The sequence below is a fragment of the Monodelphis domestica genome, chromosome 7 (genome assembly GCF_027887165.1).
Source record: "Monodelphis domestica isolate mMonDom1 chromosome 7, mMonDom1.pri, whole genome shotgun sequence".
Taxonomy (NCBI): domain Eukaryota; kingdom Metazoa; phylum Chordata; class Mammalia; order Didelphimorphia; family Didelphidae; genus Monodelphis; species Monodelphis domestica.
Genome location: NC_077233.1, coordinates 35159267 through 35303445, shown reverse-complemented (window position 1 = coordinate 35303445; position 144179 = coordinate 35159267). Strand labels below are relative to the sequence as shown.

The 144179-nt window shown below is 36.8% G+C and overlaps 1 protein-coding gene across 2 annotated transcripts; it reads left to right on the top strand.

Moving 5' to 3' along the window:
* The first annotated feature begins 57691 nt into the window (after window positions 1-57691).
* Window positions 57692-107448, top strand: EIF4E3 (eukaryotic translation initiation factor 4E family member 3). 2 transcript variants are annotated; one of them, XM_007500093.3, is made up of 7 exons: window positions 57692-58061; window positions 81968-82040; window positions 90747-90841; window positions 92612-92672; window positions 97566-97632; window positions 101662-101817; window positions 105803-107448. In XM_007500093.3, the coding sequence occupies exons 1-7, from the start codon at window positions 57877-57879 to the stop codon at window positions 105847-105849; spliced, it is 684 nt and encodes a 227-aa protein (XP_007500155.1). In that variant the 5' UTR covers window positions 57692-57876; the 3' UTR covers window positions 105850-107448. The 2 variants fall into 2 exon arrangements, with proteins under 2 accessions (XP_007500155.1, XP_056660400.1); XM_056804422.1 differs by lacking the exon at window positions 105803-107448 and having other exon boundaries at window positions 57708-58061; window positions 101662-104382.
* The last annotated feature ends 36731 nt before the right edge of the window (window positions 107449-144179 follow it).

Sequence of the window (144179 nt, the reverse complement as noted above, 5' to 3'; positions counted from 1 at the left end):
GATTATGCTCAGTTTCACTGGATAAGGGTAAGTGATTTTTGGTTGAAGTTCTAGCTCCTTTGTATTCTGGAAAATCATATTCCAAGCCCTCCAATACTTTAATGTAGAAGGTATTAATGTTGTTATTCTGACTATGGTTCCCTGATATTTGAATTATTTTTTTGGCTACTTGCAATATTTTCTCCTTGAAATAAGAGTCCTGAAATTTGGCTCTAATATTCCTGGGAATTATCATTTGGATCTCATTCAGGAAGTGATTGGGGACTCTTAAAATTTCTATGTTTTCTCTGATTGTAGAATATCAGGCAGTTTTCCTTGACGATTTCTTGAAAAATGAAGTCTACATTCTTTTTTTATATGATGGTCTTCAGGTAATCCAATAATTCTTAGATTATCTCCTCAATTTATTTTCCAGGTCAATTGTTTTTCAACAATATAGTTCACATTTTCTCCTATTTTTCATTCTTTTGACTTTGGCTGTTTCTTGACATTTCATGGAATCATTAGCTTCCACTTGTCCAATTTTTATTTCAAGTTATGGTTTTCTTGAATGAGCCTTTTTAAAAGCTCTTTTCTTTAGTGAATTTTTGTTCCTCTTTTATCAATTGGCCTATTCTGTTTTTTTTTTAAGGAATTATTTTCTTCAGCATTTTTGTGCCTCCTTTACCAAGCTGTTGACTCTTTTTCATGATTGTCCTCTATTACTCTCATTTCTTTTCCTAATTTTTCTTCTACCTCACTTATTTGATTATTTTTTAAATCCTTTTTGAACTTCTCCATTAATTCTTTTTGGGCTCAAGAGCAATTCATATATTTTTTTAAGGCTTTGGATGTAACAGTATTGACTTTATTGTCTTCTTCTGACTGTATTTTGGTCTTCCCTGTCACCAATATAACTTTCTTTGTTGAGTTTCTTTTTGTTGTTGTTGTATGTTCAGTTTCCAGCCTTTTTCTTTTCTTTTAAATGAAAAATTGTTAAAGTTAGGCTCTGTTTCTCTGGTGAAGGGAGCACTATTCTAAGATTCAGATTCTATGAGCAGCTTCCTTCAAAATTATCTCTAGGGATCTAAGAGTTTTCAGTTCCTCCAAGGTGATATGATCTAAGGAGAGGTGTATTTAATACTCTACTAGCCTGTGCTGTAGTCTATAAGCAACCACAAGCAGTTTTCTAATCCCCTTTAATATCTGTGACTGAGAGCTGCAGAAACCTTTGCTGCCAATTCAGCTGCCCCCCAGGCCTGTTGCTGCAGTGGGGCCTGCTTTGGAGTATCACTTTGCATTCCACTTCTACCCTGGTGCAAAAGATCTTTCATTCTGGACTTCTAAACTGTTTGGGGGCTGAAAAAGTATTCCATTCCATCTTTTAGTGGGCTATTCTGCTCCAGAATTAATTTGGGGTGCTATAGTTGTTTGGAGGATAAATTGATAGAGATCAGATGGGTTTATATACCTTCTCTTCCATTTTGGCTCCACCCTGTTTCAATAGATATTTTACTTTCAATTTTAGCAATCTCTCCTCTGATTTTCAATATTTCCTTTTTGATGTTTAACTGTAGATTTTTTATTTGTTCTTTTTCTACTTTTTTAGTTGTCCAATTTATTGAGCTACTCTTTCTATTACTCATTGATAGATACATTCAGAGACGTTAGTTTTCCTCTAAGTACTGCTTTGGCTGCATTCCACAAATTTTGGAATGTTGTTTCATTGTTGTCATTCTCTTTAATGAAATTATTGTTTTTTCTATAACTTATTCTTTAACTCACTCATTATTTAGGATTAAATTATTTCATTTCTATGTTATTTATTGTATAAAATTTTATTGCATTATGGTCTGAAAAGAGTGCATTTTATATTTATGCTTTTCTACATTTGCTTGTGAGATTTACATGCACTAAAAGATGGTCAGTTTTTGTGAAGGTGCTATGTATAGCTGAGAAAAAGGAACACTTTTGTATTCCTATTCTGTTTTCTTTAGAAGTCCATCATATCTAACTTTTCTAAGATTCTATTCATCTCATTGACTTTTTAAAAAAATATGTTTTATGATTATATTTAGCTAATTCTGAAAACTCAGGTTCCCAACTAGCATAGTTTTACTGCCTATTTTCTCTTATAATTCAGTTAACTTTTCCTTTAAGAATTTAAATGCTGTGCCATTTGGGTCATATATGTTTAACATTGATTACTTCATTATCTATGTTGCCTTTTAGGAAGAGATAGTTGCCCTACCTATCCCTTTTATTTAGATTTCTTGTTGCTGAGATTATGATTGTTATTCCTGCCCTTTTTTTAACATCAGCTGAAGTATAATAGATTCTGCTCTGGCCTCTTATTTTAACTCTGTTTCTTGCTCTGTTTCAAGTGTGTTCTTGTAAATTACATTATTGGTTCTAGGTTTTAAGGGCAGTTTTTTTCCTGATCATAGATTTTTTGTTACATTTTAAATTCTCCCTTCATACTCCACTATAGAAGGCACCACTAAACAAGGATTATTGATCTCCAAAATGATTGGGTCAGTTCACTTCCACAAACAGTGTATTAATGTCCCCATTTTCCCATATCATCTCCAACATTTGTCATCTTCCCCCTTCTACAATTTTAGTCATTCTGATAGGTATGAGATATCTCAGAATTGTTTTAATTTGCATTTCACTAATCAATAGTGACTTAGAGCTTTTTTATATGACTATATCTAGTTTTGATTTCTCCTTTCAAAAACTGTTCATAGTCTTTGACCATTCATCAATTGCAGAATGACTCATATTCTTATAAATTTGGCAAAGTTCACTATATATTTGAGACATGAGACCCTTTCCAGACAGTCTATAAAGTTCCTCCCTATACAACTTTCTGCTTTTCTTCTATTCTTGACTACATTGGTTTTATTTGCACAAAGTCTTTTTAATTTAATGTAATTAACATTAACCATTTTACATCTCGTTATGCTCTCTAACCCTTGTTTATTCACAATTCCTTTTCCTATCCATAAATCTGAGGTAATATGTCCAATGTTCTTCTAATTTGCTGATGATATCTCCTTTTATGTCTAGTTCATGTATCCATTTTGATCATATCTCAGTAAATGGTAGAAGATATTGGCCCATACCTAATTTCTGTCAGACTGCTTTCTAATTTTCCCAACAATGTTTACCAAATAGTGAATTCTTATTTCAAAAGCTCTGTTTCAATAATCTACCTTTCTTTTTCTTAGCCACTACCAGACAGTTTTGATAATTACTGTCTTATAATGCAATTTAAGATCTGGTACTGCTAACTCTCCTTCTTTTCCATTTTTTCATTAATTCCTTTGATATTCCTGACTTTTTGTTCTTCCAAACGAATTTTATTATTTTTATCTAGTTCAATAAAATTATTTTTTGTAATTTAATTGGGATAGCATTGAATAAGTAGATTAGTTTATGTAGGACTGTCATTTTAATTATATTGGCTCTGCCTATCCATGAACAATGACTAATTCTGCATTTATTTAAATCTAACTTTATTTGTACAAAAAGTGTTTTATAATTATGTTCATGTAGTTTCCAAGTTTGCCTTGGCAGGTATACTCCCAGGTATTTTGTCTATATCTATATTGTTATTTTAAATGGGGGTATCTCTTACTATCTCTTGCTGGATTTTGTGGGCAATATAAAGAAAAACTAATGATTTGAATGGATTTATTTTATATCCTGCAAATTTGCTAAAGTTGTTCATTATTTTAATTATATTTTTAGCTAATTCTCTATGTATACCATCATATCATTTTCAAAAGAGTAATAGTTTAATTTCATCTTTTCCCATTCTGAGTCCTTCCATGTCATTTTCTCCTCTTATAGCTATTGCTAGCATTTCTCATACAATATTGAATAATGGTGATAATGGGCATCTTTGTTTCATTCCTGCTGTTATTGGGAAGGCTTCTACCTTATCCCCATTATAAATAATGCTTGATTTTTATAATTTCAAGGAAAAATACATTTATACCTATGCTTTCAAGCATTTTTAAATGTTGTATTTTGTCAAAAGTTTTTTTCTGCATCTATTGATATAATCATATTTTTGTTACTTTTATCATCTATATAATCAATTGTTAATTTTTCCTCCTTTAAACTATCTCCACATTTCTGATATGTATCCAACATTGTCACAATGTATAATTTTTGTGATATAGTATTTTATTTCTGATTTTTGTATCCACTTTCATCAGTGAAATTGGTCTATGTTTTTCTTTACTTTTGCTCTATCTGGTTTAGATATCAGCACCATAGTTTGGTAGGACTCTTTGTTTACCTATCATTGCAAATAATTTATCTAATATTGGAAGTAGTTGAGCTTTAAATGTGAGGTAAAAGGGCATAGCTGGGTAGATCAGTGGACTGAGAGCCAGGCCCAGAGATGGGAGGTGTTGGTTTCAAATCTGACCTCAGACACTTCCTATGTTACCCTGGGCAAGCCACTTAACCCCCATTGCCTAGACCTTACCATTCTTCTGCCTTAAAACCAATACACAGCATTGGTTCTAAAATGGAAGGTGTTTTTAAAAAATAATATTAGGTAGAATTCACTTGTAAATCCAAATGGTTCTGATTGCTTTCTCTTGGAAGGTTAATTTATAGCCTGTTCAATTTCTTTTCTCTGAAAGGGTTATTTAAATACTTTATTCCTCTTCTGTTAGTCAAGCAGTTTATATTTTTGTAGATATTTTTTCATTTCACTCAAATTGTTAAATTTGTTGGCATATGATTGAACAAAAGGATTCTTAATAGTTGCTTTGATTTCATCTTCATTAGAGGTATTCACCTTTTTCATTTCTTAGTAATTTAGTTTTTTTCTCTCTTTTTAAAAATCATATTAACCAATGTTTTTTTTTTCATATCAACTCCTACTTTTATTTATTAAGTCTGTGGTCTTCTTACATACAGTTGTGTTGGTCTTGCCTTTAATTTTTACTATGTTAAATTTTGTGTTCAATTAGGGATTTTAAATTTCCTTTTCTAGATCTTAATTGTATACATAATTCAATGAACTGTCTTTATTTATTAATATAAGCATTTTTCCCTCTCTGTATTTTTTCTCTCTAATCACTGCTTTTGTTGTATTTGATAGCTTCTGGTATATTGTCTCATTATTATCATTCTCTTTAGTAAAATTATCTATTGCTTCTATGACTTGTTATTTAACCCTCTCACGCTATAAAATTAGGTTATTTAGTTTCCAATTAATTTTTAAATCTGTTTCCATGGCCCCTTATTAATATATTTTTATTGCACCATATGAAAAGGACTCATTTAATACTTCTTTTCTGCAAATAATTATAAAATTGTTTATGCCCTAATATAGGATCAATTTTTATAAAGGTATCATGTACTGCTTAGAAAAGAGCATATTTATTTCTATTCCTTTTGTTATATCTAAAATCTATACTTTGATAATTTCTTGAGATAAATGAAGTCTAGTTTCTTACTTTGATCATGGCTTTTATAGTCTAACAATTCTTAAATTATCTCTCCTCAATCTATTTCCATGTCAATTGTTTTTCCAATGAGATATTTTATATTTTCTTCTTTTTTTCATTCTATTGACTTTGTTTTATTGTTTCTTGATGTCTCATGCAATCATCAGCTCCTACTTTCCCAGAAAAGGGAGAAAACTTCAAGGAAGTATTTTCTTCACTGTGCTTTTGTATCTCTTTTTCCATTTGGCCAATTGTGTTTTTTAAGGTTTTTGTTTGTTTGTTTGTTTTGTTTTAGGATTTTTTTGTACCTCTTTTACCAAGTTGTTCATTGTCTTTTCATAATTTTTTTTCTTTTTCTCTCTTTTATTCACCTAATTTTTCCTCTATCCCTCTCATTTGAATTTGAAAAAAAAATAGTTTTTCCAGGAATTCTTCTTGGGCTTGTTCTCAAGTCATTTTTTTTTTCCCTTTGAGATTTTGCTTGTAACTATTTTGACTTCATTATCCTCTTTTGAGTTTGTATCTTGATCATCTTGGTCAAATTCCCTTTCATCTTCCCTGCCATAGTACTTTTTTGTGGCCAAGTTTTTTCTATGCATTTGCTCAATTTCTACCTCGGGGTTTCTTTCTGTTTCTGATGTGGAAGCGGGATGGAGCACAGCCCTAAGATTTGGGTTTTTTCACACTGCTGTTTTCAAATTAATTCTGTCAGTTTGGAAGTTTGGGGTGCCTTCAAGGTGGTTTGATCTGGGGAGAGGTACAGATACTGCTTTCCTGATCTAAACTCTAGTCCTTATCCATGTAGGTCCTCTGATCCTTTGGGGTTGCAATCAGTATTGCTCATTAGGGCTCTTACTTTCTTGGGATCAGAAATAATAATGTTTCTCAAGGTCTGTGATCCCTTGGGACTGAAAATGATACTGTTCCTCAAGGCCCCTGCTTCCTTTTGACCAAAAATGCTCCTCTTTACTCTTGATCTGTGACCAAGAAGTATGTAGTAGAGGCAATGGAGATTCCAAACAACATCTGTTCTTGCATCCACAGGTAGCACAGGAGTCTTCTATAATCTCTTTCTGATCAGTTGCCAGATATCTTTACTGTTTCTATTTTGAGAGCTCTTAAGCTGCTGCTACTTCTGTCACTACCACCTATTCTTATCGCTGGTATTTCATCTATTTGGACTACAGGCCAGCCTCCACCACTGTCTCACAGATCTTTCTTTCTAACCTACTAAATTGTCTTGGGATGGAAGAGTGTCTCACCCTAATCTATTGTTAGCTCTGCCACTCCAGAATTCAATTTGAGGCATTGCTTTAAAGTTGTTTAGAGGGAAATGTTGAGAGAACTTGGCTGCCTTATTCCTTTCCAGAAGGCTCTTGGAGAACCTTCTATAGATCTTTATGTCCCTAATTTAGACCTGTCAAGCCACATAGTCACACACTTTCCTTTGTTTTTCTTTCCTTTAAAAATGAAAAACATGAAGGCTCTAAATCATATTTATTAAGCTTTGTCCCTGATTGTACTCTCTTCACTTTCTGTGCCTTTGCTATCTCATGCCTTGAGTCCACCCTCTCTTTGCCTTCACCTTGTAGAATCCCTACTTTCCTTTAAAATTGAGCTGAAGTACAGGAAACCTATCTAGATGCCTCCTGTTGCAAATTATCCCCCACTGGAAATTACTTTGTATGTAATATATGTGTATTTAGTTTTCCATGTCCTAATGTTTTTCTCCAATAGAAGTTAAACTCATAGAAGGCAAGGATTGTTTTCATTTTGTCTGTTTCCCTCAACAGCTGGCACAATGCATGGCACACAGTAGGTACGGTAGAAATCCATTTTCCTTATTCATGACATTAATATGTTGGTTTTCCATGAGCAATCTTACCATATAGTTGCACTGGGCACAGTATAAGCCAGTTTGCAGTATAGAGCCAGTCAGGAGGCTGCAATGAGCCAGAAGTTTTATTCATTACCCAGACATCTTTGCTGAAATCTTGCTTACTCCCACATACCTCTACAGTGTTCACTGGCTGACCTTGCTAAGCTGGAGCAGCCGAAGCCATTTTAACCAGTCTTGTGGTCAGCCCTTGCTACCAAACATTCCGAAACATCCTACTTCTGTATCCTGCCTATCTCTGGAAGAGTCTGCCCATTTTCCATTCTCAGCTTCTCCCCAAACCACTCTTTATGGAATGTGAGAGAAATGATCTCAACCCACTCGGGCTGGGGGACTTCTCCTTTGGATAGACTCCAATATGAATGTCTGTACTTTCACCTTTTATAAGTAATTCTCTTAACTCAACCAGGACTTCTCAATGCTTGAGGGATATGCTGTTGTCTGTTGACAGTACTGAAAAATGGTTATTGAAGACAATCCAAACAGAAGGCTGTAAAATCACAATGCATAACAAGGCCCCAAAGAAGAAATATAAGAAAGCACCTTCTCACCTTCTTTGTACAGAAGTGGGTGCTATGGACATAGAACACTTTATATAACGACAGACTTTTCTCAATGTGTTTGGCTGAACCAGATGTTTTTTTCTTTTTTGTTATTAGAGATGGCTCACTGGGAAAGGGAAAGAAGAAGGAGATTTGGGGGGAATGTGGGTGATAAAAAAGGAAAGATAGCAAAAAAATTTTTAAGAAAATAAATTCATGTTGAATTGAAATTAGATTGAATCCCAAAATAGAATAATGAGCACTTTAAAATTATTAGCAGTGAGTCAATAGTGCGCACTAAAACTCCAGGAGGTTAATTTGCATCTCAGAAACTCCAGCCAGTGCCTTACTCTCAAACTGAGGAAGATAAACCAAGGTCAAAGTAAACTCATATGGTTGATAGTGTGGTTGGAACGGGAACCGTCCCTCCCAACCCCAGCCAAATAAATTCTCTTGCATCCTACTAGACACAAGCAGAATTAGATAATAGTTAGAACAGGGATCATAAAGCTTGAGTGACGATCCTGGCTCCATCACATTAGACTGGTCACTTTATTCCTAAGGTTCAGTTCCCTTGCACGCCCTCAGGAAGTTTACAATTTAGGTGAGGGAATGGGACAGAGATAACTGAGGCAAGTTAGAAAATGTTTAAATATATGGAAGAGTTAACTCAGAGAAGCCTCAGAGATTTTGAAAAGGGAGATATTACTTTTAGCTTGTGGATTCAGGGAAGGCACCATGGAAGAGGTGACACATGTACTAACTTTTCTAGGAGAGGAAGTGATAGCAAAAGGCTGGGGAAAAGGAGTGGCCACCCATTCCAAGTATGGGGGTGGCATGGAAAAAAGAAACATGGAAAAGGCAAAGACAATACTGGAAGCAGAAAGTAACCCAATTTGACTGGGATACAAAGGAAACTACCAGGAAATACTGTTGAAAAGAGATATTGGAGCCAGATTATGGAAGGCATTGAACGTTTGTACTTTATTTGGTAAGCAATGGAGAATCGTTAAAGCTTTTAGAAAAGAGAAGTGAAATGATCAGACTTGTTCTTTTGGAAGAAGACTTTTATGGGAGCATTCTTCCATCTAATTCAGATGATGCTGTGGATACAGCTGTGAATTTCACCCCCCTTTGGATAGGCAGCTGGTCCTCAAAGCCTACCAGGCTTTAAAGCTGAGATGACTGAAAGTGCTGAAAAGCAGAGGCAGGGTTGAATGGAGCCCAACAGGATAGCCTGGGACGTAGGCTGTTCCAAAGAAAGAAGGGACAGAGAAGAAGAAAAGTGAGTAATGACTCCAGGACGCCTATCATTTTTCCTTTCCAGTCAATTGCAGAGGACTGAGGGTCTTGGACCAGTCTGGAGCCCTGCACTCCTGCCCTTGCTCAAGTAAAGGAGAATAAAACAAGAATAACTTCGGACCTAGCAAGAGTCAAGATCATTAGCCCAGCCTTGGGACATCATCATTATCTAAAGCTTTTTACTCCCAGAGTCAAACAGAGAGAAGATATTTGGATCTTAGTACCCAGAATGAAAGGAATAAAATGGAAAGGGTCTAAGAGGAGCCTCAGGTACTTAGCTCACACAGCAGATGTATAATATATTTGGGTTTATTTCCTTTCTTCTAGTCATAAATAGCTAGTATTTATGTAGTATTTCAAGGATTGCAAAACACTTTACAAATACCATCTCATTTTATCCTCATAACAATCTTGGGAGGCAGGTGCTACTGTGATAGTAATTTTAAAGATGAGGAAACTAAGGCAGACATTGGTCAAGTGACTTGGCCATGGTCATACGGCTAGTTAAGTAACAGAATCAGAGTCTGGATTTGAACACATGTCTCTCTGACTCCAGCTCAGTGATCTATGAAGGAAAAAGGGTAGAAAAGTGGATAGAAGCACTACAAGCTAAGAGCCTAGATAAATCTAGACTCATCACACTCTTAAAGTAGCAAACTCTATGGCATGTCACTCACTTTTAACTTGATGATTTTAATAGACTCTTAACAGGTCTCCCTAACTCCAGTCTTTTTCTGCTTCAATTCATCTTTCATATAGCTGCCAAAACCATCTTTCTAAATGAAAGGATTGGATGTTTTACTTTCTTACTCCTCTCCCAATACAGTGGGTCCCTAACACCCAAGAGATAAGATACAGATACCTTAGCCTTCCATTTAAGGTGCTCCACAATCTGACTCCAGCATATCTTTCTAGCCCTGGGCTGCTGAGCAAAGGGGCAGGGGATGTGAGACGTGTATGGAGACGTGTATGGAGAGGGAAAAGGGAGAAGCACGCATGCCATAGGTCTGCCCACATGCTTCTAGGGAATAATAATAGTACCTATCTTCCAGGGTTGTTATGAAGATCTAATAAAATGATAGTATAAAAGCACAATATAAATGCTATTATTGTTAATAACAAAAATATAGCTGTAAGAACGTGCTAATCAAAGTAATCAACGTGCTTAGGATAGTATAAAGTCACCATAATCATGTCTCTCATGACTATTTCTTTAATGTTTTAATCAGCATCTTTAAGTCTGATTAGCAGATGTCCATCTGAAATGGTCATAAGGCTCACTCAATTTAAATTTGGATTGGATCACCAAAGTCATCCAAGCCAACCTTTTCACTTTACTTCCACCCAAAACGTTACATGTCGTGCTCAAGGTTACACCTCCATTGTGTCAGAGCCATCACCCATAACTGAAATCCAGGGCTCTTTTGAGTGCACTAGGCTAGCAATGTAAGATTTCCCCCTCTTTTCTTACCCTCTACTTTGCTGTCCCCCTTATCTCAGTGAAGAGTTCCTACTGCAGCCTTCATTTTGGGTAGGAGACCATTCCCCTCCTTCATTGCCCTCCTGGCTCTGCTTCTGCCTTCTCAGTCTTTGTCACCATGCCTCAGCTGCCATCTCACATAAGAACTTCCCTCAATACTTTGTGCCTCCATATCCTGGAACATCCATTTGTCCTTATGGCTTTCTTACTGTAGAACATCCTTCCACCATGGTGTCCCCCTGTTAAAGTTAAATTAAAAACTCCTGGTTCTTAGTTTCCATAGAGTTTATTTATATTCGCTTGAAATACAGAAAGCTGATAGAGAGAGATTAAATCCTATTTCTAATCTTGCCACATGGTGCTCTGCCTCATTGCTCCTAGTCCCCATCCTGCAATGCCGCTGTCCAAGGAAATAGAGAGAAAGCACCCCCTGGCACCTCCTGTTTTATTCTCTCCTTCACCCCAGACCCCACCTTTAGTTCCAGGTCGTGTCCCTAGGCCTCTTCACCTGTGACCTATGTTTGGAGCTTTCATGTGATGTCCAGCCACACAGCTCAGGGATACAGTTCAGAGGACCCCAGGGAGAGGGGGTTCCCTTTACACACCCCTTATTTTATGAGTTACTCTTGTCAGTATTCCTGGGATCTCAATTTTTTCAAAAGGTCAAGAATGGACAACCTTTATTTCCCTCCTGGTTCTAATGGCATTCCAGATTTCAGTACCATCCCCTATCATGGACACCTCCCTCTGTAAATTGAACTTTTTAGCTCACTTTTTGTATTGTCTTTCCTCATTGGAAAGTGAACTCTTTGAAGGCAGAGAATGCTTTCTTTTGGCTTGTATTTGTATTTCTAGTGCTTAGCTCAGTGTCCGGCACATAATAAATACTTTAAAATATTTACTACCTTGCTTTGCCTTTCTATATTTATGCTCAAATTGAACTTAAATGAACCTAAATATAAATATATTGTAGGATAATGCAATTATCCTATAATGTATATGTATTACATAAACACTGAGGTTCATTCTCTCAAACCCTACTCACATTGTCAGATTGGGTCCCCAGAGTTCTGTTAGCTCTCTCTTTCGTGTTCTGGATTTAACTATGAGGGATTAAGAGGGTTTCTCTTGTTCTATTGCTCTTGAGTTACCTAGTATGTTCCCCTCAATATCAACAACTAGTTAATGTTTCCCCAATATTAATTTGGCCAGTTGATCTCTCCTCAATATCAATTAACTCATTAATATCAATGAGATTTTATCAGGGTATATACTTTTAATCAGGGTATATACTTCTCTACATGGCCACTCAATTCCTGGAAGAATGGACTCAAATTTAAAGGAGTTTCCAGAATGTGTTCTCCCCCACCCTTTTGACTTCAAAATATGGAATAATGGGCAAGTTGCTCCCTTGCTTGGAGAACAGAGTTTCTCATGTGGTGAATTGATTCATTGCTGAGCTGAGTCAAATAGATTGCTCCTGAGGACTGATTTCTCTCTGGATCTGGTTGCTGCAGCTACCAACAAACTCTTCTATGGATTCCTGTTGCTGGACCTCTGGTGGCTCTTTCAATGTTTCAAAGCTCACGGGATTGTAACCTGGTCCATTTCATCTCCAATAATCATTTAGTTCAATAAACATTTATTAAATACCTACTATGTGTCAGGTACTGTGCCAAACCCTGGGACACAAAAAGATGCAAAAGACGGACTCTGTCTTTAAGGAGCTTACTATGGGGAAAACAACAAAAGCAAGTTTAGATATATATATATATATGTATGTATATCTAAACTTGCTTCATATATATGTGTTTGTATGTTGGTTTTATATATGTGTATATCTGTATATATATATATATATATATATATATAATAGGGAAGAGTTAACAGAAAGAAGGCATTAATTCTTATTAGCATTCATCAAAAACTAGGAAAATAATTTTAAAAAGATATAGAAACAAGAAAACCATGTGTTCACTGCCTTGCTCTGGTCTACATCTCTACTTCTAATTATGCTATATAACTAATTAAACTCAATACTTATAAGTGTGGTGGAACATTACTGCAGCATAAGAAATGATGAGCAGATTAATTTTTCAAAGTCTCTTCTTTACACTATCCATATCTAGAGAAAGAACTACAGGCACAGAAACACAGAAGAAAAATAACTTCCTGATCACATGGGTTGATGGAAATATGACTTGGGATGTAGACTCTAAATGATCACCCTAGTGCAATTATCAATAATATGGCAATAGGTCTTGATCAATGACATGTAAAACCCAGTGGAATTGCACATTGACTATGGGAGGGAGGTGGAAAGAGGGGAGGGAAAGAACATGACTCATGGAACCATAGAAAAATTTTCTGAATCAACAAAACAAAATTTACATATATATATATATATATATATATATATATATACACATATATATATGTCTCTTTTTTCAAGGAACTCACAATCTGATGGGGGAGACAATATTCAAACTACTATGAATAAACATATATATATATATATACACATACAAAATAAATTGTGGGGAGTCTCAAAGAAAAGGTGCTATGATTGAGGACTTGTATGCACACTAACTTCTACTTCAACAGCTAGTTAAAAACCTCTTCCCTCTTTGGGATGTTTGCATGTGTTCTGAAGTAGAAAGGAAGAGTCCCAACCACCCTCATCTTGTATTTTTGGAAGTAGGTTTACCAAGCTTCTATCTATCTATGTGGATTAGCAACTTGTTCTAAGGCAGTGATGGTGAACTTATGGCATGGGTGCCAAAGATGGAATACAGAGCACTCTCTGTGGGCATGTGGCTACCCTCCCCTCCACCCTGAGTTCATTTCTAGAAAGGCAGAGGGACCCTTTGGAGCTGGTCCCTTCCCCCTCTCCACTGTGCCTAACAACATTTTTTCACATTTTCTGCCCAACAGCCCAATGGGAGCACACAGGGGATAAAGTGGATGGTTCACAGGTGGCAGAGCTGGAGGAGAGAGGAACACAGGGGCCACTCTCCTCTCCCTCTCTATACTCCATAAGGACATTCCTCTCTTCACCTGCTCCTTGGACAAGTAGCCCAATGAAGCTCTTTCTCCCTCTCCTATGTGGAGTAAGAGGGGTGGGGCAATTACTGGGGCTTGCAGTTACAGCAGCTACAAAGTGAGAAAAAGCTCCTACAATCTTTTTTTGGTAATAGCAGAGTAATAAGAAGCAGCGCTCTTAAACATTATCAGTCTGCATGGAGCATCACTTTCTATCCATTTCCTTGACATGAAAAGGCTTCTTTTGGCTACTGGTGATTCCATCATGAACTTTTAAGCATACCTTAGTTTAAATTCTTCATTTAAAAAAAGGAAAAATAGTACCATTGAATTCAATCTTTTCATGATTTGTGCTTTCACATGCATAGGCATATGTTGCTCTTCAAGGTTTCACATTTTGACTGGAGATTTTAGAATTAAGCAATATGAACAAGAAAGGACAATATATGTCTCATCTCTAACTGATCTTATATTCCCCATACCTATAAACTTTGCCTTTGTTGGATGGATTAAACCAAAATGTTGAAGGAAAAACCATTATGGTTTTCTTTGGCCTGAATTGACTTACTTCCCTTTTACTCTGTGAAGTTGAGGCATGAGTTTTTAAAAGCTTTCTTAGGCTCTCGGTCAACAGACTTCAAGTCTCGAAGGCTTATTATAGTATGGTAGCTTTTTCCAGTAATAACTTTTTTCTGTTTCCCTTAGGGTCAAATTCCTCCCTTCAAGAGTAGATAGAAAAGTTGATTGCATGGTTTATGACCTGAGTCTGCTGTGCAAACAGCAAGTTTGAGTGTGGGTACATATATGTTCAGTAAAAGTAGTATTAAACCTTCTGTGATTCATTAGCTTAATTGGTTTCAGCATCATGCCAAATGAGGGCAAGGGCACAGGTTCCATCACCAGGAAGGCCAGCATGGCACTCCTAAATAAGATCAACTCTCTTGCAAATGAGGGCCTTCAATTATAAAGGCATCAGGTGAGAGAATACATGGATTGACTGATTTCTAAATTATATATAGGACTTCTTGCTATTGTTGTCATAGTTTTACCAAAAAATAAAAATAAAAAATTCTAACTACCCAACTTTTTCTCAGGAGAGATAAAATGTTTATTTTATTTAAAAACAGAATTAAAAGCATAAAATATAGTTTAATCAAAAGAACTATAGTAACTATCCACTTATTGATTTTGATAATCCAAATCAAAGTAGGTTAGCCAAAACTGGAGTATATATTAAGGACTAAGTATCTATTACATATTGTTTTTTTTTTAACACACAGGTCTATAATTTTTTATATCTGCATTTCATTATCAAACTAGAATGGCTGCTGCTGAACATTCATTTTTTAAAAATTCAGGATTTGTGTTTGAGTTTTTTATTTGTTTTACTATAAATGGTATTTTTTATGTATAACCCCCAAATGTATTGTAAAATAAACAGCACAAATAATTTTGTTAGTATTTTATTTGAATAAATAATTTAGTCATTTTAGCACCAAATAAATTAATCTAAAATGCATGATAAAATTAATGTAACATACACATTAATTAAAAACCCTTTGCGACCTTCATATTTATAACTTCTAAGATGATAATTATCTCATCTAGAATTCTTCAGAAGTAATATTCTATGTCTTACTGCCAGACCTTAACATTGATTTTTTTAAAGTATACATTGAAAATTTCAGAACCAAAGATGAATATTACAAAGAGTAATAGAAAAGAGAATGGTAGTGGCCAGTAGGCTATGAAGTGTATACAAGACAGCCAAATAAGAGTAGGAGAAAGGGAAACCATCAAATATGTGTATGACAGAAATAAAAACTTAGTTGGTCACCTGGTGAGGGGAAGGGATGAAAAATGAATGGCTAATTCCTCCTCTCATTGTAGGGAGAAAAGAAAGAAGGTCTCCAGTACACTGAGAATAGGAAGGAAGGTAACAATTATTTATGAAATATTTCTCTATGGTGATGGAATACTCTATAAGACATGAGAAGCAGGATGATTTCAGAAAAATCTGGATTAAATTTATATGAATTGATACAGAGAAGAATAAGCAGGATCAGAAGAACTATGTACACAGTGGCAGCAATATTTCTTGTTGAATAGTTGTGAATGACCTATTCTCAATGATGCAATGATTGAAGATAGTCCTAGAGATTCATGATGAAAACTACCATCTGCCCTCTGAGAAAGAACTGTTGGAGTCTGAATACAGACTGCAACATACTATATTTCATTTTCTTTCATTTCCATTTTTTTATTTTGAGATCTCTTCCACAAAATGACTTATAGGAAAATGTGATGCATAATTGCACATGTAAAATCTATATCAGATTGCTTGCCATCTTAGGGAGTGGGGAGAGAAAGGAGTAAATAAAGAGGGAGGGTTAGAAGAAGGAAGATAATTTGGAACTCAAAACTTAAAAAATTATGTTTAAAAAAACTTGTTTTTATATGTAATAGGTGTAAAAATAAAATACTATTTTTTAAATGCTTGCTATATGTCAAGCACTATAGTAAGTACTAAGGATGGATCTCTCTCAACTCTCCTCTTCTCTCCCAGCATGCTTTGCTCCTTAACAGTCTCTGCTGTCACTCACTCTTGCAAAATTCTATCTTTTCCTTTAGCAATCTGCTCTAACAGTAGTATAAGCTTACTGGACCTGTAGTGAGTTTGAAGGATAATAGATGGGCAGCCAAAAGGCTGCAAACATAATCAGATGTTAAAGACTAAGAAGAGGGCAGTGGTTAGAGCACCAGGCCTGGAGTTGGGAGGACCTGGGTTCAAATATGGCCTTAGAACTTTTCTAGTTATGTGACCCTGGGCAAGTCACTTAATCTCTATTCCCTTGCTCTTACAATTCTCGTCTTAGAACTAATACTGAGACTAGAAGGTAAAGGTTTAAAACACACACACACACAGAGCTAGAGGGAGATTTGTTAGAGGACAAGAATGATGCCAGATCAAAAGGAGCAAGTGGGTTATAATCTGCTTCACTGGTGGGGAAATCCACATCAAAGAGAACAAGGAGATACTCTATTATCAAATTGCTAGCAACAACCTCAGAGAATGCAGAAGGTACCTCCTTGAACAAAAAGAAAAAAACAACAACAGCCTTTTTAACATTGGCAACATAAGCAAAACAAGCATTTTCCTGACCTTAGACATTAGGGTGTCTGACTGTCAATGAAGCAACTAGGAGCTCAGAGACCTGAACTGAATGTGAAGCATTAAGAATGGTGATACAGCCCTCTTTGGCCATCTCTTAAGTACAGTAGTTGGCCCATTTTCAGCACTGTGGAAACTACCAGTATTTACGTGCTCGTGTAGATGTTTCAACATTTCTTATTTTCATCTGTTGACGTTATTTAGTGCTTGTAAATACAACAGTGATATTCACTCCAGTGGTGCACAGGAAGGAGCCACAACAGCAGTTAGGAAGTGTGTCTTTCTCTGACAGTTTTTTATCACTGCAGCATTTCCCTTATTAGACAACAAATGAATATGGGCTTTTGTATTGTGCTTCTTGTCTAGCTCTGGGATTTAGTGTTGTTCAAACTCCTTCCACCAGGGCAGCTCTTCAGTGTGTTGGTCAATTTACAGTCTTGGAGTTTCTCAGAGGTACAGTGACTCCCCCAGTCTGGTGGGCACAACCAGCATGGACTCAGTGGTGCGACCTGTAAATGAAGCCTTCCTGACTCTGAAGACCAGCCCTCCATCAGCTATGCTTTACAATGGAACAAAACAAAGAGAAGCCCTGTTTTCATATTCCATCACCTATGCTGAGCATTTTTCAACTTTGATACTTCCTAAAATGAGCTGCAAATTTTGTTACTTTATGGTCCTGCCTTAAAGCAGAGAAATCAACTTAATCATTTTAAAGATGCTTCCAAGCTTTTGGTTCTCTATTTTCAGCCTTATCTGGCAGATGTCTAAACTCCCTCTGGTGGCTGGTTCACATTAATATTCTCTTTTAAGCTTTTTTTTTTTTTTTGGTCCACATATTCCAAAGGATAAAGATGCTATTGTGAGGAGACTATGGAATTAGATCCTCTCCTTAAATACACACACACTATATCTATTGATCAATCAATAGATATTGTGATAGCAGAATCAACATACAATATTTGTATTTCTGTGTGTACACACACTACCATATATATACATACATACAGAGGTATATACTATGTTACATATAATATATACACATGTAGCTATACCTACTGTTACATGTAATATGTATGTACATTACACACACTTTTCTTATCTGAACTATTCTATGTATTGATCAAAAATATTCCCACCACCATCTCTTGACACACCTACTTTCTCTTTCCAGTGTCCTTAAGAAGTAGACAAAAAGGGGGCAGCTGGGTAGCTCAGTGTATTGAGAGCCAGGCCTAGAGATGGGACGTCCTAGGTTCAAATCTAGCCTCAGACACTTCCCAGCTGTGTGACCCTGGGCAAGTCACTTGACCCCCATTGCCTAGCCCTTACCACTCTTCTGCCTTGGAGCCAATACCCAGTATTGACTCCAAGATGGAAGGTAAGGGTTTTAAAAAAAAAAGAAGTAGACAAAAGATGAGTGATTATGGTAACTTTCAATATGAGCAAAACACAAAGAAACATATTATACTTTATTAGGATCCAACAGCTTTTAACAGAGGCATAAATTTGAGGATGAAAAATGGTTCCAAATGTGTTACTTTTTGTTAATAATGGTCGTTTTCATTACATCTGATAATGCGTGATCTGGAGGCTACTGTTTCAAATGCTAAGTTTACTATCTTCATTAACTTGATGGATGGCCAATCCCCACACCACAAATGCAGATCTCAAAATACGCCAAGGACCCAATCAAGAAACCGTATTGAAATCAGATTGCTATCACCAAATTTGGCCTGCAATTGCCCAGATATAACATTGATTTGAAGAAGCTTAATAACAAAATGTGTAGTAGGCATTGCCATCCCAAAGGAGGCAATAGGTAGAACGCTAGTCCCACAGATAGTGGGGAGCATGTAGATTCAAGCCTTTCCTTTCACATATACTGGCTGTGTCATTCTGGACATGCTATTCCACCTCTCAGTGCCATCAGTCTATAAATGCAGAGAGTTGCAGACGGTTAGCCTACATTGGAAGAGGGAAATTATTCACTTGAAAGCTTCCCATTTCAAAGAAATAATAGTTCTGGTTCCTATCCCTAACCCACTATCCCAAATATTCATCACTGCTAGGCTTTATGAAAAGAAAAGCTTTCAAAGTCTAACGGTCTAGAAAGAAGATCAAAATCTTATGGGAACAGGATGAGGTGTAATCGTCCCTGTTGTTCTGTTTGCTACTGAAATGGTACTGAGGATGCTTTCAGTGAACCTGCAGAGGATAAACTTGATTGTATTCAATTACAAAAGGCAGATATTTATTTATAACCATGACCCATACAATATTGAAAATAAAAGAATAATAATTTAATATTGAATAACAATCTTGTGATGGAATTTGGTCCCAGATATAATTCTATCTAAATTCCATTAAAAAGCTGAGAATGAAATAATAATTCACATTTTATGGTACTTTAAAGTTTACAAAGTTCTATTTCTGGTCATGTGACAGAATCATTTTCTCCCAGGCCTTTGAGATTCTTTGTGCCCAAGACCTCAGGTAGCTTGCTGTACAGCCCAGTATATGATACCTACCCAGGAAGATATACAGTACAAGGAATGCAAATGTAGAGATAAGGAGAGCCTCCCAAGAACCCTTTGAAGGAAATGGGTTCCCCCTTTCCCTTTTCAAGATCTTCAAGTAAATCTGAGAGATTCCATGATGGGAGGAGTAATCCTGAGAGTTTTTATTTAGGTATGAGTTGGATAGCTGTAACAAGAAAACTTTTCTGGTCTCTTCCAACTCTGGGATTCTGGAATTTCATGATGAATCCTGGAGCCACAGTGCTCTGTCAAAAGCGGCAGTCTCACTCGGTTCTTTTGACCTTCCTCCTTCCAACACACACAATTTTGCAATTCTTATATCATGATCCAGTTTAAAACAATAAAACGACAGCTCCAAGGTTCTGGCTTTCTCTGATCTTGTGCGATACCTGCATTCAATCTCATCAGGGCTATTGGCAGCAGCTGCTCCCTTCCTTTCCTCCCTTCTTCTTTTTTTTTTAAACCCTTACCTTCCATCTTGGAGTCAATACTGTGTATTGGCTCCAAGGCAGAAGAGTGGTAAGGGCTAGGCAATGGGGGTTAAGTGACCTGCCCAAGGTCACACAGCTAGGAAGTGGCTGAGGCCAGACTTGAACCTAGGACCTCCCGTCTCTAGGACTGGCTCTCAATCCACTGAGCTACCCAGCTGCCCCCCCCCTTTCCTCCCTTCTTAAGGAAAAGTATTGTGAGTCAACTTTTAGAGATGTTACAGTTCAAATCATCTTCCCATAAGGAAGAAGAGTAAAGAGTGCTGGTCCTGAAAATAAGCCCAGATCAAGTGGCCTTAGTGTTCCTCGTACCAATGGGGGTAAGTTTGGGAGTGCTTGGCAGTTGATTTGCCTATGACAAAAAGCAAGCTATCTTCTGTTTGGAAAGTGATGCCTAACCCTAAAGTGTTGAAAATTCATGAGGACTGGATGAATCTCATTCCCTTTATTCTTTTTGTCAAGATGTCCACTGCTTTGTGAATATTTTCTATCTTCTGTTCTATGCAGCAATTTTCTTCTCCAGTTTTTTCTTTAAACTCTAATTTTATTCCTTAGTGCTTTGGTTGTTTTATTTGGTCTTTCAGACACTCTGGAGAGCTTATTATCATTTTCTTCACTTCTCTGGGATTCTACTTAGGGCTCTTTCTAAATTATTCTCTTCTTTTGAAGTTTTGTAGTGGGATCCCAAGTAATTCTTCATTGGATTAGTTTTTCTTTGTTCGTTTTCTCAGTCACTTGTTATTGTTGTTGTCCTTGGTTCCTTATGGAGGACTCTTTGTGAGAATTTCTTTCCTTTTTTCTCTTTTAGTTCTGTTTTAGTTATTTGGTAAAATTTTCCTGTTTTGAGATATTGAAGTAGAACTCAATACATGCTCTTACTTACTCATCCTGTCTGTTGCTTTAATTAGCATTGAGACAGGCCTCATTACTTGGCCCTTTTCCCTTACCCCCAGGCTATTTGCTCTCTCTTGCCCTCACCTAGTTTCCATTCTCACAGGATTATTCCTCAAAGTCAGGTCCCTGTGACTTCTCACCTGGACTATGACAATAACTCCCCAAATGATCTTATTTCCTCAAGTTTTTCACTTCTCCAATTCATCTTCTAGACTACTGCCAACTTGACATGCCAAATACCCAGCTGAACCATGCTATTACCCAGCTCAAGAAACTTTAGTGGCTCCCTCTTGCTTCCAAGAAAAAATAAAAACAATTCTAAATGGTGTATGAAATTTTTCAGAGTTTGACTCCAACCTGTCTTTCCACATCAAATTCCCATTACTTCCCTCTTTTTCATGTACTTTATATACTAAACAAGCTATTTTTATTGTTCCCCATATATAAAATTATGTCTCTCACCCTTGTATCTTTGCACATTCCATCCCCCAGGCCTGGAATGCCCTCTTTATATATCTGTCCCTCCAAGAATTCCTGTCCCCATTCACAGTTCAGCTTAATTACAGCACCACATCTTATCTCCAGCCCTTTCCAATTTCCTTCAGTTGTTAGTTCTCACCTCCCTCTACCCACAAATGCTTTTTATTTATTTATATTTGTTGTGTGCTTGCTTATCTGGGTACATATTGATTCTCCTGGGACAGTAATGGTGAACCTTTGAGAGGGGTGGGTGATGAGAGAAATGTCCTCAGGCAAGGGGGAGGGGAACAGTCCAGTCTCACATTCCTCTGGCTTTCCAGTAATGAACTCTGTGCTGCAGTGATGGCACATGTGGCCACAGAGAGGGGTCTGAGTGCCACCTCAGGTACATGTGCCATAGGTTCATCATCATAGTCCTAGGAGGATGTGAATTCCATGAAGTCAAAAATTCTTTTTTAAAAATTTTGTCTTTTATCAGCTCCTAGCTCATAGTAGATGCTTAATAAATGTTTGTAGAGCAGCATGGTATTATGGAAAGAGGACAATATTTTGAGTTGGGGGGCCTGGGCTCAAATTCTGACTGTTACTTTCAAAGTAGGTATTATAGGGCATGTATGACACGTGGCACGCATCATATATGAATGTATGGCATATGTAGTAAATGTATGACATTGGGAAGGTGACTTAGCTTCTCTAGTCTCAGTTTTCTCATCTGTAAAATGAAGAGATTGGATTAGATGGTCTCTAAGGACCCTTTGAACTCTGATACCATAACCTTCAGATCCCAGGATTTCAAAAGACTCTGCCAACAAAGTTAATGACTGACTGGGCCAGAAAGGGAGTTTCCAAGTCTTCCCAACAATATTAAATGGTGCTCAGGGACACTATGAGTCACCTCACCCACTTTCCTGACCTGCAAGATGAGCTCTTACATTCCAAAAAAGTAGCCAGAGCAAAAGAGCAGCAATCTCCAAATAGATACAAAACAATATCAAAGACTTCAGCCAGCAGGTGGCAGTGTTTGAGATACCCTGAAGCTACCCTATCTAGCAAGATTCAGCCCCCAAAGAACAAAGCAAAGATCTCAGTCACTGAGATCACTCAAATCTGCTCCTGGGAATGAAAGTGAAAGTGGGGACTATTCCTTGTATGATAAGGTCTCATTTGAGATCAAATTGTTTGTTTTGTTTTTTTCATTTGAATAAGAAGGTTAGGGGTTACTAACAAAGCTTCTTCAGATATTAATAATAATACTAGCTAGCACTTATATGATGCTTTAAAGTCTGAAAAGATTTGCATTTATTATTTTATTTGATCCTTACAACAACCCTGGGAGGTAGGTGCCATTATTCTATCCATTTTCCAGATGAGGAAACCAAGTCTGGAAAAAAAAATTGACTTGTCTAGAGTTACATGACTAGATACAGGCTGGAGGAAGAATTTAAACTCAGGACTTCCTAGTTCCAGGTCCAGGACTCTGTGTCTCCAGCACCACACTACCAGTACTTTAAGATCCAGCCTGGCTAGCAATTCGACAGGTGGGGACCTTGTCTGGGATGTCCAAGTCCTGTTATTGCTATAGACATCTTGGCTCTACTTAATAAACTCAAAAAAGATGGCCTAGACCCAGCCTTTCTTTTTATAAATGAGAGAAATAAGTCCCACAAAAGTGGAAATGTTCTTTCAAACAGCACAAAGCCATTTAGTGAGCCAAGTAGGACTAGAACCCAGAACTCTGGATTTCTCATCAAATTCTCTTTCTTGTCTAGCTGTTGCTTTCATCAATAATAGCCTTCATGGCACAGATGTAACCAAAACTAGATTTATGTGTCATGGCAGTGTGGTACAGTATTGAAAGCTCTAGACTTTTAGTCAGGAAGATCTTTATTCACTTTTCTCCTCAGACACTTTTTGTGTGAACCTAGACAAGTTACTTAATCTCTTTTAACCTCTGTATTCTCATCTGCTACATACAAAGAATACTAGCACCTTCCTTACACTGTTGCTATGAAGATCAGATGAGCTAATATGTATGAAGCCCTTTTCATGCTTATAATGAATCTCCTAATCAATTAAGAGTGATCATCAAGGGGGCAGCTGGGCAGCTCAGTGGATTGAGAACTAGGCCTAGAGATGGGAGGTCCTAGGTTCAAATCTGGCTTCAGACTCTTCCTAGCTGTGTGACCCTGGACAAGTCACTTAACCCCCATTGCCTAGCCCTTACCACTCTTCTGCCTTGGAGCCAATACATGGTATTGACTTCAAGATGGAAGGTGAGGATTTAAAAAAAAAAGTGATCATCAACACAGCTCCTTTCTCCAAAAAGAATAAAGTTGCTTAGTCGCTGTATGATTTCACCCATATTTCCATAATATTATCCATGAAGAGGCTTATGTTGCCAATTTACATTAGCTATAAGTCCAAGAATGGGCAAGAAAGGGTAATAAGAAAGAAGCATCTAGAATAGACCATGGGTAGCAGCTAAATAATTAAGGTCATGAATGTGTAATGGGGTAGTCCCTGCATCGGAAATAATCCCATTGGCAGGAATCCTCTGTGACCACTCTAGTGCTTCTGGGAACAAATGACCACAGGCAAGAGAATGAACCCAATCGTTTGCTCTGCTTTCCAGAAGATATGTATGGACCACTAGAGGATCAATGCAGAGCCAAGGTGAAATGCCTAAAATGCCTAAAAAGCAATTCCATAAAAGTTCTTCATGGTTAGATGGAGGAGGTCATAAATATAATCACTATTTAAATCTTACTTAAGTTGATGTGAATGTCCTTTTTGATTTTAGTATTTTGGGTGTGTGAAGGGAATATATAGTTGTCCCAGACTTGATTTACACTGTATGCAGAGGACTCTTTCCTCCTGTCCTTTTGGGGAGACCAGACATGATCAATCAGTAACTATTTATAACGTGCTTATAATGTGTCAGGCACTGCGTTCAGTACTGGGGGGCGTGGCACAAAAGAGGCAAAAGATAGTTCCTTTCCTCAGGGAGATTGCAATCTAATGGGGAAGGCAACTAAACAAGCTACATACAGGGAAAAAATAGTAAATAATTCAGAGGGAGGGCAGCTAAGAGGGGTTGGGAAAGGCTTCCTGGAAAAAATGAGATTTTAGTTGGGTCTTAAAGGAAGCCAGGGAAGCCAGTAGGCAGAGTTGGGGATGGAGAGCATTCCAGGCATGAGAGATAAGCCAAAGAAATGTTGGGAGCTGGGGTGGAACATCTCATTCATGGAAGAGCCAAGAGGCCAGTGTCACTAGACTAAAGAGTACATGTTGGAGAGTAAGGTATAAGAAGACTGGGGAAATAGGAGGGAGCTAGGTTATAGAGGACTTTGAATGCCAAATATTTTGTATTTGATCTTGAAGTAATGGGAAGCTACTAGAGTTTGTTGAGTAGAGAAATAATATGGCTAGACCTGCTCATGTATCAGAATGTTATCTATAAGTAAAATTTCCCCAGGGTTACTAGGATAGGGGCTTAATGATCCAAAGGTTGTGAGAAAAAACGAGAGAAGAATCTCTTATAAGAGGACAGGCTTCTCCAGGATGGAACCATATGCATGGGTCAAGAGTTAAGAGGAGCATCTTTGGGAGAGGGAGGAGGTTAGCATGCAAATTCCTTAGGTCTTTCATTATTTCTTTAATGTTAATGTTTCTAAGTTTGTCTGGATATGGACTTGAGGCTAAAGGTAGTGATGAAAAAGAGAGGCACTAGCTTCCATCTTGGTCCTGACCATTGCAATGTAATCAGGTCAAAACTTTGCCAGCTACTTCCTTTTCTCTTCTCACCAGATATTACTTTTTGCCTCATCACTACCCTCAACTCCATTCCTAGAGAAATTCTTTTTTCTCATGTGTGAGGTTGAGGGAAAGAATAAAATGAAGAAACAATGCCCAGTCTTGCCCCAGACAGAAAAATTGGCACTGTGACGCAGATTAACATGAAATTTAAAAAATAAGTCCTAGCATCTAGGTTAGTTCTGCCCTTTAAAAAGTCCATTAAAATATTAACAGCCAAATCTATGAGATTCTCTTCCATTTTTAGTTTGAAACTTCCAAAAAGTATAAGGAAAAAACTCTATCATTTTAGAAAGAAGAATTAATTGGTTCTCTGTCAGTCTCCATTTTTACATGTGTGTTTATACAGTGGTATCAGGACTGGTTTATACACCAATATCAGCAGTTCATTGAGCTTAGACTCAGGAAAAAAATGAGTTTAAATCCTAATCAAAGATTTGAATCCTAATCAAGACACTCATTTTGTCAACAAGGAAAAGTTACTTAGCCCCTTTCGGTCTCAGTTTGTTCATCTTTTAAAAAAGGATAATTCTCCAAGTGTTGTTGTGAGGGTCAAATGCAACAACACATGTAAAGTGCTTTGTAAACTTTAAAGTTATTTAAATGCTACCCTTCATATCACTATCATTACATTTTAATTATCATCAATATTGTCATGGTTTCCCTTTTATTCTCAATGTCATTATTAGGAATATACATATGTGTGTGTATATACAAATTAAAAATAATGAAGATCAATCTTATTTTTATAAAAGCTGATTTGGGCGATAATTAAAGCAGAAGATATAAAAATAGCTTTAAAAATAGGAAAAGAAACTTTGGAGCAAATGGTCCCAGGCAGCAAGATGAGGAAGGGGGAAAGCCATTTCTCTATCTATTACAAATTTTTTCAAGTGGAAAGTTACCTCTTAGTGGCTTAGTTATCCGTCTTAGCTGTTGAAAGTGGGGAGAGCTGCAGCAGCACCCAGGGCTCAGGCTGCAGCTGCCACAGGTAATTGTAGCACCTCTGGGCTCAGCTTCCCCTTTCTCTAGTCTACTACCCCAGCCAATGTCCACTTTTTCACTCTCTCTAAATGCAAACCACCACTGTTCCTTTACTACTGACTCCACAATTATTTTTTTTTTTTGCCACCAGACTGTGAGATTTTCCCGATTCTGAGGAAATCTGTCTTTTTTAAAAATCGTGTGTCTTAGAAACCCATATATACATGTTCCAAATGCGTATCTACTTCAAAATCGAATAACATTAGTTATTACTATATACCATGGAAAATTATGAACATACTAAATTCAGCTCACATTGGACTTCTGGGTTAACATGGCTGCAGTGTAGACACAGGGATCTTCCTCTCTTCATCACCTACCAATATAGACTACCTCAAAAGGCAAAACAAACAAACAAACAAAAAAAAAAACCACCCAGATGAATGAAGGGTTTCTACAGTAGGGCGCAGCACTGAAGGTATGTGGAATTTGGACATTTCCACACTATAAGGGGGTAAAATATCTCCCACCAAAATGCAAGCTAATCAGCCCTCCCCCACCCCACCTAAGGAGTCAGGGTCAGTGCCAGCATGCCCCTTTAGAACCTTGGCAGCTGACTAAGACCACCAGGGACATACCCCTGAGAGCAGCTAGACCTGAGACCCCAGCAGGCCAAAGATCACAGACCTTGGGCTTACAAATAGCACAGAGAGGGGAGGCACATAGTAGAAGCCATGGAGATGTGAGAGGCGGCCTCAGGCAAAAACCGCTCTCCTTAGCTCCATATACTGAGAACCTGCCCTCCTCACTCAGACTCCTAACTGGAAAGGGAAGGAAAAACCAACTTAGAAATGGCAAACAATACTCAGAAAACTTCCAACCACCAAGAAGATCAAGAAGAAGGCTTTGACCCTAGATATTTATGGAGAAAAAAAAAATCCAGACCACAGAGGAAACAGCAGAGGACAATGAACAATTAAATGTACCCAAACCTTTAAAAATAAACAAAAATGGAAATTAGCCACAAACTCTTGAAGAATTTATATCTGAGATTTAGAGAAAAATGGAGGGATTTTGGCAAGAAAAGTTGGAAATATTTCAAAAATAAAATAAAAGTCTAAAAGACAGGAACTCCCAATTGGAGAAAGAAGCCCAGAAATCAAATGAAATGATAAATAAATTGGAGAATACAATTAAACAGTTAGAAGCCATGAAAAGCAGGATAGACCAAGTCAAAAAGGAAAATCAAAAGATTATAGCAGAAAACCAAAAGATTATAGTGGAAAACCAGTCTTTAAAGACCAAAATTGGGCAGTTGGAAGCAAATCATCTTGCAAAACAGCAAGAATTAATGAAGCAAAATCAAAGACTGACAAAATAGAAGGAAACATGAACTGTATAACTGAGAAGATGACTGATCGTGAAAACTGGTCTAGAAGAGATAATTTGAGAATAATTAGTTTACCTGAAAACCCAGAAATAAGCAGAAATCCTAACATCATACTAAAATAAATTACCCAAGAAAACTGCCCTGATATTTTTGAACAAGAGGGCAAAATAGCCATTGAAAGTATTCATAGAACACCCTCTATACTAAATCCTCAAATGACAACCCCCAGGAATGTAATTGCCAAATTCAAGAGCTTCCAGACTAATGAGAAAGTTTTATAAGAAGCCAGAAAGAGACAATTCAGATATCAGGGAGCACCAATCAGGATTACACAAGATCTGGCAGTGTGGAGCACTAAGAGCAGCTTCCACACTAAAGGACCACAAGGCTTGGAATATGATATTCAGAAAGGCAAGAGAATTGGGTCTTTAACCAAGGATCACCTACCTATCAAAACTGACTATATACTTCCAGGGGAAAGTATGGGCATTCAACAAAATAGAAGATTTCCAAGTATTTGTGAAGAAAAGATCAGAACTAAGTGGAAAGTTTGGTATCCAAACACAAATTCAAGAGAAACATGAATAGGTAAATAACAAAGAAAGGGAAAAGAAAAAAATGTTTTTTATTTAAATTTTCTTCCTTAAGGGCTTCAATAAGATCAAATTCCTTACATTAATTTATGGGAAAGTGTTATTTCTAATTCTCAACTTATATTCACTATTATGGTAATAAGAAGGATCATTAATAGGTAGAGATTTGGGTAATAAATGGTCTAAGATGATATGTAAAAAAAAAAACAGAAAAAGGGGAGGAAGGGGAATAGAAGATGGCAACAAGAGAAACTTGAAGGAATAAGATAAATGGGACAATCTATGTCACACAAAGAGGCACATAGGAAGGGGAGGGGAAGAATACTATTATAAGAAGGAGAGGAAGAGAGTGCTAATAGGTAATATGTAAACCTTACTCTCAGTGGAATCAATTCTGAGAAGTAAGAGCATCTAGATCCCTTGGGGTATCAAATTCTGTATTACCCTACAGGGAAAATGAGAAAGGAAAAAATAAGAGGGGGGGTGAGATGGTGAGTCCAAAAAGGGAGGGAAAGAGAGGGGGGAAGGAATTTAATAGACCCTAAAATAATTAAAAGGGAATAAAAAGGGAGGGGTAGAAAAGGAAATAAAACAAGCATAGGGAATAGGGGCCCTGAAAAAAAAGCAAACCATTGGTTTAAAAGGAAATAGTGAAAGAAGAAAGGGCAGAATTAGGAAAGGATATCACAATGTTGGGGAATACAGAGGTGGCAATCATAACTCTGAATATGAATGGGATGAACACATCATAAAATTAAAGGAAATTGCAGAGTGGATTAGAAACCAAAAACCTACCATATGTTGTCTATAAGAAACACACATCAGGCAGTAGACATGCACAGGATGAGGGCCAAAGGCTGGAGCAAAATCTACCGGGCTTCAAATGAGAAAAAAAAGGCAGGAGTTGCAATCATGCTATCTTATAAAGCCAAAGTAAAAATAGATCTGATTAAAAGAGATAGGGAAGGTAATTACATCCTTATAAAAGGCAGTGTAGACAATAAGGAAATATCATTACTCAACATGTATGCACCAAATGGCATAGCATCCAAATTTCTAAAGGAGAAACTAGTGGAACTCAAGGATAAAATATATAGTAAAACTATGTTAGTGGGAGAATTGAATCTTCTTCTATCAGATCTAGATAAATCAAACCAAAAAACAAATAAGAAAGAGGTAAGAGATGTGAATGAAATCTTAGAAAAATAAGAGTTAGTAGATATGTGGAGAAAAATAAATATGGACAAAAAGGATAGAACTTCTTTTCAATAGCACATGGTACATTCACAAAGACTGACCATATACTAGGGCATAAAAACATGACAAACAAGTGCAAAAGAGCAGAAATAATAAATGCAACCTTTTCAGATCATAATGCAATGAAAATAATAATTAGTAAGGATACATGGAGAGGCAAATCAAAAGTTAATTGGAAATTAAATAATATGATTCTGCAAAATCAATTAAAGAACAAATCATAGAAACAATTAATAATTTCAAAAATGACAATGATGAGACATCCTTTCAAAATCTATGGGATACAGCCAAAGCAGTTCTCAGGGGGAAATTTATATCCTTGAGTTCATATGTTATCAAATTAGGGAGGACAGAAGTCAATGAATTGGACATGAAAATTAAAAAAACTTGAAAGTGAACAAATTGAAAATCTCCAAATAAAAACTAAATGAGAGATCCTAAAAATTAAAGGAGACCATAGAGAGTTTTTATGCTGAAAGGGAAGAACAAAACACAAATTCAGAAGGGGTCAATAAAATTAAAAATGTAGGCAGAGATCCCCGAAACAAAACAACCAAGTACTATTGTGTGATTATAGTGACTGAGCCAAGTTATTTGAATATGTTTCTTTGAAAATTCTATTGTTTTTTCTCCTTCTGTGACAAATCAGTAAAATCCTAGTAAGACTTCTACTATCAAACAATCCTTCAGATGAAGCTGTTAAAGTTGTAAGGTTCCCTGATTTTACCTCTAAGGAATTCCTGGTAGACAACACAATGAAATGAATCTTCTGTGAGGTAATATAAATGATACTGAAGAATACATATTTGCGTGTCAAGTTAGACTATACAATTTTTCTATTTGTCCAGAGCATCACCTATCTAGAGTTAGACAGAACTGAACAACTAAAAAGATATAGGAAAGTCATTAGAATTGTCATCAAATATTTGAAAAGCTCTCTTGGCAAAAAAGGATTATATCAATTCTGATAGCCTCCTTGAAAACTAGAAACAATGAGTTGAATATTACAAAGAAGCAAATTTAGGTTTGATATAACTATAATACAGTTTATAGAGATGTACCACTATATCTCACCAAGTATGAAAGGAGAAGGGTAAATCTCTTCTTAACCCACTTCTGAGCTCAATAGTAAGCTTAGCTTTAATGAAATAGTTTCTTTATAATTAATAAACTTTCTATTTCTTGCTTGTTAATTAATTAGCTCAAACCCCTACTCTAGTTCATTAAATAATTCTTTTTAATGATTGGAGAAGCCTCCTTTCCCAATAGTAATTAGTATTATTTCTCTGTAATTAAACAAATAACTCAAATCATTGAACATGCACATTTTATTAGCAAATGAAACTAATAAAAAAGACATAACTATTTATAACAATTTGACTGACAGATGTCTGATTTTTAGTCCCTTCGACTCCTCCTTATGATAGACGAATCCCTTTGACTTCTCTAGGAACAGAGTGTCACAGAATTCAGTTAACTTGACTTTCTTTAGTCAATTAGCAAACTTTAGGCTCTTAGCAAACAAACTGGATTGGTTCAAAGTCTTTTCCTCAGTAATCACAAGAAATGATCATTCCAGGACTTCCAGTTAAGATGGCGGCTTAGAGAAAGCTAAAGCTCAGATCTCCTGAAAACCCTTCCCGACCGATCTCAAACGATAAGCTCCTAAGGCGCCGAAATTCAAAACGATCAACAGCACAGACCCTGGGAACCCTCCTCCTGGACCTGGACCCGGTTCAAAAGGTACGGCTCCCCTTAAAAGCCAGAACCCGAGATCACTCGGACCTCAGGGGTAGGAGTGCAGAGTCCAAGGCTCCCAGAAGCCCCAGCCCGGCCGGGCTCAGAGAGCAGAACCCTCAGGGCCTTCTACAGTCCCGGTGAAAGTTACTGCCTGGGGCTTCTGCTGCAGAGAGCTGGTCAAAACAACAGCAACCCTCAGGGCGGGCAAGACAGCCTCACGGGCTGGATCCTGCTATCCAAGTCTCAGTGAAAGTCCTTGCCCGGAGCTTGGGAAAGCTGCAGCCCATCCCCCCGCAGGCCGACGAAACAGCCTCACGGCCAGCGATTCTGAAGGCAACTTCCGGAAAGCGAGCCGGGGGGAGAGTGTGGCCTCGTGATCCGACCCTTCCATTCCAGTTCCAGTGAGGCATATTCAGTTTAACCCAGGGAAAGCTCATAGAACTATCTGCCCAGGACTAAAGCCTCTGAACACCAGAAAGAGACAAGAAAAACTAATCCTCCACATTCAGAAATGGCAAACTCCACAGAACCACAGAAGCCCCAAAATACCAAGAAAAATAAGAAGAAAGGGGCGACTTTGGACACATTCTATGGAGCCAAAATACAAAATACAGAGCAGACAGAAGATAATATAAAAGAAAATGCTCCAAAACCTTCCAAAGGAAATGGAAACTCTCCACAAACCTATGAAGAATTTGAATCAGAAATGACCAAAAAGATGGAAGCCTTCTGGGAGGAAAAGTTGGAAATAATGCAAAAGAAATTCACGCATCTACAAAACAAGTTTGACCAAACTGTAAAAGAAAACCAGGCTTTAAAGGCCAGAATCAGGCAGCTGGAAGACAACGATCGTGTAAAAGAGCAAGAATCAATAAAGCAAAGCCAAAATACCAAGAAATTAGAAGAGAACATAAAATATCTCACCGACAAGGTGATAGATCTGGAAAATAGGGGGAGAAGGGATAATTTAAGAATAATTGGACTCCCAGATAAGCCAGAAATAAACACCAAACTGGACATGGTGATACAAGATATAATCAAAGAAAATTGCCCAGAGATTCTAGAACAAGGGGGCAATACAGCCACTGACAGAGCTCACAGAACACCTTCTACACTAAACCCCCAAAAGACAACTCCCAGGAATGTAATTGCCAAATTCCAAAGCTATCAAACAAAAGAAAAAATCCTACAGGAAGCCAGAAAAAGACAATTTAGATATAAAGGAATGCCAATCAGGGTCACCCAAGACCTTGCAAGTTCTACTCTGAATGATCGTAAGGCATGGGACATGATCTTCAGAAAGGCAAGAGAGCTGGGTCTCCAACCAAGAATCAGCTACCCAGCAAAACTGACTATATACTTCCAAGGGAAAGTATGGGCATTCAACAAAATAGAAGACTTCCAACTTTTTGCAAAGAAAAGACCAGAGCTCTGTGGAAAGTTTGATACCGAAAATCAAAGAGCAAGGAATACCTGAAAAGGTAAATATTAAGGAAAGGGGAAAATGTTATCTTCTTCTTTTACTCAAACTCTCTTCTATAAGGACTACATTTATATCAACCTATGTATACTAACATGTGGGGAAAATGTAATGTATAAATAGGGGGTAAAGAAAGACCAAATAGAATAATCATTCTCACACAAAGATTCACATGGGAAGGGGAGGGGAAGAAAACTCCTATTAGAAGGAGAGGAAGAGAGGGGGGGGGGTTACTTAAACCTCAATCTCAGGGAAATCAGCTCTGAGAGGGAAAAACATCCAGATCCATTGGGATCTTGAATTCTATCTTACCCAACAAGGGTAAGGAGAAGGGAAAACCAAGGGGGGGAGGGGGAGAGGGAGAACAAAAAGGGAGGGAAAGAGAGGGGGGAGGGGGAGGGAACAAAAAGGGAGGGACTAAAAAGGGAAACATCAAGGGAGGGGACAAGGGGGACTGTTTCAAAGTAAATCACTGGACTAAAAGGTAGAGCCGAAGAAGAAAAGGTTAGAATTAGGGAAGGCAATCAAAATGCCAGGGAGTCCACAAATGACAATCATAACTTTGAACGTGAATGGGATGAACTCACCCATAAAACGTAGACGAATAGCAGAATGGATTAGAATCCAAAACCCTACCATATGCTGTCTTCAAGAAACACACATGAGGCGGGTTGACACCCACAAGGTCAGAATTAAAGGATGGAGTAAGACCTTCTGGGCTTCAACTGATAGAAAGAAGGCAGGAGTGGTAATCATGATATCTGATAAAGCCAATGCAAAAATAGACCTGATCAAAAGGGATAGGGAAGGTAATTATATTTTGTTAAAAGGGACTATAGACAATGAGGAAATATCATTAATCAATATGTATGCACCAAATAATATAGCACCCAAATTTCTAATGGAGAAACTAGGAGAATTGAAGGAAGAAATAGACAATAAAACCATACTAGTGGGAGACTTAAACCAACCATTATCAAATTTAGATAAATCAAATCAAAAAATAAATAAGAAAGAGGTAAAAGAAGTGAATGAAATCTTAGAAAAATTAGAATTAATAGACATATGGAGAAAAATAAATAGGGATAAAAAGGAATACACCTTCTTCTCAGCACCACATGGCACATTCACAAAAATTGACCATACATTAGGTCACAGAAACATAGCACACAAATGCAGAAAAGCAGAAATAATGAATGCAGCCTTCTCAGATCACAAGGCAATAAAAATAATGATTAGTAATGGTACATGGAAAACCAAATCTAAAACCAATTGGAAATTAAACAATATGATACTCCAAAACCGTTTAGTTAAAGAAGAAATCATAGAAACAATTAATAATTTCATCGAGGAAAATGACAATGGCGAAACATCCTTTCAAACCTTTTGGGATGCAGCCAAAGCGGTAATCAGAGGTAAATTCATATCCCTGAATGCTTATATTAACAAACAAGGGAGAGCAGAGATCAATCAATTGGAAATGCAAATGAAAAAACTGGAAAGCGATCAAATTAAAAACCCCCAGCAGAAAACCAAATTAGAAATCCTAAAAATTAAGGGAGAAATTAATAAAATCGAAAGTGATAGAACTATTGATTTAATAAATGAGACAAGAAGCTGGTACTTTGAAAAAACAAACAAAATAGACAAGGTACTGGTCAATCTAGTTAAAAAAAGGAAGGAAGAAAAGCAAATTCACAGCATTAAAGATGAAAAGGGGGACAGCACCTCCAATGAGGAGGAAATTAAGGCAATCATTAGAAATTACTTTGCCCAATTATATGGCAATAAATACACCAATTTAGGAGAAATGGATGAATATATACAAAAATACAAACTGCCTAGACTAACAGAAGAGGAAATAGAATTCCTAAATAATCCCATATCAGAAATTGAAATCCAACAAGCCATCAAAGAACTTCCTAAGAAAAAGTCCCCAGGGCCTGATGGATTCACAAGTGAATTCTATCAAACATTCAGAGAACAGTTAATCCCAATACTATACAAACTATTTGACATAATAAGCAAAGAGGGAGTTCTACCAAACTCCTTTTACAACACAAACATGGTACTGATTCCAAAACCAGGCAGGTCAAAAACAGAGAAAGAAAACTATAGGCCAATCTCCCTAATGAATATAGATGCAAAAATCTTAAATAGGATACTAGCAAAAAGACTCCAGCAAGTGATCAGAAGGATCATTCACCATGATCAAGTAGGATTCATACCAGGGATGCAGGGCTGGTTCAACATTAGGAAAACCATCCACATAATTGACCACATCAACAAGCAAACTAGCAAGAACCACATGATTATTTCAATAGATGCAGAAAAAGCCTTTGATAAAATACAACACCCATTCCTATTAAAAACACTAGAAAGCATAGGAATAGAAGGGTCATTCCTAAAAATAATAAACAGTATATATCTAAAACCAACAGCTAATATCATCTGCAATGGGGATAAACTAGATGCATTCCCAATAAGATCAGGAGTGAAACAAGGATGCCCATTATCACCTCTACTATTTGACATTGTACTAGAAACACTAGCAGTAGCAATTAGAGAAGATAAAGGAATTGAAGGCATCAAAATAGGCAAGGAGGAGACCAAGTTATCACTCTTTGCGGATGACATGATGGTCTACTTAAAGAATCCTAGAGATTCAACCAAAAAGCTAATTGAAATAATCAACAACTTTAGCAAAGTTGCAGGATACAAAATAAACCCACATAAGTCATCAGCATTTCTATATATCTCCAACACAGCTCAGCAGCAAGAACTAGAAAGAGAAATCCCATTCAAAATCACCTTAGACAAAATAAAATACCTAGGAATCTATCTCCCTAGACAAACAAAAGAACTATATGAACACAACTACAAAACACTCGCCACACAACTAAAACTAGACTTGAACAAATGGAAAAACATTAACTGCTCATGGATAGGACGAGCCAATATAATAAAAATGACCATCCTACCCAAACTTATTTATCTATTTAGTGCCATACCCATTGAACTACCAAAATACTTCTTCACTGATTTAGAAAAAACCATAACAAAGTTCATTTGGAAGAACAAAAGATCAAGGATATCCAGGGAAATAATGAAAAAAAACACATATGATGGGGGCCTTGCAGTCCCAGACCTCAAACTATATTACAAAGCAGCAGTCATCAAAACAATTTGGTACTGGCTAAGAAACAGAAAGGAAGATCAGTGGAATAGACTGGGGGAAAACGACCTCAGCAAGACAGTATACGATAAACCCAAAGATCCCAGCTTTTGGGACAAAAATCCACTATTCGATAAAAACTGCTGGGAAAATTGGAAGACAGTGTGGGAGAGACTAGGAATAGATCAACACCTCACACCCTACACCAAGATAAATTCAAAATGGGTGAGTGACTTAAACATAAAGAAGGAAACCATAAGTAAATTGGGTAAACACAGAATAGTATACATGTCAGACCTTTGGGAGGGGAAAGGCTTTAAAACCAAGCAAGATATAGAAAGAATCACAAAATGTAAAATAAATAATTTTGACTACATCAAACTAAAAAGCTTTTGTACAAACAAAACCAATATAACTAAAATCAGAAGGGAAACAACAAATTGGGAAAAAATCTTCATAGAAACCTCTGACAAAGGTTTAATTACTCATATTTATAAAGAGCTAAATCAATTGTACACAAAATCAAGCCATTCTCCAATTGATAAATGGGCAAGGGAAATGGATAGGCAGTTCTCAGATAAAGAAATCAAAACTATTAACAAGCACATGAAGAAGTGTTCTACATCTCTTATAATCAGAGAGATGCAAATCAAAACAACTCTGAGGTATCACCTCACACCTAGCAGATTGGCTAACATAACAGCAAAGGAAAGTAATGAATGCTGGAGGGGATGTGGCAAAATACGGACATTAATTCATTGCTGGTGGAGCTGTGAACTGATCCAACCATTCTGGAGGGCAATTTGGAACTATGCCCAAAGGGTGCTAAAAGAATATCTACCCTTTGACCCAGCCATAGCACTGCTGGGTCTGTACCCCAAAGAGATAATGGACACAAAGACTTGTACAAAAATATTCATGGCTGCGCTCTTTGTGGTGGCCCAAAACTGGAAAACGAGGGGATGCCCATCAATTGGGGAATGGCTGAACAAACTGTGGTATATGTTGGTGATGGAGTACTATTGTGCTAAAAGGAATAATAAAGTGGAGAAGTTCCATGGAGACTGGAACAACCTCCAGGAAGTGATGCAGAGCGAGAGGAGCAGAACCAGGAGAACATTGTACACAGAGACAAACACACTGTGGTATCATCGAACGTAATGGACTTCTCCATTAGTGGTGGTGTAATGTCCCTGAACAACTTGCAGGGACCCAGGAGAAAAAAAACACCATTCATAAGCAAAGGATAAACTATGGGAGTGGAAACACCGAGAAAAAGCAACTGCCTGAATATAGAGGTTGAGGGGACATGACAGAGGATAGACTCTAAATGAACACTCTAATGCAAATACTATCAACAAAGCAATGGGTTCAAATCAAGAAAACATCTAATGCCCAGTGGACTTACGCGTCGGCTATGGGGGTTGGGGGGGGGGAGGAAAAGAAAATGATCTATGTCTTTAACGAATAATGCTTGGAAATGACCAAATAAAATATATTAAAAAAAAAAAAAGAAAAAGAAAAAAAAGAAATGATCATTCCAAAGAATACTATATTTGCAAGTTTCTCACAAACTTTTCACACAATTACCTCCATAAAGTTTCTTTGTAATTTATCGTTTACAATAGCTATAATGAAGATAATCTCGGTCTCTTTGGGTCTCTGTGTGGGTCTCTCTGTGTCTCTGTCTGCCCATCTGACTCTGTCTGTCTGTCTCTCTCCCTCTCTTTGTCTGTCTCTCCCTTTCACTTTTCTCCACATATTCCTCTGAGATTACAAATAAACACTAGGAGCTTGTTGTTCTTTTGGAGGATATCCACTACAAAATCCAAGTCAAAGAAAGAGCTCTTTCACATATTGTTTGTGGATGGCATTATGCTGATTGTATCAAGCTCTAAAATATTGCAAAGCCTGTAAAGAGATCCTTAACTCAAAAGAATTTAGCTCAGCTATCTATACCTAAAAACACCAAATGGGTGAAGAATATCTATTGTCCAGACTATCATAGTGATAGAGAATTTTATAGATGACCTATTCAGCTCTTGATTAGCATGTATGTAAAGGTCCCCTGAAAAACATGTGTTGCTTACAAAGACCTTGGAATTTGATTCTTCCCAGCCTGGAAACACAGGTAGCTTTGGGGAAATGGGGCTCAATAGCAGAGATTTACATCCATAGGAAGGATATTTTTTATTTTTATTTTTCATCTCTTCAGAGAGATATGAGAAAATACAAGGAGAAGAAGAGGGAGGTGGACAACTCTTTTCACAACTCATGGGGCAATAGAACTACCACTGGAAGACCCAAAGTTCCAGAATATTCCTATATAAGGAACTTGCCGGTTCCTTATACTCTTTATGGCTCAAGTTCTCATTTGAAAATAAAAAAGTTGGACTAGATCTCTAAGACCTCTTCTAGCTCCACATTTATGATCTTACAATCCTAGGATAATTTCAAAAGGTAATTTGATTGCTCAGTGGGAAGAATGTAGCCTCAATTCAGCTGAAGGCAGTTTCTCTGTACTCATGTTGGCCATGATGTTGGTCCGTTGGTCAGAAGTCTTGAGGGACTGTATTTTCTCACTTCTATACTAAATATAACAGGAAGCCCTGTAAATGACTCCAGACTTTAGTCTCCTGAGTCAATTAGGTCTTGAGGATGGTTTCAATACCTTTTATGGAAACAATACCAACAAACCTAGTCTATCCTGATGGATAAGGCCTTGAGATTTTGCTCTTTCCTGAAATGGAGCTCCTCATTGGAACCTAGATAGGGCCATAGATATAGAGCTGGAACAGATATCAGAGGTAGGTCATCTAACAGAACCCTTCATTTTCCTTTTATTTAGTTGGTTATTTTAAATCATGATGTTTAAACACATAAGGGAATATTGGATAAGGAAGAGAAATGGGGTCTTTGAAAATCAGAGAAATCAGCACATAAATTATACCAGGTACAAGGAAATAGGAAACTAATAGAGAGACTGTGGGAAGGACTAGACAAACCCAGCATCAGAGGGTCCCACATTATAATAGCCAGAGAATGAACCCATAGTGAACTAAGAGTCAAGGCAATTGATATGCAAGAGCAGTAGCATGGTTACCAAGACAACAGGGCTGAGTCTCTGAAGAGCATGTGCAAGGTGATGCAAATGATGGTCAACTCCAACTGGGGTGGGACATTGAAGTCGAGGAGGGGTGATGAAATGACATTTGAGTAGCAATATAAAAAAGGAGTGACACCTGAGAGTATCATAAGCATGAGAAGGTTTTTGGACTGTGACTTAATGAATGTTGTGAGAATTTGTTTTCTATATACCATATTGATTCTTCTATCAGGACACTGTAGTTCCTGTATATTAGGGAGGATTCGTGTCTGGGATCTGGGTCAAAGATTCGATCCAGACTACTACTTTTTGCATTTTCTTTGTTTTTTAAGGAGCTCAAAGATTATGTTCCTTTTAAACCACATTTGGTTAATAAATGAAGGGGAAAAGAGTTCTATTCCAGCATACATGCAGACCTTCACCTGTCTGCTTGTCAGTGTAGGGAATGGTGAGGGGTGTACCACCTCCTAATTAGGTAATGACCAATTAGAGGCGTATTGGGATATTCAAGGGAGGGACTGAATAATGAGCTTAAAACCCTATCTATTGAGCTACCTGACCAAGATTCAGGGTCTTTGGTCATTTGAGAGAGCCATTAACCTTTATGTGACTTTATCAGTTATGATGCTGGCCTAACCAATAAACTAATATAATCAATAAACTGAGACTCTTACCCAAAATCCAGTCTCCTGAGATCATTTTAAACATAACAATATGCTATATTCATTCAGATCCTAAGGGGGACTAGCACTATACATACATGGCAGGCTTATTTCTTATATTTGAGTTGGACCTTTTTATGTTCAATTAAACATATAGATAAATTCAGGGTTTTTTTCTAATTTACTTCATAATTTCAAAAGACATTGATGGGGTGGCAAAGAGGAGGCACAGAGAGTTTGGGAATAACAATAGCAGCAATATTTGTAATTCTTTTTACATTCTTATACTTTGTGCCATATGAAGAAAGGTATTCTGTTTACACTTGCCTCAAAATGCCAGACCTAAGATCTATGAGATTCCTATGAACTTGGATCTCTAAAATAAGAGTGGATCCAGAGTTTTATTTTTAGGGGGAAATTTTTTGTTTGACATTTCATTGCAATTCTGTGAAGTGAAATATAGTCAATAGCAGTGGTAATAGTTACTACTACTAAGTGGTATAACCAGAAAGTTATCAAGTAGTCCAAGGCCTGGATCTTAAGATATTTCTTCATACTGATGAATATAAATAATCCCTTGAAAGATATATATTCTATTATCTGACTTTCTATGTCTCTTGTGTGTGTCAGTAGATTTTATAATGTTCAATTCCATTTTGCCCATCTTTTCAATTATATATCTGTTCTATCTCAAGTAATTTTAATTCTGTTTTTTCCCTTGAGAACATTAAAAATCTTATGTGAAAATAAAGAAAACAATTATTTCTAATGCAAATTTAAAATAAGGGTAATGGATTTCAGCTATAACAATTGCTCCCCCACTTAGAAGATGAACACCTAGTTAGATAAAGAACATCATTACTCGTATCATTGGAATGCATCCTGTTACCATGACAACTCATGCCACCAGCTTGCCTAGTAAAAAAGTGTTTGAAATCTTTTTTTTTTTTAATATAAGATTTGCTCAAAAATCATACTCCCAACATTCCAGTTTGGAAAGCTTAATTTCTTCTTTAATTGTGACCTTCTTTTATAAAAGCTAGCAGTTAAAAAAGGTTTTTTGGGATAAATTCATCATTGAAATAAAAAGACTGGAGATCACAGATAGAATGCTAATGAGTATGGGAAAAATAAAATATTTTGTTGGAAGCAATCATTTTCTGATGTCTTCTGGTTGAATTAAGTCATTGGAGATGATGCAAGTACTTATCAAGATATAATTTTATTTGACATAGAATGATCTACTTATTTATTTTCATCTGGACATCATAATTGCTAGACTCGTGTTACTTCATTGTTAATTTTTAAGTGACTGTTGTTCTTTCTTATTGTTACATTCAGTTTCTGGCAAGGTGTATAGTTTTATTATAGATTTTCTCTTGGAATCAGAACTGGAAATTTTTTTGGGTCATTCACTATGTTTTTGTGGAATATGATAGGGACAGCACTGTGTATTGATAAGCTTATGTTTCATATTTGTGAAATATTTTATTCTAGTAAGGTATGAAAACATGACTCAAGGAATTTTAGAAATATATAGTTATGAGGTAGGAAGGTTAAAACGTCACCATTCTGATGGAATTATAGGTACCTTTCATTTTGTTAAATGAACTCTGTTAAATGAACTCTTTGTATACCACCTGAGAACCATAGCCCAATCCATCTCTGTTCTCTAAACCTACCTAAAATTGTGGGCTCTTTGACTTAAAAAACAAATAAGACAGGGGAAAGAAATGAAATCCTCCATAGTTTTAAAACATGTTTTTATTTGTTTCTTTGAATATTTGTCATTACATGTAAAAAAAATTGACAGCCATTTTTTAAACCTCTGAATTCCAAATTCTTTCTCTGGGCTTGGCTTGGAATTTTATGTCATCTCTAGTTTTTTTTAAACCCTTACCTTCCATCTTAGAATCAACGTTGTATATTGCTTCTAAGGCAGAAAAATGGTATGGTCTGGATAATGGGGGTTAAATTATTTGCCCAGGGTCACAGAGCTAGGAAGTATCTAAGATCAAATTTGAACCCAGAACCTCCTATTACTATGTCCAGCTCTCTTATCTGCTGAACCACCTAGCTGCAATCCTGTCTGTGATTATTTTAAATGGCATTTCTCTTACTATCTCTTCCTGATGGGTTCTGTTTGTAATATATAGAAATGCTGATGATTTATTTATTTATATCCTGCAACTTTGCTGAAGTTAGTTTAGTTTTTTTTTACTTGATTATCTAGGCTTCTCTAAATATACCATCATATTATATGCAAAGAGTGATAGTTTTATTTCCACATTACCCATTTTTATTCCTTCAATTTCTTTTTCTTTTCATTGCTATAGTTAGTATTTATAATATAAAATTGACTAATAATGTTGATAATGCATATCTTTGTTTCACTCCTGATCTTATTGGGAAGGCTTCAAGTTTATCGTCATTACAGATAATGCAGGCTCTTGGTTTTAGAAAGATAGTATTTATCACTTTAAGAAAGGTTCCATTGATTCTTATGCTTTCTAGTATTTTTAATAGGAAAGAGTGTTATATTTTGTCTAAAGTTTTTTCTGTATCTATTGATATAATCATATGATTTTTGTTGTCTCTTATACTGGTAGTTTTTCTAATACTTAATCAGCTCTGTATTTCTGGTATACATTCCACTTCCCATTGCATATGAACTTTGTGATATATTGCTCTTATCTCCTTCATGGTATTTTACTTTACATTTTTCCATTGATATTTATTAAGGAAACTGGTATATGGTTTTCTTTTTCTTATTTTTTGCTCTCCCTGGTTTAGATAGCAGCATATTTGTGTCATTAAGGAATTTGGGAGGACTCTTTCTTTACCTATTTGTTCAAATACATTTTATAATATTGGGAATAATTGTTCCTTAAATATTTGGTAGAATTCACTTGTGCATCCATCTGGTCCCAAGTATTTTTCCTTAGGGAGCTTATTAATGGTTTGTTCAATTTATTTTTCTAAGAAAGAGTTATTTAAGTATTCTATTGCCTCTTCTGTTAATGTAGGTAGTTTACATTTTTGTACATATTCATCCATTTCACTAAAATTGTCACTTTTATTGGAATAGAATAGGGTAAAATAACTCCCAATAATTGCTTTAATGTTATCTTCATTGGTGGTAAACTCATACTCTTCATTTTTGGCACCAGTAATTTGGTTTTCTTCTTTCTTTTTTTAAATAGAAGTAACCAATTGTTTGTCTATTTTATGGGATTAAAAACAGTTCCTACTTTTATTTATTCATTCAATGGATTTTTTAAAACTTTCAATTCTATTAGTCTCAACTTTTATCATCAAGATCTCCATTTTGGTGCTTAATTGGGGGGTTTTAAATTTGTTCTTTTTTATTTTTTTAGCTGCATGGCCAATTCATTGAATTGCTTTTTCTCTATATTTTTATGTGTGGGTTTAGAGATGTTAAATGTCATCTCAGTTCTGCTTTGGCTGCATCCCCAAAATTTTGGAACATACTCTCATTGCTGTTTCTTTTTAATGAAATTATTGATTGTTTCTATTATTTGCCCTTTGACACACTCATTCTTTAGAATTAGATTATTAAGTTTGTAATTAACTTTTAATGTATTCTTCCATGACTCTTTAATAAATGTAATTTTATTGCATTATGGTATGAAAAGGGTGCATTTACTATTTCTGCTTTCCTGCACATGAGTATAGGATTTTTATGCTTTAATACATGGTCAGTTTTTATGAAGGTACTGTGAACAGCTAAGAAAAGGTATATGCCTTTCTATTACCATTTATTTTTCTCTAAAGAGCTATCATATCTAACTTTTCTAAAATCTTATTTATTTTATGTTTAGATTCATCTAACTATGAAACAGGAAAGTTGAGGTTCCTCAGTAATACAGTTTTACTATTTCCTTCTGTAATTCATTAACTATTCCTTTAATTATTTGGATGGTCTGCCATTTGATGCATATGTGTTTGGTTACTTCATTGTCTGTGATACCTTTTAGCAAGATGTAGTTCTCCTGCATATCCCCTTCAATTAGACTTATTTTTGCTTTTGCTTTCTCTGAAATAGTGATTGCTACCTCTGCCTTTATGTCAGTTGAAGCATAATAGAGTCTTTTCTAGCTCTTATTTTAACTGTGTGTGCCTCTTTGTTTCAAATGTGTTCCTTGTAAATAATATATTATTGTATTCTGATTTTTATACCAAAATTTGGGTATAGGCAATGGACTTTCCAAGCAGTTGCCTCCTCAGGGCAACTGAAAGTATTCCTCTTGGCCTAAAGTATTCTTCTCTAGCCTTGAACTATGACCCAGAAGTGGATACACACAGTGGAGTTGTTAAATAGCATTTAGTTCTGTATACAGTGCTAGAATGGGGGTGCCATATAATCTCTTTCCTGAATCTGCTGTTTCTGTCTGCACCTACCTATTCTTACCACTAGTATCTCATTCTCCTGGATTCAAGGACAACCTCCTCCCCCATGTCACAGATCTCTCTTTCCGACTTCTTATGCTCTCTTGGAGTGGAAAAATGTCTCACTGACCTTTTGTTGGCTCTGCCACTCCAGAATTTGGTTTGAGGCATTATTTTAAAGTTGTTTGGAAGGGAATGTTGGGAGAGCTCAGCTAAATTTTTCTTTACTCTGATATGTTGGCTCCACCTCCAGAAGTTCTTTTTGATAAGAAGTCTGAACATCCCTTCTAACCATCCATTCATCTGCCAAGGTCATCTTGTGACTTGCTCTGCTGCTGAAGCCCCACTTTCCCCACCTGCACTATTACTCTCCTTATCACCAGAACTCTGGAGTTCATGCTAATCCCTGGAACTCCCATTCTGAGTTTGAGCCTGGTTGGTAGGCTAAGTACAAATTACTGAGCTCCCTATATCTAGGCAGACAATTATATCCATCTAGCCATCTGGTCATCACAATGGGCTGGCTTACCACCTCTCTCTTTTGTGGATATACCCTCTTTTCCCCCCTTCTACCTCTTTCTTGTGCCACAGTAATTAAATCAATATTTCTTTGCTTCTGGAAAAGACACATTAATTGACTGTCAGGAAATAATTCACAATTCCTGTAATTTCCCTTGACCAGAATGCACTTTGCTCAGAATGCCCTACTCTCTCTCTATTGTTCTTCCTTATATTATTACACTATAAGAAATAATGGAGTAGAGAGCTTCAGGGGAGACTTAGAAAACCCATATGAATTGATGCAGTGTGAAGTGGGCAGAAATAGAAGAATGATTTATATATTAATAGCATAATATAGAAAAATCACTTTGAAAGACTTTGAAAAATATTTTCTTTTTAAGAACTATCATAAATACAATAACAAATACAATCTCTAAAGAGGACTAAAGATGACGCATACTATCCTTCTCCTAAGAGGGAAGTAATGGATTCAAAATACAAATTGAAAGAAATATTGTTAGACATGATCGGTAAGGGAATTTGCTTTGATTGGCTATGTATATTTATTTTAAAGTTTCCCTTTTTTTTTTTGGTTATCCAATTTCAATTCCTTGAGGGCAGGATCTATTTTACCTTTTGTATTTATGTCCACTGCTGAGGACAATATCTAGCATATAGGGAGTGCTTAATAAATGGTTTGTTTTTTTTTATTCAAATACTGGCAGGTCGATGCACTGAATTTTGTTCATTGAAAAGAACTATCCCTAATAGTATTACTAGCATTAATAAATGTAGCTTAAATGTTTTTTAAAAATTTTTATTTGGGGGCAGCTGGGTAGCTCAGTGGATTGAGAACCAGGCCTAGAGATGGGAGGTCCTAGGTTCAAATCTGGCCTTACCCACTTCCTAGCTGTGTGACCCTGGGCAAGTCACTTAACCCCCATTGCCTAGCCCTTACCACTCTTCTGCCTTGGTATTGCCTCCAAGACAGAAGGTAGGGGTTTAAAAACAATGTTTTTTTATTTATTTTAAAATATTTTTCCATGTTTACATGATTCATTTTCTTTCCCTCCACTTTAAAATGCTTTAACATGAAGTTATTTATAATGGTAAATTGTATTCATAAATCAATATTGAACAAATTTCACTAATGAGCTTTTTTTTTAAATCCTTACCTTCCATTTTAGAATCAATACCATATATTGGTTCCAAGGCAGAAGAGCAGTAAGGGCTAGGCAATGGGAGTTAAGTGACTTGCTCAAGGTCCCACATCGAGGGAGTGTCTAAGGTCACATTTGAACCTAGAACCTTCTGTCTCTAGGCCAGTCTCACAATCCAATAAGCCACCTAGCTGCCCTCTAATGAGATTTGAAAAAGATCGATTACCTCCCTTTTTACATACTCTGAATCCTTTTTAATGGTATAACATTTTGATTCAATCCCACACAAGTATACATGTGTGACAAATGGAAAAAATTGGGAGACAAAAGAATATGAAATATGTATCACTATATTTAGTGATGCAATTCCCATAGGGTAAAAGAAAAAAATTAATTGAAGAGATTTTTGTTTGCTTAAGGTATTCTTTAAAATGAACTTTAGGTACTTCTTGATACAAAACAGTTACACTTTATACAATAGGGTTCCTAAAAAGTTTTACATGGAGATTTTTTTTTTTTGTAAATCAAAACTATTTATTCAATTGACTTAGATTACCCTATAAAGATACTTTATACTACTTTTTGATTGGTATTCAATTGAATTCTCTATTCCTCTGCACTTTATTCTCTTTTTTGAGAAGCTTTACAAAACATACTAAATATACCTTTCAATGAATTGTCTTTTTTGAAAGGAAAGTGCTATTTTGTAATATTAACAGATAAAGTATTTATTAGGTGCCTACTAAGTTCTGCTATTCTTCCAAAATTGTTGTGGTTCATCCTTCTTTTTGAAGGGGGCCAATGACATCATTGGGTGATAACTTGACTTGCATGTTAATTGAACTTAAGTGAAAGCAGAGTTGCACAAAGTTGTCAGCTTCGCTCTCTTCCAGAGTCGTGGAAGTCCAGTGGCAAGACAAAAGTCAAGAAGATGGGGTGATGGCCTGTGATGCAGTTGTGGATGATCTTGGCATCTTCGATGTCTGACCAAGATCTAGGCACTCCACAATTTCTACTTCAGCTGCTTTCATGGTTTTTGGAACAAATTATTCTCATTTTCCCATTCTATGAGGGAAAGTTTTCACACACTTAGGGCAGACATCCCCCTAATTCATCAATAGGTTCAAGACCTGTTGGTTGGCTTGATTTAACTCTGTGTTAGACCCTATACAAAGCATCTCCCTTCACAGAGACAACATTCTAATGGAGGAAGAAGACAATGTATACAGCTGGGGAAGTCAGGAGGAAGAAGAGGATTTGAAGAGAGTCCAGGTAAGATTCTTAGCTGTCCCTACCTAAAATGTTGTATCCTTGAGATAGAGTGACCAATGAGGAGAAGAGCACCCAGTACCAAGTTTTTCCAGGTAGCAATGTGACAGCAGAGAAGAAAAGATTTTGGTGAGAGTCCAAGCATGAGTAAAGACTTCTTTAATACTTCATTGGATCTGTGATCTGATCATAGTAAGCACTATTTGCCAATCAATCAGCAATTATTTGTGTAAATCATTTAATCGACCTTTGCCTTAGTTTCTGCATCTGTAAAATGAGGATTATGCTAGCAACTGTATCCTGGGGCAAATCTGAAACCAGTAATGCTGTATAAACATAAGCACCATATGGGTGGTTTTCCTTGACTCAGCTAACCACCTTGCAAAACTGTTGAAACCTAAAAAAGCATGCATAGTATCAGTATGTACAGTAAATGTAGCATTATACAGAGCATTACCTGCAAAGATACTACAGTGACATGTCCAACTTTATATAGGATATATTACATGCATATTTCAAAATACCTGCATTTCCAAAGTACACAGCCATTATTCAAAACAAAGAGTGGGACTCACTTAACAAAGCAAAGCTAACTAGCTACAACCATAACACTATCAATATGCCTATAAAATACAATTTTTAAAAAACACTTACCTTCCATCTTAGAATCAATATTACTTGTAAGGCATTAGAGAGTAAGGGCTAGGCAATAGGGGTTAAGTGACTTGCCCAGGGTCACTTAGCTAGGAAGTATCTGAGGCAAGATTTGAATTCAGGATCTCCCGTCTCTAGGACTGGCTCTCAATCCACTAAGCCACCCAGCTGCCCCCTATAAAATTCAATTTAACTGTAAGCAGTAGCATTTATGCAGAACCATGACTAAACAGATATTGCTCTAGTATGCATATGACACAAAACTAACCAAATGAACATAACAGAAACATGCAATAATCTACTGTACAATAATAACCATATGTGATTACATGCAAGGCATATTTTACATGAGTAATCACTGATTTTATTGGCCTAAGATGACTGCAGATGTCATCAACAAGTGAAATGAATGAAACTTGTACCAGATGTATGCAAAAGGAAACATTAGCAACTTACTCTGTTGTACTTAAAGCACATAAGTACCAACAAATCTTCAGAACTTGTCTGTACTGTCTTTCTCTCCTTGGAATGAGATAGTAGAAATATGAGTCATATCTTGGTGATAACTGATCATTCCATCAGGGGTGGACAAGCAGGTGCCACCAGATACCAAAAAGCGCCTGCTATTTATTATTAAAGTATCATGGGGAAAATACTTTTCACGGTATGAATTCCCTGCCAAGATCCACTGGGACCAAGGTAGAGACTTTGAGAGCTACTCAAGGAAATGTTGGCCTTGGCTTGTCTCAAAAAGTCTAGGTCACTCCTTACTATACTCTAGGAGACCCACAACTTGAATGTTTTAATTGCATAGTGTTGAACTTACTGGGAATTATAAAGATTAAATTTAACTCTCCCCTGATAGTGAAGATTAAATTAAATCTCTTCCCTGATTGTGAAGATTAAATTAATTCTCCTGCCCATTTCTAGATTTAATCACCAAAAGTGTACACATCTCACTTAATCATTGAGTGGGGGGAGGTCTGTTACCCACATGTGCAATAGTGGGTGACGAATCAATCAAACGGACTGCCCCCTGGGAAGTCCTAAAACAAAGCTTCAATAGTAATTGGTAGACATAAAAATTGGAGGAAGGCACAGGAAGTAATGCAAAAGAAAGTATCTTTAAAAGGGAGTTACAACTTCCTGTGGAGGAGATTCATCTGAGATTTTGGGGAAGATTATTAGTCTGAGATCTTTATCTGACATCTTCAGAGAGGACTTCGACTTCTTCTGGAGTTCTGAGTTCTAGTTGGAGGCTGGTGAAGAATCTGCTGACTGGACCTGAGACCCTGTACATGGTGAGACTGTCCTTGAATCTCTCCCCTTTGGACTGACACGTGATGAGTGAAAAAGGCTGACTCCTTTCCTGGATTTTCTGAAGAGTCTAGCCTCAGGAGAGACCTGTTCTCTTGAGAGAGGTCCCTGCATCCCCAGGTCCCGAGCTACAAGGGCTAAGGCCTCTCCAGTTAGGGACTAAATTCCCCTGCCTGTTTTTGAGCCAGGGGTTGGAGCTAAATAGTTAATGTTTAGGCTAGATATCTTACCCTATTCTCTCTCTGATTTTCTAACTTCACTTTCTATATTTTGTAGATAAATTGTAAATAAATCTCTTTGGAATTAATTAAATTCCTGGTGACCCTAATTTTGAATGATCCAGTCCAACCTTTTTTTTATAATTAACCCTTTTCCCCACTTACAGAATGTTGATATCAGATCAAAGGGCTCAGGAGAATCAACATGTCTTATTTCCAGGATGTGCATACAATTCTTCCAATAATGATGCTATAGGCTTTAATCCATACTTGCTCATGTTTGGGCAAGAATCAAACTTGCTTATTGATTTATATTTTGATACCTTAGATGAAGGAGATGATGTAACTACTCACACTCGGTATATCTCAGTTGTTTTGTTTTTTGTTTTTTTGTTTTTTAATGCCTACCAACTGGCCACAGCTTCAGCTCAGAAGATCTATCACAGAAACAAAAGACATTATGATGCTGCAGTATAGTGTCAAGACCTTCAATAGGGTCAACATTCAAGCTTTAAACATAGGATCATAAGAACTAATCTTTGGTGATAAGGAAGGTGGGACATTCTAGTATAGTCATCTACATCACATCATTTGCCTCCCTACAAGATTTCTGTAAAGGCTTTAAGGTCTGCCATCTAGTGGCCACTGATTTTCTAATTTAAACTTCTAAAATTTGTAAGCAAAACTAGAACTCTCAAGAGATTAAAAGTCTTCTGCATTAATAATTCTGCATGATATAAACAGGAAACAAAGACTCTTCAAAATATGTAAGCCCTAACAATATTAAAAAAAACACTGAAGTGAGTGTGACTTTCTTTCACAGTTTGCCATCGCAGATCACAGTGTTGAACCCTCCATTCAAATTTCATTTTCTGTTGGAATAAAGAATCAACCTTTCCCCAATACTTGCCAAGGGGAATTACAATAGAAATAGAGAAAGGAAACTCGAAAGCTAGACAAGCAGAGTGAATAATAGTCATTAGGGGATATCCGTGTGAAAATGGCTAGAGAAAGAGATAGAAGGGCATCCTTGTTGCCAGGTGACATTAGTTCTACCCATGTGCCTTTGGCATTATTCTTACAGAGGTGTGGGGAAAGGTATTACGTAGTTAAATGTTTATTCTAATTAAATATGTGCTATAGGAACTGGCCCAGGCTCAAAGTGCATCAGCATACTTGGCTGATGCAGAATTGCTAGGTAGAAGAGAATAGGGAGCCTGATTCCAGGAGAATTGTGACAACATGTAAAGGAAGGGCCTTGGAGAGACTTGAACATACATAAACATTCTGTATCTTTTTCCAGTCTGCTAACTACATGGCTAGAAACCTTTTTCAATTGATTGCATAGCTATAACTGAGATTATCGTCAAAAAGGTCCGAGTTAGCCACAGCCTTGTCTATTTGGCCATATTCTCTTTAGCAGAGTTTTCCATGGGATGTTTGGATTCCATCGATGACATTTGGTGAGACATAACATAGTAAGGAGACAGACCTTGGACCCTCCTGTCATATATCTACCATGTGAATCCAGGCCTGGGTTCTTTGCTTGCTTTCAAGTTTGATCTTTTCTTTTAGATGAAGGGAGAATAGCATGCCAGTGGCCCCAACCCAGGGTTTTGCCGCAGCTCAGGATTGGTGCACTAATGGGTGGGCACCAAAAGGAGTATCATTTGGAAGTGATCTTCTGGACCCAACCTAGTGGTACCTGGAACGAGGACTCATCTGAAAATAACGGCACATCTAGGCAGGAACTTGTTACGACTAATGCTATTAGGAACTGAGTAAAACTTGAATCCACACACCCCAGAGATTAAAATGGAATCTGTGCCCCTAAGTTGTTGGGGGGAATGTCCGTAGCCTGTTGTTGTTCATCTCTTTGAAGTAAATATCTCTTTGTAAAAGCTAATTTGACATTAAATGATTATTTGAAATTAGGTACCAGGCACAGGGACCCAACTGTGGCAACATGAGCTAGAGGTAATAGAAGAAATACCTACAAGTGCTTCAGGGTATCCCTGGCCACTGAGGAAGAGATATAGCAGGCCTTGCTCTGGGAGACTAAGGCCAGGCCATTCTCCCTCCATTATTAAAACCTCAGCTCTTTGTATGTTTTCTTTTATCTACTATGTCCAGGGCACCATGCTAGACTTTGAGGATATAAAACCAAAACAGTCATTGTGGCTAGGAATCATATGGGGAGGGATGATGAGGAATCGGGGTGCAGGGGGGGTATATGTGGGGAGGGAGGGTATTGTTATCTTCTGTTCCCACCAGGTACAAACTCATGGTCTAGTTCAGATGTTTTGTTTCACAGTGCTGGGCCCATTCCAGTCCTTCCTAAGGATAAGCACTGGTTGAGGTTAGTAATTCTTTTCTTAAAAAAACAAAAACAAAAACAAAAAAACCTTACCTTTTATCTTAGAATCAACACTCTGTATTGGTTCCAAGGCAGAAGAGTGGTAAGGGTGAGGCAATGGGGATTAAGTGACTTGCCCAGGGTCACACAGCCAGGATATATATATGAAGTTACATTTGAACCAAGGATCTCCCATCTCTAGACCTGCCTGGAAGTTAATACTTCTTGAAGTTAAGACAAGACAAATCAAGCCAACAAGCATTTATTAAGAGGGAGCTACTATGTATCAGGCAGCTAGCTAAATAAACACTGAGGATACAAAGAAAGGAGAAGACTATCCCTATTTTCAAGGAGCTCAGTCTATGAACATTGTATGGAGATATTGTGACTATTTCAGCAGAGAAGTGACTAAATAGGAAGACAAACATATTAAAGAATAAAACTAATAATATTGCTACAGAGAGACCTTATGATTGAACAATCCAATTCAATTAAATACAGATTAAATAGCTTTGATGTCTGAGGTGTTTATGATACAAAGACAAAAATTAAAAAATACTTTCTGTCCCCAGGGAACATAGTTTTTTGGGGGAAGTACAATATGTAAATAGATATGTAAAAAGAAAAAGTTAATTTGTGAAGGGAGAGAGCATCAGTAGCTAGAAGAATCAAGAAGATGCCTATATGGTGCCACTTTAGCCTAACCTTGAAGGAAGCTAAGGATTCTAAGGGACAAAGGAAATGAGGAGGGAAAGTTTTTCCAAGAATTAGAACAATCCAAAAGGGAAATGAGGTGCTCTAATAGATGATGGATTCCTTTTCATTGGAGATATAGAAGCCTCAGAGGCTAGATACATGTTAGATATGTTATAGTGGAAATTCATTTCGAGTATGAATTAGACTGGATGGGTGCTGGAGCACCTTCTAACCCTCGATTCTAAGTGAATTCCATGCATGAGAGATAGGCTGGGCAGTGTCATAGAAGCAGGAAGTCATAAGTGGTTCATAGGGATAATGGATATGTAGAAAGTTGTAATGTAAGATAAACATTTCATGAGGTCATATTATGAAAGCTAGATTAAGGAGTATGAACTTAATAGGCAGATAGTAGGGAGTTATTGAAAGGTTTTGAGCAGAGTAGTGACATGAAAATGTATTCTGATAGTAGGATAAGTAGTAGATGAAGAGAAGAGAGCGGTTGTGGTAGAACTGTTATTCACTGCAATAATCAGAAATCAGGAAGAAGAGGAGAAATCAGTTAAGAGGGTAGTTAGAAAGGTCAGTGGAGGGCTTTGCTCAGAAGCTAAAGGAGTGGAAAGTATTCATAAGGAAGAAGTGATCGACAATTTCATCCCTTCTCAAACATCCCATAGCTCTCCTGCTCCCCCACACTCTTAGCTGACAGTTTTTCACCAAAATAATTGAGATCATTCACCCAGAGCTCCCACTTATCCCCATGTGTCACATCACTCAGATGCTTTCTGTCACTATCTCGTCCTTTACCCTGTCTCACATGAAGAGTTGGCCTTCTACATGGACAAATGATCCCATGCCATCCCATCTACAGCAGATTGCTCCCTTTGTCATCCCCACTATCTCACTTGTCTTTAGTCCCTCACTGTCTATAGCTGCTTTCTAAAGCACAAAAATATGCTTATATCTTCCCCTATCCTCGAAAAATCTTCACTTGATTCATTAGCCATCACTATTAGCTATCATTCCATATCTCTCCTACATTTTGTGGCTAAATTTCTTGATGTGGCATCTACAAATGGTGCCAGTACTTCCTTTCCTCTCATTGTCTTCTTAATGCTCCACAATCTAGCTTCCAATCTCATCATTCAACCCAAAAATTATTCTCTCCAAAATTCCCAACGACCTCTTAATTGTCAAATCTAAAAGCTTTCTCTCATCCCTCATCTCTTTCAGCTTCTGACACTGTCACTTACCCTCTTATCTTTGACAACTTCTTCCATCTAGCTTTTCATGATACTGATCTCTACTGGTAGCTGTGGACACCTCCATTCCCTGTTACAAACCCTTCCTTATTCCCTGTACCTCTTCAATCCTCAACAACCTATCTGACAACTCCTTCTCAGTCTCTTTTCCTGTATATGCATCCAGGTAATACTCACTAGCTGTGACCTGGCTCTTCCTTTTTTCTCCTCCTACACTATTTCAGTCACTGATCTTATTTGCCATCCAATTCATCTCCTATAGATTCACATTGAGTCCATGGGTTAAATTATCATCTTTATACTGATAACTCCCAAGTCTACTTTGTTTAGTCCTAACCTCTATCATGATCTCCAGGCTAGCATTTCCATCTGATATTAGACATTTTTAAGTGAATGTTCCACAGTCATCTTAAACTCAGTGCGTTCAAAACTGAACTCATTCAGATTCTTACCCCAAATCTTACCCTCTTTGTAATCTCCCGGTCATCATTGAAGGTTTCACCATGCTCCTGGTCACATAGGTTCACAATCTATGTGTCATCCCCAGACCTTCACTCTCTCTTAACACTCCACATCCAATCTATTGCCAAGTCTTGTCTATTTAACCTTCCTAAAATATCTTGTTACATTCGTACTTCTGACATTGTTGCCACACTAATGCAGCCCCTCATCATCATCGTTTTTATTGTTCATCCTTCATTTTTCAAGAGGACCAGTGATATCATGGGGTGATTCCTTGACTTTTTAAAAAACCCTTACCTTCTGACTTCAAATCATTACTGTGTATTTGTTCTAAGGCAGAGTAGTGGTAAGGGCTAGGCAATGGGGGTTAAGTGACTTGCCCAGTAGGATGTGTCTGAGGCCAGATTTGAAACCAGGACCTCCCATCTCTAGGCCTAGTTCTCAATTCACTGAGTCACCCAGCTGCCCCCAGATTCCTTGATTTTTAAGAGACACAGTGGATGACCTTGGCATCACTTGATATCTTACCAAATTGTTGGTGCTCCATGGTGCCCTTTTCAGTTACCTTCATGACCTTTTGAACAACTTGTTCTTATTTACCCATTCCACTGGGGGAAGTTTTTACATTCTTGGGATAGACATCCCCCAACTCATCTATGGATATGAAGACTGTGGGTTAACCTCAACCTGGTTTAACTCATCTGTCAAGAGAGTTTTACTAGGGTATGGTTGCTGTGCATGCTCTAGCAGTCCCAAAAAGGGCTTGGCAAGCCCTCATATCAGAGGTGTTTGTCCTCACTGCACATCCCACATACCTCTCATCACTTCACACGTGGATTCCTACAGTAGCCTTCTAGTGTTTTCCCTGCCTCCAGTATCTCCCCAACCCAGTACTATTCTCCTCTTAGCTGTCAAATTGATCTTCCTAAAGTGTGGATCTAAAGACATCCCCTAGCCCTATTCAATACATTACAGTGGTTCCTTTTCACTTCCAAGATCAAATATAAAATCTTATTTGGCCTTTGACCTTTATAACCTGGCTAAACCTCAACTTTCCAGACTTTTAAAACATTATTCTCTTCCCTCCCCTCTGCACAAAATCTGTGATGTAGTTGACATTCACTTCCTTGCTGTTCCTTATAAGACACTCCCTTTTCTAACTTCTTGCATCTGTCCTTGGTTGGCTGTCCCCCATGCTTAAAATTGTCTCCTAATCTTTTCCTCCTTGCGTCCTTAGCTTCCTTTAAGTTCTAGGGAAAATTATATCTTCTAAAAGAAGAATTTCCTAGTCTCCCTTAATACTAGAAATACAGAAAAAGAAAGTCTTTGGTCTCTAAACTAGGCTCAGAAAAGAGAAGAAGGTGAAAGGAGGTAAAGAGAATGGTCAAGTCAAGAAAGGAGTTTAACTTTTACAGACTAGCATAAAGAAGTGATCTATCCCAGAGCAGAATAAACTGTCCATTGAATCCCCTATTGCTTCCATTGAGTCCAGATGGGTGAAATAAGTATTTCCACATCCTTTAAAAGGGAAATGTTCTCAAAGGCCTAAAGGCTCATATACTTGTAAACCAATCAAATTGATTAGAGAAATCTTCTCAGTTACATTTTGAAAAAAGTCATGATGGGCCAAAAAGGTGCCATTTTTCACAGCTTGCAAATTATAACCACCTATATAGCTAGTTTGATTCTTAGGTCTAATGGTTAGGGCAAAGGGGAGATATATGGTATAGTGGAGCGTGTGCTGAATCCACATTTGGAAAACAAAGTTTCAAATGCTGTCATTGCCACTTACTAGGTGAGTGATATCTAGACATATCACGCAATCTCTCTAATTTTGTTTTCTCATTTATATAAGGAGGACATTTCACTAGATTGTTTCCAAGATCTTTTCTATTTCTAGATATATAAGCCCATGATCCTAAACTGGAGGCCTCAGACTCTGGAAAGAGGAGCTATTTCAAGGATCTTTGAATCCAAATGAGCACCAAGCATTGATGTTTTGTCATTATGGATTGTCTCAGTCAATGGATATTAACAGGGAAATTGCTATTATGTGAGTGTCTTTAGGATGTTTCAAGGTTAAAAATGTTCTTGCATTTGAAGAAGCTGGGAACCATTGGTCCAGATTCTAAACTAGCACACTCATTTACCCAAGTCTAATCTAATTCATTGGCATCTGCCCATTAATGTGCCTTTCTCCACCTCTTCCCTGCCCCCCTCCCTCTCTTTCTCATACACATACACACGCACACACATACACATACACACACACACACACACACACACACACACACACACACACACACACAGAGCCTGGGGTTTTCCTTGAAAAAGTAATACTTAGAGAGAGCATCACTATCATACTTCCCTTGTCTTTGCATAAAGACTCTCAAAGGAAAGTACTGAGTCTTCAGACTTCAGAAATGTAAACATCTGTCCAGTTTGACAGTTTTCCAAAAGGACTCAGAACATAAGCCAGCTCCTGTGTAACAAAAGTGTCAAATGATTAAAATGAAGACTTTGAAGACATTTCCTTTTTGGAAGCAGCAGCAACAACAAAAGTCAGCTTGAGACAGTGTTGGAACGACTTTCTAAGGCTTCCTGGGACTCACAATTATTTCTGGCACTAAACCCAACTTGAGCTATCAAAAGCATATGGTAGTTTGAAGATTATGGTGGTGGTGAAATATAAGATCGTTTTTAAAAGCTTAAGATCTAAGGGTAGGAATAGATCAGATCCCTGTTCTCTATGGCTCTAGAAGGGTCATCACTTACACTGCTGCCTCTAAACAAGCCCACAGGGCTAAAAAATAATCCTTAAGGAGGTGGCCATATAATGAAGCAGGAAGAGAACTGATGGAGGTAGAGGGCCTATCTCTTGGCCTAAATTTCCTTATCTATTAATGGAAGTTTTGGGACTAGAAAGCCCCTTCAGGCTCCTTCTGGCTCTATATCTTTAATTCGAAATTCAGGCCTCTGGTGAGAGAGGTTATTGTAAGAGTTCTGGAATCCATATAATAGGGAGCATTATTTTTGTCAACATATACTTACTTTCTCCATCAAGGGATATCGAATGCAACTGATATCATGGGAGTGTCTGCAAAATCTTTTGAGGTTAAAAAAGCTGGTTCTACTTCAAGAAGCTGGGATCCACTGGTTCACATATTAAATTAGCATATCACTGAGTTCTAATCTTGTCCCTGCTCAAGACCAGATGTGCCAAGGTTTGAGTTTTGTTCGCAGCCTTCCCCAAGATCGTTAATGTTCCTGTAGCTGCAAAGCAATCTGATTACCAGTGACTGGCTGCAAAAACAGAGAAAGAAGATAACATGGGTTTGGGGAAAGCTAGATGGTCAGGGACAACCAAACAATCTCCTTTTGCTTCAAAATGTTTTCTGAGGGGTGACGCAGGGGAGGAGGGACCCATCTAGAGGTGATGGGCGCATTGATGCAATCTACAATGGAGTAGAGCTGCCACAGTTAAGTGTGGCTTCCCCTCCAGCTAAAATAGGGAGTTCACCTGAGACTTGCCAAGTGCGTCTGCCTGTGGATGTCTTGGTCCAGCCGCCAAACTGCGCACCTGTGTGCCCTGAGGCTGCGGGAGCTCTCAGCGCATCTGTCGCACTCGCACATCCTACGCTGGGGCCTACCTGTCTACGCTCCCTGCTCCATGTCAGGCTCGCGATGACCATGCGCGCGCCACCCATCCCCGTACCCACTCCCTGCCGCTCTTTGTGCCCGCCCCGGCCCTGGGCCAGCTAGCGGTGCGCGCGCTGCGGCCAGGCTTCAGCTAGCCTTGACCTCTGCGCCAGGGGAAGAGCGGGCGGGTAGCCAGGGGCGGTACTGCAGCAGGAGCGGGCCGGGCCCCGTGGGCCCCCTGCGTGGGGCGGAGCTGAGGGCACCCGGAGGCAGGAGAGGGCGGGGGGCGGGGAGGAGACTGAGGGCGGGCGCGGGCGGGTGGGGGTGACTCAGCCTCCGCTACCGCGGCCTCCGCTGCTGCTGCCGCCGCGGGCTCCTCCGCCGCCTCGGGCTTTCTCGGTGCTCGCCTGCGCTCGCTACGCGGGCCAGGCGAAGAGAGAAAATGGCGCTTCCCCCAGCCGCCGAGGCAGCGGCGTTGAGCCCTCCGGAGCCCCCCGCTGCGGGCACCCGCGAGCCACCCGGGCCGCCGGACGCCGAGGAGCCGCTGGCCATACAGCGTCTGGCGGAGCTGAGGCCGGAGCCCGGCGGCGTCCCCCTGCACTCACCCTGGACCTTCTGGCTCGACAGGTGAGGCCAGGCCCGGGGCTGGAGGCTGGGCCCAGCGAGCTGCAGCGCCGCTGGGCCCTGGGGTCAGTCTTTGCCCACCCCCAGCGGCCCGAACCGGGGTGGGGGTAGGGGGAGCTCGCGCCACCGGCCCCGCCTCCGACGGGGCGGCCCAGCCCATCACAGTCCAGCCTGTCCGGGCCGGCCCACCCTGGCCAAGAGCCGCTACTGCCCTAGGACCGCTTTGTTTCCTTGCCGGCCTGGCTCGTTCCTCTCCCCTCCCTAGTATGCTCCCTGAGCTCTCCTTTTAGCCCAGAGCCTCTTTCACCATCCCCCTGGGCTCTTTGCCTCAAACTCCCATCTCCTTCCAAGTCTCGGGCTAACCCCCTATGTCCGTCCCTCCCAGTCCCCCTTTCACCTCCGCGGGCCCGGCTGCAGGGCAAGATCCTGCCTACCTCTCCCGCCTGCCCTCTTCTGCCGTGCCTTTCCTGCTCCGAGCCTAGAGCCATCTCTCCAGCCACAACCCTATCATTCTGGTTTCCTGGGGCCCCCAGATTGATCAAAGTCCTTCCCCAGTTCTCTTTAATCTCTAAAGCGAATTTTACACCCAGAGACCTCACTTAGCCACCTCCTTCCATCCCCTGTCCCCTGTACTGTGCGGTTTTAAAAGGGTAAGGCCGCTAACCTTACGAAACCCGACACTATGGGAGAGCAGCCTTCTAGCTTAGCAAAAGGGCCAACAAATGGCTTAGAGCCTTGAATGACTGACTTATCTCTCCAACCCCTTCCCTCAGGCCGCCTGTGCCCATTCTGCCCTAGCAAAGCCTAGTAGTAACTTGAAACCTTTGGAAACTTATGCAGACGCAAGTTGAGCTCTTCAATTATTACTTAGCCCTTGGCAAGGTGGGGTAGGGGGAGGATTAGAGAGCTCAATCAGTAAAAGTTTCTGCTATCTCAGTTCCCTTTAAATAGCAAATGCAGAGAGCACCAGACCAGGATTGTGGAGACCTGGTTAATAGGTCCAAAAGAACTGACAATTCATTTTAGTTCTGTCTGCTTCATCTTTCTCATATGTAAATGAGCCTAATAAACTTCTCTACCACACAGAATGACTGAAGAAAAAAAAATAATAGGTGCAGAAGTACTTGGAAAAGTACAAAGTACTATACAAACAGAAGATGAAATTTAATTATCTTTGGAAAAGGGTTACTCTCAAGTGTGGAAGCCTAAAAGTTTCATCTCAAGGCTTTCCAGTGACTTAGTACTCACAAACACTATTTTTGTTCAGTCATATTCAACTTTTTGTGAGCCCATTTGGAGTTTTCTTGGCAAAGATACTGGAGTAGTTTACCATTTCCTTCTCCAGGTTTTTTACAGATGGGGAAACTGAGGCAAACAGAATTAAGTGATTTACCCAGTATCACACAGCTAATAAGTGTCTGAGGCCAGGTTTGGAATTATAAAGATGAGTCTTCCCGACTTCAGACCTGGCACTTTATCAACTGTACCTCCTAGTTGCCCATACTAACACTTCAGAAATGTAAAATGATGTCCTCCCTAAAATCTATCCAAAATACATTTGTGGAAATTTAGCAGAGTATCTATTATGATTTATTACTAGGAGAAAATTTTATGTGAAAACACTTCTATAAAAATCTCTTAGGGTAGGCAAGTCTTTCCTTTCAAAAGTAGTATCTAAAATACTTACTTGGGGAGCAACAAAGGTTAAACAGTCCTTGCTGAATTAGTGATGTGTTGTTATTCACAGGTTAATTAGGGGGAGGAAATGTACCAGTTCTCCAGTTTTCCAAAGCATTTCAATTTGACTGCTTTTGTATATCTATAGAACCTTAAATGGACATTATAGTGCTTGCTTAAGCCAATTTTCCCAAAAGGGAATTGCCTGTATCTCAGTCTTTTCAAAGATGTGGACACAAAGGCAATTTAAACAAAAATAATGCTCATTTTTTATTAGCTATCTACTTTTAAAGTTTTTTTTATAATATAATCTAGTATTTAGAGGAAGCAAGTGTTATAATCAATTCTGGAATTGTGTTTCCTAAAAGAATGCTCACATTGATTTGTGATTATGGGTATAAAGAGTTCCCCTTCCTCCCCTCTTTCCCAGAAGTTTAATTATCAAAAACTTAATTTGAATAATAGACTAGTAATAGATTTAAACTGGGAGGTACCTTATATAGGATAACCCCTTCCTTTTACAGATGAGCAAATAGAGTCCCTGAGAGGTTAAGCCAGCATTCTTTCCACTGTACCACAGGGTCTCAAGAAACAACAGTAATTTTCATTGATTTCTCCAGGTAGGTAGAAGAGACAAAATGATGTGTTATTTCAGTGTTTTGTAACATTTTCTTGAAATGGTATACATGACATTTTATGATAAGCAGAAAAGGAAAAACTCAATAAATAATATTCTTCTTCCACTTAAGAGTTTAGGATTTTTTTTCATTTTATTAACTCAATAATTAATTTGAATATATTTTCTTCACAGTGTAAAAATCATTAATATTGATGGTTACAGTCATTTATAAAACATAATTAGTTCAAACATGCCAAATAATAACACTACATTTTGTTCAGATCGATTTTTAAAATGGCTTTTATTGAACAGTTCCTTCCATCCTACCACCTAGTATCAGTAATAATTATATACATAGTTCTCAATTTATGAACAAGGTCTGTTTCAAGAGTTTATTTGGACCTAACCCATTTTCTCAGAGACAATTTTACAGTGCTAATATGAGTGCTGTAGGCTTGAATTAGAGTTCAGATATAGTGGAAAGAGTGTTGAGTTTGTAATCAAGAAGACCTCAGTTCAAATCTCAGAAACTGAGTTCTCTCATCTGTCAAAGAAGAGGTTTGGACAAGCTGACTTTGTTGGTCAAATTCAGGCCCACAACTGTATGTGTCTGTCCTTTTATATTTTCCAGCACTCAAAATTGTTTTTTGGCAACCTGGTCACTCTTTTTCTGCATTTCTTTCTCCAACCCCCATGCTTCCCTAAGTTTCCTACTGAGATACACACACATCCTGGTAAAGTTCTCCATGTTCTAAAGCTCCTCACTCTCCTTCCTTTTAATCCAAAATCTTATTCCCTCAGTATGGATGGCAGGGTACAAAGTAATAGGAATGATTGAAATGTCTCATTCCTTAAAGAAGAGTTGGTATTTTTCCAAAGAGAAGACACTTATTAACCCATATAACTCTAGTTGATAGAATTTCAGGCAAAGGAAGAAGGGAATAAGAATTTATTAAGTGCTTAATATATATATATATATATAATATATGCACTGTGCTAAGAAGTCTTACAACTGCATTAATCTGTAGCCCAGTTGATCCTCACAACAATCCTAAATGGGGGTGGGGGGGAAGAAAAACAAACAAACCCCCCCAAAACAAAGAGTAAAACAAAGTTTTGTCAGGTCCAGAAGCAAGCCAGTTCTAATCTATTTCTATTTGTCCCAATTTCTTCTCTTACATATCTTTGAACCCCCATATTTGCTAAATGTACCAGATATTTGTACTGTATTCCTTGAGAATAAAACAGGGATCCTGAGGTGAGGATGGATCATGACTCTCTCTCTGTTTATTTTTAAGGATAGTTGCAAGTCAGTACAGTTTTTTATTGTAAAAAGATTTGAAGGGCTATTGGACTATGAAGCTATATTGTCCTGTTTTTTTAATGATAATCTTTTATTGAGTCTTCATAGGTATGGTGTTTCCAAATTTCTGTTTATATAATTCCTTTTTTTGAATTTATCATTTTTCATGTTCTAATTTAAGGTTATCAAAGTATATCATCATCATTTGTCATTATCATCACCATCATCACCATAGCAAGCAGTTTGTTATACAGCACTTTTTTGTCTTTCAAAAACCCTTTCCTTCTGTCTTAGAATTTAAACCAAGTACCAGACCCAAGGCAGAAGAACAGTAAGGGCTAGAAAGTTGGGGTGAAGTGACACCTCTAGGAAATGTCTGAGGCCAGATTTTCATCTAGAACCTCCCATCTCCAGACCTAGCTCTCTATCCACTGAGGCTCCTAGCTGCTCCTGGAGCACTTTCACCACACTCACAATTACTCTGGGAGTTTGGCACAATTATTATCCTCATTTTACAAATAAGAAAACTGAGGCAGATCTAAGTTAAGTGGCTAACCTCGGGTCACATAGCTAAGTGTCTGAGGCTGGATTTGAACTTAGATCTTCACTTCAGGTCCAGCACTCCATCCACTGTGCTACTTAGCTTTTACGTAGTACTTTATATATGGTATTTGATCTTCACAAAAACCCTATGAAGGAGGTGCTATTAATAATTTTACATATCAAATTCACTCATTTTACACATGAGGAAACTGAGAAAAGGGGAAGGGAAAAACAAGATATTATGAAGAAATAAAGTTGTTTCTGTATAATTTTGTAATTAGTTCTGTTCTGTTTTACTGCTCTATTTTGTATGATTGCACAAGCGACATTTCTTTGTCTCTTTGCCTATGAGCTGTTTAGTTCTCTTGCTAATCACTTCTGTTCTTGCCTCAAGGAAATCTGTTATCCTTGCAGGATGCAGGGGGACACCAGGGTGTATCTAGTATCTTTATAACACCAAGCTGTTCTTCAAGGATGTTTGACTTGTTTGTTATCCAGAGAAGTCTGGTCCACTATCTCTAACCTTGCAGGTGGGCTCAAACAATGAACATTTCTTAGTCAGAGGAGAGAAGGAGGAAGTTGTTGCTAGCTCCTCATTCCAATTTCTAGCCAAACATATCATTCTTATCCCATGATGCTGCCAGCCCTGTAACCATTTGCATTATCTTCTTCACTTACCCAGCTCTATTCTTTGTTCTATGCTTATAAAAAGGAGTTTTGCCTCATCTGGGTCTCTGGCCTAATTGAAGTAGCCATTTGACCTGCTTTTTTAGCAATAGGTTAATAGTGTATTTGGCCAATAAATTGATAAGCCTTAGGAATTCTGCATCTCAGCTTATCTTTATTAAATTCTATTGAGACAATTAAGCACTTTGTGCCAGGCTTTAGAAATATTACGTGATTCTCACAACAATCTTAGGTGGTAGATACTGTTATTATCCCCATTTTATAGTTGAGGAAATTGAGGCAAACAGTAACTTGTCCAAGGTAAAACAGCTAATATTTGAAGCAGGATTAAATTCAAGTCTTCTTGACTCCAGGTCCAATACTTTATCCACTCGCTATACCACCTAACTGAGAATTGACTCAGGAACCTAGTCCTGGGTTCATATCTATCTCTTACATCTTTACCTGTGTAATACTTGTCAAGTCATTTAACTTCTCTGGGTCTCAGTTTTCTCAACTATAAAATGAGGGAGTTGAACTAGATGGTCTCTAAGATCTAGTTCAATGTGTGAGATTTAAAATAGTGAAGCCCATAAACTGTAGTGAGTTAAAATGGTGGAAGATATAAATTGTGATAGATATAAGAGAGGGTGAGTAAATTTGATCGCATAAAATATGTTTCACTACAGTGTCTTGGTTTTTAAATCAAATATAAGGTGGTTGCCAGGGAAATATTCCCAATTCAAATACCCAAGTCAACTGGGTTTTATAGAGATTTTTAATTAATAATATAATGAGGAATTAGAAAAAGAGTAGGAAAGGAATAATTATGAAGGGCCTCAAGCCAATATGGCCTAGACCTGAGTCTTAAGAGAGAGAATCAGTCAGTCAGTCTTTTAACACTCACCACAAGGTCTGCCTAAACAAGGATTCTAGTGACACCAGGCCAGCTCCATCTCAGCTGACTTCACCAGAGAGAGCTCCAGCGAGACCTCCTTAGAGATTGTCCTCCAAGAGCTTCCCTTCTCCAGAGCCTCTCTCAAGAGATTCTTCCCAAGAGGTCCTCATCAGAGATCCTCCAAAAGGATATATCCAAAAGGATATCTTCAAGAGATTCTGCTTTTTCTTATATAGGGGTTTTTCTCCCATGTCACCTCCCCTAAGTCCCTACATCTACCAATCACTGTAGACGCTTTCCAAAGGACTGCCCATCTGAATTCCTGCTACGTCGACCAATCTCCTCAGTAAGTCTGAACTAGAGAAAACACAGCTGAGTCAATTAATCTCATCAAGAGAAAATTTGCCTGACCCTTTTAGGTACCTAGCATCCCATTGTATCAATTCTAAAAACAGGCCTGGCTCAAAGAACTCCTTGCCTTATGATAAGCATGGGTCCAAGTACTTTCATTGTTTATCAAGGAGTTTTCTCTCCTAAAGCAGTCTTAAGTACGGGTGGAGTAGAGGTCCTCCCATTTCTGATCCTGGTGAGTTCTCACATCAAAATGGGGAATGTTTCTCAGTAGGGAATTTGTTCCAATTAAGAATTCCCCGATGGGGAAATATTTAACATTCACAAGTCTGAGAGATTTCAAGATTTACAAATGATACCATGAAAGAGGAAAAAAAGTTTTCTAAATTGTTTATTGATGTTTTTATAAACAATTTTAATTCTTAACAATATATTCAACAAATACCTCTCAACAGATACCTCAGTGGCCCTATGATTTCTGCTATTGTGGGAAATTTTATCAATGAAGCTCCCAGCTTCCCTTGGATTTTAGCCAAATGTCCTCCATAGTTGCTGGAACTGAAAAAACAGCATTATGCCTGTATCCTGGGGGTGATTCTCTTTGAATTTAATGCAGTGTGTCTGCAGTTAACAGACATGCAGTCCAGCCCTACCCCATGGCATTTCCAATGTGGAAGGTAGAACCTACCTAAATGTTCTGCTGAAAAGTGGAAATTTAAACAAAGAAATAAAAGGCATGACTTGGAGGTAGTTTCTAAGTAAAACCATAGAGACAAAAGTTACATTTTTAGTTTAAAATAATAATTTAACTGTTTATATATATATATATATATATATATATGTAACATACATATGTATTTTAAATGACAAGGAACAAGAGACCCAACAAAAGAATGGTAATGACTGTTACTGAGTTCATATTGTTTCCCTGTCTCCTGAAGTAGTTAGACCATACAATGATTTCTTCTCTTTTTAACTTTGTCTTTCCATATTTAATGGTTCCTCTCTTGCTGCCTACAGGTGTGCCATGCCTCTCACCACCAAAAAATACCACTTTTACCAATCCCTTCAAGCCATTGTCCTATATCTCCACTTCCTGTCATAGCCAAACCTTTTAAAAAGACTTTTTCACCTGTGGCTTACATTTTCTCTCCTCTCATTTCCTCCTCAGCATTTTGAAAACTTGCTTCTGACCATATCACTACACTCAAATGTTGGTTTTTTTTGGGGGGGGGTAAAATGACCTTTTCTGATTCTCATCTTTCTTGGCCCCTATGTGTGATTTGACACTGTTGAAGCCTCCTGGCTTCTCTGGTACTAATTACAATAAAAAATTAAATGGCACCTCCTTTTCCACAGTCCTAACAGCATTACATTTAGCATGACATTGTAGGATAAATAAAGATGAACCAAGAAAGTTAAATAGATTCAGAATATTAAAACAGTAACTGTCATTTATACTATAGCAATACTTGCCATGGTTTCTTTGAGGGACTTTGAGTGAATAAGGAAGGGGAATAGTAATAAAAATAGCATTGTTATCATTTAAAGTTAATGTGGATACAGCATACTGTAACAAAAAGCTCTGAATGTTCAAGTGTCAGAGGACATGGATTTAAATCCTGCTGTTCACGTTTCCTATCTGTGTGACCTTGGGAAACTCAATTAATCTTTCTGACTTCAGTTTTCTCATCTATAAAATGAGAAGTTTGGACTAGATGGCCTCCAAAATTGCTTTGAGCTCTGGATAGGTATATTGTTCCTCTACTAAGATTTACTCCATTGCCTAATTATTGCCCAAATCTCTCTGGTTTTATGAGGCAAGTTCCATTAGGTCCCAACAAAGAAGAATGACTTAGAACATGACTTTGACAATAAACTATCATTTGAAAACCAATCTAACTAAATTTGTGGAGGCTCATTAGCATGTGGTTGAGTACCAAGTAAGAATCTTTTTTTTTTACCCAGACAGTCATGAAATCATAAAAAATACGGAAAAGTTTCAGTGTTCATCAGTTAAGGAACAATCTACACTGGTTCAGTCATTAGTCTAGGTTATGAGTTCTTCAGTCTTTCAAAGCCAAATTCATATATTATTTTCTTCCCAGGAAGCCTTCCTTGATGAATTCTTCTGGAGACCTTTCTTCTTCTTAAAAGTCACTCACATAGGAATTTATGCCTTTTTAAAATACCTTTGTAGTATACTATTTCGTAGTTATTTGCATATCATATTCCCAAGAGATTATAAGTTCAGTGAGAGGAAAGATCTTAGCAAATAGCATAGTATTTTCTCATACAGAAGACTAATAATAGCTAATGTTTATATACTCTAAGTTTTGTCAAGGCCTTCTAGGTTAAATATCACCACATTTTAGAGAAGTAATCACTGCTTTTATAGATAGTGATGATATATAGCTCATATTTAGGGTTTTTAAGGTACTTTATAAATATTATCCTATTCTATCCTCACAACAACCCTAGGAGGTAGGTAGGTACTTTTATTACCTCTATTTTATGGAGAAACTGAGATAAAAATAGGTTTGTGACTTGCCCTGGATCACACAGCTAACAAGTATTTGAGGCAATTTCATACTCATGTTCGTGACTCAAAGACCAATACTCCTTCCACTGTACTACCTAATTGCTACTAAATATATGTCCAGTCAGAATGCCAGGCGGGTGTCACATCCATATTAGACCATTAGTAGGGTTCAAGGAGCCAAATGGCGGTGATCTCATTTTATCATAACTGTGGCTGATAAGACTGGTATTGGGCCTGCAGGCATCAGTATTTCATTTAATGTGCTTTTAAAAAGGGAGATTGAATGGTATAGGAGGCAGGCATTCAACCAGTAAACATTTATTAAGTGCTTGCTAGGTGCTAAACATAGTGCTAAGCACCAGTGATACTACAGGGAAGGTAAAGAATAGTTCCTGCTCCCAGCTCACTCTACTGGGAGACTGCAGGGTCAGTATAAACTGGAGATAATCAACCGAGGGAACATATGAGTGGTCAAGGGAGATCAAGGAAGACTCCTTATAGAAAGTGAGAGTTTAGCTGCAACTTGAGTATTTCATCTTTCTGAGCTTCATTTTTCCAATGATAAAACTAAAGAGGTAGGACTAAACCTCTAAAATTCCTCTTTCTAGAATCCTTTAAAAACTCATCATTTTCAGTATCATACCCTACTATTCTAATGAAACTGCTTTCCAAAGTTATTAATAATCTATTGCTAAATTCTATGGCCATTCTCTTAGGAGATAGCTACGTGGCTCTGTAGGTAGAGCACTGAATCTGGAATCAGGATGATGTGAGTTCAGATCTGGCCTCAGACACTAGCTATGTTACTCTGGGCAAATTACTTAACCTCTGTTTGCTTTAATCCACTGGAAAAGAAAACAACAAACCATGCCTGAATGGTTCACAGGGTCACAAAGAGTCAGATGGGACCAAACAACAACAAAATGGTCATTTCTCAATCCTTATCCTTCTTGATGCTGTGGAAGCTTTTGACTGCACTCTTTTTTTTTATCTCTTCCCTTGGTTTTTGTAACATAACATAGCTCTCTGCACCTCATTTTTCTTGGCTGGTTTATCATAACTACTGTTGTCCCACCATATGCCCAAACTTTGTTCTGGGCTCTCTTCTTTTCTCTAGACCTTCTATCTTGCCCATTTCATAAGATCCCTTAGATTCAATTGTCATCTTTTTGTAGAATGATTCAAACCTAAATATCTAGCTTCATTCTCTGGTGTGAAGTACAGCACAACATTATCCTTTGAATACTGGATGATCCTTAGGCAATTCAAACTCAGCATGTCCAAAATTCCTCATCTTTCATTTTAAATGTGTTCTTCCTCCAAAACCACCCTACTCCCTTATTCCATAGCATCATAACTTTAGATCAAGATGAGACCTGAAAGGTCATCCAGGCCATAAGATCATTGATTTAGACCTGGAACATCTTTAGAGGTTATAGAGACTTGCCCTCTCATTTTATAGATGAGAAACTGAGTCACAAAGCAGTTCAGAGACTTCCTTATTGAGTACCATACTCTGTCTACTATATCTTGCTGCCTTTTTGTTTCTGCTGAGGCTAGTACCATCTTTATAATTGATTAGGTCTCAGGATCATCATCCCTTTTCTCTCATTCCTCACATCAGTCCTAAAGTCTTGTCAATTCAGCCCCAACTATATCTCATATATTAATTTCCTTCTCTTTTCTGAGTAACTGCAACAATCTTTCTTTTGAATTCCCTCCTGCCAAATTCTCCCTTCTCAAACATATATAAGAAAACTAAAGGCCAGATCTCACTCTGTCACTCCCATACGCAGTAATCTTCAGTGGCTTCTTTTTTGTCTCTAGGGAAAAATTAAACTCCTGAGCTGAATATTTTAAGCTCTTCACTCTGGATCCAACTTGTATTTCCCAGCTTATTTCACTTCACTACCATTCCCTCTCTCTGTTTTATTCAAACTAGTTTACTTGCTGTTTACTACTTAGCATCCTATCTGTCACCTCTGTACCTTTGCAAAACTGTTCCTAATCCTGGAATTCCTTCCCTATTTACTTCTGCCACCTTAAATTCTTACTACCTTCAAGACTCAGTTCAGGTTCTATCTCCTATGCCAAGTTTTTCCAAATCTACCCAACTGATATTGTTTTGGCCCTCTTCAAATTATATATTATTATTTATCTCTTTAAATGTTATAGTCATGGGAAATCATATGTGATAGTAGCTAAAAAGACAGTTCAGGACTCAGGGTACATGTCCTGAAGCCTAGGGTACATGTCCTGCCTCTGATAAATACTGGGTAAGTTCACTTAAAAAAAAAAAAAAACCATTACCCTCTGTCTTAAAACCATCCTAAAACAGAAGAGCAGCAAGGGCTAGACAATCAGAGTTAAGTGACTTGCCCAGGGTCACACAGCTAGAAAGTGTCTGAGGCTAGGCTTGAACCCAGGTCCTTCCAACTCCAGACCTAGGATTCTATCCACAGACCACAGATTCTATCTAGCCTCCCTCATTATCTTTAACTTCTCAGTTTCCGATGAAACTCCAGAAGTCTGTAAAATTATAGAACTGTTGCAGATATATATTGGTGAAGAATGTTTCATTACTGGGAATTCCTTGCACCAGTGAAATTAGAGAGTTTACCATTTGCTAGGTAGTAGGAGGGCACAAATAGAAAAAAGGACCATTTTTGTCCTCATAAACACTGTCATGGAATACATACTTATTAAATTCTTGTCCAATTAATTAGTGGTCATTTAGTTCAGTACCTTCATTTTTTAGATCAGAAACTGACCCCAAGAAGTTAAATACCATGCCTGTGGTCCTAGAGCTGGTGAAAGGCAGAACTAGGAACCAGTTCAAGCCTCCTGCTTCCACTTTCTGTCTCCTAGCCATGATGTGACTTGTTCTTTCCACTTATTCACGTGACTAAAGAGATCAGAGAAGAACAATGAACAAGGAGGAGCAGCTAGTAGAAATGATGAGAGAAATGGACAAAAGAACATATGAGAGAGAGAGAGAGAGAGAGAGAGAGAGAGAGAGAGAGAGAGAGAGAGAAGAAAAAAAGAAGGGGAGAGAAGGAGGCCTAGGTTAAGAAATTAAGAAAAGTAGTAGGAAGGGGATCTATTCTGGTGTTTTCACAGCTGCATTCTGTATCTGCCTCTCAGGGAACAGATACTGGCAAACACAAAAGAAGTCACCTAACTTGGTACATTCAGTGGATACTGATTGACCAGGTGCCCAGCAAAAAGAGACCAACAGCTGAGTTATGATGGGAATCAGTCAACAAGCTTAAGCACACTGGATCTGGATTTCAGAATATCTGGATCCAATAATGGTTCTCTCTTTCGAGTTATATAACTGTGGTCAGGTCATTTAGCTTCCCTCTGCTGCTATTTTCCCATCTGTTAAAACTACCTTAATCATCTAACTTAGAGGGATATAATATAGATAAAATTAGATAATGTATCAATTAATCTTTGTGAAGCCTTTCCTTTGTGTCAGGTACTAAACTAAGCAATGGGAATTCAAAGTGAGAACATATGTAAAGTTCTGTATAACTTTTTACTCTAACAAGCACTGTGGTGGGAATAAGGGTTACAAAGACTACATCCTACATAACTAACTTTCCCTTATTCAGTGCTGTTGTGGTCTTTCATCCTCCCTGTGTTGTTGTGTTTAATTTAGAACTGATACAATCCTCTTTCTTTTCCATCTTATATGTAAAGAAAAGTGTGTCTTTTATAATCGTTCATTCCATCAACACTGAGTGTTTATGGACTATGTGGGGCATTGGGTTGTATGTTAGGAAAATGCAAAGTGCTTACCTTGAAGATAGCTGCAATGTAGTACATGTGATAAGGGCAGCTCCATGGCACAGTGGATAGAGTATTGGGCCTGGAATCAGGAAGACCTGAATTCAAATTTGGCCTTAGACATGTACTAGCTTTATGACCCTAGACCAGTTATTCAGTCTTTGCTTGCTTCATTTTCCTCATCTGTAAAATGGGGATAATAATTGTACCAATTTCCCAGATTTGTTGTGAGAATCAAATGAGATCATTATAAAAAGCTTAGCACAATGCCTGACACATTGTAAGTGCTATAATGTTAGTTATTATTGTTGCTAATAATAAGAATCACCAGAAATAACATTGAAATTAGAATATGATAAATGCATAACTAGAGCAAAGTGTTTTGTGATTAGATGAAGCAGATCTCTATCTGGACAATCTAGAAAGGCTTCCCATGGAAGGTAGTCCTTAATCATTAATGTCACCCAGAGGGATATACATGGGAATTTGGTTGTTTGAAGAGTAATAAATACTCTAAGTCTTTCTCTTACCATCCTGCATTTCAGTTTTTATTTTTACTATAGTTTAAAGGAATTTTAGCACAGTGCTTAGTGCAGAGTAGGTACTTAATATATGCTTGCTACTGTTTTCAGGACTAGAAATCTTCCAGAATCTAAATAACTCAGAAAACAGAAGGAAAAAAGTTGAGAAAGCATTGTCTTGACTAATTTATACATTGTGTCAAGAGCAACAAACAAATCCTTTTCTACCATGTTCATACAGGAATTCTGCTTGCCAATTGTATTTCTCTCTAATAAACATGTTGAAATAAAAAAGACAGAAGATGAGACCACTGTTTCCAAGAGGGAAAAATGTTCTGATCCAAGAACTACTATTCCTTTAAGCAAAGAATATGTTTATTGAGGCTAGTTAATTAACTTTTTTGTTAAAAACTTTTTAAGAGTGAGTAGCCTGATTAGAGAATAAATACACATCCTTAGAAAACATTTCCTTTAACAATTGAAACTGTTTATCATTTTAATTGCTTCTGGCCTTTGTGACAGGTTTCACTTTCCAAGAACTCCCTCACTTTCTTTATGTTTGTCACCTGTGATTTGATCTGTGTAAAACCTCTACAGATGCAGATCAGCTTCTTATCTATAAACTGAGTCTTCAAGTTGCCTGGAGGCACTGAGAGATTTGAGCCTGTGGTCTCACAGCTGAAAAAAAGGTTCATGTGACGTGGTGACCAGCTCTACAACAACTACAGAAAGCAAGCTCCCTTTCTTCTAATTTTACTGAGATGCATTAGTCTTTTTTCTTTATTTTTTTCTTTTGTTAAATATTTCCAAATTACATGTAAAATAACTTTTAACAATTGTTTTTCAAAATTTTGAGTTATGATTTCTCTCCCACCCCTCTTCTTTGAGGTACTTTGGACTTAATCATATTTTTAAGAGCACAAAATGAATAATAATCTTCTCAGCTTTGTTAGCCAGAATTAGGTCACATTAACTGACTGAGAGGGAGCATAGTATACTGGATAGAGAGCTGGCCTCTGAGTCAGGTTCAAATCATACCTTGATATAAATTGGATATGTGATTCTAGGTATGATTTCTTTATTTTGGCAATCTCTTGAAGTTTGTTCTACATAATATTAGCCTAATAAATGCTTTTAATTCATTTATTCCAATCACATTTTCTTTAGTAACCATTTAAAATTTTAAGCTGTTTTTAATATTTTAGCCAGTCAGGTGTTGTAATGGTTTAAAGTTCTGATCTTGGACTCAATACGATCTGAGTTCAGATACTGTCTTGGCCCTTCCTTGCCCTGTGGCCCTAGGCAAATTGCATGGCTTCTGTGTGTTTCAGTTTCCTCATCTGTTAAATAAGAGATAATGACATCAGTGTTGTTATATAAGGATCAATTGAGATAATATGAGAGAACTTTTCAAACCTCAAAGTGCTACATAAATGCTAGAATTGAGGCCAACTTTAAGCCATGATTTAAAATTATGTTATACTAATACATGTTTTTTGTTCAGTAGTTTTTTGGTCATATCTGACTTTATGACCTCATATAGGGTTTTCTTGACAATGATACTGGAATGGTTTGCCATTACTTTCTCCAGTTCATTATACAGATGTTGAAGGAGGCAAAGAGGGTTAAATGACTTGCCCAAGGTCATACAGCAAGTAAGCATCTAAGGCCACATTGAGTCTTCCCAACTTCAGGACCAGCACTCTATCCACTGCACCATGTAGCTACCCCATCTGAAATTACAAGTATCCCTTCCACATTATGACTTTCCCCATCACATCAACATAAGAAATCAAAGGGGAATGTTGCAAGTAAAGCCACAGACAACACACAAAGACCAGCAGATGACAGTGAAAAAGTTTAGAAACTCAGAAATACACAGAATAAGTGTATGATATTGTGCATATAATATCAACATTTTATCTTTGAATACCAAAAACACACACAATTTCTTTTTTAAAGTTAAAATAAGCAAAAAGTTAAAGTTTGCACAAAAGGACATGAAAGCCAGTAGATGACACACCATGGCTAGAAATGTAGGGATGTCTTTAAAATTAGAGTAAATAATAAATGCAGAGAAGGTATTGTAAACCCCCATAAAAGAAAAAGGAAAAATCTCGGACTTCTTTGGAATGAAGGGAGGACCTCAAGATTTTACTCAAATTTTATAGATCCAAAATTTACAGCTCCAATTTTACAGGGGTGCTGTGCCCCTAACCCCTGTGATGTGGAAGGGATATATGTACTACCTTTTTGTTAAATGCTAATTTTATACTATCTAGGGTTGCTCTCATAAGTCATATTGCTTTTTTCAAAAGGAAGTCTTTGAAGACACCTATCCCAATATATTAAGTCGCTTTACATAAAGACATGTTACAATTTTACATGAACTGATTAAATCTGGCCTCGGTGCTGCAATGTATAATGTATGACTATTGATCCTGCTATCATTTAAAAGATCAATTGCCATATATAAACGTAGGTATTGTCATCATCAACATTTGTGAAACCTATCACAGGACCATTTTTACCCATTTGTTCAGGGATCAGTGCTGCTCAGGGACCCATTTGCCAGGTAATCCTCAGATTATTGGGAATGCTCTCCTAGTATATTTCTCAAATGCCTTGCTGTCTTATCTACTGATTAGACAGTTCCATGTTTATTGAATAGAGTATCCCACCTGTCTCTACTGTGCAACTCCTTTTGGAATTAGAAACTTAGAAAATGCAAGTCACTAATAGGATACAAACAAAAGAATCATTATTTGTTTTTTATAATAATTTCTTTCAAAACTGGTGTTTGAACAAATGGCCAATGACAGGGATTATTTACATAAAACACTATAGCAAGATAAGAGGGAGAAAAAAATAGACTGCTTCTGTCCTACCACAAAAAAAGTCACATAACCTCACCTGGCATCTGTTCTCTATTCCATAAAGGTATTGGGACCCGATGGTGCCTGGTGCTCCTAACTCTAGATCTATTTTTCAAATACAGCTATATTTTAAAATTCTGTAAATATTTATTAACTACCTACTATGAGCATGGCAGTTTTGTTGGCATAATCTTAATCTGGCACTTGGTTAGAGGAACATAACATGGTATGAAGTTTGCAAAATGTCATAGTTTCTCCTGCTAAGTTTTGAGTAAAAGTTAGTAACTTTATTGGTCCAGATCTGTCACTTTATTGGAATAGGGAACTAAGGCTATTTGGCAACTATTCAAAAATTAGCATCTAGATCCAAAAAGAAGCCAAAAAAAAAAAGATAAAAGAGGTCCACTAATTCTGTCATGTCTCTAAGGTATTAGACTTGTAAATATAAATAGGGTTTGAAGCAAGTAATCATAACAATTAACCATTTTGGCTTTGCTTTAATTGGTGACTTGGAACTTTAGAGTTGAATTTCCACAAAATCTAGCAAGTAAAGGAATGAATAATCACCTTTTGATTGGAAATAAAAAGGAGGCAGAAAGAAACTTATTATTAAAAATTTAATGTTTTTCAACTCTTAAATAATTTAAGTGATGGAGAGTAACTCCTATTAAAATAAAATAATAATGTTTTATTTAGGCTTGGGATAATTTAGTAACCATAAGTCCAGTCAATCCATTTTGATTAGTGCATTTAATCAACACACAGGACACTTTTATTAGGAACACATTGATTGAATATGGTATCATTTCCTTCCCACTGTTAAAAGTAGTTATTATTACAAGCATAACTTTAGATAAGAAAATGTAATCACATAATAGTAGATAAATTTTCACTAACTAGAAAACAGACCCAGACTTTGAACAGTCAAGATTTATTTATTGTTTTTCATTTATTTCTGTTGGTAGTAGATGTTTACCATAAAAGTCTCCCACTTTTTTGATTTTTAACATCCTCCAAAAGGAGTTATATAAAGGTGCAACAATCCGTGTAATCCAAGTGTTTACAGTCCTAGAAAAGTCTTTTCCCCTTCCCTATTTTTGTCTTCATATAGCCCTGGTACCTAGCATAATGACTTAACAGAGTAGATGGTTAATAAATGTTTCTTAAAATGCTTTATAACATGGAAAAATATCTAATAAAGAGCATTCCTTTATTTAATATAATCTCATGGAATACATGATCAAATTATAAGACCTTTTTCATAGAAGATATGCATATATATACATATGTATATATCTGTGTATGGGTAATGAGTACAATGGATAGAGCACTGAGTTTGGAATCAGGAAGATTCATCTTCATGACTTTACATCTGGCCTCATACACTTACTAGCTATGTGACCCTGGACAAGTAACTTAACCTGGTTTGCCTTAGTTTCCTCATCTGTAAAATGAGCCAGAAAAGAAAATGGCAAACCACTCCAGTATCTTTGCCAAGAAAGCCTCAATTAATGTCACAAAGAGTCCAACACAACTGAACATGACTGAACAATAACAGCAGCAACACATATACATATATACATTTACATACTTATATATGCTCACACAATTACTTTGTACTAGATGTCTACTTATTACTTTAGGGAACTCCCAGTGAAGAAACTCCCTTTACTAATGTAGATCATAATGTTATATAATTTACAGTCTTAGAGAACTGCCTAAGGGGCACTTGGGGGCCAAAAACTTGCCCAGGGTCATTGTCATTATGTGTCAGAGAAATTAGATACCAAGTCTTTCTGTCTTTGAGGCCAGCTCTTTTTCGACTACTCTAACCTGATGATCTAGGTATCAACATATGCAGTCTACCAAATATCTTATTATGCTGTTATGTATTCTGTAATTGAATATATAGTAAATAAGTATCAAATGAAATTATACTTCTAAAGCACTTAGCACAGTATCTGGCGCATAGGATATGCTAGGTAAATGCTTGCTATTATTATTAAGTATCCTCTTTGTTAATTATTTGACATTCTTTAGACTACTTCAGTTAAAAATGTTTATTAACCATCTATTCAATGTTGAGATCTGGAGACATGAAGACAAATGAAAAATGAGCCCTGTCTTTAAGGAGATTGCTTTTTATTGGGTGAAATAACCAATTAGTAAATACAAGATAATTGGGAGGGAGGGAGGAGGGAGGGAGGGAGGGAGGGAGAGAGAGAGAGAGAGAGAGAGAGAGAGAGAGAGAAAGAGAGAGAGAGAGAGAGAGAGAGAGAGAGAGAGAGAGAGAGAGAGAGAGAGAGAGAGAGAGAGAGAGAGAGAGAGAGAGAGAGAGAGAGAGAGAGAGAGAGAGAGAATAAAGCAAGAGAGCTCACTAACTTTTTAAAAGTCCCCATTGCCTTTCTGTGGCATTAGTAGAAACCAAAGGAAAGTTCAGGATCCTCAAAGTAGAGGTAAAGGGTCAAAGTAGAGGTAAACAAACAAACAAACAAAAAAACATTGAGATCATCGAATCCAACCTTGTCATTGTATAGATGTGTGGAAAAGAAGATATGTGACTTATCCAAAAGTTACCCAGGTATCTGGTCTAGGATTTAAACCCAAGTCTTTTGATCCAGATCCAGTTCTTTGTAAACTGCCCAGTGCTATCTTTTGCAAAAGTATCAAGGACATCACAGACAGAGAGAAGAGAAACTGAAATTAAGGATATGACTAGTAGGCCAATTTGATTGGAATTTAGTGTAAATTAAGGTAACATGAAGTAAATCTGGAAGAATAGGCTAGAATTAGATTTTGAACTTTAAATTCCAGCCAAAAGATTTTGTGCTTTGTCTTGGATGAAATAGGGATCCACTAGAGAATTTTTTTTTTGAGCAGGGTAGTGACATTGTAGGATTTATGAGTTAGGAATATTGATTTGGCAGCTTTGTAAAGTATGGATTGCCAAAAAGAGCCTAGAGAAGAAAGAACCATGGGAGTAGAAATACAGAAGAAAAACAACTGCTTGATCACATGGTTCAATGGGGGTATAATTGGGGATATAGACTCTAAACAATCACCCTAATGCAAATATTAATAATATGGAAGTAGGTCTTGATTAGTGACACATGTAAAACCCAGGGGAATTGCTTGTTGGCTATGAGAAGGAGGTTGGGAGGAGAGGAGGGAAAGAACATGAGTTTTATAAACATGGAAAAATATTCTAGATTAATTAAATAAATAAACTTGAAAAGAACCTGGAAATAGCTGCATCAGTTAAGAAATTTTGTGGAGGCCTTCTGACCAACCTAGCTGCCTAACTAAAGGCAGCAGATCAGCTCCCATATATCTATCCTAAGAAAAACCTAAACATGGATTATTGAATGATGATCATGAGAATCTATAGTGATGTTTTGCACCCCAGAACTATACAAAAAGTCAGTCAGATGATCAGACAATGGCATAGTGACCTCTCCAAGCCACTACCAGCACTGTCAGAAAAGAAGTCGGGTTCTCAGAGTCACTAGAAATGGGCCATTCACCTGTAGTAAGCATGGAAGGGTGTTTTGTTTATGTTTTTTTGTTCTTTGAGGACAAATAGTAGTGGGAGCAGAAGCAAGGCAAAGATTGGGACATCCCAGACTCTAGATCCCCAAAATTCCCTAGTATTCCATCTTAAGATACAATATAGGGCACTGAATATTCAGTTCTCTGAACTCCACAGATCAAGAGATGAAGAGGAGAGAGGCATAAGTTAAATCTATCTGTCCAGAGATGTACTTCAGAAGACAGATGGAGGTTGAGTACAGGTAGAGACTTGGTTCCAGGGCCATCTCAAGAAGTCATAAATTAAGACTCTCTGATTCTATTAGAACTATAAATAGTGAAAGTACAAATCACCAATAACTTCTTTAAAGAAATCCCAAAAGGACAATTTGTAGAGATGCCCATTTCCCAAATCTAAAATTTTTACATCAAGGGAAAAAATATTACAAACGTCCAGAAAGAAAGATTTCAAATACTTATACACATAGACAGGATCATAAAAGATCTGGCCACTTCTACTCTAAATGAGGAGATCTCAGAATATAATATTCTGAAAGGCAAAATATACAACCAAGAATAATTTAACCTGCAAAGCATTCCTTTCTAGCATTATGGCTGAAATGATCAGAAATTAGTAAAGACTACAGTTTCTCTTGAGAGAAACCTAGAAAGATATGTTTATTTGGACAACTGGATTAGGCTGTTTTATAATGAAGAGTTAACATTCTAATAGGAAGAAACTTTAGAACCTTAAAGTCTTTAAAGGGCTTTAAAGAAATTAATTATTAAAAAAAATAGTGAGATAGTGAGATACTGGTGAAATGAATCTGTCCTAAAAGTCCAAAGAAGGCAAATAGAAGGTAGGATAAAAGAAACATACCAATCCAAAAAGGAGAAGTTGTTGGAACCCACTCCTTTGGAGGTAAACAAGAGAAGTATATAAACTTGGAGGAAGGGGTGAAGGGATTGGTATCAGATAAATCTTATCTGAAATGAGCAAAGGATCATTGAACATAAAGGCAAACTGAATGAGAAGGTAAATGGAGATAGGGAAAAAGTAACCAAAAAAAAAGAAAGAAACAAGAAAAGAAAAGACACAGTTTGGATGTGTCCATTGTTGAGATTTGTTTGACTCAACTGCTTATTTGTTAAAAAGGTGCTTTTTGCCTTCTTGTTTTTAATTGGGAGGAGGGCTGAGCAAAGGGAAACAAAGTAGGAATAGGAATGTTAAAAAAAAAAGTTGTCCACTGAAACATTTTAAAATGCCCAGAAAGAAATAAAAAGAAGCAAAAACAATACAGTTTTGAATGAAACACTGAATTTAGATATTTAAGCAAGTGATTCAAAATAGATATTCAGTTTTATATATTTTCTTTTTGTTGTATAATTTTTTATATGGAAAAACTCTCACATCTGCTTTTGTGATAATCTAGGTACAAGGTGAGTAGGGCACCAGCTGGAGTGAGAGTTGCCTCGTTGAAAGACAAGGATGATGAGAGAAATCCTTTCTGATTTCCCAAGGATGAAATGCTCTGCTTTGTCACTTAATGTCTTTTGGCACCTGATTCTTCAGGGCTCAGCTGCCTTCCTGATTTCTTCAATTATTACTTGTAGCTCCCATCAATTACTTTTTATTTATTTTAAATATACACTACATTAATATATTATTAAATATATTCATTAGTAAATTTAAATAATAAAATATAAATGTTAATATAATAATTCTGTTACATATCATTTTATTTTTTGTTTAGTCCCTTCAGTCATGTCTGACACTTTGTGACTTCATTTGGAGTTTTCTTGGCAAAGGTACTAGAGTGGTTTGCTGTTTCTTTCTCCAGCTCTTTTTACAGATGAGGAAACGAGGCATACAGGGTTTCATTAAGCCCAGGGTCACACAGCTAGTAAGTGCCAAAGGTTGGATTTGAACTTGGACCTTCCTCGGTGCTTTATTATCCACTATGCCACCTAGCTGCCATATTACTCATATATTACTATTTATTATTCCTATATGTTCTGATTATTCATTTGTCAGCAGAATTTTAGGATCATAGATCCAGAGCTAGAAGAAACCTCAAGGATACATCTATAACTCCCTCATTTTACAGATGAAGAAACTGAGGCCCATAGGGGCTAAATTACTTGTGCTGGCCCAAGGAGGTAGTATTTTGAGAGAGATGATTGGACCCCAAGAACTTTAACTCCAGGGGCAGTGTGTTCTTAACATTCTCTTAAATAGAATGGCTTCAAACTCCTTTGAGACTAGGAATTGTATCTTACTTTTCTATTTGTATCTCCAAAATTTAGCACATAGTAGGCACTTGATAAATATATTGGTGATTTGGAGATTTTATGAATATTAAAATCAGTAAGACTTGGTAACTGTCTAGATATGGGCAGTGAGGGAAAGGGAAGTCATAAACAACTGGGAAACTGGAACTTTCAATAGCTGGAAGGATATTCGTGCTTTCGCCAACTCTTTATTATCTGCCAACTATTTTCCAGGTATTATGTAAAGTTCAGTTTGTGGGGGTTTTAAAGGTAGGGAAGAACAAAACTTATCGTAAGCAAAGAAACTATCCCAATCACTTGGAATAGTCCGGGGAATGCATCTCCTGGTAATTCTTTAGGTTTCTTAGAGAAGCTGGGTATTAATGGACTCTTAATTTCTCTTATTTTTAATTTTTCTCTTTTTTTTTTCAGTTACATGCAGAAGCACCTTCTGACAATTGGGTTTTTTTTGACATTTTAAATTTCAGATTTTCTCCTTCCCTACTCTCCCTGAGATGGTGAATATTCTGAAATAGGTTACCTGTGCTTTCATGTAACAAATATTTCCATAAGTATAGTGGAAGATGGTATGCTTTGGTTTGCCGCAGACTCCAACAGTCCCTTCTTTGACAGTGCATAGCATCTTCATTGTGTGGACTCTTTCTTTTCAAAAACGTTCTTCCCTTATATGGTGTCCTTATATATTGGAATGTTGTTAAATTACGACTGTGATGTGGCAGAATTATGAATATCTTTATTCTCAAAAATCCTAAGTAAGATGTGCCTGGTCCAGTGTAAGAACCTTGACCCCCGGATATTCCTGAAGCCTCGCTTTCTAATAACTCTTCTCTTCCTAATCTTCTACTATTTCCATCCATCCCCAAGCAAGCACAAATGAGATAATGCAGTTTTATAGCCCTTACTGTGTATTGTGCCAAAGAAGAGAAGCTGTAGTATGTTGCCATCTAGTGGAAAAAATTGTGAACTGATGATGGCATTCTGGCTTTGTGCATTGTAAAAAAAATACCAGATGCTTAGTTTCTCATTACCAGGAGCAATACATCCAAAGTATTAAAAAAACAAACAAACAAACATGAAATTATTTTTTAATCTTCTGAAAAGCCTAGTTAGACTACAGTTTAATTTTCACATTAAATCTTATTCTTCAAGAAACTGTTGGTTGATACCGTAAAAAGATCATTGGTGCTAGAGTTAGTACCTAGGCTCAGATCCCAGCTCTACTATCTATTATTACTTGTGCCACTTTGGATAAGTTGCTTAATGTCTCTTGGCCTCAGTTTCCCTGTCTTCAAAGTATAAAATCTAAATGACCTTTGAAGTCCATTCAGGCCCTAAAACTATTGTCATAAATAAAAGGTGGGTAGGTGAAAGTATATAATTATCTCAGGAAAGAATAAGTAGATAGAATCCTAGAAAGTCAGAGCTTAAAGGGAGCCAAGAGACCATTTACAGACACTTAAAAAAACCTATTTTCCCTCATTTACAAATACTCAGCAGCAGCATGTAAGCAGTGTTTTGAGGTTTACAAAGTTTTTTTTTAATAAATATCACTTCATTTTCTCTTCATAAAACCTCTGTGAGTGATATTATCCACATTTTTCAGGCGAGGAAACTGAGTCAGAGTGTGGTAACTTGCCCAGGGTCCCATAGCTATTAAGTATTCGAAGGAGGATTTAAACTTGAGTTTTTCTGCCTCTAAGTCCAGCTTTCTCTCTGAAGTCACCCAGCTGCCTCAGACACTGCAGCAGATTCAAACCTAAGTCTTCTAACTCCACCTCCAGCTCTCTCCTTCCCTTCATGGCTTTTTGTTTTTAGTCTGCCTGCCACATTATAGTCATAAGAGCAGCAGCCCTTCACGTTTTCTATCTTCAGCTGTAAACTAGAATAACTAGTTTATGAAGTGTAAGGTCCTATGGCAAAAGACTATTTATAGGCTATTTATTTAACTTTTTTCATCTGCTTCAGTCTGTTAAAACTTTCCTAGCTCATTTTTAGTTATTGTTAAGCTTCCAAGGAGTTTGGCTGTGCTTATACTTTAAAGAAATAAACATGTTACTTTAAAAAGCAGGAATAATATTTCAGCACCTTTTAAAATAAACAGCAACCCAGCAATTCTAATTCTTTAGTTCAGGCTTTTACCTTTTAAGGCTTTTTAAATCATTTAACTCTATTTTATTCATGATTTGCGGGCATTTTTACCCTTTTAAATGTTATACCTTTTGATTACAGTGAAGAAGTATAATTAGTAAAGTATTTCATTAACTTTGACATTTTTTTGTTGGGGATCTACATTTTTCTTAGGTCCCTCCCTGGTACTACAGCAGCTGAATGTGCATCAAACTTGAAGAAAATCTATACAGTGCAAACAGTGCAGGTAAGAGAAATAAAAAGTCAAGTAACTTCTCCTTGTTAACTAAGAATGAGTTTATAAGGAACTAGGAACTAGGAACTAGGAACACAAACAGGAACTGTCCCTGTTGCCAATGAGTTTACCTTCTATCTGTATAGCAGGTCCATAAGTAAATATATGCAAAACAATATCCAAAAACAATAAAAGTCCATTTTAAGGGGGTAGGTACTAGTAGCCAGACAGATCAGGGCTGGCCTCATGATGTAGGTATTTTGTGCTACGTGCCACATGTGTTACAACAAAGGCTAAAGGCTCCTGGTGGAAAGTTACATGTAGTGGTACAATTTTTAAAGCTGAGGAACACAAATTCCTTTACCTAGTTCTGGTAGTTGGCTGTTTAATCTAAGTTTGTCTGGCACTGGCATCAGAATATATTTCATGGAAAGGTATGGCTACCCCCTATGATTTCAGGGGTAAAGAATATGCCCCAAACTTAGCAGACCTCATTATAGTGCTCTTATCCATGAATTTGTAATGCTAAATCATTGGTGACTAAAGGACTTGAGGGAAGAAATTTACTTATTAAGTTCTCACTGAGCCAAACATGCTAAACACTGGAAAACAAAGATTTTTTTAAAGAGATAGTCTTTCCCCTCAAGGAACTTATATTCTAATATGAGAAAGGGGGAGAGGAAAGAAGCAGAGAGAAAGAAAGAGAGAGAAAGATGAATTGGGAAACTAAAGCATGGTCTGGTGTCCAGGCCAACCAGAAGATGTAGTAGACTAAATAGGCTGGTTTCTACATACTCATTTATTAATTTGCTGGGGTCAGTCTTAGAGCAGAAGCTCCAAATATGAATATATTAACTGCCCCAGGCATTGAAGTATGAATTCAGGAAGACAGAAGTAAAGACATTTAGGTCTCAGATTAGGTGTGAAAGGTGCTGGTCCAGAGAGACCAAGCAAATATACAGCAAAGGAAGATGATGATATGACCTAGGAGGATGACTAAATGGAATGTGAGATGGAAGCCCATGTTTAGGGTCAACCAGGAGATATAGCAGGTCAATGGCAAAAGAATAAGCATGTATGTAGCATTTATTATGTGCCAGGCACTGGGCTAAATAGTTTTACAAATATCTTACTCAAGGTAGATATATTATCATTTCCATTTGTTTTTCAGTTTAGACAATCAACAGTTGACTTGCCCAGAGTCACATAGCTAGTAGGTACTCACGGCTTCCTGATTCCATGCTTAGTGCTCTCTTCAACTGCCTTCTTTGCTATTTTGCAGACTTAGTCACTAATCATCCGGATGGAGTTCTCTCGTTTTATTAACTAGCAGGTAGCAGAGCTACAATTCAAACCCAGACATTCTGATCCCAAATCCAGCCCTTTCTACATTACCACATATTTTCTGTCCTATATTAGTGCTTTGTAAGTAGACAAGGGAGTTGGGAGGCACTCGGAATCTGTGTTTTCATCCTTATATGATATTACTAGTGAGGAAACCCCCTCTACCAAGACAAATTGGCCACTTTTGTAAAATTTCTAGTTTTCTGGAGTCAATACACAGTATCATTTAGCCAAAATGTATCCGAGGCAGGCCTTCTTGACTCTTAGGACAATACTCTATCCATCCATTATGCATGGTGCTTCTGTATTAACTGTTACAGCCATATGTAATTTGTACTAATTATTTGGAGAATTTGACTACCCACTGGGTTAAAAACAGGATGGTCTTCCGAGTGAGAGAATAGGGACACTGCTGCCTATGAGACCAGTGCTTAAAGCAATAAATAGTCAGGGTGGGGGATTCTGAGGTGTTCATGCCCCTTTTCTTTTCCTCTTACCAGGTGATATTTCCAAGGCTATCCCTCCACACTGCCCCTGGGGAAGTCGATAGTCAGGACCTAAGGACTGAATGGAGCAAGGAAAAGTAGTCTTAGATATCAGCCTAGCAGATGAGAAATAGGTGGAGAGGAGAAAAAAATAACCCTGATAATGACTTGTGTTAGAAAATGGTTACACAAGAGTTAAAACCCCATGTTAGACAATGATGTCAGGTATTGTCACAAGGTATTTGTAATTGATCTGGCCTCCAAGTGCTAGAGAAAGTAAAACTTTAGCTGGACCATTAAAGATATTGAAAAACATGGAAAAGGCATGTCAGGAAAGGAAATGGCATAAGGAAGTCTTGTCTTTCCAAATCTCTGCTTGTCTATTGTCAGGGAGAAAGCTTAGAATGTATGAATTATAGGGAGGTAGGGCACTCTGGGTGAGTGAAAAGATTTCTACAAACCAAGTAGATATTGTAATGATCTTGTGTTCAGTTTCATGGAAACTTTGTTAATTCTTGAGTTACATTTAAGCATTATTGTGCTTTCTCTGTGCTGTAGATTTTATGTGGATTGAAAACTATTAGGTCAGATTATTCTTTTTTTTTTTTCCAAATGTACTTGTAGGTGACTTTTCTGGTTGCAAATCGACAGTCTGTGCTAGGCTGTTTGCCATTCAGGCATGTTTATTTCATTGTGAAAGGTAGAATCATTTCATTCCAACACTACAAAAACTCAGAGACCATTACTTTTTTTAATAATATAAAGAACACAATTCTAAATGGCAAATTTTTATCTTCTGGAATGATGAATATGGATATTTCTTAAGCTTTTTTTCTCTTACTGCCTTTTTTCTTTACATCAATCATTCAAAAAGCTCTTACCAGGCATTTACTAGGTGCCAGATATGTGTTTATCACTGGGGGGTAAAAAGGAAAGGCAAAAACAAAATGTTTCCTTGTGCTTATGGATACATACTAACAGACAATGTGTAAAAAAGAGACACCTGGAGGATACTTTTGGAATAAAAGGAAGAGAAGCTCTGAATGGAAGTAGCAAGAGACTACAGGGACTTTGAAGACGTCCTCTAGAAGATGTGGTGGTTTTGCTTTGGTTTTTTTTTTTATGAGTCATGTAAAAAACCCCGGAAACTAAGAGTTGAAAGGAACATTCCAGCTGTGAGAAACAGCAAGTTCAAAGGCATGGTGGTGAGAAGTATATGCTGTGTGTAAGGAACAGCAAGGAGATCACTGTTGCTGAACCATAGAGTATGTGGAGGGAAATAAAATATAAACAGATTGGAAAGATAGGAAGAAGCAAGGTTGTGAAGAACCTTAAGTTCCAAACAAGTGACTTGATAGTTGCTGCTGGTAAAATGGAACCACTTGAGTTTATTGGGTGAAAGGGAGGAATAGTTCATGAATCATAGGCCGTTGTGAAAAGGATGGATTGAAATAGAGAGAGAATTTAGGCAGGAAGGCTATTATAAGAATCCAAATCAGAGTTGATGAGGATCTGAACCAGGGAGATGGTTATGTGATAGGAGAAAGGGAGGCATATAGGAAGGATATTGGGAAGACAGAAATTACACGATCTGACAACTGATTGGATATCTAGGGTGAGAGTGAAGAGTCAAAGAAGATGCTGAGCCAGCCAAATTTGGGTGACTTTGAAACTGGTGATAAGGTTTTGGTACAAACATAATTATTTCTGTTTTTAAAATGTAGAGTTAGGGGCAGCTAAGTGGCTCAATGAATTGGGAGCCAGGCCCAGAGATGGGAGGTCCTGGGTTCAGATTTAATGATGGACACTTCCTAGCTATGTGACTGAGCAAGTCACTTAACCCCCTTTGCCTAGCCCTTACCATTCTTCTGCCTTAGAACCAATATTGATTTGAAGATGGAAGGTAGGGTTGTTTTTTGTTTGTTTGTTTGTTTGTTTGTTTTACTTTTTTAATAAAATGTAGAGTTAGAGATGCTTAGAAGATATTTAGTTCAAAACATTTCATTGGCCATTGGAGATGCATCATTGGGAGAGTAGGATTGGATATGTAAATTTTTGAAGCATCTGCATGAGGATGATTATTGAACCCATTAGAGTTAATGTGATTGATCATTAAGAAAGATAGTATATAGTCAGTTCTACTGTATGTTTCAAAATGTGTATTTTTCCAAGACAATTGAGCATTTTGAGCAGAGTATGAAATTCATGTTTATTTCTATGCTGTTTATTCTGGGGACTTGGTATTGTGACCTGCCTAATTTGCCCATTTCACCTGCTACAAGGTGAGCAACCTCATGAGGCTGAGGATGACTTATTTAGTATTATTGCTACTAGTATTTGTGATTTTAAAAAAATTAAATAGCAAAACTCACACTTTTTAGGTTCTTATATTTTTATGTCCTATTGATTAAGTTTTTGAGTGTGAGTCATCTATCCCTATTTTCTCTGAAAACTCTGTGGTTTTTTCTTATGTGATTTTTGAATACAATAGTGCTTTTGGAGAATGCATATGTCATGTTATAGCAGAACCAACTGTAAGAGAAAAGAAAAAAAGGACCAGGTATGAACTTCAGAGAACTTCAGTTAAAAGTGACATGAAAAAGGGGAGTCAGGTAGCTCAGTAGATAGAGATCCAGGCCTAGAGATGGGAGATCTTAGATTCAAATGTGGCCTCAGATACTTCCTACTTATATAACCCTAGGCAAGTCACTTAACCTGAGTTGCCCACCCCTTACTGCTCTTCTGCTTTGGAGAAGCAAAGAAGATATGACAAATAGAAAAATCCAGGAAAAGAGACTTAGGAATGGTCAGATAGGTAGGGTGAAAACCAATAGAGAGAAGTGTCATGAAAATCTAGAAAGGAGAGACTATTTAGGATGAGAAGGTAATCAGTAGTATCAGATGTTACAGAGAAGACCTTTTCAATTGAAGAATGAAGTCAGAGCCTAGATTGCAAAGAGTTAAAAGAAAATGAGAAGAGAGGAAAAGCAGGTACTGATTAAAGACAAATTTTTCAGGGATTTTTAACAGAGAAGGAGGAAGGAAATATAGGGCTTTGGCTACCAAGGATGTCAGGATCAAGTTTTGTTTTTTAGGATAGAAGTGACATGACAGCAATTTTGTAGCCAGACAATTGAAGTGAGTAGCAAAGCATAAGTTTAAGAAAAATTCAAGAGGAATAGTTTAGGTGATTTCATTATGTATTGAATACTGAAATATAATTCACATCATTCAAATGCTATAGAAGTCTTCCAGAAAATCTACATCATGAAAAATTAAATATATAATCAGAATTAGGTTTGAGCCCTTTTCATTTGGGGGGATGTTGCTTATGATCTGTCTGCATTTACCTTTACTCTCCCTCTTGTTAAGCTTGTCTTTGAGACACTAGGTCCTAGGAAGCATATAGTCATGGAAAATAAAAAACAATAGATTTCAAGTCAGAGCAGTTTTAAGTGCTGGCTCAACCATTCATTTGATGAGTGCCAGGAAAAAAAAATCATCTCTCTGAACTTCAGTTGACTTAGTTATGCTCAACTCTAAGTATTAATGTGGTAGTCAAAATCACAGAATCAATTGGTTTGGAATTCAGAGGCCATTTAACCCAACCCATAACTGATCAAGAATCTCATTTGCAATATTCTTGATGAATGGTCATCCAGCTTTGTTTGAAGACCTGTTAAGACAGTGAATCCACTGTCTCCCGAGACCATTTATTCTATTTTTTTGAATAGCTTTTTTGAAGGCTTTCCTTCTTTCTGGCTGTCTCTCTTCAGCCTCCACCTACTGCTCCTACTTCTGATCTCTGGAACCAATATGATGAACTCCCTCCTCTTTCTATATGACAACCTTTTAAATAGTTGGATAGTTATTGTGTTTTGCTTTGGGCTAACCTCGTCTTCTTCCAGTGTATCCTCATGTAGCATGGTCTGTATTCCTTTTATCATCCTGGATGTATGCCTACTTGGTAATGTTCTTCCTAAAATATGGCTCCCAGAACTTGCAATCCGTCAACAAACATTTATTATATTTATTCTGCCAACATTGTGCTATGCACTGGACAATACCACAGATATAAATTAACCAAGGCAGAGTACCTCACTTGATTTGGATATCATTCTTGGTGCAACCGGAAATGATGATAGTTTTCTTTGTAGTTGTGTGTGTGTGTGTGTGTGTGTGTGTGTGTGCACTCACATATCACTTTTGTGGACTTTTATTGAACAAAAATGCTTCTCTATTCATATTGAATTTGTTTACAAAATATCCAGATTATTTAAATAGGAATGACTCTTTAGCCTTACTTTTCCCAGTTGGTACTGGTACAGCTGAATTTTTGAATTGAAGTATAGTTCTTTACATTTATCTTTATAAAATTTTATCTTATTAGATTCAGCCTTATTGACCTTTAGTCTTATGATAAACATCTTTTGGGGATCTGGACTGCTATCAAAGGCATTAGCTATTTCTCATAACAATCTGCCGCCTGTAAATTTTATAAGTGTCATTTCTACCTTCATCTAATTCATTGGAAAAATATTGAAAAGAAAATGAGAGAGTGAATATAAACCACCTTTTAAGTCATGAAATGTTTATCATATTTCAACTCTATTATTTTTAACATTAGTAATCAGAAAAGCATTCATCATACATTGACATTTAACAGATAAATCATATATGCAAAGGTACTACATTAATTTATTTTACAAACCAAATAGAACTATTACAGATATAAGATTATTTGAAACCCATTTCTATGGATGTATTTATAGTTTTTTTTTTGTTTTCTCAATCTTGGGTAGAAACTTTATTGTTGTAGAAAATATGAATTATGTCTCATTAAGTTTTCAACCTTATAGTCCCTTAAGCATGGCAGTAAAATAAATTTTGAAAGAATTATATAATATTGCTTTCTCTGATTTTTTTTTGAGGCTCACAAAAATTCCAAGTATTAAAAGTAGTTCATAATTTTTGTAGAGGAAGTTCCATTTAAGGAAGCAGCTTGATAACTATTAATCTCCTTCAAAGCTCAACTCAAAATATATTTTCAAGAGGCTTACCATTATTTTCTTCAGTTGTTAATGCCCCTCCCATTACCTTGCATTTTTTTTGTACATATATTTACTTATCTGTGAACATATTTTATTCTCCTTTAGAATAATGTAAAATGAGGACAGGGACTGTGGTCTCTCTTTAGTTTTTGTATTTCCATTTTCTGCTTAGTAATTAATGATTATTTAATAAGTGCTTGTTGATTAATTGAGTGATTTATCTTAAACATACTTTTAAATGGAGGTGTTTTTAATTGGATTACATATTTCCCAAAACTTTGATGGCCATACTCAAGCATTTAAAAATTGAAAGTATGTTAAATAAGAATTAAGTCTTCAGTTATTTCATCCTGGGCTGTAAAAAAAAATATATGCCAATAATAAAGGATTTGGTCATTTTTTATATGCAAGAAAATTTATGGAGGATGAGAGAAATTATTCTGTAGGTGGTTCTTTTCTTTAGAACTTAAAATTCATTCATTTTTTCCTAGATGTATTAAGACATGTTCTAAAGCAATTATGCCAAAGGAATCAGGAATCAATATAATTTATTTTTGCTCGGTTTAGATTTTTTTTCTGCTTTCCTGTGTGTGTGTGTGTGTATGTGTGTGTGTGTGTGTGTGTGTGTATGTGTGTGTGTGTGTAAGTGAGAGAGAGAGAGAGAGAGAGAGAGAGATGAAAGAGAGGCAGAGACGGGATGAACCAGCCCAGGTTGGCAGTAGCAAGTCCACTCTTTCATGTTGAGAAACAGTGGAATCAGACCCAAGAGTTACCACTCACATTCCAGCCTGGATGAGTTAAGAAGATCAAAACAATAACTACAGCAGCTCACTCTCTCTTCATACACATACAAACACACTTATAAAATATATAAATGTTTATATAATGTGTATACATATATTACATAGGAAGCCAAATTTATATATATGCATATATATAAAGTAATATACATTAACATCTGATGCTATCAGATATTAATGCATGATGTATTTTATGTAATATGTCTATAGAATATTTAACATTTATATATAATATTCTCTATAATCAATTATACATATATATCTATTTAGTTTCCTTTGTATTCTGGTGTATTTTATCTCATGCATTTTAAAAAGTTATTGTAAGATTGGTTTCATGGACTTTAGTAGACTACCAAAAATGTCCATAACACAAAAAGGTAAGAACCCATGATTTATATGCTCTAAGCCTCAGTTTTCTTATTTGTCACATGAGGATGGCATTAGCTGTTCTATTCATCGCATAGAGCTATTATGATGACCAAATGAGATAACCTATGAACGTGCTTTGTAAACTCTAAAATATTATACAAGCATTGCACTAATTTTTTGTGTAGCTATTTAGGTATTATTCTTCCCCTCTCCCTTTCAGCTAGTAGGAAAATGAGTAGACCAGGGAATAAGGTCACCTTCCTTCTCTCTCCATTTATTCCTGGGATTCCCTTGTGCCTGGGTAGAAAATTGAAACATTATTTGTAGGAAAATAATTGGAAATTATCTATGATGTCAGAAAAATCATTAGATACAAATCAATTCCTAGTTGTAGATGATTTCATGATGTAGAAGAATATTTGCACAGTAACCACAGAACTCTGAAGTATAGAACTTGGCATGTATAACAAGTAAAATTCTCTATCATTATAAATGTTAATGTTCCTAGTGGAAAGTTGAAAGTGATAATGAGAAAAAATCTATTTTTAATAGCTATAACTTAATGAGAGTCGTATTTTCATGCACGTGTTAATTTTGATGATTTAGTAGCATCTAAGCTAAATGGAAAAGATTTGAATTAAACTAAAATGTGTTGGCTTTTTTTCCAAGATATTCTGGAGTGTGTACAATAATATTCCTCCTGTGACTAACCTGCCTCTAAGATGTAGTTATCATTTAATGAGGGGAGAGAGACGACCACTCTGGTAAGTAACTCTCATGTAATTTCAGGTTAAAAGTGGGTGGGAAACCACAGTGAAGCAAATAAATTTGTACTGACCTGGAGTATAACCAGGTCTCTCTACCACTTATGTCTGAAAATAATTCTTTTTTATGAGTTAGGAGTGAAAGAAAAACATCTCTACTTAGGTCACCCAAGGCCTTCAGACAATATGGGAGTTTTCAGCCTTTTCTTCAAAAACAAATATTAAGCTCTTTTATTTTCGTCTTGTGGTTTTTAACCTGGGGTCTGTGAACTTGCTATTTTAATATTGATAACTATATTTCAGTATAATTGGTTTCCTTTATAATCTTATGTATTTTATTTTGTGCATTTAAAAATATTATTCTGAGAATAGGCCCATAAACCTCTGGATTGCCAATGGTCCATAAGAGAGAAAATATTAAAAACCCTTGTTTTTGACAGTTTCAATTATACATGATCTCTGGAATAAAGAAGCCTATGGTCTACTAGAGAGACAAAGTAGAATATATAGTCTAAATTTAAAAGAAGACTTCATATGAACTTAAAATAATATATAGGATAAGAAATATCATATATGATTACTAATATTATCTGAGAGAAGGAACAATTAAGGACCATAGATTTAGATTTGGGAGGGACCTCAGAGATCAATAAGGGTCCTCTTACCCCCTGCCATTTCAGAGATAAGAAAACCAAAACCTGGAAGGTTGCTCAAGGTCACAAAGGTAATAAGTGTCAAAGCAGACCTAGAATACAAGTCCTCAGATTCCCATGTAGTTCATTGCTTTTTCCTACCACTGGCACCTTAAGGATCATACATCCAAACCTCCCATCAGCCTCATTGATCTAAATGTTAGTAATATTATTTCACTCTAAATCCTGGAAGTATTTATTAAGCGCTTCCTTTGTACCAGGCACTATGCTAGAAGCTGAGAATCTATAGGCAGAAAATTAGAGAGGCTCTTTTTTCTTCCACCTATTCCAGGAGTCATTAATCTCTCTCTCTTTTTTTTTCTGTATCTATGAATCTCTTTGTAGAATAGTATGTTTTAAGTGCATAAAATAAAATGCACAGGATTACAAAAAAAACCCAATTATATAAAAATTCAGTTCTCAAACTATTTTTTAAAAGTTCATAGATCTCTGCTTGAAGAAACCCTAACTTATTACTATCAATTTCTCTTGTCCATGGAGAGAATGAAATAAAACCTAGAAGAACCTTTTATTTTGTTTTCCTTCCCAAAACTATTAAAGTCCATTGTTGTATTTATTTTGGCTTTTTGCCTGCCTTCTCCACTAAAGTCATACTCAATAACTATCTTTGTTAAATCAAACAATAGACTTTTAAAATAAAAATTTTAACAAAATAAATCTTTTAAAAATAAAACACATATGATAAATTTGTGGTTTCATGTGCAGTTTTGTGATTAATTCAATATTGGAATGTTTATTTGATGATTGTTCATTTTGTAATAAAAAAATTTAAAAATTCTCCCTTGGTTGTCTCCTTTTGGTAGAAAGGACTTGAGCATAAATGGAGGAAATGGAGAAAGTAGAGGAGAGTCAGTGATGAAGAAATCACAGATAATTTGATGTAATAAAGTATGTATGTGTACATACAAGTATATATACATGCATATATGCATGTGTGTATATCTGTACTACACATATGCATATCTATATAGTAATATACACCTCCACATATGTTCTTAGATGTACACATAATCCACATGTACATTTTTCAACATAATTTTTTTTTGGCTGTAAATAGGGAAGAAGAAAGTAACGCAAAGGGTGGTGTGTGGAAAATGAAAGTCCCCAAGGAAAGCACGGTATGTCTGTACCCAAGCCTTTCTGGAAATGACTCAGCTGGGCTTTTGTTTATTGTGCTAACAGACAGTTTTCTTCTTTCTAGAAGTTAAGTAGCCTGGTTGATGTTGAGTAGGACTTAGTGATGAAAAACTCTGAGGTATCTTAGCCCTTTTCCTGTCCTACTCTTCCACCTTGGGAAATTATTTCTCTTTCTCTATAAAGTAACAATAGCAATGCTGACTTAGGAAACAGGCTGTAAAATTCAAAGCTAGGCAGCCTGGCATATAAAAGGAAATTATTGCTGAGAAAAGTAGCTCTCACTTTTCTCAAGTTCCCATATTTTATTCAACTGGCAATATTAAGATGGTTTAACACCTGACTTAGCCAAGAATATGCTGTTTCATCCTGACTCTCAATGAAACCTAAAGACCCTAACCAATGGCTTTTTTGAAATGGAGAATAGCTCCAAAGACTTATAATAACTCCAAGTAACACTTTGGAATAATTCCAAAGAACTTCTTTTACATAGTAATTAAATTTTCACATGCCCATATAAAGTAGAACTATGTTTTGATTCAGTTGAACATCAGAAAGTTAATGATCAGGACTCAGCTCCATCATTCAGTCCATAATGTTAGATAGGTTACTATAAGCCAAGGGATTCTTAACCCAGGGTCAGTGAACTTGAAAAAAATAGCTCAATAACAATATTTTAGCATGATTTAGTTTTCCGTGGTGTGGTAGTACACACCTTTAATTCCTTCTTATTGGGGAAGCTAAGATGATGGATCATTAGAGCTCAAGAGTTCTCAGCTGCAATAGGTAAGCTAATCAGGGTCTGTACTAAATGTGGCACTAATGTGGCGAGTATCTAAGACTGAAGAGCCATGAGACTACCTACAAAAGGGTGAACTGGCCTCCTCAGAATGACGATAGGATATAAGGCAAGGGCTTTTCCTCTGACGGCCAGGACAAACTCTATATGAAATAAAATATAGAGGCAATATCTAAGAAATGTAGAGTTGTTTGCCATGGTGGGGGCATTCCAAAGCATGGATGTCCATGGACTCTGTGGTTCCAAGAAAGTTAAAAAGAGGCATCTTGCACTTCCTAGCTGTGTGACTCAGCCACGTTAATTAACCCCCATTGCCTTGCCCATACCAGTCTTCTGCCTATACAGTTTTAAGATGGAAGGTAAGGGTTTAAAAAAAAAAAGGAAGCATTTCCACATGGGCCCTTATTCATTATATTGGATGAAAATGAACATTAAAATGTTACCTTATAACTTAGCAAACCAAAAACAGCCCTTGATAAGGGATAAAAGGAATAATGCTGCACAATCTCATCTTTCCATTGTTTCTTTCATGTATGTGTGCTCAAAAAAAAAAAAAAGGAAAATCCCCCCAGGGACCCATATGCCTGAGATGCATAGAACCAGATTTATTTGTTAAAGGTGCAAACTATTAGTCAAGATACATTTTTCCAAGTTTTGACTGTTCCTTGGCATATGTATTAAAAAGAAAAAAATGTCAGGGAAGCAAATATAAACTATTCAAGGCTTACTAAGCAGAGAAAAGGAAGGAGGCAAAGAGGTAATGGAGGGAAAGGCTTAATTTTCAAGTTTCACTTTATTCAAACTTAATAGCAAATGAATTTTTAAAAACTATGATGACAACATAAGTTGAAAGGATTTTCCTATTCATTCCTTATATTTATATTTGAGTACACAAAAATATTAAAAGATGTTATACAAAATCCTAAATCCATTATTTATGATTAGTTTTTGAAAAGCATGAATTGACTTTGCTTTTTACTTCTGAGGAAATTTAGATTCTCTTGATGTTGTTTGCATTGTTGTGGCCACTGTACCAATTACTGTCTGATTTAGCTTTCTCTACTCTCCTCGTAGTCTTTATATTTGCAGTTATTTATGGTATGTATAATTGTGTTCCATTATGGTCATGGTTATTTTTTTCTGTCATTACCTAATCACCATAGTCATATTATTAGCATTTTTTGTTATTATGTATAAAGCTTCTATGATTTTTTTGGTGTAAAGGGGCCTTTCCTCCCTTCTCCCAGATTCCCCCTCCCACCCCCCATTCAATAACATTCTTTGAGCATACATAATGGCTTTAGTATAATAGATTTTGAGCTAGAAAATCCCTCAGACATCAGAGTTATCCTTCTCACCCAATTAATAGATAATTGCACTTATAGTTGAACCCTGGCACTCTGACTTCAGATTCACACTTATTTTGCTGCCCCACATGTTTAGTCTTAATAGAAGAATCACCAATTCCTTCTTTTTAGAGAGCCCAGTTGGCAACAGTCACCAATAGTACCAATTTCTGTTTCATAATTATACCAGTGCCTTTTCTCCAAGGAGTCAAGCCCCTCTACAATTCTTAATTAATAAATAGTATTGCATTGTTTCCCTTAGAGGCTCATAGAACAGAAACTACAAAATCAAAAGGATACTAAATTTTCACTGATCTTAATTCATTCCTAATTCCTAATTAATAATGCTATGAAGAATCACTACTGAGAGACATCAGAAAAGTAGCAGATCTTTCCAAAGAAATCCTTAGATAGCAAATAAAGGGGAATGAGAGGAGAGGCAAGGTGAAAAAAGGAGCAAACCTACAGTAAGAACATGGGAGAACTTGAGTAAAAAGAAACAGATTCCTCAGGGATTCAGATTTATCCAGACTTGCTAGGCAAAAGCCACGACCTCAAATTCTTCTGCCACAGAGGGCACAGTTCAGACACTACAATACCCATGTGTCAAAAAACATAACGAAGTACGTTTCAGGTAAAATTGCAAAAGTCTTTCAGTCCAGTGAGAATTTACTAAATGGACTCTAGTTTTAAATTTGAAAAGGTACAATATATCTCATGAAGTGGCATGAAATACTCTTTTTGGCATTTAAAGCCCTTCGCGAGCTGATCCAATTGTACCTTTCCAATATTAAGCTTTATTCTTTTTCCATGAACTATGATCCAGCTTCATTGGTTTACTACTGTTCTTCATACAGGACACTCCATTTCCCATGCATTTGCATTGGCACATCCCATGCTCAGAATGTTCTTCCTCTTTACCTCTAAATCCTAACTTCTCTGTCCCCCCACCCAAGATTCCTATCATGTCTCATCTCTTATAGAAGACCTTTCCTATTTCCTCTTCTCCCCCCCCCCAGCTGATACCTTCCCTCTGAAATTGCTTTGTTTACATTGTGTATATCTTATGGTTATTCGCATGTTCTCTCCCCATTAGAATGTGAGCTCCTATCATGTTTTTTCCTATCGTTGTACCCCCAGCTCTTCGCATAGTACCTAGAACTTAATAAGTTTGTAACAAATGCTTTTAGCTGACTAACTCAATGGTTGAATCTCAATTACTAAGAATTAGACCCAACAGATCAGCCTTGTAAATCAACACAAAAAACTTACTAACTTGGGGGGGGGGGATTTAGCTTTTCCCCATCTAACAATAACTTATTTACTACTGTGACTTTTCAAGATTATAACTGTTTTGACAAAGAACACAAAACAGTTCAAATAATTACCTGTGTTTGGGGACCTTTTGTAGAATTTAAATATTTTAAACATTTTGAAGTTTTGTTCAATGCTAGAAAATCTTTGCAGTTTCATAGTCTTAAAGTGTACATGTTAATTTATTTCTCTCACAGCAATGTTGCGATACTTTTGAAATTAATCTAGCAATAAAATTATATTCATGAAAGATGTATGTTTGGGTTTTTTATTAAGAAAAAGCAGAAAAACTAATACATATACAAACACATGTATATAAATATATTCTAACACACATGCATGTAAACACATTTGTATGATGTATAAATACCTCTATATAGTCATACAATACATACATTCTAGCTTTATCAGTGTCACCAGCAACAAAAATAATTACTCTAAACATTACCAATACCTCCATTAGAAATGTATTTTCTTTAGTCTTCAAATCTCTTTACCTCAGTTTGCCCCAACTCAATGATCTTTCCTATTATAAAATTATCTGTGCTCTATAAATACCTCCTTCAGTTTCTCCCCTCTACAATCCTCCATATAACCACCACAGTAATATCTCCAGATCTAATCAGGATTGCCCTGTTTCAGAAACATTTAGTGTTGTTCTACTCACTGGCTACTGAATCAAATTAAAAACTCCTTAGCCTGGCATTCAAAGCTTCTACAACCCTATTTCCTACTACTCCTCTCTAAACTCAAATCCATCTATCAATTCAAAAGCATGTATGAAATATGTTCTATGTGTCAGGCACTGTGCTAATCAGTGGCTTTATTAACTAGCATTAAATAGCCCCTGCCTCACACAGCTTAATTACCCATTATTTCCAGATCTTTTCTCTCTCTCTCTCACCTTTGTGTTTTTCTATACATCATCCTTAATTCCTGGAATCTACCTTTCCTTCATCAATCTTTGCCTGTAATTCTCTTTTTCAAGAGTTGGCTCAGATGCTGTCTAACTCCATAAGGCAGTCCTCGGTATCCCTTCTAGGTATGATCCTTCTTTGAATCTCTGACACCATCCTGCTTAACTTCACCTTTACAGTTAAGCAGATTCAAACTTTTATTGTAGTTATTTGCATATATGTCTCCCTCTTACTGTGCCATACCAATTGCTCACACTCTAGTGGTAGAGTGTTTTTTGCTTCTTCTTTATATCACTAGCACTCCTGCCCAGAGTAGGAAGGCACTTAATAAATGTTTGTTGAGTTGTTAAACAATTCATGGTTTTTGCCCATCTGATTTGGGGATGTCTGAATTTTCCAAGTGAACTTGAAAAACGAATGTTTCCTTATAGAAGAACAACTGACTGGGGTCCTGAAATTCACTCTCTGAAAATGTATGTATATATTTCTCTTTCATGTTAGCCCACAGTTTGGAAAGAGTTGTTGTTAGCAACTATCGGTGAACAGTTTACAGATTGTTCTACAGCAGGTAAAAAAAAATCCTGGCTCAAACTGCATGTGTTTACCTAATGCTTGACTTTTGTGTTTGTTCCTTGCAGAAGGGCTTTTTTGCGTGTGGTTTTTTAATACGATGTTGTTTTGAAGCTGTTTATTTTGTTACTATGTAGTTGGCTTAGATTTTTTTTTTTTGCATGTAACCAGTGGTTTTTAAGACTGTCATCTTTATTTTCAGTCCACTCAAAGGTCAAAATGAGAGAGAATTTTATTTTAGTCTTTTAACTCTTTTGTGTCCAAATTCTGGAGCTCTACATAAGTAATTCAATTGCTTTTCATGGGCTGTCTGGCTATCTCAGCAATTAAAGAGTTAAGTAAGATTTTAATCCACTTAGTGGTTAGCCATCCAAGTTTTTCCATAAAATGTAATGAATATCTTTCATACTGTACAATTAGGAAATAACCAGAAACTTAAGCTGTAAATATATGAAGAAACTCAGTCAAATATCAAAGTATAAAATAACCTAACAGATAACACAATTTTAAAATCCCTATACAGACACATAATCAATATCTATCTTATATAAAACATAGTACTTGATGATTTCCTTCATTTCAACTTTTTATTTTCAAGTATTAAAAAAAATCAGCCACAGTGATTTGTCCACATTCAAAGGAAATTTAAAAAAGTTAGACTCCACTGAGTTATTAACCTGAACAAATTGTTTTCATTTTCTTTGTCTCAGTATTTTTTTATGAGAATGTGAAAAATTAGAGTCAGTGATAACTCCTGAAGTGTGTGGAAAGATGGGCCCATTCTGTTAGATTTCTCACATTCTTTTCTCCCTTTCTCCTTTTGCCCTCTTGTACTGTCCTGGAGAAGCAATTCAAAGCTCTATTTCCAAGTCTCAACAACTGCAGAGTGCCCAAGGCTCACTCTCAACTTTTCTCTTTGTGCTGCTCTATACATAACCCATCTGGCCCAATCTTGATTGTTCCATGAGGGATGATAAGCTAAGGCCTTCTGAACTTTACTAGTCCACTTTTGAATGTTGAATAGATTTCCCAGAGAAGAGTTGATCATTATTCAGCTAAGCACACAAAAAAGCCTCTAACTCCTTTTAAGTTCATTTTCATTTCTTCTTGGGTATCTCATTCAACCAGATTCTGGGTGAGGGTAAATCAACAACTGTTTCCCACTATTTGGCCTTTAAATAAAGCACAACTCTCTTGAAAATTTATTTTGATAGAGTAAAGAGCTTGTGGGTTTTACAGAGCATCCCTTCAATAAGGGGGATAAAGCTATTTGTAGCTACAACCAAATAAATTACTAAAGTCATTCTTAGGTTCTGTCTTTGTGTTTTATTGGTACACTTATCCCTTACACTTCAACTTAGTTACTTTAGAGAAGAGTTGGGTTAAAATAAAACAATTTGCCTAACAGTAAAGAATCTCTCTGCATTAGCTGAGAGTAGTAACTTGACTAGATGTTGCTAAAAATAAGACTTGTGTAATTACAAACATGTGAATTCCTTTAAGAGGGCAGTTTTCTGTATGAATTATTTCTGTTTCAGGTACTAAGAAAGATGAACTAAGTTAAAATAGCTGACCATCTTGAGTAAATAAAATCTATGGTTATACAGCTGTCTATGGAAATAACACACATTTTATTAGGGTCATGTTCCTGCTGTCTCATTCCACATATAAATATAATGTACATTTGCTGGAGAGCCAAAAGTGACCTCCTATATAATTTGCTATCTATAATTTTTGGTGCCCACATCTTAAATAAATGGAAGTGATGTGCTGGGCAAGGAAGACTCATTCTCATTCTCTCTCTCTCTTTCCCTCTCCCTTCTCACATACACATATATAAAATGTACATATAAATATATCATTTCCAGAGGATGAAACTTAACTGCAATCTGAAAACCTGTCAGCCTTTTGTTTCTCTTAACAAAACTAGATCAATTTACACAATTTTGTCTTCTATGAAGAAATGTATTATTAAAATGACTTGGAGAGAAAAAGATTTTTCACTCCCTAAGGTGATAACTGATTTAGTATTACTAACAAATAGAAAATGTTGTCTTTAGTTAGAAGTTGGTGCAATAGCAGAATCTCAGAGCTGGAAGGGCCTTGGAATACATCTAATCTAGGCTAAGAATTCTTCATTTTTTAAAATTCACCTTTGGCCTCCTGGTGAAGCCTATGAACCCTTTTTCAGAATCATGTCTTCAGATACATAAAATAAAAATATAAGATTACAAAGGAAGCAAATTACATTGATGTACATATATATGTGTATGAGTATGTGTTTATATATGTATGTACACATAATCAGCTACCCTGAAACCTATTCATAGATTCCATATTAAGAACCCATGATCTAGTCTAAGCTATATCCTAGAAAGGACCTTAGAAATAATTTGAATCCAATTCCCTCATTTTTTTTCAAATGAAGCCACAGAGACTAGAGAGGGGAAGTGTGTTTGCCATTTAACACTGTGCCTGGCACATAGTAAATAATAAGTATTTGTTTCCCTACTCCTTCCCAAGGTCATATAGATATTATATGACTGGGGTGAAATTAGAATCCAGGTCTTCCATCCCTAACCTCTTTCTGCTCTACCAATTCTGCCTGTATCCACAAGTGCAGGATCTTTTATTAGGCTCAAATAATTTTTTTAAAGAAAAAGTAAAAATAGTGAATTTTTAAAAGGTAATTTAAGAACAGGTCTCATAATTTAAATTGTGTATGATTGTAAAAATGAATTTAACTTCGGGGGCAGCTGCGTAGCTCAGTGGATTGAGAGCCAGACCTAGAGACAGGAGGTCTTAGGTTCAAATCTGGCCTCAGACACTTCCCAGCTGTGTGACCCTGGGCAAGTCACTTGACCCCCATTGCCTAGCCCTTACCACTCTTCTGCCTTGGAGCCAATACACAGTATTGACTCCAAGACGGAAGGTAAGGGTTTTAAAAAAATAATAATTTAACTTCCAAAAGAAAGCAGGATAAACAATAAAATTTGAAATCTAGAGAGCAAATTAGAAAAGATGACATAGGACTTCACATTTTAAATTCGTTGATGTTTGTATATTTAATTTTACTAACTGAATGCCAAGTTTGTAGTGCTGTTTGCCACATAACCTATTTGTATTACTCTAATGAAAATATAAAACCAGAGATATTATGTGGGTCTATCACCGCTTCACTGCATTGGAAGAGATAATTCCAAAAGTTCATTTAAGCTCTAATATTCTCTGTTTGAATCTACAGGAATGGAACAAGTGAACATTATAATAATGACAATAACACCTCATCCCATGGTCATTAAATTAGCCCCTCAGCTATCCATAACACTGTCAAAGCCTGAGGAGTAAGCAAAAAATATCCCAGTGGGTCATGGGTTCATAGATCTAGAGCCAGGAAAGGACTTCAAAGGTCATCTTGTCAGTTCCTACTCTTCCTTTTTTCTAGGGAGATTCAGTGACTGCTGAGGTCACACAGTAAGCATAAGAAATTTAATTTGGAACCCAAATCACTTTGTGTTAACACTGCCAATAACAGATATACATATATATATATATATATATAATATTAAATATATACATATATACACACATCTTAATAGATCATGAGGATTTCATTATAGCAACTCTTATTCATAATGATAATCTCTGGTCATCAAAAGGTAATAACTTAAGTTCAGCATACAATTAAGGTGTCAGGGAAACATGATATATATTTGAAAGATTTCCATAAAAATTAATTTAATAGTAATTTTTAAATCTTTGATGCTTAAAATAATAAGTTTTAGTCATTTGGAGCCCTAGATTAGAGTCCATGAGAATGCTGCTGAAGGAAATGCTGCCTTAAAATCACTTGCTTGCTAGCTTTTTACTTACTGTTTGCAATTAAAGATATAATTAATCCTTAGAGCATATTCCTTTTTTGTCTTATCCATAATTTATAGGCAAAATGTTATGTGGTGAAGATCACTGTAGATTGACTCAAAATATTAACTCATTTCCCCCTTCATCCTGTCTGTCCTCCATGCAGATGATGATGTAATAGGGGTTAGTGTAAGTGTCCGTGATCGAGAAGACGTTGTTCAAGTCTGGAATGTGAATGCCTCTTTAGCAAGTGAAGCAACAGTCTTAGAAAAGATCTATGAACTCTTGCCACACATATCTTTCAAAGCAGTATTTTATAAACGTAAGTACTTTGATTCCAATTATTCCTTTCTACGTCATTCTATGGTTTACTTACAAAAATGGAAAATATATTGTTAGAGGAGAAAATAAAATCACTTGAAATTCCTAAATGTTAGAAAAAATAGTCTCCATAATTCAGACCAGATTTTATTCCCTCCTAACTGCATGTGTCAGAAACAAAGGTACCTAAAATATTTGTTATTTTTTAAAATTAAGTTTAATCTTAAATGTGTCAAACTCAGGAATGATTGAATTAGATTCAAGATAAAAATTTTAAAGGCTGTTACATGAGCAGGTCAAGGTAACTCTTCAGTCATCTCTACCATACACAAAAATTTATAATATATAATAATTTGTATTATAAGATGAAGCTAGTTCTATAAAGATGCTTATGTATTATACTGAAATAATAATCATTCCTCATTATCTATGATTGTAAATACACAAACTGAAAATATATTTATTCATTGAAAGTGGTGAAATGTTAGGAAGCAGAGAATAACTACATGTCTGGATTGACCCAGAATTCCCCTTTGAATTTGTATCCATTGTTTATATGTTCTTTTAAAATGATCTCTCTTATCAAAGAAATAGCATCGTGCATCCAACTAAACCAGCATCAACAAATGATGGGTTGTGGGTTTAATGATAAATTGGAGAATAGAATTGCCCCTTATTTATCCAACAAGCATTCTATCCAATTATCCAATAAGCCTACTCTGTGTAAGGCATAAACCATTTAAATTTTTTTGAAATATTTGAAATGTTTAAAACATTCCAATTTTCATAGCAAATATGTCCTTTCTCCCAATTCCAATGCCAGAGACTTAAGGATGAGAAGAGATCATTTATGTTTCAAGATTGACTAAGTGTGATGTTAGATATTGAACAGAGCTTTCTGTGGAAATGAGGCACAGAAGTCAATCTGTTCACATTCTAAAAAGTAAGACTAATTTATAGCTACAGCTAAATACAATGGCCGAGTTTCTTCATTTTAAATGAAGAGAGAAGCAAAAAGGGAGAAGGAAATATCCTACAAATAGTTTTCCCATTTTTGTCCCATGTTCTCAAAAAAGGAGAGAAAGAATAAAAAGTTTACTTTTTTAAATACTATCATCAATATGGATTTTTAAAAATGTATATGACAAACTATTGCAAGATCACTCAAGATCAGAATTGTTTTATTTTTCTTGACAGAATGAGATAGACCGTTCTTTACCATCCATGCTTCTTCCTTGATTGAACCTTACAATATGACGAGTTTGGTATTGTGGAATAGAGAAGGAAAGAGAAGAGAAGTGGTAAAGAATTTAGCCTCAGAGTTGGGAAACTTGAGTATTAGTCCAGGATCTGCTGCTAATAAGCTATGTGTCTTGATACAAGTTATTTAACTTCTTTGGAATTCAGTTTTCTTATAGAAGGAGAAAGTTGTATTAAACATCCTCTAACATTCTTTTCAAAATTAAATTTTTATTTCTTTGATTTGGAGTATTCTAGTCAATCTGAATTGATCCTAGAATCAGAGAAATTTAAATCATTCACAATCATTAAATAATCAGATCACAAATTTGTCAGAGTAATTTTGGGGTCCATATTAGTGATCTAATAAGATTGACCATGTGGTAGTGTGATTTGCTGCTTAGCAACTAATTGCTGTACTTACTGAATAAAAAACTAACAGAATTGACTTTTTTTTAGCTAATTTAGGCAAGCTGAATATTCAAACACTATGCCACTAGAAATCATGGCTAATGACAAATGTCATTTCTGAGTATTAAAATCATATTTTAATGGCATGTATTAATATTAAACTATCTCAAATTATCCATATTTTAATTTAGATAAAATTATTATTGTGATAATGCTGATTAAAATGCCAACAATGCTTCTGACTTTGTCCAAGACTGGCAATCCTTGCTCAATTCTGGGTACTACATAATTGTTTTGGAAACATAAGAAATTGGCAGAAGTTTTGTTCAGAGTGATTTGACATTGACAAATAGCTTCAGGGTGAACTGAGTAGAGGTGGCTGACTTCATGAATGTAGTTTGTGACAATAATGCCTTTTGTTCTGAGTTCAAGAACTCAAGAATTGACAGATTCTGGGTGGCATGTTAGAAATCACACAGAACTGACCTAATACTCATGCAAGTCAGCCCATCCGTCAGAATGGGGGAAAAAAAATATATATATATACACACATATATATATTTGGCAAGATTTCACTGTTAACTTGGCAATATGCTACTTTTGTTTTCAGGGCTAAATCTGTTTTTTAGCCATGGGATTCATGTTGGGCAGAAATCATAGATGGTACTGAACTCTTTTAAAGAGTAGGATGAGAAATTTATTAATAGAAAATAGGAGGAACATTACTATCTTTCCATGCAATTTTACATGTCATTCACTCAACAAACATTCATTAAGCACCTATCATATGTTAGATTCTGTACTAGGCATACTATCTATGTGTTATTTTTAGCTAGACTATTTTTATTACAGGACAGATCTTAGTTGAAACTATTTCACTAAAGTCTTGATAGGTCGAAGGAAGGAAGGAAGGAAAGAAGGAAGGAAGGAAGAAAGGAAAGAAGGAAGGAGGGAGGGAGGAAAAAAAGATGTAAAGAAGAAAGGAGAGAAAGAAACAAGGAAATAAGAGAAGGAAGGAGAGAAGAGGCTAAATAGACAAAGGTGTGAGAAATTCTCAGTTTTAAAGAAGGACAGTATTCATAAAGATTGATAAATGAGAATAGTTAAGAAAAACATGGGAAGATTTGCCCGAAGTGATAGAGTCAAAGCAATAAAACAGGCAATGAAGAGAGCACTAAAGTCAACATGGAGAAGCAGAACATCTTTTCTAGGAGGCTTTTGTCTATCCCAATAAATGCTAATGCCTTCCTTGAGAGATTACCTCCAGTTCACTATATATATATATATATATATATTACATATATATACTTAAATATCTTTTATGTTAATAGTTATTTATACATTTTCTCCCTCATTAGATTGTAAACTCCATGAGAGCAAGGACTATCTTTGCATTTTTTTATATTCCCAATGTTTTGCACAGTACCTGACATATAGTAAACACTTAATAAATACTTATTGGCATGAATCAGAGGTCCAGTCACCAGGGGCCCTTTAAAGTGTAGACGCCCCAAATTATAAGGACCAAAGTCAGTTGTTCTGATTCTTTACTGTAAGAATTCCTATTTGAACAAAAATTAACAAAAAATCTAGTTGTCTGACCTTGCCATTTGACTTTGAATTAAGAAGCTGCCCTCCAGGATGTTGATTTTCTAAGCAGGCATTTATTAGTCAGGAGGAAATGTTGTAAACCATAGTTCTAAGTTTTTTCACTTAAGAATGTAAAGATTGTCATCTTTTCAAGTTATGGAACCAAATAGTAGTTGTCGCCAGTGTCAGACAGTGGGACTAATAAGTAGGAGGAAGTTTACAGATTACTAGTATAATAGATTTTTTTTTAAATCCCCATGGAGAATGAAGTAGAAGAAAACTTCAGTGGAAAAACATTACAAGTGCTGCTTGATTGTATTTTGATTGAGCAACTATTACTATCTCATGTTGTTTTTTAGGCTGTTTTTTGTTTGTGTTTTATACAAGACTGAAGGGTGCATTGTCTTAGCTGAGTAATTTTTCTGATATGTTCCATGTGCCACATTTTAATTTCTGGGACTCACTTGGAACAACATATTTTCTTCATCACCCTGTCCAATCGTAGTTTCTTGGACACAGCAAAAAGAATTAGACAGCATTGCTATTGTTTCCCTATGCCTTGTTTTGTTTGTTTTCTTTTTTAATTTTAATTTCATATCCCAGGAAACAAATGCACTAGCTAACAGTTACTGGGAAAATGGCATTTAAGTTTTCATTGACATTTAGAAAATGGGATAAGATACTTAGAAGAGAGCTGCCTCATCCTTTATTTAAAATTTTCTTTTCCTTTTTTCCTGCCCTTTTAGCCCATGAAGAACATCATGCTTTTGAAGGTGGACGTGGAAAGCATTAATTGCACTTTGTACAGAATTCTTTGTCCTTTGCTGATTGGTTTTGGACACGATCTAAGCAGGAGAGAAAGTAGAGAGAAGACTTGCTGAAGCAAAATGCTGGCCTTTTTAGATATGTTTTTCATCTTATATTGGTCAATGAGTACTCCAAGTTGCAAGTAGCAGGGGACATATGTTGATTTCTCACGTGATATTACTTGCTTTGGGTCTTCTTTTAGATTCTTCCTGTTCTCTTCACTCTGATCGTCCCCCCACCCCAAGTTTCTTATTTTGTCTTCATTCTAATTATTGTTTTAAGTAGAACTGTCTCCTTGAGGTACAAGGTTCTGGTTTCTCTTGAAAGGGCATATATGCACAGCCCTGACAATGCTGCTCTTCCCGATCATGCTGTCCATAAAGGAGACTAGCTTGGGGAACCAGGCATTTTAATTCTTTGTCATGAAACATTCCTATCAATAACGTTTTTGCTCATTGTCTTTGTTTCAGGAGAAAAGGAAACTGTACTATATGTTCTAGTATACAAAGTGATCTGGTTTTGCACTGACAAGATTACATGTATAGGTTGGATGGAAAGTTTGGGGTTGGATTTTTGTTGTTATTTTTTGTTTGTTTTTTACATGAAAGGTAAGATCAAGAACTGATCTATGGTGAACGCCATGAGCACATTTTCATATTGATCCACTCTGGAAATTTTTTTTTAACCAGGATTTTACTTTGGCCTTTTGAAAGCAATACTTAGGAGTGGAAGAAAGGGCTTTCATTTCATAGGAAACCTGAAGCTTCTTATTTAAAAGGGAAGTGATAACGTAATTGCTTAGAATTAAGTTTACTGCCTTCTGAATTTAGGGTGTGTGTATCTACTTAAGGTTTTTTGAATCAATCCTAACGCGTTTTGCTAAATGGATTCTCATTTCTAGCTTGTGTTCTGTGTAGTTTCACATTATTGACAGTGCTCTAAGGGAGGCAGTTTTTTTCCTCCCTTTTTCATTTAGGAGCAGGAAGTTAATTCTCATTTGCAGTGTGAATGTGAATATTTACAAAGTGGAACTCTGAGTGCATTTTGTCCATATTAATTATTGGAATTGTTGATATATTTTATTATACTACCAAAGAATGATTGATTTTAGCTGTTTTTTTTTTTAATTGGAAGCTGCAGAGTAGAAGCAAATGTAACCCCCTTCCCCCCTTTCCCCCGAATGAGATGAGTGTTTTCACTTGGGAATTGTTCATCTTGCACTGATATTCATATCTTTATTCTAGGAAGTCTCTGCCTACACCTACCTGGAAAAAGCACAAGATTTTTGGGTGTGCTTTTTTTTTTAAGTTGTTCCTTTTTGTCGCTTTATTTCAGGACTGTTAGCAAGTAACACAAGATGATACATCTTGTGACAGGGCAGTGGGTTCAGCACCCTTGTTTTGCCCACTATTTCTAACTCCTCTTTGCAAAGTTGACCCTGCAAAGGTATGACTTAAGATAATCATCAGAAATATGTTTATAAATAAATGAAATTTTCATTTAACATTTTTAGAATTCCAGCTGTATTTATAAATAATAAATTGTGCTGTTCACTTACATTATCAATAAAAAAAACTTTCTAAAATTGAGTTGCTTCATTGATTTTAAGTTGAAATAAAGTATTACTAGATCTATTTTTTTTTTCTGGAAAGTGGCCTGTTTATTTAATAAATTTGCTAGCATCCAGCTTGTTTCTTAATTTTACATCAAGCAATTGTAAGTGACTCTGTTTTTCCAAAAGGGTGAGAAATTTATATTTAGCATAATTTTCTTCATTAACAAACAATCTGTGATATTTTTACTTTTAAATATATATCTTTGTTAAATATTGCCTGTAGATATTTGAAGTCAAGAATAATGATATAAGACTTGGCTTAATTATTCCTAGTTTCTGTTATTTAAGTTAAAAAACATGACTGGCAAATTGAATGGCTTTTTGGCCAAATGAACTTTAGCAATTGTTTTAGCACCTTTCAAAATGAGTAGCTGTTAAAAAGACTTTAATTTACATAATGTTAAGAACCTATCATCTTAATTACCGCAGGAGAGGATTTTGTTAAATTTTACTTTGGAAATTGTTTTAATTGAATATTGAGTTTGTAATATCCTTTGAATGAGCTAAGCTGATTTAATCAGTTTTAAAACCTCTCATTAACTTCCTAGATTAAAGGAGGGAATGATATGTAGAGATGCAAGGAAGCATTTTCTGTGGTTTGTGCCTTTCTTTGCAGCCTATTTTGCTAATCTTCATCCAAGCTGAAGTAGTGACTTCCATTAGAATTCTAATATTTGTAGCCAAGTCATTGAAGGTGCCAAATCCATAACCACCCAGGCCCTAAGCCTTACTCCCTCCCAAAGCTCATGGAAGCCAATGGCTCTGCGAGGGAACATGAGCTATTTTGGACTTCCTCTGCTCAAGAGCTCCATTTCTTTTCACAGAATGAGGCTATGTGACGGAAACCAAGATTTGTTTACTCTTCACAGTGTTCCCTAGGCACTCCTGCAGCAGTAGGCTTTTATGTCTTGGGCCCACTGCATCCTTTATTTAACTAAGGAAGCACAACATGCAGTTGAACCATTACACATTGGCAGAATAACATGGTATCTAGTGTCATGGAAATAACCATGAATTTGGAGTCAACAGACATGGGTTTGGATCCCATTTCACTTATTAGTTACATAACTATGGGTAGGTAACTTGGGTTACTCATCTATAAAATATGTGCAACACTAGTACTAAATACCTCACACAATTATTGTGAGAAAAAATGGTTTTGAAGCCTTAAAGTGCTTTAGAAATTTCAACTACTGTTGCCATTTTGAAATGTTTTTCCTATAAATAGGATTGGGGCAACTTTTGACATTGAACAGTAGTGGAGAGCAGCTGGGTGGCTCACTGGATTGAGAGCCAGACCCAGAGATGGGAGGTTCTGGGTTCAAACCAGACCTCAGACACTTCTTAGTGGTGTGACCCTGAGCAAGTCACTTGACCCCCATCGTCTAGCCCTTACCTCTCTTCTGCCTTGGAACCAATACACAGTATTGATTCCAAGATGGAAGGTAAGGTTTAAAAAAAAAGAAGAAATTGGACAGTAAATTGAACTAAGGGAACTTTTGCCCTTCAGATTTACTTCTTATCAAATAGTACCTGAATAAACCTAAACTGGGAACCTGGTATAGTAGCCAGTGATGTCAACTCAAATAGAAATGGCTTCTTACAGGCTGCATATTGATTTAGAAAGCCACAAATTAATATTGTGTCGTATCATATCCTATTTTTAAAATTTATTTGTTAAACATTTCCCAATCACATTTTAGTTCAATTCAGGTTGCTCTGGGAACTTTTGCGAGTTTGTCAACTCTGCTGTAGACTGTTAGATTTGGTCAAAGGACTTGAATTCAAATTCTGACTGTGCCATTTCCCTCAATTTAATTGAACATCCTTCATCAAGAGTCTATTATGGACCAGGTTCTGTGCTTGGAACTGGGGATACAAAGACAAAAATCCAAACTTACTACCCTCAAGAAACTTACATTCTACTTGGCTCTGCCATTAATCTTTTTGATCTTTAGTTTCCTTATTCATAAAATTAAGCAGTTGAACTTGGAGGTGGAGGTGGGTGGAGGCTATGGGTTGGTGGTAAGAGGAGAATAGCTACCCTAACAGTCAATCTAAAGATTATAAACTGGAATGAAATAATTGACCTAATTTTAATAACTGATTTGAACAAAATAACCAGATATTCTGTTTTTATTCTAATCATTTCAGATATCTCTGTGACAGTCAAATTATTTATTTATTGGACATACTATTTTTGTGAGATTTTCATTGAAAAAGGAAGCTTTTATGCAATTGCAAATATATTAAGTAATTGAGCATTACAAAGTGGCAAAAATTGGGATTAGATACAGCTCCTTAGGGGAATCATGTAAACTGGAATTGGGATGGGGTAAACATGGAAAGAAACATTGAAAAGCTTGTCCTAGTTATTAACTGGATATGTCAAAGACTACACAGAGTTGTTAGGGAAAAATACTTTGTATACATTAACAGATTATTTTAAGAGGAGCCAGGCAATACAAATAATTCGAGCTCTATTTTACAGATGAAGAAACTGAGGCTCTGAGAGTTTTCCCCCTTAACCTTAAATGGACAGCTCTGGCTAGATTTGAACCTGTCTTGTGTCTCCGGTGCCTTGCAGCCTCTAATCTCTAGCTGTATCCCAATAACCAACAAGAATTACTCCGAGAGTTACATAATCCCACAAAAGGCTTTCCTTTTTCTTAATTGGTTAATCATAAAGTTTATTGCTTTAGAGCTAAAAAAGGACATCTTTGGTCAACTAGTTCAGTGTTTTCATTTTACAGATAAGGAAATTGAGGTTCAGATAAGGGATTTGCCTAGAGTCACACAGCTGATAAGTGTCAGAGGTGAGACTTGAACCCCCAAATTTTCCAGATTCCAAGACCCACATTCTTGGCATTTCACCCTTAGAACTCCCAGGCATTCCCTCTACAAATAAAGATCAAGCCAACAACTTCCCTGCAACTTCTATTCCTCAAAAGTAATCTGGAGCACTGAGAGAGGTCAGGCAACTTGACCAGTGTTCCATGGCCAGGAGAAGAGTTGGATCCAGGTCTTTGTGACCAAGGCTAATTCTCTACCCATTTTGCCATGCTGTCTCTATCCTCTGGTTTTTTAAAGGAATCTCATCTCTGGGGAAGAGATTTTAGTTAATTATTTAAATCATCCTAGAAAAAGGATATATTCCTGTAATACGAGTCTAAAGATTGATTCTGTGAAAAATCATTTAGTTATTGGCATTCTTTCTTGAGGAAAATTCAGAAAGACCCTTGGATGAGGACATAATTACAACACAATTTAGATGATATGATGCCAGTCAAGAACTATTCTGACAATTGCAGCTTTCAGGAATGCAATTTAATCTCCCTGGGGATCAGTTTACTTATCTTTAAAAGGAGAGGGGGAGACTGACTGGTCTACCTTGTTCCCAAAAGTTAGGTCAACCTAATGAAATTGGGACAAAAATTTCCTTGGGAACATCCAAAATTAAAAATGTTAATTCCTCTAAAGTTTAAACTAAGTTACTTTGTACATTAACTCATATTTCATTATTCTTACACTTAGTCTCTGTGCTTAGAATGACCTCCCTCATTCTTAATCATCCTTTAAAACCCAACCCAACCAGTTTTTCCATAATGCCTTCCCAATTTCCATGCAACTCAGTCATGTATTTATGATGAGGTGTTGTTTTTAAAAGACGCCTGTCTATTAGACTTTAAGTTCTATGTAGGTAGGGACTATGAGAGAGAGAGAGACAGAGAGAGAGAGAGAGAGAGAGAGAGAGAGAGAGAGAGAGAGAGAGAGAGAGAGAGAATCTGTATATTTATATAGATAAAAAATGTTTTGAGGGTCCTAAAGCAATTATATCTAAATACCATTTTCCTCGATGCTCTGCACAGAGGAAACAACATTTTTGTTGTTGTTGAATGAATGAATAGGAAGAATATTTAGACTTTAGAAGCTCAAAGAAAAAAACAACCATTTCTTTTATAACTATTTCTAATATTTCCATTTTGCCTACAGTTGTGAGTTGTTTCAAAGAGACTTTCATTCCCCATCAAATGATTTAGTTCAGATATGTATTGCCAATGACATTGTGAGTGTTGAGGAAACCTGTCATTTCATAGATGTGCAGAGATAATAATCATCAATAATATCTTTATATCTGGTGTCACAATAACATAATCTAGAAAATCTCTCTAAGCCCACAATATAAAGTCATTTCTATCTTTTCTATGGAGTAGTAGCTCTTATTTTCTATATATTATTTCAGTATTTTCAGAGGAGAAAATTAATGTTCAGAAAAAGTGGTTGCTCCATATGTGCAGTAACTACTTTTCTATAATATCTTATGGCATCTGGGGTTCAGCATCATTGAACAAGATTAAATGAATGTTATAGAGCTATAAAAGTGCATGTAAAATAACACAGAAGTGTTGAAATGACTATCAAAGTTGCCTATGGATGGATTTTTACTAAAATTAATTGTCACTTCTAATAGTAGTATAGTAAAGCCATTACTAAATCAAAAAGGGTTATTAATAGAGAAACTTGTAAAATAATCCAAAAAATGAGCAAGACCGCATGAATAAAAAGCAAATGTCAGGAAGTCCATTTAAAAAAAAAAAGATTTTTGCTCATTATTGGCACTGAAGTTTAGAGCCATATTGCATATATTTCTGAAGTTTGCCATTAGGTTACTCTGTAAAATACAGTTTGATATGTTTTTTGCGTCTGCTTCCTTTAGGGAGAAGCTCAGAAAATTTATTATGGCAAATGTGCTTTTTTGGTTGATGGCTAATTTCTTAAAAGCATCTATCTTTAATGTGATCTTTTTAAAAACTCCAACTGTCAAACTAACAATTAAACCTGATGATTTTTCTTGTAATTTTACTTTGCATAAATGCATATTTTGGATTATACAACTAGGAACTCTGTGTGTGTGTGTGTGTGTGTATGAGAGAGAGAGAGAGAGAGAGAGAGAGAGAGAGAGAGAGAGAGAGAGAGAGAGAGAGAGAGAGAAGTGGATGAAGCCAAATAGGGCTTTGGGGAAGAATTTTCTGTATTAAATGATAAATATTCATATATATGTAGGAATATATATTTCATTATCATTTTTTACTGTTCTGTATGGGAAAGCAATTTATGAAGGAATACAAATGAAACAAATCTAAGTATTCAAAATCTTTAAACAAATAGAATTTTTCAACACTAAAATGAATTTAATGGACCTTGGACAGTATAACTGTATCATAGAATTCCTGTTCCAAAAAGAAAAGTGCAACCTTTTTTTTTAAACCAAGCACCCAGAAATTGCTGGTACTTTGGGTGACACTAAGAAATAACTTCAAGGTTAACTAAGGAAAATGTTGCTCTCCCTCTTTTGTCAACATCATATAAAACTTTTCTATATTATTTGGCATTTTGCGATAATAATTAAAATATTGAAGAGCATTTCAGAACTTAAATGGGCACGATGACTTTTGATGGAAACATCTTGGACCATTTATTAAAATCTTATCAGTTGTATTGAAAATTATTCATTCTTTAGAACTGTCTGTCTTACCTGTGTAAGTTGAACCAGGTTTATTTGCCGTATGTTTTGGATCTGCTTTCCCTCCACCCCCCTTTTATACCATCTGTGCCCCATGCAACTGGGGTTCTTTCACATCTGGCTACAAGCTGGGGTAATGTCCTTCCTTTTGATCTTGCTTCAACTAGTGATTTGCTCAATATTTTTAAGGTCAGACTGAAAACTTTTCTGTTCTAGTTATTTTTGATTTTATATTGTGTGTTTTGTTTGATGTTCAGATACATGTGAAAAGCGGATTTTTTTTATGTTTGTAATTTTTTGCTCCAGCATTTTTACAGGAAAAAAGTAAAACTAGACTTTGTTTTTCTAATATAAACAAGCTAGTTAGTGTCAGTGTGTGGGCTTATTTTAGACTTTTGAGTTCTGACTGCAAAAGCAAAGGAGATTTTGTGCCATACCTGGACAGAACACTCCACTGATCTAACTCTTCTGAAGTCAAACCATTAAATAGTTCAGAAATATATACATTGCCCTGAATTTGTTCTGCCTCATTCCACTACTTTTCCATTTGAATGCATATTTAGTGGTCTTTGTTATTTGGTAAAGAAAAAATAATAAAAAGTGACATTTATATAGTGCCTTAACATTTACAAAGTGCTTTACATCCATTATCTCATTTGATCCTCCCAGAAGCCCTGGGAGGTAGGCATGAGTAAACCTAGAAAATGGAAGTTCTTGGCCCTTGTCTAGTCTTCTATACCCTCCAACTCTTAGATGGTATATGTGTATCCCTTGGTTCAACAATACTTTTTCCCCTGGTGTTTAACACAAATAGCTTTATTAAGTTACTTGTTCCTCAGTTGGTACTACTTACGGATGTCTGAGCATTCATCCTCAGAATAACAACTTACTTTTTGAATGTGTGCCTGTCTTATCTCCTCTGCATTGTTTGTTCTTAGTTGTAATTTTCTCCATTTCACCTGATCATCAAGTTGTTACACTCTAGACTGCCATCTTCTCTCATCTCTAACACTTCCTCCTTGTAGAGGGAATAAGTGCCTTTTGGCCATTTCTGTCATATAAACTACATTTCCTCTTGACCCTCTATTGAGGGGTTATCCACACTTTTTGTACTAGAAATTAGTTATTATTTAGATGAGAGACCTGATAAATATACACAGTTTGTTAAAGATCTTTGAAATACAGAGTAAGACATAAAACACAAAAAGACATTAAAAATCTTAGTGTTGCTCTCTCAGCTTTAAAGTTCTTATTTCTGTCCTTAAATAATATTGTACCACCAGTAATTAGGTACTCTGTTTTACTCTCTTGGCATGTGCCTTTGAATGTGGTTCACTATTTGTTTCTCCAATAGTTAGGCTGGAAGTTCCTTACAGACTGAAGCTCTGCTTCTCTTTACATATTCCTTCCTTATGCTTAGAAATGACATTTAGTGCTTTAAGTTTATAGTAGTGCAGTGGGGGGGTCTGATGCATGTGTAGACCCCATCAGTTGGCTTAGATGACATTCTCTGTGTGAATGGTGCCATCTGAGCAAACTTGAGCCTACACATAGAGCCCCATTAGAGAATTATAAGTAGATATAGTGCTGGAGGGGATTTTAGAAGTCATTTAATTTAACTCCTTTAATTTAACAGATGAAGAAACTGAGGCCCATAAAGGTTAAGTGGCTTGCCCAAAATCCTACAGGTAGTCTCATCGATAAGATCTGAATACAGGCCCTCTGGCTTCAAAGTCAGTGCTCTGTTCCCTATACCACACTGCTAAAACAAAGCATCTTACACATGCCCTCTCAACCATGTCTCTCAACAACAAACTCATGAGGAAGGTCCATGTGTTATTATCCCCATCTTATAGATGAACAGAAAAAGAAATGCTCGTGGTCCTCCAGCTAGTTCAATGTTAGGATCAAGATTCCAACCCAGGACTTCCAGACTCTAGACTCCAAATATTCGGTTCCCTTTACCAGCACACCATTCCTCATGTAATACCCTGCTCATCAAGGGTTATTTCTTCCAGTTTTCCAATATGTTGGTTATAAAAGCATTCAGGTCGTCAGCCCTTACCAACTAGCTTATCATTTACTACAGCCTCTAAATTGTTCTCCCACCTTGGTTCTCTTCCCACTCCAGCCCAAAGAGATTCTCCAAAAGCCCAAAGCTGGCCATGTTATTTCCCTACTCAGTCAACTCCAGAATACAATTAAACTGCCCAGTTTCATTTGTAAAGCCTGCCCTCCAATCTATCTTTCTAAGTCTCATTAAGTATTCTTCTTCTTCCCCCTCTGCGATCCAGCCAAACTGGCCTCTCCATTTCTCACACAGGACCCTCTAGCATTCACGTCTTTACACCGGCCATAGATGTACTCTAGGTAATCTTCAGGTCCTCCGATCGATCCCTCTCTTCCTTCAAGACACAGCCCAAGCAACCCCTTCTAAGTGAAGCTTTTCTTGGTGCCCCAAACTGCCGATGCCCTCTCTCCTCTGCCATCTTCTATTCCACTATTTTTGAATTCATGTTTATTAGCTTTTACGGTTGTTCTGTACATACTTCTTAAGGTCCTCGCCTCTCCATTCAAATGTTAGCTCCTTGCCAGTAGGGATTGTTTGCTCTGTAGTATTTTTATCCCTAATGACTAATAGAGCATTTGACCCATAGTGGTTGCTTAATAAATAATTGCTGATTGACTTTTAGCATTTTAGGTAGATGGGTCTTTAAGGAAAAAAGTAGCATTGCAAGACAGCAAGTTAATTGCATACACATTGAGGCATGTATCTATATGTTATATACATACATGCGTATTTGTGTACTTTCCCTAAACTGTCCAGACTTTGTTTTGTGCTGACTAGCTGATTTTGTGCCAGTAAAAATAAGCTTGAATCACAAGCATATTAAAATAGTAATCATAAATCATAAGCCTTTAGAATAATAAGTATATTGGAATCTGGCAACATTTATACAGATGGTTCAGCCAAGTGCATATGTTGTTCCCACCCATAAAGACGTGGACAATTCCTCGCACAAGTTTCCTTTGCATCTCAAAAAACAAATTGTTTCCTCCTTTGGTCTCCCCCCACATAAACAGAATGTTGAGAAAGCAAGACACTAGAGAAAAGTTCATTCTTTAGGGAGTAAAACATGAAATGAATGATACGTTCTACTTTTTCCAACAAGATTATGTTGTTGAAAAGATGCTAGATTTACGGTTGGAGGTCCTGGCTTCTACACTGTCCTGTGATGTGTGATGTGAGATGCTGGACAAATCGCCACTCACTTCTGCCCTCCATTTCCTCATCCATAAAGCCAAGGATGACCATTCCAGCTCCAGATCCACGATCTGAGGATTTTGAAGAATAGAAAAGGTCAAATGACTTATTAGTTTGAAACTTAAAAATACAACAGTAATTACTATTCCCAAAAAAATTTAAATCTTGAGAAATTTTAAGACTGCAGAGGATATGTGAGTAGGACTTTTGACATAAATTGATGGAGAATTACAGAATTTTAGAGTTGGAAATAATATTATAGATCATATGGTCAAACTCCATTATTACATACATGAAGAATCTTAGAAACACATGAAGTCAAATGACTTGTCCAAAGTCATATAATTAGTTATCAACAAAAATCAGATCTGGAACTAAGGTTTCCATCATTCTTTCCAATTGGCTATGAAGGGATGGCATACACACTGTAGGCATCTCTAATTTTTTTTGTTAGAGTCCCCGCCCCACCATCTCTGATTCAGATTATGATTCCTCTCTATGTTTTACTGAATTATATATGTGACTTCCTTTGACTGAAAAGAGAAATCAATCAGTAAACATTTTTTAAATGCCTATGTTGTTCCAAGAACTGTTCTAGGTAGGTACCAAAGATATGAAAACAACAATAAAAAGAAACATTCCTCACATTTTAGGTTATCTTTTTGGAGAGGAGATATTATATATATATATATATATATATATATATATATATATATATATATATATTTATAATATGGTGGCCCACCTTCTTACATTGAAACTCTACTCAAATGAGAAATACAGTCCTTCACTGGACTGTACTAAAAGATTCTCTCAATTAGACCTGCTTGTACTGATACTCTTTGGTATAACAGGATTATCTCTACACCAATATGAGGCATTGTAGATGAGGCTTTAGTTAGAAGTTCTATTCATTCATTCATTTATACATCCTCCCATCCATTCATTCATTCATCCATTCATCTATCCAATCAGTCATTAAATGAGATATTTGGAAAACATTTAGCAGAATAGCTAGCACATAGTAGGTATTCTATAAATGCTTATTTCCTTTCCTCCCACCCTTTGTTCCACAAGCATGGAATGCCAGAATTTCCACTACACTAGGCAGTCCAGATATTACAGAACACCAAAACAGACCTTGCCATCAAAGAACCTACAAAGTCAGGGCAAACACAAGCACAGGTATATAATAGAAAATATATATATATGATATAACTTTTGGAAAATTCCCCAAGAAATAACTGTCATAAAAGCTACTTGTAGCAGCATGATAAATGCCTAGACAAATGAATTCTTAAATTGTGAAATTTATTTTTTAAACCCTCACTTTCCATCTTAGAATCACTACTGAGCATTAGTTCCAAGGCAGAAGAGAGGTAAGGGCTAGGCAATGGGGGTCATGACTTGCTCAGGGTCTAGGAAGAATCTGAGGCCAAATTTGAACCCAAGACCTCCCATCTCTGGGTCTGGCTGGCAATCTACTAAGCCACTTAGCTGCCTCCAAATTTATAAAGTTTTCTTACTATATACCCTACATACTCATATATGTCTACATATATGTATATTTCACATGTATATGTTTATTTCTTTATAAAGGCTATGTAGCATAGAAGGAACTCAGACACTAAGTAAAGGAGATATAATATCTTGGGGAAGTACTCTGCATTTTAGATACTTTAACATGCAAACTAAGGGTATGTTATCATGTCCGATAAATGTGCATCTGTGATGTGACCCATCTGGAGACCCTTTCCCAGATTACTCATTCCAGAAACACATGATGACATTAAGCTCAGCCCTCTCTGCTCTTCCACTCACATTGTGGTCTTTTAAGACTAAAATAAGGTCAAGTAATTCTGCCCCCATATTTCTTTTAGTGGCTATTTTCTGGGTGTTACCTAATTCCTCAGACTTCTGATAACTTTGTTAAAAATCATAGGGCAGGGGGGGAAAAGCCAGCCCTGGATCACTGGGTTGAAAAGACCAAAATTGTCTTAAATGAAAGGAGGCAGCTTTTAAAGGAGAGAATTTGTTAAGTTCCCAAACCCTCCTGTTTCACCTGTTGACCTTGACCTCCTCCTTGGGTTCAAGTTCCTACACATTCTTCAAAGAGTGGCACAGAGGAGATCACACATTTTCCTGGATGACAAATTAATCAAACTTGATTTCTTGGATGAGATAGATACAAAAGAACTACAACTCCCCAAGGGCTGAAAGTCAATACAGCTCTTCTGGCTCTGATTAGTGTAACAAAGGAATATCTGAGAGCCATCTTCCTCCTCTTTCTGTTGGGGGATCAAGCAGAAAGGGGGCTGGGGTTATAAAGGAGAAAGGGCTTATTAAAACACATTTCAGCTGTATCCAAGTGAACAGGAAGATATCCTGACAAAGTCAATTACTTTTCTGTGGATGCTCACCTTTTCTCAAGTGTAAAATTTCCTCTGAGGAGATGTTGAGGAAGTAGTTTATTATGAAACTGAACTGTTTATTGATCGTCCCTTTTATGTTACTTCTGTGAGCATGATTTAAAAACTAAGTGGTTGTGGTGTATCTGGAAAAAGTTAGGGATATCCCAAGTTTGGATAAATAGGCCTGTTTTATTGCAACTGGTTTTTTAGCAAAATAGAGGAATAGAAAGTCCCTTGGACCAGAAAATTTGCATTCCTATTAAGGCAAGAGGAGGATTGCTCTCTGTCTGCTCTGGCAAATGGGTTGTGTACAATAACTTACATGCAATGCTCCATGGGGGTGTAAACTAGGAGAGTACAGGACCCTTTGTGCAGTTTTGTACATCTGTCTTTTTTCTTTTTTTCCATAAGAGCATCCATCCCAGGATATATCTTGCGATCCCTGTAAGGGTCTATATTTAGAAAACTTTCTGTGGCCTGGATGAAGTGTGGCATGATGCTATTGGAACATGTCTACATATTTCACTGAAAGTTTTTTAAACAGCAAAGTGCTCCTCCTTTTACATGGTCATATTTTATCAAGGTAGCTGACATTATTCCCCTACAAATATTTAATTAAAGCTGAACCCAAAAGCTAAACTTTCTGGGTTAGTATTTTTACAAGTTTGGAGCATCTGTTTCTAACTTCACCTCCACTCCACCAGTGAATGCTTAAAAAATGCCACATAGTTCAAAGAGTGCAGGTTCAACTTAAGAACGGGGTCTCGATAAATATTTGCAAGAGAGAAATTAGAGCTATTTTATCCGGGCGAGGAGTTTGATAGTACAAATACCTGGGCCCATCTCTTGTGGACACTTGCTTTTAAAGATCTTTCCTCCAACTGCCTTTCTCAACCAGTTGAGCAGGTTTCCAAATATTTGCGGCACGCCAGGCCCCTTAACAATTTAAAGCTGTTTGTCTAGCAGTGAGTAAGAAAAGCTGTTTTGTACCTCTCTCCATCTGGCACAAGCCTAGATTTCCAGCCTTTATCTCGCCCCATCGAATGTTCCATGGAGCTCCATAAGATCTGGGCTTTAAGTGATGGGGTGAAGAACACAAAAGGGAGATACGGTTATAATGGGGTCTAATTGATTAAGGTAATGACATTGCTCTAGCCAGGGAAATGCCAATTTTATCATACTACAGCCAATAGAATCTAATAAGCTCTAGCTATGTGTGAGATGCTAGGTAAGGTTCTGAGGATCAAAGGTAATCAATAGAACCGTGCCTGCCTTCAAGGAGTTTACATTCTTCTTGGAAGTGGGGAGAAACCCCAAGTCTACAGATACAGAGAGATCTTTGGAGCTCCTATCCTCTTTGCCAGTGACTAAGGTCTTTGGACTTTGAATAGTCAACTTTTGAATGTCATTCTGACCCCTCTGCTTGAGTAAATGCTAAAATAAATAAGAAGCATTGTAATGTAATGAATGGATAAAGTGATCCACTTGGACTTTGGAGACTTGGATTCACATCCAATGTCACTCTGGGTTTGTCCTTGCTCAAATGCCTCAGGACAGCCTTTTTTAGGTTTGGTGTGAAGGATCCACTCTATGACCCTGATGGCAGAGTACATTTTCACCCCCCACTTTGGGAATGAACCCGGAACCCCTAAAGAAGATGAGAGCACAGTGAAGAAATGAGGACTGTGTAGAAGAGGGTGACAGAGGTAGGAAAAGGTCAGTTTCACTTGATGTTCATGTGTATGACCGCTTCCAATAAACAATGCCTCAGTTTATGACTAAAAAATGTCAAAATCAACATTATGCTACTCCCAATACAAGCAAGCACTTTCCTACCTTCCTGCCTAAATGTTCATTCAATAGAATGATAGCTCTATTTGGCCAAGTGCTTTACACACTTGAATATCATTTCATCTAGGAAGAATGGGAGATGCTCAAGAATGAAATTATTAGGAAAACATAAAATGAAACGATTCCATGAAGGAGGAAAAACGGAATTTGTCTGAAGAGATTAATATGAATTAAATTAAATGACCAACTTAGATTTTAAAAAGAAATGGACAAGCACTTTTCATGTCTAGGAGCATTTATTTTTAGGAGTTACCACCACCACATTGGCTCATCTACAGTTGGTGTTTGTATACAACTTCACTAATTATTGATCAAGTGTAGCAAGTCAATCAACACAACTGAGACCAGCAACAGGAAGTCCAAATTTCATTAGAAAAGGCTGGAAGACTGTGGGCTTTGAATCAGTTGACAGCAAGGGCATTGAGGTAGTGCCTCAACAAAAGGCAAAGGAAGACCTGCTCCTCCTACATGAGAAGCACTACCAATGAAAATGCTTAGGTGACACTCAGTAGCATATGACATGTCATCTACATAAACAAATACCACAGAAATCTCCTTATGGTTGCTCTCTCATGGGCCAGGGCCATCATCCTCTGGAGCAAGATGTCAGTTATGGTGAAATGAACTCGGCTCCACTAGAGCATTTACATGCTCACTCTCTCTACCTCCTTGCAAACTCTGATCCAGAGACTTGACTTCAATTGCTGAGAAAATACTAGGATGTTTCATCAGTCTAGAAAAGGAAATTGCAATTATAAGAAACTATACGGCTTTATCATGAACAGTCATGCCCAACTAGTCCGTCTTCTTCTTCTTCTTTTTTTTTTTAGGATTGCTAAACTAAAAGAAGAGAGTTCTCTCTCTCTCTCTCTCTCTCTCTCTCTCTCTCTCTCTCTCTCTCTATATATATATATATATATATATATATATATATATATATATATATATATATATATATATATATATATATATATATATAGTTTGGCTAAATTTTAGTGAAGCTGTCATTGTATTTCATATGATTCTTATGGAGAAGGTAGGGATATATTGAGTAAATAATAAAATTAGATAGATTGAGAGCTGTTTAGGAAGTTGGACACTAAGAATATTTGTTGATGGCTTCATGTCAATGACTAGAAGTCTCCAGGGATCTTTGCCTGGCCCTGGGCTAACTAACATTATTATAAGGGATTTAAATAAAGATACAGATTAGAAGATCATCAAAACTGCAGATAACACAAAACTATAAGAGGTACCTAATGTGTCAGGATCCAAATGGATATTGACAGTCTGCAATTTGGAGATTAATTTACTAAAATAAAATTGAAATGAATAAGAGTAAAATCTTGAACTTTTGTATTTAGGGTCAGGGTTAGGGGAGGGGAGACATAGATAGACAGAAGTTGTTCTAAAAAAGATATGGGACTTTTAGTGGACTGCAAGCTCAGTTTGAGTCAGCAATGTGATATGATTGAAAGCCAAAAGTGACTGAAAGTCAAAAAAACTAGGCCACTCTTGGGCTGCATTAAGAGAGTCAGAGCTTTCAAGAATAGGGAGGTGATAGTCCCACTCTATTTTGCCCTCACCAAACCCATCTGGAGAAGTTTGTTTCCAGTTTCTGGACCCATTGTTTAAAAAGGTAATGACCTTCTTAAGCTAGAGTATCCAGAGAGTGGCAACCAGGTTGGTGGAGGGCCTTGATTCCATGTCATATGCAAATCAGTTGAAAGAACTGAGCATGCTTGTCTTGGATAGAAGACTCAAGAGGTATATGATATCTGTCTCCAAGTGTTTGGAGGGCTGACACATAGAGGTATTAGATTTGTTCCATTTGACCATAGGGTGTAGAACCAGGAGCAATGAATGGAAGTTACAAAGAGTAAATTTAGGTTCAATGTCAGGCAAAATTTCCTAACAATTAGTTGGGACTCTGTAAGAGTGGAAGGAACCACCTGGAATGGCAGGATGTCCCCTCTTCAAGCAGATGCTGGCCAATGACATGTCAAGTATAGTATAATGAAGGTTTCTTCATGTATGTATTAGACTAGATACATCAGTCTGAGATTTTGTGGTCCTGTATATCCTCAACTAAATGATAAATTCCCTTATCAGGATAGGAACAGTGTCTTATTCATCTCTATATCCCCAATAAAACAGAAAACAGTCCTGGCATATAGTAAGCAACCAAGAACTATATTTTAAAATAAAAGATTGGCAAAATAAAGAGTATTTACCAAAATATATAACCAGAATTCTAAAAGGCACATTCTCTACATTGAAAAATGGGGTATTTTGCCCATTTGCCCAAGATCCTAACAGTATCTTTATTTTTTTCCTAGTACAATTAATGTTACTCCAGATCAAAAATCTCAGTTGAACTTATCCATCAAATCCTATGGGATAGATAGTGTCTCATTGTACTGAGTAGACAGGCATTTGTCATTCAAAAGTTGTTACCACTGTATTTGATATGGTTAATGTTTTTAACTTAGAGTTAAGACTAGATTATTCTAGTACATCTGACATTTTCTCATTTGAATTTATGCTTGCTCCATTTTGTAATGGCAGTCTAGTCATTTTGGCTTGATATATCCATACTTAAATTTTTTAGTAATTTTCAAATCAGATTTTAAATGGAGACATCAAGCTTTCCTCCTTTATGAATGTTTCCAAGTGGACTAAAAAATACCTGTGGCACATCAGACCAGTGAAGAAGGAAATGGAAAAAAAAAAGAGAATTGGGAGACAAGGGAAAGGAGAGTTGGGAGAAGAGAAATGTATAATAAGAGTTATTGCCATCATTGCTATCTAAAATAGCATTTAGTTCTAAATAACTTCCAAGTACAATCTATGACATCATCCTATCTAGTTGTTCCAATCAATAATCATTTATTAAGTGCCTAATATGTGCCAGGCACCATGCTAAGTTCTGAGAATACAAAGAGAGACAAAGGACAGTTCCTGCACTGGAGGAGTTTTCAATCTAATGGAAGAAACAATGTGGAAACAATGATATACAAAGCAAGTTATATACAGGATTAAATATGTGTCTGGTTCAATATGTGTGGTTCCTGTCCCAATATCATACCAGTTATGAGCAAATGAGGAAATAGTTCTTCTGCAGGATACCCTGATCAGATCACATGTGGAGTTTTTTGTTAGACTGTGGGTACCATATTTTGGAATTGATATTGATGAGTTGGAGCATGTGATTAGGATCATTAGGAGATTTGTTGAATGAATGGGGAATTAATTAAATGGAGAAGATAAGATTTAGGTGGAAATAATAGCTATCTTCAAGTATATGGAAGAGAAATTAGGCTTCTAATTAGATTTTTACTCACAAGGCAAAAAATAGGAGCAATGGGTGTGATCTGCCAGAAAGCCAATTTAGATTCTATGTAAAGAAAAGCTTCCTAATTGAGAACTTTCTGAAAGGGGAATAAATGGGTTGTAATGGAAGGTAATGGATTTCCCTCTACCAGTGGTCTTCAAGCAAAGATCACTTGGGGATGTTAAAGAGGTTAATTCTGGATCCACAATAGACTGGACTAAAATGGATCATATGGTTATAAACTTAGAGCTAGCACCAGCGTGGGGCAGGATTCGTGGGTCCATAGAGGATATATAGCCCAATGATTCCATTTTATAGAGAGTTTAAGTAACTAGCCCAAGGTCACACAAATATTAAATGATAAGGAAAAAAATCGAACCCTGGTTCTGTGGCTCTAACTCCAGTGTGCTATCCACTGAACTCCTTGAGTTCCTTCCAGCTTTTTCTCCTATAATGTTATAAATGACAAACATACCAGAAGGATCCCTAAGCATAAGATTGTTCACCAGTTAGTAAACAAGCATTTTTGTATATAACATAATATGTAACATAGCAATAATATAATGCATGTGATTTGTCATAAATATGTAATACTTTGTTACAAATAGGTAATACTATAATAAATTTGCTCATTCAAGAGAAACAAAATCTCACATTAGCTATGTCCAAAAAATCTCTCATTCTTCTCCTGCCCCCTCCTTTGTACTCTTTCCCTCTTTCCAAGAAGGCAGGTAATATGATATAGGTCAGTGATGGTGAACCTATGGCATGAGTACAAAGATGGCACGCAGAGTTTCTCTGTGGGCATATGGTCACCCTCCTCCACTGCACCCCACCCCCACTCTAAGTTTGTTACTAGAAAGTGTAGGAATTAAAATTAATGGTTTGACTAAAATATATGAAAATTATAACTAATAATGGTGGTTGCCAATTCAAAGTATTATTGCTGAAAGTCAAAATGACCTTTAATAGCTTTTATTTACAAAAGAGGTAAAAAGAGTGAAAGTAGAGAAATACAAAAGGGTAGAGAAGACATTAGCCTATATTACTCTGGTGCTTGACTCAGTCAGGACATGTTGACCTTCAACCAGAATTAAACTCTCTCCAGAAGACAGGAAGGGAAAGTCAGCTATCCACTCACCCAAGTTTTCTCCAAGAGGCAGGTCAAGATGATGACTGGAGGTGAAGGTGACTCCTGAGGCCAACTTTCTTCCTTAAGCAGACTTTTTTCTTGAATCTGACTTCCTTCTTGAAGCTAAGCTTCTCTTGAAATTGACCTCCCTAGCCCCAGAAATTCAGGGTTTTTTATATTGGCTTCATGTCCCTTCCCCTCTTCACAAAGGCCAATCAGAGCTTCCAAATTGCCCAGTGTGAGTTCTCATCAAAAGGGTTTGCAGTTTCCTGACTTGATTGAGTTTCTGAGGATGTGAATTCTCTAAGTGGTTTGTGAGCTCCTCTACTTAGTTCAAGCTTATGTTGATTCAATCAAAAGGTAGACAAAGAAGAGTTAATCCTGTCTTCACAATCTAGTGAGGTACTAAGTAGGGGTACTTAAGTTACTGTTAACCAAAGTGTTAACTCCAACTAGGCAAAGAGAATATAGGATTCCCTTTTGACAAGTGTAAACTCAGAATAGACAAAGAGAACCAAAAATTCCCTTTTCATAGAAGGCAGAGGGAGATCTTTGAGATCAGGGATTGTTTTCACTCATTTTATTCTTAGCCGTCTAGCACATTGACATGTATTAACATTTATTTAAACATGTATTTAACATGTATTTATTTAACATGTATTTAAATACAATGGATAACATGTTGACCTTGAAATCAAGATGCTCTGAGTTCAAATCTTGCCTCAGACATTTACTAGCAGTGTGATTCTATGCAAGTGATTTAACTTCATTGTGTTTCAGGTTCCTCATTTGTAAATGGTAATGATAATAACACCTGATCCATCAGATTATTGTGAGGATTAAATGAGATAATATATATGTGGTGATTTACAAACCTTAAAATGACATAGAAATGCTAGTTCTTCATTCATTCCCATCACAAAGTTTGAAAAGTCTTCTTTTAAACAATAGATTCAGAGGATATCCTTAGATAATTTCCAATTAACATTCCTTAAATCTTCATAGTAAATAAGAGTCAGGTTCCTTGCTTTGGAAAAAAACAAAAAAACAAAATGAGGTCAATAACTTTAAATCCTGCATTTTTTTTTCTTGTCCTCAATAATAGTTTATATCTTGTATGTTTGTCATGAGGGAGCTTAAACAAAATTTTCTGACCAGATTACCATCATTGGGAGAATAATTGTGCATAGTTAACAATTTTCCACAAGAGAAGTTTTATTAGAATTTGAGTATTTATCATATTCCAAGTGGTTTTTAAATAGTCATTAATTATCAGCACTTTGCCCTCCTTTGTTTAGCTAAACATTGAGATGTTTCTCTTATTCATGGAGCCCATTAAAAAAAGACCAAGGTGAAATTCTTATCAGAACCCCCTCAGGACTCTTGGAACCCCAAACTGTTCTCTATTAATAGTGTTCTCATGCTAGGAGGTGAGAAGAAAACAAGCTAATTCCCTGTCTATGAAAAAGCATGACTTAGTTCTTTTAATCCAGAGAAGATTCCCTACTAGAGAAAGAGGAAGATGTGATTCATCGATGTGGATAGGACTTCCAGTGAAGAAATTCCCTCTTCAATGTATTTTATTCATTTTTCAGTTATATCCAACTCTTCATGACCCTGTTTCGGGATTTTTTTGGAAGAGATATTGGAGTGGCTTGCCATTTCCTTCTCCAGCTCATTTTACAGTTGAGGAAACGGAGGAAAACAGGGTTAAATGACTTGTCCAGGGTCACACAGCTAATAAGAATATGAGGAAGATAAATCTTTCTGACTCCAAGTCTGGCACTCTATCCACTTTATACATATTGTCTCATTTGACCTTCACAGAAATTCTGTGCTGTAGATGCCATGATTGTCCTCATTTTACATTTGAAGAAACTGAGGCAGACAAAAGTTAAGTGGCATGCCCTAGGTCACATGGAGTTTGACAACAATTTCAAATTCAGGTCTTTGTGACTCCAGGCTTAGCAGTCTATCTACTACATCACCTAGCTGCTTCATTATTAAAAGTAAGCTAATTAAATCTAAAAGAAGTTGTTTTCCTCTGTACTGCAATAATTTGTTTCAATAAACAGTTATTAAATGCTTCCTACTATGTGCAAGGTGAGAAGCATAATGGCCTGGTAGATAAAGAGCCCACCTGGAATCAGGAACACTTGGGATCGAGTCCTGACACTGATTCATATTGGCCAGGTTAAGTCATTTAAACTCTTGATGTCTTTGGGCTCTTCTCTAAGCCTTTGTCACTGAAGAGTTACCCTGCTATGCATTGATATATGTCTGCAGTCCCTGAAGAGCTTATCGCCCACCAGGGGATATGTGACACATGTCCAGATAAATATAATCCAAGGCAAAATGTTATGGAAGCAAAGGAGACACATAAAGTGCTCTAGAAATTTTGGAGAAGGAAGAGAACAATTTCAGCTGGGAGAACCACAGAAGTCTTCATGGGAAAAGTCTATGGACCAAAAAGTAAGAATAGGATTTTAATAGCAGGATGTAAAGAGATGATAACTTTAGGAATCTGGGAGAGGGGTTGACTTTTTTTTTAAACCCTTACCTTCTGTCTTGGAGCCAATACTGTGTATTGGCTCCAAGGCAGAAGAGTGCTAAGGGCAAGGCAATGAGGGTCAAGTGACTTGCCCAGGGTCACACAGCTAGGAAGTATCTGAGGCCAGATTTGAACCCAGGACCTCCCATCTCTAGACCTGGCTTTCAATCCACTCAGCTACCCAGCTGCCCCCAAGAGGAGTAGACTTTTAAAAGCTAGATTGGGGGCTTAACCCCATTGCCAAGCCCTTACCACTCTTCTGCCTTAGACCCAATATACAGTATTGATTCCAAGATGGACGGTAAGGCTTAAAAAAACCCAAACGAATGAGGTTAATGGAGTTATAATTTATCCTCTGGTCAATAGGAAGCCACTAAAAGTGTTTGAGCAAGGTTCTATTCATTATACTCTTTCATGGACAGATTGAAGAGTAGAGAGATTAAGGTATAGATATCAGGCAGAAGACTATTACAATTGTCGGGGCAATAGATGGTTAGGGTTGGCTGGCATTGTGAGCATAGAGGAGGGGCAGCCATAAGAGAGATTGTGGGGTAGAGTTGTAACCTTTCAAGCACTGATGAGTGAGTGGATGGTAGTGCCACTAACAAAAATAGAGAAAAAAAGGAGGAGGAAGTAGAGTTATGGGCAATATTGAGTTTGGTTTTAGATTTACCAAGTTTTAAAGGATTACTGGCCAACCCAGGTATCCACATCCTGCAGGGAGTTGAAGATATGGCCCTGGAGCTCAGGGAAGAGATTTGGCTGGATGAATGAATAGATATACAAGTCATTTGTATAAAGGTGAATTCATGAAAATAGGTGAAATCACCAAGGGAAAAATGACCCATATCTGTATTTCCCAATCTACATGAAGAGAGAGATACAGATGAAAGAGAGGGAAAAGAGATAGAGTGAGACAGACAGACAGACAGAGAGAGAGAGAGAGAGAGAGAGAGAGAGAGAGAGAGAGAGAGAGAGAGAGAGAGAGAGAGAGGAGAGGCTAGCATCTAAAGTCCAAGTCAAAAGCTTAGTCTTGGTGAATCATGGGGCCACTTCATTCTCACACTGAAACAAAGGAGCAGTAGATGAGTGAAGACATGAATTCCAAGGCATGGAGGAGGAGTGATGAGAGAAGTCACAACACATGGTCTCATTTTTCTGAGTAAAATAGAAGGCAAGGTCATCTGTTGAGAGACATATGGGTATGGGTGTATTTGGGAGCTTGATAAGAGAGAGGGTTTGGAACAACTGCTGTGGGAAGTGTGAAAGAGCCAATTAGATAAATGAAGGAATTGCTGTGGATTGATGAGAATCTCACTGAGGTTAGAAAACATGAATTTGTGATGGACCTAGTTGGCAGAGTTGCACTTCTTCCTCTAGCAGCATTCAGGTATAGGAGTCAAGTAGGCTAATGGAGAGAGGGGGTTGTTCCAGGACTAAGGATTAGTAAGTCATGAACAGGAAAAAGGCAAGAGATAAAAGATATTGCTTTGTTGAATTAGATGAATGCAGGGCAATGAATCTAAAACAGGGATTCTGGATTGGAAGGAGATAGGATTTAGGGACTCGAGATCAAGTAAAGACAAGAAGTTCAAGAGGAGTTAGGTGGTAGGAAAGGTGGCAATATCAGGGCATTGATACTAAGAGGAATTTCAGAGTTGATGAATTTAATCTTCCAAAGTGAAAGATTTTGGTTGATGGTGAGGTCTAACATATTCACTATGATTCCCCCTCTCCCTTGTTGTTGGCAGAGGTAGAGTGGAGACAGTCAATAAAATCCAAGAAACTCATGAGTCCAAGGATAGCCAAAACCAAGATGACACTTACTATTGTGCCCTTGCTGCCATGATGTCTTTCAAGATGATAAGGAAAAATGCCCCCCACCCCCACCCCGGGGACAGCTAGGTGGCACAATGGATAGAGTTCCAGACCTCTATCTAGTAAGGAAAACTCACCTTCCTGAGTTCACACTTGGCTTCAGACACTTACTAGCTATGTGACCCTGGACAAGTCACTTGATATTATCTGAGTTTTTTCATCTGTAAAATGAACTGGAGGAGGAACTGACAAACCATTCTAGTATCTTTGCCAAGAAAACCTCAAAGGGGGTCACAAAGAGCTGGACACAACTGAATTACAACAAAAGATTTTCCTAGATGGAATAAAACGCATTTAAAAATGTTGATTATTATAGGGGGTAGCTTGGTTGCTCAGTGGATTGAGAGCTAGGTCTAGAGATGGGAGATCCTAGGTTCAAATCTGGCCTCAGACACTGTCTAGCTGTGAGACCCTGAGCAAGTCACTTAACCCCTATTGCCTAGCCCTTACTGCTCTTCGGCTTTAGAATCAACACACAGAATTGATGATAAGGTGGAAGGTACGAGTTTTAAAAAAATGTTGATAATTTGCTACCTTGGGAGAAGGTTTAGTTTTAGGATTAGGACTTCAATCAACATATGTTGCCTCAACACTGTTAATTTTCTCTACCAATGTAAATTGCATAGTACCAATTATAGGAAGTTAAGTGAACCCCAAATAGAAAAAAAAGTGCTAATTTGTATGTATATATCTGAATGTATATCTTGGAGTTCTCAAGTAAAATAAAAAAGAACTTTGTACTATTTTGTCTTTTAAATTATGTACTATTTTTTCTAGGTCTGTGGATAACTGTAAGAGATTTGTAATTTGCATAATAAGCAAATAAACTTTTTTTAAAGATTAGAGTTTAAATTTCTCAAAGTTTCCTTTCTAATATATCCCTCTCCAGTGAGCAAAAATGAAAAAAGTAAACTTCAAATAAGAATTTTTTAACTAGATGAAACACTAGAAATCATTCACTCCAATACCCTTATTCTAAGAGGCTATAAAGAATTCAATCATCTATCAACTTGTTAATGTTTGGGATTTCTTGGCAGAGATACTAAAGTAGTTTTCCATTTCCTACTCCAGCCAATTTTACAATTGAGGAAACTGAGGCAAACAAGGTCAGATGACTTGCTTAGGATCACACAACCACTAATTGTTTGAGGCCAAATTTGAACTTGGGAAGATAAATCTTCCTGACTCCAGACCTGTCGTTCTATCCACTGAACCACTTAGATCTCAATCTTTCAACTAATTAATGACAAAACCAGAACTAGAATCTAGATCTCCCAACTGTCTCCTAACTAGTGGTTTTTTTTTTTACTATACTACTTGTTATAAATAAAAATTGGTGTGGAGGCTCAGCACCAAAATTATAAGCCTTTATTAAGGGGGGGGGTAGAGAGAGAGAGAGAGAGAGAAGAGAGAGAGAGAGAGAGAGAGAGAGAGAGAGAGAGAGAGAGAGAGAGAGAGAGAGAGAGAGAGAGAGAGAGAGAGAGAGAGAGAGAGAGAAAGAGAGAGGGAGAGAGAGATTTCAGCCTATTAGATGTGCTATTTCATTTTGCTGGATGGCACTAATTGCCTCCTCTCACCTGTAATCACCTTATCAGATAAGGAAGCAACACAGAGAGAAAATACCAGCCCCATCACAGGTAAGGAAGTCAAGAGAGCCCCACTGGACTTCCGACTCTTTCTTAAAAAAGCCTTTTGACTCCACCTTCCTTTCCTTTCCCTGGTGACATTGTGCTGGCTCTGGAATATAGAAGCTTGAGGTGATCACACTGATACCAGGGGACATCAGGGGATGCCAGCATCAGGCTGTCAGGTTGTCAGACAGAACTGTCAGACTCCTTTGACCCACCACTAGGTTGTGCCGGATCCAAGTCCCCTAAACTATTACCTCACACACTAGGAAGGACCGCTGGCATAATGGATGATAAAGTTACGATCCAAAGAGAATTTGAGAGATTGAAACACTACAAGACAATGTTACAAATAAAGTGAGATGTAATTGAACAAGAATAAATGTAAACTCTCATACTTAGGTTCAAAAAATCAGCTTTATAAGTACAAGATAGAGAAGGCATGATTGGATGATATGTTGAAAAATATCTTGATGCTTGGGCATATGAGTCATCAACTCCTCTTCATGTTGTATCCAAGAAAGTTAATTCAATCTTGCACTGCACAAATAAAAGCAAAGCTTCCAGAAATACTATAGTAGGTGTAGCCCTGTACTCTGCCTTGGATAGCCCATAACTATAGCATCACATTTAGTTCTGGGCACTCAATTTTAGAACACTAATAATCTAGGAAGTTGGTCAGGATAATGAAGAACATAGAAGTCTATATCATATGAAGATTCGTTCAAAAATGGGTACAAACTATTTTGTGAGAATTGAACACCAGTTGGCACCCCTTTTCTTCATATCTTGAGATCAGTCTCGGGGTGTTTCTCTAGTGAATTGTTTTTCTATTTAGCACTCACCCTTTGACTGGGTTAAGGACAAGGTCTGAGGCTTATCTGGATAAGGAGGATGCCTGGTGACTCCCTGGCATTCCAGAATATGCATGCCTCTTATCCCACATGACTCCTGGCATCCAGAAGACTCCAGGCTGAGGTCAAGAGTGTCCAACAAAGGAGACCCAGAAAAAGTGATGTCACAGTGGTTATAAGTTATAGATCTAGGAAGTTTGTGGTCTCTTTCCTAGGAAACAGTGATTGCTCTTCTAGCCAAGCAGAGAGAGTGAACAGGGAATGGGGGAGCAGAGATCTAGAGTTAGCTTGGTGACTATCCATGTGATTATGTGCTTTTTCCTTCTCTAACCTGCTTTTCAATATTTAATAAATAATTAAAAAGTAATATACAATCTCCAGAGAATTTTAATCTTGCCATTCTAAAGACAACTCATAATAATAATATCAATGTTATTAATATTATTATAACTAGCATTCACATAATACTCATAGTTTGGGGTCATGATGGCTTTCCTGAAGTATTAAAAGGTTGACACACAGAAGAGATTTTACTTGTTCCATTTAGCTTAAGAGTTCAGCACTAGGAGCATCTAGTCAGTCAATAAACCTTTATTAAGTACCTACTATGTTCTAAGCACTGTGTGAAGAGCTGGGGACACAAACAAGAAAAAGAAAGCTAGTCTCTGACCTCAAGAAGCTTGTTACAAAGTGGGAGAAGCTAACACACAAATGGAAGCTGAAAAGGAAAGGGGAAGATTACTGAAAGCTGAAATATGATGCAGTTGAATCCAAAGGAGTATAACTTATAGGAAATGAAGAAATGGCTGGCCTGGGAATCTTCTTAAAATGAAGACTCTGAGAGGAGTTCTTTGCTCAACCCTCTAGCTCTCTCATCAAAAGGACAGAAGGTATCATGGGCATTAATGAGATCTGAGTACCAAAGTCTTGCTTTATCCCCGGATGATGAGTTTGTAAAAATGGAGATTTGAGCCCCGGACTTCAATTCCCAGAAGTCCTTGGTAGCTCCCAGAGTTCCCTGTAATCCCACTGAGATCCCCACCTGGGCAAGATCAAAATTTTTATTTAAATTGGCTGTAAAGCTTACTGAGGTCTCTTCCTGTACTTGGAGATTGCAAGGATGTAGTAAGTGAAATTGAGTGGGCCTTTCGGACCTCCTAGGCACTTGCTTTCTTGTTTTGTATTTTCTTTATTTCTTAATCTTTAATAAACCTCATAAAAATATAATACTTTTATTACTAGAAACTAATTTTAATTATAACATTTTCCTGATGGTGAGGTTTCCTGGGGAAGACTAGATTTCAAACCAAAGGAGCATAGCTGCTGTACAAGATGAATGAAGGTAAGCTAAAAGGAGCCAAATCTGGATTCAATATCAGGACAAATTTCTTAACAATTAGAGCTTCACAAAAGTGGATGGACCATCTCAGGTAAAGATGGATTCCCACCTCACTGGAAGTCTAGGCAAAGACTGGATGAACAGCTGCTAGGCACATTGTAGGCAGGATTCTTTTAAAAATATAGGTTGGATTATATGGATATGGGGGCCTTCCCCTGAAACTCAGTGATTCTTTGAAAGTTTTACTATTATACCATTGAGGTCACATTTGAAGTATTTCTTCCCTCTGTCAACTGGTAAATTCTAATCCATTTCACAGACCTTACTGGTGCCATGTTGCAAAGGAAAGTTGTTAGTTGCCAAAGAAAACTACTGATCTTAAGGGAAAGGGGGCAAAAAGATGTGGCTGGATCTTCACAAATCCAATCATTCTCAGTAAGAAGGGAAGGAATAGAACAAAACTGGCATGGCATATTGTCTAGATGGAGAGTCAGCCACATCTTGGCATAGATGGACAACATAATTAATTCACATCACAGGTTATGTTACAGACTTTTAAGTTGTGCATATGTCCAGATATGCAGAAAATGAACTTATTTTAGAAGGCTCATTCCAAGAAGACCAAAAATAATTTTAAAAAATATAAAGAGCTGTTGATTTGTGTTTTGGGCCTCTGTACGAAGATATCTAATGTGACATTTTCCTCATACTAAATATAACCCAGTTATAATGTTTTGAAAGGTCTGAGATCCAAAATTTGGAAATTATTTTTTAAAGAATTCAAAATTTACCCCAGAATTTTTCAGGTATAAAAAAAACTGTCAGATTTATTCAATCATTCATCCATTATTTATTTAAAAATAAAATGTTTACTTAGAGAAAAAGCAAATGGCAATACATACTGGTATGAGACCATTGGAATGGCTCACCTATGTGGACAAGCTCTCTGCTGTATATTCCCTGGACACCAAAAGATCTGATATTCAAAAAGTCAACTTAAACTGATTTTGTAGAGGCAGTGAGATGTAGTGAAGAAGATGATGGGCTTTAGAATCAGGAAGCCTTGCATTCAAGGGCTACCTTTGACTTTGTCTGATCTTTCACAAGTAATTTGACTTCTCTGTGCCTTAAGCAACTCCCCAGATCTTATCTGCTAAGTCAGAGGAGAATTTTGCTCAGAAGGGAAGTTGCTCTGCTGATATCATTTGGCTGTTGAGATTTATTTTAGTTTTGCAAAAGTCTTGTTAATATTATTAAATGGGCCTAAAAGATCCACATAATTATAGCTTTTCATTCTCCCTGCCAAACTCCCTTCCATGATACTAGCTTGCTTTTTATTAGTATATTTCCCATATGGAGTGGAAAGGAGGGAGGCCTAGAGACATCTGCAACATCTCCAGTCTTTGAAGTGTCCACAGGAAATTCAGCAAAAAGGAAACCAGTAGTTACAGACAAAATCCACCTATGAGCTTTTAAAAATGTTTTCTTAAATATTAAAGCAGCTGGTGGTGAAGCCAAACCCCAAAGTGCTGAATTCAGCAGAAATGGAAAATCTGAATTTTTCCCACCTCAAAAAAGAAGCCATTTTTCATTCAAATGAATGGAATCGAAATCCCATTGATCCTGTATTTTAAAAATTCACATATGTATTTTTACCTTAACAATTGCAATAAAAACATCAGTGAATCTTATATAATCATCAGAGAGACTCGACATATTTATTTAAAGTTTATTGTGTTTCTCTCTTTCAGGCTACTTCTTAGAAACCAGCCAAAAGGAGGTTAGTTTTCTCCTATGTATACTAGGCATGGAAAGGCAAAGATCTCCTGTCTGGCATACTCCCAAATTCTTCAAGGTAATGTTGGCGTTATAGCAATCAATCACTTTGTTAACTGCAAGACCTCTGGAAAAGCCCTTCCCCTGCTTCCACCCTCCTGTCCCCAATATGCCTTCCACATATATGGGAAGCAATACTTCTTTCTTTCCAACACATAGTGATCCAATTTTGCCTTTGCCTCCAGAGCAATTCTGGCGGTGATCCAACAGAGATAAATTTAGCCTGATAGTAAGAAGAATGATTTGCCCCTCTGCCACGTAAGCTCACGTTCAATTGAAGTAGAACTTTCTGGTACTGTCCCCTCTACTCCTGTGGAATGCCAACATTCCTCATGACAAGATGTAAGTCCCATGGAATTAGTCTACCTATGGAGGTAGTCCAATGGACAGAGCATCTGGCCTGGAGTCAGGAAGACCCGAGTTCAAATTTTGCCTCTGACACTAGCTGCAAGGCCAAAGCGATTGCCCTCTGTTTGCCTCAGTTACCTCATTTGTAAAACAGGATTAATAACAACACCTGTTTTGAGGATCAAATGAGATAATTATAGAGGGCTTAGTATAGTGCCCAACACATAGTAGGCACTATTTAAAGGGTAGCTATCATTATTAATTATGTGGCTGACTTGAGAGCCTCATCCAAACCCTACAATTGATCAAACTGCTATCATTTTATCCATTCATTAAGATGTGGCTCTCTCCTTGGCGATGCCTAGATGTATGATATTTTTGGTCTAATCAATTTAGATCCTTAGTTTGGAGCCCCTTCTAATATGTCTCCAAGTATCAGACCAAGACAGATACATGGAGTCAAAGCAACACTTAATTACACTAGAATGGTGAGGAATAATCCCCCCTCCCACCTGAAATATAGGCTATTCTCTTGATCTATTGAATGATTCCCATATCATTGGAAGTAGGGAGAGGAGTGAATTGTTCTCCAGGATAGTATTTGTTCCCATGGTTGTATCTCAACTGGAACACATCTCAGGACGTCAACTCAATCTTCTAGCAATACTTTATGCCTCACTGTAGTTCTGATCTACCTATGAAGGTGCCTCTTGCTGTTTCTCTGAAGAGCATCTGTTGCCATCTGTTGCTGCTGCCATTGCTGGGCTTCCAGGTTTCTTTAAAGACTGGTGCTTGCATACTGGCTGTGTAACCCACTCACTTAACCTCTCAGTTGCCCCAGGCAACTGTCAGGTTCCAAATGGTAAAACAATTGCTGATCTCCCTTGGTAGAGGACATTTGCTTACTGGATATTCTTTATTGCAATGACATCGCAAGTCCAATCAAATAAATAAGAATAAGAACTTAGGGTTTTTAAAAGATTATAGTAACCATGGTGGAAAAAATATTAATACTATACTTTGTGTTTCAGGCATAAATATTTCCAGAAGCAATCTTCTAATATTAATTACTTTGTCATTTCTTGCTTAGAGAGAGATGTCTAAAACGACATTGTTCCTATACTGTCCAATATGCCTTTCTACTCCATTATGATTATAGGTGCCATTTATAGGACTCTTGAACATGGAAAATCATATGTTAATATATGGTTTGGAATGAACATTTCAGAATTATTGACACTCAGTTCCTTCCTGGACCTCTCCTCTTAAGTGTTCTGTCGGAGTAAATAAAGAGACTCCTTTCTCATCAAAGTCTAAATACTTTCTCTGGGGAGAAAAACGGGTCACCGAGACAATTTTTTCATGGTATATGAAAGAGGAGATTGGTCCTTAGATACATCAATAGCCCATTTACTTTTTAGAAGAAAGAAGGCAATGATTTAAATTAGGTAAGAGTCACTCTGTGTTAAAAATACTTGTTTCTACCCATAATCTATTATTTTTCATTTTGAACATATAAGGAATCAAATCTTTTCCATTCATATCCATCTATAATATCTTTTATGCCATTTTTGTACATAATTCATCTTCATCTTTACTAATCTGATACTCTTTACCTACATTGGATTCTTAAAATAACCCAGAAACAGAGAAACTAAGCAAATAAGAATAAACCAGTTCATCACTGTAATTCTGTTACAAATGAGGCCACAAGAGGTTATGGAGTTTGCCTCTAAATTCTGATTGCAGGATTCAAACCCAGCTCTTCCTGACTAGAGGCCCTGTAACCCTCTTTCCATAATGCTTCACTGGCACTTTAGAGAACACATTAGACATGAATATCTATAATTATCATGAACAAAGCATTTTTTTTTAGTAAGTACCATGAAAAACATTTAAAAGACAAAGTATGGAGTAGTTTAGAGAAGGGAGAGGTCACTTCTGGTTAGGAGAATCAAGGAAAGCTTTTTTTAGAGGAAGTGGTATTTGAACCACACCTTGAAGAATGGGGAAGATTTTGCCAAGTTTAGAGATGGGGTGATGGCAGTGAAAGGCCAGTTGCAGTAGAGGTCCAAGAACAAGGAAAGATCCAGAAGCAGGAAAGGTTGATTCACATTCGGGAAAGGTGCATAGTCCCATTTGTCTGGAGCATAGAGTAATGGATGAAGAATAGTATGAGATGGGATTGCAAAAGCTGGTTGGATTTTGGTTACCACCTAGAAAGTTGGGTTAATGATTAGCCTGGAATTTTTGCAGAAGTAATAAAGAAACTACTAACGACTTTTGACCAGGAGAACAATGTATTTATGGGATTACTCAAGTAACAAAGGAGAGAACGTGGATTGGAATGTCTTTAGGATAGATAATGTAGGATTGATTAGATGGAGTAGGAAGCTATTAGGGTTGGGAAGTGGGCATTTAGAGTAGGATTTAGGAAACAAGCACTCAGATGCTATTTTAAAGCATCTTCAGTGGTTGAGATCAGGTAGGTTGGGGACATTTTGGAAACCACATTTGAGAAAGGGATTTAATACAGGATTTTTGTAAAAATTCATAAATTCCTCAACATTTATTAATCATTTACTGCACAAGTGTTGCAGGAGTGTGGCAGTCCTGGCTCCTGTCCCCATGCAAGATAAGCTAGTTCTTGAAAAAAGTATTGAAACCATCCTCAAAACTTAATTAGCTCAGAGGACTAAAGACATGGGCTGCTGATAGCACTTACTGATTGCCTGAGTACAACAGCCATGAAGGGTTCCTGGAATGCTCTAATGCTCAGCTCCTAGACCACAATAGACAACCCCTTTTGTTCATCGTTGAATGATGTCAAGTGTCTCATTTTATTCCAATATCAGGCATAAACTACCAGGGACTAGTTTGCGTCAGGCTCAGCCCAGGACAACAAGATACTGGATCAAAGGTATAAGATACATAGATCAAATGAAATATTTATAAAGTACTCAGCACAGTGCTCGGCACATAGTAGGCCTCATTCCTTTTCTGGGAAAGATCAAAAGATAATTCAAAAGCTTAGTTCTAGTCATCTGGGAGTTTCCACTAATAGACAATGAGAACATTGGGAACCATATTCTTGAAAACTGAAGATTAAGCCCAAGAAGGGTGGATCTGTGACCCTATTTGGTGTCCAATTCTGTTGTTGTCCTGTGACTGAACAGAGCTCACTCTGTTCCTTCTCTCCCTTCTGGGAAATTAGAGAATAACTGCCACCCACCTTCTTCACAGGAATGCTGTGAAGATTAATTGGATAATTTGGGTCTACCTCTTTGAGCTCCTTGCAAGAAAAGTACCCTATAAGAACAAAGTAAAATAACAATAATAATTATTCCATTTAAATGTATTTATGTCAATCTATGTAATGCAATTATGAGGAAACTAGCTTCTACTTGTGGAAAAGTCCCAAGCTGATGAAATTTCCATATCTCTCCATTTATCCCAAAGCACTCTGAGTAACTTGTTGACTGAGGATATTGTGGCATCAGAGCTAAATTATGGGGGGAGAAGGAGTGGAAACCTCACAGACAGCCCTAAACAGTCCTCTGTATGGAAATAACCTTTTCATCCTGTCTCAAGACTGCAGAGACAGCACCTGTCTTGGTTACACTGGTTAACATGAAGCACTCACATTGCTATTTGCTAAAATTGGATTTACTTGCAATCTGCACAAGGGAACTTACATTTTGGGTTTCGAGGTCTATCCTATAATTAATTACTGTCCATTTACCACTGGAAAAGGATTCTTACTGCCTCAGCAAGATGCCTGGAGGAGTCTCTTACATCTGCTTCCTGAGACTCTGTTTGCAGCTTGGGAGTGCTGTGCCCAGCATCCTTAGAATGGGGTCTAGATTCCACTAATCCATTGAGTGGCATTTACTGAGCACCAGAAAAAAACATGCTCCTCTTCTCTTCACATCTGGTCTAGTCAGATGTTGCTTTTCTACCTTCATGGGTCTTAGTGGGTAAATGTTCTTCTTCTTCTTTTTTTAAAACAATTGAATTGTCTTTGATCTTCAAGGGAGCTTTACTGGTTAAACACCTGGCCTAATCCTAGGGTTCCATAGCTATTCCAGAGACCTGAACTGTTTTCCCTTTTTTTTTTTAAGTTTCCTTTTCATATGCAGATGGCTAGCATGCTGTATGCAACTGTACTCACATCCTGCTCATCATCAGAGAACAGATTGCTTTCAGCTGATTGAGATGAGGTGACCTAGAGGAGCAAGTGTGGCCAGCCCTGATCAAATTGAGGATGGGGGCAAAGATCTCCTTTATTTATACCCTTTCCTTCCCTCTTTGGTTCTTGTTTCTGTGGGGAGGCACCCAGCTGTACAGTGTTCTTGGACTTCACTTCACAGCCTAAAACTACTTCCCTCCAAATGGCTGGTCCTGCTCCCCTCAAACAGGTCTTATCTTTGGATCGTTCTTTATTTTCTTCTCTATGAAAACTTAATCATTATGTATGTCATTCTCATGAAAGACTATTAATTAGATGAGGATTTGCCCTCTCCCACACCACACTGAAATGAAAACAACTCATGATGACTTAAAGGAGAATTCTTTCCAATAATATTTAAACTCCAGTAGCTCCTTATTGATTCCAGGAATGAATGCAAAATGCCATATTTAACATTCAAATCCCTTAATAACCTAGTCCCCTCCTACCTTTCTAGTCTTCTTATACCTTACACACCAACATGTACACTTTCATCTAGTGACACTGACCTTTTGGCTTTTTCATGAACAAAATTCTCTGCCTCTTGATCTGCATTCTCTCTGGCTGCCCCCTATATCTGGAATATCCTCCCCTCTCCTCTCCAAATATTGACCTCCCTGGCTTCCTTTAAGTTCCATATAAAATTCTACCTTCTACAGGAAGTCTTCCCTAAGCCCTCTTGATTCCAGTTCTTTCCCTCTTTTAATGATTTCTCATTTATCATATATACAATTTGCTTTGTATATATTTGTTTGCATGTTGTCTCCTCCATTATATTGTAAGTTCCCTGAAAGCAGGAACTGTCTTTTGCCTCTTTTTGTATCCCCAGAAGTTAGCACAGTGCCCGACACATAGTAGGCACTCAAGAAATGTTTATTGATTATTGAATTTCTAATGGTAGAATTTCAAGCATCATTCTGACTAGAATCAAATAGTCAATCAACACTCAGTGAACTAGCATTTTATTAAGCACCTACTATGTGCTGTACCAGCAGGGAATCAGGAACCAAAGTTTTGACAGGTAACTGAGAGAGAAGGAACAGATAAAGAGGAACACCACTTTCTCATACCACTGTGTTAAGTGCTGAGATACAGAAAGATGAAAGACACTCCCCTGCCCTCCAGGAGCTCACAGTCTAATAAAGAAAACATGTAAACTATGTACAAAAAAGATATATAACAATAAATTGTAAATAGTCTCAGAGGAGAGACATTAGTATTAAAAAGGACTAAGAAAGGCTTCTTTTAGAGGGCAAAACTTTGATTGATCCTTGAAGGAAGAGCAGGGAAGCTGGGAGGAGGTGGAGATGAGATGAGAAAGTATTCAAGATATGAAAACAGCCAGTGAAAATGCTCAGGTGCAAGAAAAGAGTGTTAGGGAGGCCATTTTTACTGGAACTTCAGAACACCTGGAAAGGTAGGGAGAGCTCCAATTATGAATGACTTTAAAAGCCACTGGAGGTTATTGAATTGAGGAGCAGCATGAATAGTTCAGCATTTTAGGAAGATTCATTTGCCAATGAGTCAATTAGATTAAATTAGACTAGATTAGATTAATCCATTAATCAATGGATTCCAATTGGGGTAGTCTAGAGGCAGGCTGTTTCATTGGTCAAAAATGTAGTTCCGAGAGCCTTGGGTGGTAGCAGTTTTAGGTATCAGACATCCTGCTAAGTGCTGGGGGTACAAAAGCAAGAGTGAAACAACTCGGTCTTCTCTGAACTTACATTCACTCAGAGAAGACAATGTGTACATAGAAGGCATGAAGGATCAACACTAACTGGATGCATTTTGTTGCTCTAATTATCAGTCTTAAAATGAAACCATTCCAACTATTTCTAACAGTGTATTCTAACCTGTATTCTTTCTCCAATGCCCTATTAAGATAATGCAGTAGAAACTGGGAACTGGGATCAAATCCTGGCTATACCCCTGACTTAAGTGTGACAAGGCAAGTTATTTAAATTCTATCAACCTCAATTTCCTCATCTATAAAGTGAAGGTATTGAACTCTATGGCCTTGAAGGTATCATCCAACTTTCAATCAATGCTTATAGTATGGTCCTAAGAACTCCTCTCCTAATCAAATTATTTCATCTTCCTCTGATGCCTCCTTCATCAAGCTGTAGCCCACCTAGACTTCTCAGGAGTTTTCCCCAGAGAGACAGCTTCTTGAAAGCCCCCCTGAAACTTCAAAGATTTTGACAATTGGCAGGGCACTGAGTCACACGTCTGCTATTTGGATCCTTCTAACAAAGTGTGGTGAATTTTTATTATCAATAGGTTGGCCATTTAGTGATGAATTTTTTCCAGCCACAGTCACATTTAAAGGCCCTGGGGTGGAATTTTGTGGCTTGATTTGCCTAGACACAGACAAGTATATTCTGAAGAAAATATATATTCTTTAAATACTGACGCTAGTCATCTGTTAATGATGTTAATTCCCCTATCCAGGGAAATTGAGATTTCATAAAATAAGTAGAAATCATCCAGAAGATATAGGAATGTCTTCCAAATAATCAGAAAGAAGGTGTTAAGGTATGATAATAATAATAGCATTTATAGAGTACTTTAGGGTTTACCAAACCCTTTATATGTATTTTCTCATTTGATCCTTATAACAACCCTGGAAGATGAGTGCTTATATCATTCCCATTTTATAGATGGAAGAAACTGAGACCCAGAGAAAGGTTGAGCAATTTATCCAGGGTTACACAGCTCTCTACCATTGCCCCAGTCCCATTTCCTCAATTGACTTCAGTCTATACTCTCTTTTTAAAGGGATTAAAATTTTAAATTTCTTTTTATTTTCATTTTCTCAGGACAAGGGGCCATTCCTTCTGTGCATTTTGTCTAATGAGCTATCTTTATTTTTTTTTAGTATTTTATTATATACTTAGTAGCCACCACAACCAACAAAGAACATTTACATAAACATATGTCTAAAAATTATGGGCAAAACCACAAACTCCACATTGTTTGCAATTTGTTTAAAAATATGCAAGTTATACATTGTACTAATATAAGCATCCTCTACTTTTGAGTTCCCTTTGGATTTATTTTACTTTGATATTTTTTTCTTGACATTGTTGGTTTTTTAATGTAATGTAGTAGTAGTGTTCTTTTTTCTTTTCATCTCTTCATATATTTGCCTCATTTTCTCTATATTCCCAAAACTTGTCACTTCTAATAGCATAATACAATTCATTACATTCAAATACTACAATCTGTTCAACCATTTCTCTCAATCATTATATTTGTGTTATTTTCAAGTTATTTTGCCATTACAAAGTTTCCATGAATATTTTCATACTTACACAGTTTTTTACCCTCTCATTAATGCCTTTAGGACGAAATCCTAGTGTTGGATCCCTAGGTCAATGACCATGAATAGCTTTAGAGCTCTTAATGTATATTTACATCTTGCTTTCTTAAAAAAGCAAACAAAAAAACTTAGCAATGTAATATCAGTCTGTTTCTCCACGTTCCTATCAATATTTAATTTGACCAACTTATCCTATCTGGTTCTTAGTTAACATACCTTACTAGGGTCATACCTACATTGATCTATAGGCAGCAGACTCAGTCTATTGCCAGAATCATTTTCCTTCCAAAACCAATTCTCTCCAGCTTGGTCCTACCAGTGGAACTTTTGTTCCAATGCCACATCCCTTTAGGATGCAGGATTGCCTTCATAGTATGATGAGTATTAAAGTAAAACTTTTGCAGAGTATTTATTGTTGTCCCACTAGAAACTATATCTGGATAATGTGTATGCTTAGGTTTAGATTAATCATTAGCTTCATGCAGATGTGTGTGGGCTCTCCAGATATCTATTAGATTTATCTTATCTAAGGTTCCATTCATCTCATTAACTTCTTTCTTATTATTTTTTATTAGATTTATCTTGTTCTGAGAGGGAAATAAAGTCCCCCACTACTGTTATCTTGTTATTTATTTCCGTCTATATTTCATTTAGTTTTTTCTTTAAAAATCTGGATGCTACAACTCTTGCTGCATATAGGTCAAATATCGACAGTGCTTCATTACCCATAGTACTGCCCAACATAATATAGTTACCCTGTTCATCCCTTCCAGTTATATCCATTTTAGTTGCAACTCTTTCAAAGATCATGACTACTACCCCTGCCTTCTCTGGATCAGCTGTGGTGTAATATATTTTGCTCTAGTCCCTCACCTTCACTCTATGTATGTCTCTCATTTTCAATGTGTTTCCTGTAAACAACATATTGCCAGGTGTTGGTTTTTGATCCTTTCTGCTATCCATTTTTTCCCATGAGTGAATTCATCCCTTTTATACTCAATGTCTTAGTTACTAGATGTGTATTTCTATCTACTCCATTTCTCCTCATTGTTTGTCCCTCTTTCTTTCTATCATATTTCTCCTCAGATGTCCTATTTCCTTTGACCAACACCTCTCAAATTCATACCCTTTCCCCTAAATCCTCCCTTATCTTCTCTCTGCCTTCCTAGTTTCAAATTGTTCCACTTTCCCAAAGGC

Coding starts and splice junctions, on each gene's coding strand:
- EIF4E3 (XM_056804422.1), top strand. CDS start 57,877: ATGGCGCTTCCCCCAGCCGCCGAGGCAGCGGCGTTGAGCCCTCCGGAG. Junction 82,041..90,746: donor ATACAGTGCAAACAGTGCAG/GTAAGAGAAATA, acceptor TTTTTTTCCAAG/ATATTCTGGAGTGTGTACAA. Junction 90,842..92,611: donor GGAGAGAGACGACCACTCTG/GTAAGTAACTCT, acceptor GGCTGTAAATAG/GGAAGAAGAAAGTAACGCAA.